The following is a 144,179-nucleotide window of genomic DNA, read 5'->3' on the forward strand; positions in this document are numbered from 1 at the left end:
ATTCTGGTCTTCTTTGATCTGCTACATGACCATCTTCCCATTGGAAAAACTTGCCCTTGATCCAATATGGCGGTGGTCATAAGATGGTGGCCCCCTGAACCATTACTTGCTGGGGTATTCAGATATGTCATTTTCCCTTTTGTTTCTGAAATAAAACTTTGTCCTATGACTTTTGGCTCACCCTGTACATCTTATGAATAGTGACACACACTATTTATAAACACATAAGTATTACTTAAAATGTTTTGTGCATGTGTTATGAAGCCTGTTTATGTAGCCTTTAAATGAAGTGTCACTGAAGATTCAAGATTCTATAGGAAGTAACATAATTTAATGTGAAGTATGAATAAAGTGTACCTTGATGAAAGTTAACACTTCATTGGTTTTCGGGGACCTACAAAATGTGAATCTTTAGGATTTTTTGATGACTCATCATCTTTCATGTTCTATTTTCTAGGAATCATTTTTAGCCTTTTACATTTTTTTTTTTTTTTCTTATTTGCTTATTTTTGTATATGCATATGTGGTTAGTTGATTTATTGGCTTATGTTATAAACAAATGTGTACCTTAATATTTCAGCTTAAAAGCTATTATGCTACCATTCATTAAAAAAGAAAAAAATGATATTTTGTTTAGTTTGGCATCACCCAAATTAGTAGATGTGTCTTCAGTGCAGGAACTACAGAAATAATTCTTTATGAAATATCTGCACAACATAACACATACAAATATAATGAATGAAGGACGTCTGAAATTTGGTTTTTGTACCATTGTCTGTTGCTCTAATCAGAACTGTGTAGGTGCCACTGACTACATATGGAGACTCATGGTCCATCTTCATCACTGTGGTGACCTTGCCTGTTTTGGGTTCCACCTTCACCCACTTGGCTGGATCGTCGACTAATTCATACCTTGAAACCACAAATGAACGAACAATCCTGATGACTCATAACATTAAACTCTGCGAGATCTGTAGTGAGACAGTTAATAATAAATGAAAAAGAAAAGCCACACACTATAAATAGGACCTTATACTCTTTGGTGGCCACTGGTTCCATTAACTGTTAGTCATGTTAGCTATTCCTCTAATCAGAGTAAATGCCTGAGCAGTTTAAAGAGACTCACCTTTGTAGCAGTGAATACAGGTGGATGTGTGTTGGTGTCAGTGATGGCTATATTAACAGTTGGGCTTCAACAAGCAGTTTATAAGTCTTTGCTTTCTAAAGCAAATGAGAAAAGTAGTTGTTAGCAAATCTGTGTATATGTGCATGAAAGTTCAATATGTTTATCTTTGTCATTTTATTTACAAAATCTCAATATGATTTAAAAAGTAATAGAACCCATGAATGCAGGTTAAGACTGTACTATACACATTCAGGGTCACATATCAACAACGTCCATAAATGCTGCAACTTGCTCTGGGCTCAAGCTTTTCTAAAACAGACTGATGCTCAGTGTAAGTGTGCTTTGTAGTTGATGAGTCAGTCTTTCTGATTATTTATGGAAATTATGGCCATTGTGATCTCTGAGCCAAACAAAAAACTGTCCATCCAGATTGCTACTAGCATAAAGTGCAAAATCCAGCATTTGTCATTGTGTGTGTGTGTGTAGACGTATAACTGGGTAACCTACACATCTGTGAAAGCACCATTAACACTAAACACATTTTGGAGCACCATATCGCTGTTGTCAGAACAAAACCTTGTATCTCCAAAGTGATAACTTGGCAGGAGAAAGAAGAAAAAAAACACACTTTACTTTTAACATAAGTCAATGCGACCAGACTTTTTTAATTTTAGGTTTTCTTTTTTTGGTCCATTCATTATGCCATTTATATACAATGTAAAGGACAATGGGTGCTTACAAGTTATGTCAAAAACTGAAAAACAACAAAAATGGAGACAAACTATCTTTTAGACGTCGTCTTTTTCAGGGATCTCCATGATTATTACAACATGGCAACATGAAGAAACACTCTGTATGTGTCACATCAACATGGCTGTGTAATCAGCAAGCACGAGTGCTAGACTGGCCTGCCTTATTAAACTGAAAATATGACGATAACGGCCCTGTATGGTTGCACTTGTGTGAGAGAAGAATGCTAAAAATTCCACTCAAAACTGGATCAGTTTGTATCTTCAGTCCTATAAACTGCTGTTATATCTAGAATGAGCATATATTTTAAAAAAACATGAAGTTTGCACAATAATGCCTTAAATGTAGTATTTATACCGGTCATACAGAATATATTAATCACCACTTTTTTTAATCAACCTTTCATTTGCTTTTGGAACTGGGTTTGTAAAATGTAAAATTGGGTAGTTTGGAACATTTTCCAATAAAATAAGTAACATTCAGCAAATTAACAGTAATTGTGCATTAAAGTGTGTCCTCTGTGGATGACATGTTAATTTAATTTCAAAATGTAATTTGACCGGGAGAGCCTGCAATTCTGCAAACAACAGAATGAAAGCATTATTTTATTTCTCAGCATTTGACTGGCTAGCAAGTGTTTCATTTGGATGTTTTTCAAATAATAAAATGCAGTCTTTATTACTGATATTATAAAAAATGATTTAGCATCCAAGGGTGGCATGGTGGCGCGGTGGGTAGTCGCCTCACAGTGAGGAGGGCTTGGGTTCGATTCCCTGGCTGGGTGACCGGGGAATGTCTGTGTGGAGTTTGCATGTTCTCGCCTTGTCTGCGTGGGTTTCCTCTGGGTTCTCCAGTTTCCTCCCACGGTCCAAAGACATGCAGTCAGGCCAATTGGACATGCTAAATTGCCCCTGGGTGTGAGGGTGTGAGTAACTGTGTCTGTCTGTCTGCCCTGCGATGGACTGGCGACCTGTCCAGGGTGTATCCTGCCTTCCGCCCTGTGTATCCTGCCTTCCTGACTGCTGGGATAGGCTCTAGCACCCCCCGTGACCCTGATGGAGAAGTGGCTTAGAATATGGATGGATGGATGGATTTAGCATCCAGTATTACATCAACCGTAGCTTTACATTTAAATGTAGCTTTTGGTTGCATTGATAATCTGCAGCCTTATTTGCAGAGAACTCATTGCAGGCTCACTCACTACACTCACTAGAAAAAAAATTACTTAGTGGTTTATATCTGTATATTTGCATTTATTTATGAATATATTTTATATTTATTTTTCTTAGCTTTTTGACTCATTAAAATATATTTAAGATGCAATTTAACTGTGCTAGCAGTGCTTTTGATGAAATGTGTGTGCAGTCTTGCTTTACAGTAAGTAAAACAACTTACTCTGTACAACTGTATTCATAATACTTTATAAATGCAATCATAAGACATTATATGACATACATAGCACCTTATATAAGCTTATATGTTGTAAGCTTGTCTAATTGCTTATTATTAGCTACAGTATAGTTAAATACACTATACCAATAAGAGTCCTTGGGCAAGACTCCTAACACCACCTTCGCCTACCTGTGTAAAACAATCAAATTGTAAGTCACTCTGGATAAGAGCGTCAGCCAAATGCCATAAATGTAAATGTAAATGTAAAATGGGTAGCACTTTACAGATCGGTAATAAGTAGGTAATGTTATGGGTAATGTTGTATTATAATACGTGACATTATAAATATCACCAAAAAGGTTTCTGTTATTGGGCTGATGTCAAGCTTATAAAAATATTGGGGAACCTTTTATATATAGAACCTACACAAGATTATAAACAATCTGACACAAAGAGATTCAGAACATATAACAAAATCACAAGCTAAAGGGACGAAATATCTAAAATATCATCTCTGTCATAAGAAAAGCTTTAATTCTTGAAAATTTAAATATCATTTGCACCATTGAATCATTGAAGGAGTAAAGGACTTGTATCATTTGGCTAAACAGAGAGATAGAGCTTGAAAGGATGTACAGCAGGTTAGGCTGATAAAGGACAGAGAGGGAAATGTACTAGTGAGTGAACAGAGAGTGTTGAGTAGATGGAAGGAGTGCTTTGAAGAACTAATGAATGAGGAAAACGAGAGAGAGAGGAGGACAACGGGGGGAGAGATAGTGGATCAGGAAATGCAGAGAATTAGTAAAGTGGAAGTGAGGGCAGCTTTAAAAAGGATGAAGAATGGAAAGGCAGTTGGTCCAGATGACATACCTGTGGAGGTATGGAGATGTTTAGGAGAGAAGGCAGTGGACATTTTAACCAGGTTGTTTAACAAAATGCTGGAGAGTGAGAGGATGCCTGATGAGTGGAGAAGCAGTGTATTGGTCCCCATTTTTAAGAACAAGGGTGATGTGCAGAGCTGCAGTAACTACAGAGGTATAAAGTTGATGAGCCACACCATGAAGGTATGGGAAAGACTTGTTGAAGCAAGGTTAAGGCAAGAGGTTCAGATCAGTGAGCAGCAGTTTGGTTTCATGCCCAGAAAGAGTACCACAGATGCAAGTTTTGCGTTGAGAGTGTTGGTAGAGAAGTACAGAGAAGGTCAGAAGGAGCTACATTGTGTCTTTGTGGATCTAGAGAAGGCATATGATAGGGTGCCAAGAGAGGAACTGTGGTACTGTATGAGTCAGGTGTAGCTGAAAAGTATGTTAGGGTGGTGCAGGACATGTATGAGGATAGTGAGACAGTGGTGAGGTGTGCAGTTGGAGTGACAAATGGTTTCAAGGTGAAGGTAGGGTTACATCAGGGATCAGCTTTGAGCCCCTTCTTGTTTGCAATAGTGATGGACAGGTTGACAGATGAGGTCAGGCAGGAGGCTCCATGGACCATGTGTTTGCAGATGATATTGATATTTGTGGTGAGAGTAGAGAGCAGGTGGAAGAGAATCTGGAGAGGTGGAGGTTTGCACTGGAGAGGAGAGGAATGAAGGTCAGTAGAAATAAGCCGGAATACATGTGTGTGAATGAGAGGGAGGCGGGTGGAAAAGTGAAGATTCAAGGAGTAGAGGTCGTAAAGGTGGATGACTTCAAATATCTTGGGTCAACCATCCAGAGCAATGGACAGTGCAAAAAAGAGGTGAGGAAGACGGTGCAGGCAGGATGGAGTGGGTGGAGACGGATGTCAGGGCTAATGTGTGACAGAAGGATAGCAGCAAGAGTGAAAGGGAAGGTTTACAAGACAGTAGTGCGTCCTGCTATGATGTATGGTTTGGAGACTGTGGCTCTGTCTAAAAGACAGGATGCTGAGCTGGAGCTGGCGGAGATGAGGATGCTGAGATTTTCGTTGGGAGTGACAAGGCTGGACAAGATTAGAAATGAGCAGATCAGAGGGACAGTGAAGGTGGAGCTGTTTGGAGATAAAGCCAGAGAGGCCAGTTTGAGGTGGTTTGGACATGCGTTGTGGAGGAATAGTGGATATATTGGGCAAAGAATGTTGGAGATGGAGCTGCCAGGTAGAAGGAGAAGAGGTAGACCTCAGAGAAGGTTTATGGATGTAGTGAAGGTGGACATGGAGATGGTTGGTGTGAAACTAGAGGAGGCAATGGATAGGGCAAGATGGAGGCAGATGATCCGCTGTGGCGACCCCTAAAGGGAGCAGCCGAAAGAAGAAGATTTGCACCGATCTATTCAGCAGTTGGAGTTTTCAAATGTACATTGTTACAATCAAATTACTGGATAAACACAGTTTGTGAACCCTTTTCCTATGAATTTTCTATATTTTTCCTAAATGTGACCTAAAACATAAGATTTTCTCACAAGCCCTAATAATAGATAATACGAAGCAAATTAAACAACAGAAATGATCACAGATCTGTGTGAGGCAAAAGTATACAGTCTTTGCTTTCAGTGGTCTGATCCCCTTGTACAGCAACTATTAGTTCTACACATCAACGTTTTATTTTAGCCCATTCCTCCATACAGAACAGCTAATTCTAGGCTGCTGGTGGTTTTCCTCCCATGAACTGCTTGCTTCAGGTCCTTTAACAACATTTCTATAGGATTAAGATCAGGGCTTTGTCTTGGCCATTCCAAAACATTAAAATTAATGTTCTTCTTCAACCATTCTTTGGTAGAAAGACTTGTGTACTTGAGTCATTGTCTTACTGCATAACCCATGTTCTCTTGAGATTCAGTTCACAGACAGAGGTCCTGACAATTTCATTTAGAATTTGCTTATATATTTCAGAATTCATGGTTCCATCGATCAATAATATTAAGCCGTCCTAAAATACAGCTAGATAGCCAGCTAGCCAGCTAGCTAGCTAGCTAGATAGATAGATAGATAGATAGATAGATAGATAGATAGATAGATAGATAGATAGATAGATACTTTATTGATCCTGAAGGAAATTTAGCTATGCCTGGCACCTTCCACAATGGAGGTTTTGAACAGGGTCCATTCAGACTCCATGTCTCCTACCTCCCCTAGGACATGAGAAAAGCTTTCCCGGAGGTGGGAGTTAAAATCATTCCCAAACAGGGGCCTCCGACAGACATTTGACCTGTCAGGGCAGTAACCCAAGAACCCCCTGGTGGACACCAGTGTTGAGGGAGGCCGTCAAGCTGAAGAAAGAGGCATTTAGGGAATGGATGGCCCAAAGGACTCCCAACTCAGCAGATAGGTACCGACAGGTGAAAAAAGTAGCAGCCCACCCAGTACCAGCTTGTATATGGATGCATACATGGGACGAACGTGCACATGTGCGGGAGGGCGTACACACGGGAGGAACATGCATGGCTGCACACGAGCCCGAGGGCGCACACAAGGGAAGAATGCGCACGGGTGCACAGACGCCCACACCCACCCAAACATACAATGCCACACGACCGGCACCGCCGTACAGGCCACCCTCCGCGGCGGGGGCGGCGGGGGCCCAGGCAGTAACTGGCAGAGAGCAGGAAACGGGTGAGGGATGACCTTCCCACCCTTCCACCCCCAGTGAAGTGTTGAGTGCAGGAGTTGGTGTATATGAATGTGGGGTAGTGTGTGATACTATGGTGTAGTTAAAATTGGGGGGACAGGTGTGGGGGCAAACATGGGCAGAGCCCCGGGCCACTGGTCTGCGGTGTCCATCTACACCGTCCCCTCAAAAGCCCTAAATGTCTAAAGTGCAGTAAAAACTGAGGGACAGACAGTCGTCAGGAGACGAGTGAGGCCATGACAGCGGGTCGACCTCATCGACCCCCGGCAACCTGCCTGCCCCCAGGATCCTAAATGTATGAGTACTGTGTGTGTTTGTGTGTGTTTGCTTGGGTGGGGGAGTAATGTATGTGTGTGTGTCTGGGGGTGGATGGAGGGGGGGGAGGTTTCACTGCCCCCCCGCTCGAGGCAGGATGAGGTCAGCTCGGGGAGGCCACGGAGACACCCCACGTCGCCACTCCGCCCAAGCCCAGACCCCCACCACCCCCACCGCAGAGAGCAGCCCGCCCAGTAAGACCAACCACACAACACCACATGCCCGTGCGAACGCGGATGTCCACACATCCACACATACCCCCCCCCCCACCCCCCCGCACACACCCCCGGACCCACACACAACCCCCCCCGCACACACACACACCCCCACACATACACACACCATGCCCAAATAAACATTCCCAGTCCACCCCACACACCCTCCAATGGTCACCGCCCCACCCCCACCACCCAGGCACCCCAGAACCCCAAGGCACAGACCTGACGCCCCGACGCAAGGCAGGTCAACCCGCCCACCCGTTGTTGCACCCGCAGTGGTGCAAGCCATCCCTGCAAGGGCAGGGACCCAGCATGGGGTCGGGCGGTTCCAAGGCATCGGGCCCCGGGTCCCGCCACCAGCCCCGGAGGGGAGGCCAGCTACCCCACCCAGGGCCTGCACCCGCCCTCCACGCGCCCCCGGCCCCACACCCCGAGGCAAAACGCCAGCGCCCCCCGAGCCCCCACCTACCCACCACCAACCAGGGCAAGCACACAGACACCCCAGGTCAGCAGCCGAGGCCCCCCAGCTTACTCAGGAAGTTACCGACACAGGCAGTCCTCCCAGAGTCAATTCCCAGCCACCAACTAGGCCACACGGGAGATGAAACCACAGCCAACCACCCCGACTAACTAGTGGAACTGATCAGTGGGAGCCAAAGAGAGTTAAATTCCTCCAACTGGTTTTTAGAGGAAGCAGACATTCTTTCCAGACTAATGTGATCAAATAATAAATTTTTGTAAAGAGTAATATGTATATCTTTTTTTTGCTTCCAGTTAATGAGGATGGTTTTCTTGGCGATGTATAGGGCAGTGAGAATTATGTGTGATGTGTTTGCATCCATAACCAATTCACTGACGTCTCCTAAGATGCACAGTCTGGGTGAAGTTGGGATGCAACATTTAAGCCACGTGGACAAGTCTGCACATATCCTGTGCCAGAACACCTGAACAGGCCTACAATCCCATATAGCATGCATATAGTTATCGGTTACATTGGCTGTACAGTGGGGGCATATGTTTGATTGTGCTAGGCCCATTTGGAACATCCTTTGTCCTGTATAATGTATTCTATGAAGGACTTTGTATTGTATAAGTGGTAAGTTGGGGCTTTTACTTATTTTGAAGATATTTGAACATATTTCTGTCCAAAAGCTTTGATCTGGATTGATAGAAAGATCACGTTCCCATTTGGCTATCGGGAGGGAGATTGAGTCATCAAATTTTAACAATAATTTGTACAGTTTTGATAATAATTTAGGGGTACATAAATTAAAAAATTCAGTTACCCATGTTGATATTTCCAAATTTAGTTGGTTGGGATTAAATCTCTCTTGAATGATGGATTTCAATTGTTGATATTCAAGAAATTTACTGTTGTTTATTCCATATTCTGATATAAGTTCCTGGAATGTGACAAAGTTTCCATCTTTAATAACATGTTCTAAATTTTTTATTCCCTTTCCACGCCATGATGTGAAATTTAGTACTTTCTTATTCTGACAAATGTCTGGATTGTTCCAAATGGGTGTTAGTTTGCATGGAATAAGTGGAGACTGAGTTAGTTTTAGAAATTCCCACCAGGCTGTCAGTGAGCTATTTATACTAAGGCTTTTAAAAGTGTTGTGGCGCTTAATATTAGAGCTAATGTAAGGTAAGTCTGAAAGTTTTGTTTTTCTACAGAATGCTTGTTCTAGGTCCAACCATGGACTGTCTAGTAAGTCAGGTTTGATCCATTTTGAAATGTACTGTAATCTATTGGCTAAGAAATAATTATAAAAATTTGGTAGTTCTAAACCACCATTGTTTTTCGGCTTTTGTAGAGTTTTCAGACTTATTCTTGATGGCTTATTTTTCCATAAAAATTGTGAGATGTTTGAATCTAAGGACTTAAACCAAGCAGCAGGGGGTTTATTTGGGATTAGTGAGAATAAATAGTTAATTTTTGGTAAAACCATCATTTTAATGGTAGCGACTCTCCCCATGAGTGATATAGGTAAGGCGTTCCAACGTTTGAGATCATCTTCTATTGTTTTCAGTAAAGGGATATGACTTAACTGCACTAAGTCTAAAAGCCTAGCAGAGACATGTATGCCTAAATATCTAATATTACCCGATTGTAGTGGAGTGGTGGTTGTGTTCTGGAAACTGGCAAAACTGTTGATTTTCCCCAGTTGATGGAATAGTCTGATATAGAAGAGAAGCTATCTATTAGTCTAATTGTGTTCGGGAGAGAAGCTTGGGAGTTTTCCAGGAAAAGTAATACATCATCTGCATAAAGACTTATCTTGTGGTTTGTAGTTTCTGTGTTAATTCCTTTAATATTTGTATTTTGTCGAATTGCTGCTGCTAATGGCTCAATGAAGATAACGAAAAGTGAGGGTGATAGTGGGCAGCCCTGCCTGATGCCCCTCTGCAGAGTGAAGCTTTGTGAAGTGATATTGTTTGTCCTAACGCGTGCACTAGGAGAGCTATGTAAGGTTTTGATCCAGTTTATGAAGGATGAACCAAATCCGAATTTGTGTAGAACTGCTAATAAATATTTCCAGTTTACCCGATCAAATGCCTTTTCTGTGTCTAAAGATACAATGGTTGTCTCTAATTTGTTAATTGTGCAGTAATCTATTATGTTTACTAGTCTGCGTGTGTTATTTGCTGATTGTCTACCCTTGATAAAACCTGTCTGGTCAGGATGTACTATAAGTGGAGTGATTTTCTCTAATCTTCTGGCAAGGACTTTGCAAATAATTTTAAGATCTATGTTTCTGAGTGAAATTGGGCGATAGCTAGAAGGCAGTGTAGGGTCTTTGCCTGGTTTAAGAAGTAGGCTAATGTTAGCAGAATTCATGTCTGGGGACAGTACATTCTCATTTTGAATTTGAGTTACCATTCTAAAAAAGGTTGGTTCTAGCACAGACCAGAATTCTTTGTAGAACTCTACTGGAAATCCATCTGGGCCTGGGGCTTTGTTATTTGGTAGATGCTGCAGCGCTTCATGTAATTCGGATAGAGCAAGTGGTGAATCCAGGGCAACAACTTGTTCATTTTTCAGCTTGGGGAGATTTATATTATTAAGAAATTCTTCAATAGCTGCGTCAGATGGATTAATCTGTGATGAATATAAGGCTTTGTAAAACTCTTTAAATGCTTTATTTATTTGTTGTGGGTCATGAGTAATGTTTCCAGTTGAGACTTTAATAGAAGAGATAGTTGTTTTTTCTTTATTTAGCTTTAACTGGTTAGCAAGGAATTTTCCGGATTTATTGCTATGTTCAAAGTTCTGCCAACGCAACTTTTGCAGTAAAAATTGTGTCTTTTTGTCTATTATTTCATTTAATTCCAGTTTGAGTTTTCTCAGCTTGCTCATTGTGTGTTCTTGTGGTGAAGCAGCATGGGCAGCTTCTAAGGATTTTATTTTTTCTTCCAATTCTAACACCTGCGTTTTTTCTTTTTTTTTCTTATGTGTGCAGTAGGATATTATCTTCCCCCGCATTACTGCCTTTCCTGCTTCCCAAAGAACACACGGTGATGTTCCTGGCAGATCGTTATTTTCTAAATATGTTGTCCATTCCTTTATGAAATAATGAATGAAATCTTGTTCTTTAAGTAATGATGTATTTAATCTCCAGTTCCTATTTGTTGATGCATTTTCTTTTCTGTGCCAGAGAGAGAGACACTGGTGCATGGTCACTGATAGTGATAGGATGAATCCGAGTGTCTGTGACATCCATCATAATAGAATTGCTAACTAAGAAGTTGTCTAAACGAGAATGTGAGTGGTGTACTGCTGAAAAGAAGGTGTAATCCCGGAGAGTGGGGTGATGTGAACGCCACGCATCAGAAAGCCCAAAGTTGTTCATATATTGTTTTAGAGTGTCTGCAGACTGCCAGTTCCTTTGACTCACTGCTGTACTGAGCCTGTCGATATTTGAATGAAGCACCAGGTTGAAATCTCCTCCTATTATTAGTTTGGTGTCAGAATGATCAGAGAGTGCAGTGAAAATCTTATGAAAAAAGGAGGGGTCGTCAACATTTGGCCCATATATATTAGCAATACATAAATGCATATTTAGAATAGACAAGTTAAGTATTATAAATCTACCTTCAGGAGCTGTTATATTGCTGCTAATGGAAAAGTTTATCCTTCTGTTAATTAGTATGGCCACGCCCCTTTGTTTTGAGTTGTAGCAGGCTGAGTACGAATGAGGGAACTGAGGAGAGGTCAGTGTGTATGTAGGTGTTTTGGACATATTTGTTTCCTGTAGAAAGACAATATCTGCTTGCAAGTCGCTTAGCCAATTAAAAATTTTCAATCTCTTTTCCCTCGAACCAGCTCCACGTACATTCCATGTAACAAACCTCAGTGTACCTCCTCCTTGAATGAAACGCTTACGGATGGGGACCTTGCGTCGCTCCAGGATCTCCTTGGGCTCCTTGCGGCTCTTTAACAGCTCTTTATGTTTGAAGTGTTCAAACTTAGCCACTATCGGTTTGGGTCTTCGTGCATCCGGCCGTTTACCCCCCAGGCGGTAAACGCGGTGGAAGCCAATGTTTTTAACTGTGTCCTCTGGAAGTTTTAGGTGAGTTTGTATGAATGATTTGACTGTACTTACCGGGTCTTCATCTGCCTTCTCTGGGATTCCTGCAAATATTAGCTTGTCCCTCATGCTGCAGGACTGGAGATCAAGGACCGTTTCTTTAATTTTTTTATTTTCTTCCGAGAGCCGGGTCATTCCCTCGGTGAGCGATTTCACAGACTCTCTCAGACTCCGCATTTTCTGCAGCGAGTGATTCAACCTGCTGCTGGCTGAACTCCACTGACTCCCGCAAGGCCTGAAACTCTAGGTGGAGTATTTCCACTAGAGCCAGGCGCGCGTCAAATCTGGAGAGCTTGTTGTCGATGGACTCCAGAACTTCCACCGTGCTGCTGGTATGTGGGGTGGCCGCTCCTGGGGATTCTTCGGGGCGGCTCCTCTTGGTGGATGGTGTCTTATTTGACTTGCTCATGATAACTCTATCAAAGCATTCGTCTATATAGGTAAATATATCGCAGTGCTCCAGAGTGTTGGAGTTGTTGAAAGTAACTAGGTAAGAAATAAAGAAAAGAAAACCTAAAAATGGTTACTTATTTTTTATGCTTGTCTAAGACTAAGCTAGCAGGTTAGAAATAAATTAGCTGAAAAGTTTGTTAGCAGTGGCCTGTCGCCATTTTCAAAAAGCTCCGCCTTCAGCCGGTTTTGCAGTCTGCCGTCTACTCTGTCATTTCCTCCTCTACAGTTCTTCAGATGGATTTGCCCTCAAAACCCCAAAGTTTTGAATGCTGTATATACAGCACTGAGCAAAAGTCTCAGGCACCTAAGCATGTTATTTATAACTATTCGTCTGGGCAGGAAGTTTGTTTTCTCTGTGAAATCATCACATATCATCAGAAAAAATACAAATAAATATAAATGCTGTAAAATGTAACAAGAATTGTGGTTCCAAAATGAAGCACTGACTCAATAATGCAGGCACTAAATGATAACTACGAATAACACTGAAGTTGTAAGAGGCTTGGATGTTTGTAAACAATTAAACAAAAACATTCATGCTGTTTGCATTTGTTATGAAATAATTATTTTTCTGATAAACAGATTTGCATTGGATTTCCTCATATGCGCTCCCTCTCCACATTTTAATGCACATTTCTTTTCTTAATTTTACATATTGGGGAGAAAAATGCAATGCAAAAGTAATGGCACATTTTATATGTGTTTTAATTTTTCCCTGTGTGTTAAACAGCAAATAAATAGAGCCTGTGTAGTAAGACCTGCAGAAGAAATGTCATGTGTTTTCGCTGTAGAGGATATGTTATGTATATGTATGCAAAGAGAATATGAACAATTAACTCTTATTATTTGTTATAATAATAATACTTCACAGATTTCAGCACCTTTCTAATATGCACATATGCCACTTTGTAGCATAAGAAAGAAACAAATGAATAGAGAAGGGGCTATTTTTTAAAATTATTACACAGCATAATTTGTTTTTTTCATTCTTTTGTATCTCTGAGATGGTCAGGCTTTAGTTTTCACACATCCCTATTGTGTGAAATGTGTCGTGTTTCATAGGACACGACAAGACGACACCCCCGCTATGTCAGTCGATGATGAATGTTTCTTGAATACGCTAGAAGAACAAGTCTACAAAGATGGTTTCAACACTTGGGTTGCTCCATTACCTTTTCGGTCACCACGAAACCGTCTTCCCAACAACCGACCTCAAGCTTTAAAGCGTCTTTCATCCCTTCGCCGAATGCTAAACAAAAAAACGCAAATGAGAAAACAGTTCATTGATTTCATGCAAAGGATGCTGGAAGAGAAACAAGCAGAGCCAGCACCACCATTAAAGGAAGGCGAGGAAAGTTGGTATCTACCTATATTTGGAGTATATCACCCACAGAAACATGACCAAATAAGAGTGGTATTCGATTCAAGCGCCAGACACGAAGGAATTTCCCTCAGTGACGTGCTTCTGAGTGGACCTGATCTGAACAATGCTCTTCTTGGAGTTCTCATTCGGTTCCGTAGAGAACCAATAGCAGTCACTGCGGATGTTCAGCAGATGTTTTACTGCTTTAAAGTCTGCGAGAAGCATCGAAACTTTCTGAGGTTCCTGTGATATGAAAACAATGATCTGCAAAAGCCAGTGAAAGAGTTCCGAATGACAGTACACGTGTTTGGCAACAGTCCATCACCAGCAGTTGCTATTTACTGCTTCAGGCGAGCTGCATTGGAAGCAGCCGACTCCACTGCTTGTGCAAAAGAGTTCATCACACGCAATTTTTATGTGGACGACGGACTTTTCCTAGTGAAACAGAAGCCATTAGTGTCCTGCAGACTTCCCAAAAGATGCTAGCTAAATCGAACATCAAGCTACATAAAATCGCATTCAACAGTAGCAGTGTCATGCAGGCATTCTCACCCGAAGACCTGGCCAAAGATTTGAAAAACCTTGATTTAGGAGTGGAATCACTACCTCTTCAGAGGAGTCTCGGTTTAGTTTGGAACCTTGAGACAGACAACTTCATGTTCTGTGTTTCAAAGGAGGAGAAACCTTTGACAAAAAGAGGCATTTTGTCTGCAGTGAACAGTTTGTTTGACCCCTTAGGCTTTGTGGTACCAGTCACAGTGGGAGGAAGAAACTTGGTGAGGAACCTATCTGTGGAACAGTATGACTGGGACACACCACTGCCAGCATCCAAGCAGGAACATTGGACTCTGTGGAAAGACTCTATGAAAGACCTAGAACAGCTCCAGATTCCAAGACCTTATGTTCCAGTTTCTTTATCGATGCAGACACAGTGCAGAGAGTTGTGTGTGTTTTCAGATGCGTCAGTCATAGCCATAGCTGCTGTGGCTTACATGAAGACAGTTTCTACAACAGGACAGTGCCATGTGGGATTCATCATGGCAAAGGCAAAACTTGCTCCACGCCCGGCACATACTGTTCCTCGACTTGAACTTTGCGCAGCGGTCCTGGCGATCGAGTTGGCAGACTTTATTCAGGACGAACTGGACATTGACATTCATTCTGTGATGTACTATACTGACAGTAAAATAGTCCTGGGTTATATTCATAACACTTCACGCAGGTTTTATGTCTATGTGGCAAACAGGATAACCCGAATCAGTCTTCACATCCAGATCAGTGGCATTACATCTGCACTGAAGAAAACCCAGCAGATCATGGAACTCGACCAACAACTGCTACAACCCTCAAAAGCACCAACTGGTTTACTGGACCTTCATTCCTATCAAAACCCCAAGAAAGCCACAGTTCTCAGACAGATGTCTTCGAACTGCTGGATCCAGATATGGATCTAGAAGTTTGCCCCGAAGTGACAACCTGTAACACAGTTGTGAAAGAAGGTGGACTTGGAGTTCAGAGGTTTCATAGGTTCTCCACTTGGAAGTCTTTGACTCGTGCACTCTCCACACTAATCAAGAAGGCAAGAAGTGTTGCAAAAACACATGGTGGTAACATAGGAGATGAGGAGGCACAGGCGGTGACAATAATCATTAGAACCATGCAACAAGATGCTTACAAAATGGAGTTTCTGTGTCTTGCCAAGGGAGATCAAATCTCCAAACAAAGTCCACTTCGGAAGCTGACACCCTTTCTGGACAAAGATGGATTATTGAGAGTCGGTGGCCGTATGTCTGCAACTGATATGTCGTTTGAGGATAGACACCCTCTGATTATTCCCAAGCTGCACATTGCTACATTGCTGGTGAGAAAATATCATGAGCAGTCTGCACACCAAGGACGACATTTCACGGAAGGAGCTATTAGATTAGCAGTACTTTGGCTAATTGGAGGGAAACGACTTGTGTCAAGTGCGATACACAAATGTGTAACTTGCAAAAGACTGAGAGGTAAAATGCAGGTCCAGAAGATGTCAGACTTGCCACCTGACAGAGTCACCATTTACTCATGTTGGTTTGGATGTTTTCGGACCTTGGATGGTGACTGCCCGAAGGACAAGAGGAGGGCATGCTGAAAGTAAACGATGGGCCGTCATATTCACTTGTCTGAGCACTAGAGCGGTGCACATCGAGGTCATAGAGACGATGACCACTTCAAGCTTCATCAATGGACTCAGAGGTTTCAGTGCCATTAGAGGGCCCATTAAAACAATTCGATCAGACCAGGGCACAAATTTCATTGGAGCCTGTAAAGAACTCAAACTCAACACAACTGATCCTGAGTTGAAGACATACCTTAAAGACAACAAGAGCACATGGATATTCAACCCTCCCCACTCTTCCCACATGGGCGGAGAGTGGGAGAGGATGATCGGCATTGCTCGACGGATTTTGGATGCTCTTTTCCTCAAGCTGAATCCATCGTATCTCACACATGAGATACTAGTCACTCTGATGGCGGAAGTCACTGCCATTATGAACTCAAGACCATTGGTCTCAGTGTCCTCTGACCCAGAAGCACCAGCAGTTCTTACCCCATCAATGTTGTTGACACATAAGAAGGATACATTGGCTGCACCTTCTGGGGATTTTGATGTTAACGATCTTTCCAACAAACACTGGAGGAGAGTCCAAGCCCTTGCTGATGCCTTTTGGAAAAGGTGGAGGCAGGAGTATCTGACGACGCTTCAAACAAAGGGAAAATGGAATATGGAGAAGCCCAACCTGCAAGTAGGAGATGTGGTGCTGCTGAAGGACTTACAAATGAAAAGAACTGAGTGGCCTACTGGACTTGTGGTTAAAACCTTTCCTAGTCGAGATAATACAGTGCATAAGGTAGAGGTTAAAGTAGTCAAACATGACATTCCTAGAGTGTATTTGCGTCCTGTTTCAGAGTTGATTTTACTGATCCATGCAAAAAACGTATAGTGGTGTAAAATACCAGGCGGGGAGTGTGCTGCCACTGTTGGAGTGCAGTAGCGCCACCAGCCCACTAGGGGAGCAGGTGGGCGGGTTAAACTAAGTTTCTGCAATTGAATAAGAAAACAAGTTAAGAGAGTCTGAACTGGTAGCGTCCCGCAGGTTGTTGTTCTCAAAGTTATTTTTCACACAGAGCATGGGAAATATATGCCTGTAAGTATGAGTGCATTCTAAGTTCATGTAGAGTGATGTAATGTAGTTTGTAGTCTTGTTTATGTTATTACGCAGTCGCGCTCATCAATGCTAATCGCGTTAGCTTGTCTATGGGAAAACCCATTATATGTTAGCATCGAGCTAGCGGGATGCATACTACCTATTGTTTATCTTTTATGGGGGCTATGCCAGCTGCAGTTTAAGACAGTGGAGCTTTAATTTAGATCGTGAAATATATATATTATGTGACTATATGCGTGTTGTACTATGTTCTTTCTTATGTTTGTAGTTTTACAGTGCCTTCATTAGAGAGTCAAATAAACCCTACTACGATGGTGGAAAACCTTTGCCTCTTATTTTGAAAAACTGTTATCTATCTGCATAACTGGACATCCAAGTACAGCGAGGGCAGAATACCTATGAAGACACAGAACTAGTGCGGAGTAAACAGATGCTCACATTCTCTCATTTCCACTCATGATTTCTCTGATCAGGAGTTAATAGTAATAAGAGTTAATTGTTCATATTCTCTTTGCATACTCTTTGCACATCATCTACAGAGAAAACACTTACATATGTGATATTTTTTCTGCTGATATTACTGCACAGTTTCTCACTGTAACACTTGGGTAAGCTTATTTATGAAGCCTTGCAGGTTTTTTGTCTCTCTCTCTCTCTCTCTCTCTCTCTCTCTCTCTCTCTCTCTGTGTGTGTGTGTCCCATGTTTAAAGTCTGTTACAGACACTGATTTATAAAAAAGATACTGTGACTGTATCTCAGTAGTGGTTTGTTGCATGTTTAATGATGATGATGATTATAATATAAGACTGCATTCATACAGAACTTACAAGCAGTTCAAATATTATTGAGAAAAGTATTCGCTCATCTGCTTCAGCCGTCTGGCTTCACACGCATGTGAGATCCCATTCTTAATCTATAGGGTTTGATATGATGTCGGCCACTCTTTGCGGCTATAACAGCTTCTTCTGGGAAGGCTTTCCACAAGGGTTAGGAGTGTGTTTATGGGAATTTTTGTGAGGTCAGATACTGACGTAGGACGAGAAGGCCTGGCTTACAGTCTCCGCTCTAATTCATCCCTAAGGTGTTCTGTCAGGTTCAGGTCAGGACTCTGTGCAGGCCAGTCAAGTTCTTCCACACCAAACTTGCTCATCCATGTCTTATGCACCTTGCTTTGTGCACTGGTGTGCAGTCATGTTGGAACTTGGAACTGTATTTAAGCCCTGTGTTTGCCCCTTGTGTTGGCTGGTCTTTGTTTGCTTGCTTGATGTTTGCATTGTGTCAATCTCTGTCTGTGTAGTTGATTGGATTCTGGTTTATGTCATGTCTGCCCCACGATCTCTCCGTATTGGCTCATTGACCCTGGACCATCTTGAGCCTGATTTTGGATTTGCCCTCAATAAAAGTTGCTTACCTCCGCACATGCGTCCGCTACCTTGCTCCCTGTTACAGTCTAGCACAGTGTGGCTCCAGTTTATTAATCAAATACAGTGATGATATCTTAATAATTGGTTTCATCACTTCAGAGGATTTAAGATAATTCATCTTATCATTTGTTGTCACTGAATATCAATGCAGAAAGCCCAAAAAATAAATGTCTATGTTTTTAAGGGTTTTAAAACGTGGGCAGAAGATTTTACAGAATTTCTATATGTAAAAATATAGAACCAACTGGGTTCTTTCAATTACAGAACTCAAATCCGTAAATAAATGGTGCTGTTTTTAAGTACCCAGTTTTACTTGTAGTAGACACAGATGGATGAAAAATGTTTATTTTAAAGACAAAATAAATGACACTGAAGTGTTTCAGTTTTGTTCCATCAACAATTGAACTTCATATTGAGTGTAAAATGTAAAAAGTCTGTCTGTATTATCTTAGAATGGAAATGTGCAGCATAATTGAAAGAAATGTATATACCAGTTTTATTTCTTTGTGTGTGGGTGAGTATAGAGAGTATATTAACCTGCTCTATAACAGTCTGGTGTGAGAGACTGACTTGTTTTTAACAGAAATCTTATGATTAATGGAGCTGATAGAGTTCACTGACAAGCAATAAACACTGTGGGGGATTTGAATCAACCTGCAAATGAAGTCTGTCTTCTTTGACGTTCAGGGATATTCTGTACGGTGACTAAGTTGAGAATAAAAAAAGTTTTTTCCCTTCACTCTTAAAAAAGATCTTTATTCAAGGGTTCTATAAAGAAAGATGCACTCTCAAAGAACCATCAGCTTAAACTGTTCTTTGCATATTGAAATAATTTTGCAGATAGATGGAGAATGGGTTGCATATGGTTCTAAAGTTCTGCTATTGTTACAAGTTTGACATCATAACAATGGAAGAACCTTTTTGGTGCCATGTAGAACCATATATAACACATACTCTTTTATCTTGAGAAGACCAATTTAAGCATGCATATGTGTTCATGGTTCTATATACAACCCCAATTCCAATGAAGTTGGGATGTTGTGTAAAACATAAATAAAAACAGAATATGATGATTTGCAAATCCTTTTCAACCTATATTCAGTTGAATATATTTAACTTTTCAAGATATTTAATGTTCAAATGGATAAACTTTATTGTTTTTTGCAAATATTTACTCATTTTGAATTTGATGCCAACATTCCAAAGAAGTTGGGACAGGAGCATGTTTACCACTGTGTTACATCTACTTTCCGTTTAACAACACTCCATGCTGTTGTAACACATGCAGAATGTGGCTTGGCATTGTCTTGCTGAAATAAGCAGGACGTCCCTGAAAAAGACGCTGCTTGGATGACAGCATATGTTGCTCCAAAACCTGTATGTACCTTTCAGCATTAATGGTGCCTTCACAGATGTGCAAGTTACCCATGCCATGGGCACTAACACACCCCCACACCATCACACCACTTTGTGCTAATAACTATCCGGACAGTCCTTTTCCTCTTTGGCCCAGAGGACACGATGTCCATGATTTCCAAAAACAATTTGAAATGTGGACTCGTCAGACCACAGGACACTATTCCACTTTGCGTCAATCCATCTCAGATGTGCCCGGGCCCAGAGAAGCCGGCGGCATTTCTGGGTGTTGTTGATATATCACTTTCGCTTTGCATGGCAGAGTTTTAACTTGCACTTGTAGATGAAGCGACGAACTGTGTGCACTGACAATGGTTTTCTGAAGTGTTCCTGAGCCCATGTGGTAATATCCATTACAGAATGATGTCGGTTTTTAATGCAGTGCCGCCTGAGGGATCGAAGGTCACGGGCATTCAATGTTGGTTTTCTGCCTTGCCGCTTACTTGACAGAGATTTCTCCAGATTCTCTGAATCTTTTGATGATATTATAGACTGTAGATGATGAAATCCCTAAATTCCTTGCAATTGCATGTTGAGAAACATTGTTCTTAAACTGTTGGACTATTTGCTCACGCAGTTGTTCACAAAGTGGTGAACCTCGCCCCATCCTTGCTTGTGAATGACTGAGCCTTTCAGAGATGCTCCCTTTATACCCAATCATAACGCTCCACTGTTTCCAATTAACCTGTTCTCCTGTGGAATGTTCCAAACAGGTGTTTTTTGAGCATTCCTCAACTTTCTCAGTCTTTTGTTGCCCCCTGTCCCAACTTCTTTGGAACATGTTGCAGGCCCTCAAATTCAAAGTGAATATTTGCAAAAAACAATAAAGAATAATTTGAACTTTAAATATCTTGTTTTGCCCTGCGATGGACTGGCGACCTGTCCAGGGTGTGTCCCCCCGCAACCCTGACGGAGAAGCGGCTTAGAAAATGGATGGATGGACATCTTGTTTTTGTAGTGTATTCAATTAAAATAAAGGTTGAAAAGGATTTGCAAATCATTGTATTCTGTTTTTATTTATGTTTTACACAACGTCCCAACTTCATTGGAAATGGGGTTGTACAGCCATTGCCTTTACTAAAGAATTCTTGAAGAAACATCTTTTTTAAGTGTGTACTTCACAAAGACTGGGTCCTTCAATCTGATTTTCTGGGTGTTGAGAGGGAAAATAAAATAAAGTTTATCTTTCAAATGTGCAGCAAAGAATATGTTCTACTTACAGACAGCAGAAGAAGGAGACAGAAGGTCATCCTCATCCCAAAAATGTAAAGTTAAAATGATCATAAATTTTAGCCACACAGTAACTGCTCTCTCTCTCTCGCTCTCTGTCTGTTCTGCAAATATCACTTAGACATGAATGGAAAAAGCTCTTTGTGCAGAAAGCAGGAAACACCCTGACAGGTTGCCAGTCCATTGCAGGGCAGACACACAGACATTCAGACAGACACTTACACCTGTCTCATCTCCAATAGGTCTCACTGCATATCTTTGTACTGCGGTAGGGAACCCACACAGACAACACGCAACAGAGAACATGCAAACTCCACAGAGAAATGACACTGATCACCTATCTGGGGAACTGAACACAGGCCCTTCTTGCTTTGACATGCTTTGACGTACATTTTGCCTTTTACTCTCGTTCGCACACACGACATAGTAGGCTTCACTTTTAACTGTTTAGCTATGACTTCAGTGGGCCTTACAACACTTAAGACTGCTTATCTCCAGCACCCAAACTACTTAGTGGGTTAAATGCTGGGGCCGCATGGCTAATCACTAACATAACAACTGCCAGTCCGATTGAGGGAGCGACCATATACGAGCAAGAGCTGTACTCTGATTGGCTATGCTAAATGTCTCTCCCGTTCCACCGCTACACCCCCCCCCCCCCCCCCCCCCCCCCCACTTAGACATGCTGAGTCCCTTCAGCAGAAGAACATTTAACAAAAATAACTAGCAGCTTCAATAGTGTAACACAAGGCTGCTCCTAGACTATAATGAGAGTTCCTTTGGATTCTGAACTATTACCCTACAATGTCCATAGACTCAACATGAACAGACTATCCCAACAACATTCCTTAACCCAGAGTGTCCAGGTAGTGCTGGGGCTTGCATACAACATGCCCTCGACTTGTAGTCTGGGTGGCGGCAGTGTTCTCTTCAGCGTCTGGGGTAGTGCTTGGTGAGAACTGGGGTTCCAGTGAGGCGTCTCACACTGAGTTTCTGTGGTCTGGTAATGAGTTTCTTTAGGCAGGGTGCCCAATTTACTGTCATAGCCCGGCTCACGGCAGGAGGACTCACTTGAGCTGAAAACCTGGGCCGTTGGTCCAGGTGACAGAAGTGGTTCTGCGTAAGACTGACACTTCTGTCATTTTTCTCCATCAGTTGATGTCTGAGTCATTTGACCCATCCTGGCATTACCTCAGAGGTATAGGGCTGTAGTCGGTCATGATGGAGAATTTTAGTGCTGTTACAATCTCGGACTTGATAGAGAACTGGGCCCAGGCACTTGGTAACAAGTAGGGGGCCTTTCCAAGGGGCTTGTAGTTTTGGACTTAGGCCTTTCTTCTTGGCACTGTCCTTTGCGTAGACCAGATCCCCCACTTGTAGACCTGCTCTTTCACATGGAGGTCATGTTGTCTTTTCTGCTTTATCTGGGTAGCTCGTAGGTGTCCCCTTGCCAATTCATGCGTTTGTTCCAGCTTTTTTTACAGGTCATCCATGAACACTGGAGGTGGGTCTTCATTCCTGCCAAGGTGGGCAGCGTGCAATAAGAGTTGTGAGGCTGATATACCTCTCTGCCCAGCATCATTCATTTTGTAGCTAACCCAGTGCAAGCATGTGGCAAACTCCAGTAAGCTGATATTAATAATGACAGGTACTTATCCCAGTCACGCTGGTTTTTGTCCACATAGCACCTAGTCATTTGGAGCAGGGTTCTATCAAATCTTCCAGCCTGCCCATTTGATGATGGGTGATAGGGCGTGGTCCAGGTCTTTGTCACCCTAAGCAGATGGCACAAATGAGCGAAGAGGTCGCTCTCAAAGTTCCTGCCCTGGTCTGTGTGAATTTCGAGGGGTGAGCCAAATCAGGCAACAAACTCAAACACAAGCCTCTGGGCCGTAGTTTCTGCCGTCTGATCTGGCATGGCATATGCCTCCACCCAACATGTGAACTGATCAATTATTACCAGTATATACCTATTTCCTGATGTGGAAATAGGAAAGGGCCCCACAACATCCAAATGCAGCCTGTCCATGGTTGCACCAGCCTGATAGTTCTGCAATGGAGCTCCCCCAATTGGGCCTACTGCTTTGTTGCTTGACACTGAGAACATTTTTGGATAAAGAGCCAAATATCTTCACCCATCCCATGCCAGAAGAAGTGTCTTGTGACAGAGGTGAACCAGGACAAAGATCCATCAACTCCTTTATGAAGGACTTGGGCACCAGTAGGCAAAATTGGGGGAGGGCTCCAGTGCCACTCTCCTGTCTGTAATAGAGCACACCCTCATGTCATCTGGGGCAACATAGCCAGTACTTTCTGGTGGCTGGGCTCTCCAGCACAACTTGCTCTCAGTTGGGGAGATGTCCATCCATTGGTGAAGAAGGCCTAGGCATGGATCTTCCCTCTGCTTATCCTCCAGCTCTTGCTTACTGCACTGAAACATCCAGTTTACCTGAGGTTCCTGGGGCTTTTTATTATTGAGGTTCCTGGGCCTTGAGGATGAGTCCACTGCCTTCACTTGGGATGCAGAGTTTTTGGCTATGAGGGTCTCTTTGCACTTCATCTGCCTGACAGCTAATGGGACCACATCATCCACATCAGTTTTAAATCTAGCCAATTGCTGTTGCATCCTCTGGCAGTGCGCAGATCCACCGCAAGGCAGTGTGGATATGTCTTTTCCTGCTTGTTAGCAATCACATTGCAGATAAGCTGCTTTTCTTGACAATGCGTCTGCATTACCATGTTGCACACCTGGACAATGCTCAATCTGCAAGTCTTACTGGCCTAACTCTTCCAACCATCTTGCCAGCTGTCCTTCTGGGTGCTTAAAGTGGAACAGCCAGGACAGACTGCTATGGTCGGTTCGAATGAGAAATCTGCAGCCCAGTAAATAGTGCCTGAACTGTCTTGTAAATTTGACCACTGCAAGCAGTTTACGTCTGGTTATGCAGTAGCATCTTTGGGTATACTGAAGATGAGAGCTGGCATAGGTGATAACCTTTTCCTCCCTGTCTTGAAGTTGTGAGAGCATTGCCCGTGTGCTACAATTGGAAGCATCAGTGTCACGGATGAAGGTACCTTGGGATGTAGGGTAAACGAGTATGGGAGCTGTTATCAGACAGTTCTTTAACTTGCTGAAAGCTGCCTCCTGGGCCTCCCCCCAATGAAATTCAGCACCCTTCTTTTGGAGTTCATGCAGAGGACTACAAATCTGGGAAAATGACTTCACAAACTGGCAGTAATAATTACATAACCCAAGGAAGGCTTTGAGTTTAGAAAGTGTTTTTGGGCGATCCAAATCTGTAATGTCCTGGATTAGCTTGGGATTTGGGTGAATCCCTTTGCCACTGATGATTTGACCTAGGAACAAAACCTCCTCCTTCAGCAGATGACATTTAGTCAGCTTCAGCTTTAGTCCACACTGACTGATGTGTTCAAAGAGCACTTCAAGGTTTCTTAGGCTGTCGTCAATATGTTTTCCAAGGACGTTTACATCATTGAGGTAGATAAGGAGGTTCTGCCATTGTAGTCCCCGAAGTTCAACATCCATGGCCCTCTGAAAAGTGCTCCGAAAGGCATCCATGTGTACTCGAATAGGCCATACTTGGTGATGAAGGTAGTCTTGCAGCGGTCCTGTTTGTGTACTTCAACCTGCCAATATCCACTTTGTAGGTCCAGAGTGGAAAAGACAGTAGCACCTTCTAGAGTGTCAAGGCATTCTTCAATGTTAGGGAGTGGATAAGCATCTTTTAGAGTGAGGTCATTAAGCTTTCAATAATCAATACACCATCTGACCCCACCATCCTTTTTCCGGACAAGAACCACTGGCGATGCCCACTCGGAGGTGCAAGGGGCAACAACACCTAAACTCAACATTTCCTGGAGGTGTTCGGCTTCTTCAGCCTGGAACCCCAGTGGTGTGCGACGGGTTGCTTGTCTGACATGCTGTGCATTGCCAGTGTCAATACGGTGGTTCACGGCGCTGAAACGACCTAGGTGTCTGTCGCTGGCTGCAAATACCCACTGGTATTTTAAGAGAAGTAGTAAGAGCTTACCCTCTTGCTCTTTGCTGAGGTCCCCACTAGCAGATGTGAATAGCTCTTGTAGGTGGGTGGGTAGACCTAGAACATTGATGCATTTACTGTACCATAATCATTGTGGGGAGGCTTCCACATTGGAGTGGCTGCCTTGATCCTGTCTCTGGGTGTTTTCTACGTCTTAATCTTGCTTCTGTGGCTTGCATGGGTCTTTAGAGCACTCCTTTGGTAAGGGAAGTGTTTCAGTGAGAATTTCCAGACAAGTGCCTTTGGCAAGGTGTGTGCTAATAGCAGATTTGTTGCATAGCTGAATGGGCGCTTTTGGTTCCATGTTCACAAGGACACTTCCTGAGGAAACACCATCCGCAAGGCCAACCGGTTCCATAACTGCTGTTACTTCGGGGTGTGGGTGCTCAACAAAGCCCCAGGTGTCACACTCACTCTGCGGTGGAAGGGTCAGTGGTTTACCTTTAACATAGCTGGGCACAAGCTTGCGGTCAATAAAAATTTGGGTCCCTTTTGAACAGTTACATTGGCCTTTATCATAAAGTCCAATCCCAGCAGAAGGGGATCCTGAATGGGAGCTATGAACACAGCCCACTCCCACTCTTTACTGCCGATCTTTAATGTCACTTTATAGCTATCAACCACACCCATTGTTTTGCCAGTCTCTGCACTGCACAGACTGGCTCTCTTACTCTCTGGCCGATTCCCTATGTTAAGCTGCTTGTACACATTGCTTGACATTACTGTGGCTTCGGCTCCTGTATCAATAAGACACATAATGGGTAAGTGGTTGACTTGGCCCATCACTAGTGGCTCTCCCTACTACAACAACAGGAGAGGTAAAAGGTCCATTCCCTCCTTGGGGAAGGTTGGGGCTGGGAGACCAGGAACACTGCTTTTAAAAGTGACTGGATTCCCCTGGAAACACGTGCCCTTACTGCTTGCGAAGGGCCTTGGGGATCGTGAAGTGTTTACATGGTTAGACTCCAGCTTATGTTTTCTTCCACGCCATTGTTCCCTCCTTGCCTCCGAACCTGGAAGGTCATCTCTAGTCGACACTTTGTGAGCCAATGCATCCACACTAGCTTGGAGCTTTTCTACTTTTTCCACCAGTAGCTTTAGCTGGTCCACAGTAGCAAATGTGGGTGGCTGTAATGCTTGCATGTTTGCTGAGGTAGACATTTCCGACTCGGGACGTTCATCTGCCCATGAAATACGTCTAACGTGCCTCTACTAGTTTCTGAGCCTCTGTGAGCAAGGGTGGATCTTTGTTCATCACCTCATATGCCACTCGCTGATTACGCAGGCCCCGCATAAAGGCGTCGGCTGCCAGTTGGTCCTGCAGTTGAAGGTCCACCCCTGGGTATGCTAAAGTGACCAAACTGCGAATCTCCTCTGCAAACTCTGCTGTAGGTTCCTTTTGTTGTCGTAGCTCACTTAAATGGCGACATGCAGTATTTGGTGGGTCTGTGTGGCCATATCTCTCTGCAAGCTGCTCTGTTAGGAGAGCATAATCCTCTCTAACATGCTCAGGCAAGGAGCATACAAAACGAATAGCCAATCCCCTCAGCCTCTCATGCAGTCTATCAACTCACTCTATGCTTGTCCAATTCTGTCTTTGAGCCGTTCTTTTGAAAGGGATGAAGAAGGAAGCCCAGTCATCTTTCCCTTCGAATGAAGCTAGAGTCCTTGAACTGGCACATCATGTGGAGTGGCATGGAGGTACGTGATAGACTAGGGTGGCTGTTATTATTGTAAGCATCCATATTTCCATCATGACCAGTGGTCTGAGAGCTAGCACTGTTTGAAGGTATTGTTGACAGGCCCTCACTTCACCTACTAGTTGAACGTCTATGGACTGCTTGTTCCAAGGGCTCATCTAGGTTCCACTGTCTTACTGGGGTTGATATACAAGAGCGCTGCCGGTTGATATACAAGAGCGCTGCTCCAGCTCTGGGGAAAAATCAGGAAGAGCTGGTAACACGGTGGGGGTGGGAATGTGCAGTGAGGATAGGTGATGAGCTTGACACAATATGTGACTGATCACGTCCATCAGACTGTTTAAAAATAGACTTCTGAATATCTTTGACAACAATATCTTTGACAATATTTTTATTGGGCAGTCATGGGCTGGAGGTTAGGGATCTGGCCCTGTGACCGGAAGGTTGCCGGTTCAATCCCCAGGTTCAATCCCCAGTGCCGACAGTCCATGACTGAGGTGTCCTTGAGCAAGACACCTAACCCCCAATTGCTCCCCGGGCGCCATGGATAGGGCTGCCCACCGCTCCGGGCAAGTGTGCTCACTGCCCCCTAGTGTGTGTTTATTCACTAGTGTGTATGTGGTGTTTCACTTGTATGGATGGGTTAAATGCGGAGATGGAATTTCCCCGGTTGTGGGATCAAAACAGTATCACTTAACCGTCTCTATTTGAGTTAGTGCTGGAGTCAACACTTGTTGCAGCTGTTTAGTTTGATGCTCTAATAAGATTTGTAGCCAGGCTGGTGGTTGTTCTAGAGTGCTAGCAGTGCGTGCCAGCCTCTGCCCCTGAGTGGTGAAATACTTTGTTTCGATTTTTTTTTAACTTTGTCTATTAGTCTCTATTTCCTTGGCTTTCGATTTTCAATTTTCTCTTTTTTTTTTTTGACATCAAGAATGGCGGTGGCAACAGGATGTCTTGGTCACGTGACCTAGCGGCTCCAGCGCGTTTGCGCCTCCTCGGCTACATAGTTAGCCTGTTAGCATTCCTATGCTCTGAACTTTTTTCTTCGGTTGCTTTGTGTTTACTGAATTTAAACTCTGGATACACTCCACACCATAGTGATATCCTTCAGAAGATCCCACTTTTGACACCAGTTGTAGCGTTTTGCCTTTTACTCTCATTCGCACCTCACGGTTAGCATTAGCCACTTGCTAACAAGTAGAGCTGGCTCACCTGGCGGCTATTGTGGGCTGCTTGTCCATGGGCAGTGCTACGGTCCTCCCTAGTCGTGCGGCATGGTGGGTGTGGAAAATACAGCACGCGACAAGGTAGGCTTCACTTTTAACTGATTAACTATGACTTCAGTGGGCATTACAACACTTAAGACTGCCTAGCTCCAGCCAGTCTGATTGAGGGAGCGACCATATACGAGCAAGAGCTGCACTCAGATTGGCTACACTAAACGTCCCTCCCATTCCACTGCTACACTACATCTGTGACCTAGGAAATTCTGCACTTGCAAGTAACTGATAAATACAGTCTAGGTTCACAAGCCTGGAAAGCTATATACACAATTCATGGAGAAATATTTAAAAATAGAGACAGACTCCAAAACTAATGAAGGAGTACTAACAATTCTAAAGGTATTTTGACACTCTGTACCTTGGTAAAATATTGCATTTGTGTAACCTGCCTTAATGTGCATGATACAGTATATTGCTTTTAGATAAAACCACTGTGAAATGAGGTAAACCAAAAGAATTAAATCATACACCTCTTAACATCTCATTCTTATTATATGCTTAAGCTTATTATTCAGTAACTACAGGGACTTCACTGTAAACTGGCTGAGATATTCTTAGAAGTGTGTAGTATGGCCCTGTAGATGTGCCCTGGGCATTTAATGGGTTAAATAATAAGAATAATACAACTAGAAGAACTTTAGCACATAGTCCTTGTGTCGCCATTAGGGCGATATGTATCGGGACTTTTATAATGACACCTTGAGAAATAATAGGACCTTTTATTTTGATGCCATTTCCTGGCATAACTTGCTTAACACTTCCTGCCTTGTCATCAGTTACTTCCCACTCAGTTTCTATCTGTTGAGAACAGTTAAGAATTCCTGACTGTGAGCGATGCTAGAAGCAAAGTCGTAAGTAAAATTCATCGTTAAGTTAAATCATTGATAGAATAAGTTAAGTTTAAAGTAGAAAGAGAAGGTAATAAATAGTTTAAAAGATCGTTTTTATTTACATGTATATTTCATGAGACTTCATATTAAGTGATACTGTTTTGATCCCACAAACGGGGAAATTCCATCTCCGCATTTAACCCATCCATGCAAGTGAAACACCACATACACACTAGTGAACAAACACACACTAGGGGGCAGTGAGCACACTTGCCCGGAGCGGTGGGCAGCCCTATCCACGGCGCCCGGGGAGCAATTGGGGGTTAGGTGTCTTGCTCAAGGACACCTCAGTCATGGACTGTCGGTACTGGGGATTGAACCGGCAACCTTCCGGTCACAGGGCCAGATCCCTAACCTCCAGCCCACGACTGCCCCTGTGGGCTGTGAAGCTGAACTTTATGTTAAAAACAGTCAAACCTTGTTTGTTGCAGTTTTCACTCTGCCATGTAATACTGGATTCTTCAGTAAACAACAGTGAAATGTTAACTACAGTACAGACTCCTGGTTTTTGCATCAGAGTTTAACTTGTTGGATAGCTTCAGTAGCTACACTGCAGTGAGGACAACACAGTGAAAAGACTGAGAAGTTAGCATTGAACATCGAGTCAAGATGGAAACTAGATCTAATAAATCAGGAAAAAGTAGAAGCAGCTTTCATTCAACTGCCTCATCAACCAATGCTTTACTTCACGCACGAGCAAAAGCAGCAGCTGCTAAAGAGCGTGCTGAATATGCTGAGCAAGAAGCCAAAGCTAGGATTGAAAAAGTTAAAAAAGAGACTGAGATTGAAACACTAGCTATCTGCCATGAAGCAGCAGAAGCTGAAGCCGTAGCAGCTGTCTGGGAGTCAGCAGTTACAGGGAGCAACAATTATATCGTGCTAGATGAAACAAATTCAACAGAACAAAGCAAACTTGAACGAACAAGCGAATATATCCAAAATCACTTCCATTCCGCTAACTCAGTCCAACGAACAGCCATGAAGGCTAGTCCGCCACTAACTCAACCAGCTACCTATGCCACACTCAGTTATAGCCCGAATAACCCCTTTGTTTCACATCATCAGCCGCTGGGTTTTTCATACAACAGCACAAACAATGTGGATTTTACAGACTATGACTTAGACTATGCACCACCAGCAGCCAAAGAGTCAGTCAGCCAGAATCCATTTACCAGAGAAGGGCCCCGGGTTATTCCCAAGACTCTCACTTCGCAGATCAGTGACTTGAACATTGGGGCTCCATCCTTCAACCCCCAGCCGACAAACGCTCAAAGTATGCTTGTAACTGAACACCTGGCACAATATTTAGCACGGCGTGACCTAGTGAGTACAAGTTTGTACGAGTTTGATGATAAACCTGAAAATTATCGTGCTTGGCTGTCGTCATACAAAAATGCCATTCAAGGACTTGGTCTCACAGCCACTGAAGAATTGGACTTGATGACACGATGGCTTGGAAAAGAATCCAGCAACCAGGTGAAACGTCTCCGCGCAGTGCACATAGCAAGTCCACAAACAGCACTGGTGAAAGCCTGGGAACGTCTTCGGGAGTGTTATGCAGCCCCAGAGGTCATTGAAAAGGCCCTCTTTACCCGACTGGACACATTTCCCAGAGTCTCAGCCAAGGAAAACCTGAAGCTACGAGAGCTGGCTGACCTGCTTATGGAAGTGCAGTGTGCTAAGGAAGATAGCTACTTACCAGGCCTGTCCTACCTGGACATGACGCGCAGAATTGAACCTATAGTGACCAAGCTGCCTTATGCACTCCAGGAAAAATGGATCACGGCCGGTTCTAAGTATAAAGAAGCAAATGGAGGATGGTTCCCACCGTTTGATTACTTCACGAAATTCATATGTTATGAAGCTAAGAAAAGAAATGACCCCAGCTTTGCATTTTTGAATACCAGTACAACATCATCTGTCAGAGCTGAAAGTGCCTTTCCTAAAACCATCAAGAAACCCATTGCAGTTCACAAGATCAATGTCACTCCTGCAGAGTAAAATGTCTCCAGTGATCCGAGTAAGATCTGCCCAATACATGCCAAACCCCACCCACTGAAGAAGTGCAAAGCCTTCAGAGGCGAAACTCTTGATGACAGAAAGACATTCCTGAGAGAAAACGGAATCTGCTTTAAGTGCTGTAGCTCAACCAACCATATGGCAAAAGACTGCACTACAATTGTGAAGTGTTTCGAGTGCGACAGTACCCAACATGACTCAGCTATGCACCCGGGACCAGCACCGCAACCCACGACTCCTCTGACCTCGCCACAGCATGGCGGGGAGGGAGAAAAGGTAAACAACACCAGTGAGATTAGTTCAAGCTGCACAGCAGTATGCGGTACAGGACAAGTCGGACGGTCATGCTCCAAGATATGCCTGGCAAGAGTGTACCAGAAAGACCACCCAGAAGAAGCCATCAAGGCCTACATCGTGTTAGATGACCAGAGCAACCGATCGTTGGCCAAGTCCAGTTTCTTTGACAAGTTTGCCATTCACACTAAGCCATATCCTTACCAACTGAAAACATGTTCTGGTATAGTGGAAACGTTTGGCAGAAGGGCATCAGATTTTATCGTGGAGTCCCTCAATGGAAAAGTTACAATTCCCTTACCACTACTCACTGAGTGTAATGACTTACCTGATAATCGGTCCGAACTTCCCACACCAAATGCCGCTCTTCATCAGCCTCACCTGTCAAAGGTAGCAGAACACATCCCAGAGCTGGACCCCACAGCTGAAATCCTCCTGCTGCTAGGGAGAGACGCGATCAGAGCACACAAAGTACGAGAACAAATAAATGGCCCCGCCAATGCACCCTTCGCGCAACGCCATGACCTAGGCTGGGTGCTGGTCGGAGAAGTCTGTCTAGGGAAGGCACACAAGCCGAACATCAGTTCCTTCCGGACGACCATGGTCGACTGTCATCGGCCCTCACTCTTCCAGCCATGCACAAGCCTTTTGCGCATTACAGAGGAACTTAATGACAGACTTCCTAGAAACAGTGCCTTACCACCCAGAGCTAAGGAAGACAGTCAAGGTCAAAACGTGTTTGACTGCACCAAAAAGGACAATAAGCTAGCACCTTCAATCGAAGATGAAACCTTCCTAAAAATTATGGACAAAGAAGTCTACAGAAATGACTCACAAAGCTGGGTTGCTCCGTTGCCATTCAGACAACCTAGGCAACAGCTTCCCAACAACCACGAGCAAGCACTCAAGCGGTTTGAATCACTTCAGCGCCAATTCAGAAGAAAGCCAGAAATTCAGCAGGAATATGTGGAATTTATGGGCAAACTGCTGAAAAACAACCATGCTGAGATGGCACCAGAGCTAAGAGAAGAAGAGTGTTGGTATTTACCAAGCTTTGCCGTGTATCACCCACAGAAACCTGATCAAATCAGGGTGGTGTTTGATTCAAGTGCCCAACAGTCTGGGATCTCCTTGAATAATGTGATCTTGACAGGACCAGATCAGAACAACACCCTTCTAGGAGTGCTCATGCAGTTCCGAAAAGACAAGGTCGCTGTGATGGCAGACATTCAACAAATGTTCTATTGCTTCCTTGTGGCCGAAAAGCACAGAAACTACCTGCGATTCTTATGGTTTAAGGACAACAACGTAGCCAACGAGGTCATTGACTACAGGATGAAAGTTCATGTTTTTGGGAACAGCCCATCTCCTGCAGTGGCAATTTATGGACTCAGAAGAGCCATCAGAGATGGCGCAGAGAAATATGGAACAGACACAGTTAACTTCATCGAACGGCACTTTTATGTTGATGACGGCCTCTGTTCTGTCCCAACTGATGCAGAGGCTATTGGGCTGCTCTATAGAACTCAAGCCTCACTTGCGGAGTCTAACTTGAGGCTCCACAAATTTGCCTCAAACAGTCAGGCTGTCTTGGAAGCCTTCCCAAGTGAGGACTGTGTACAAGCCAAACAGGACATAGACCTCAGCGGAGATGAGTCACCCACCCAACGCAGCTTGGGGCTCCTGTGAGAAATAGCAAGCGACACATTTACCTTCTCGGTGTCAACCGACACCAAACCATCCACCCGTCGAGGGGTTCTTTCAATGGTCAACAGTGTATTTGACCCTTTAGGGTTTCTGGCTCCAGTTACGATCCAAGGCAGAGACCTTCTCAGGGAGTTGAATTCTGAGACATCGGAGTGGGACATCCCATTGCCTGAAGATAAGTTAGGCAAGTGGAAAGCTTGGAGAAACTCGCTTCAAGACTTGAGGCACTTTCATATACCTAGAATGTACACAGGCATCTGCCCAACCAAGGCTGAGCGACTAGAACTCCACGTCTTTAGTGATGCATCTGTAAAGGCCATTGGCCCCGTAGCCTACCTGAAAGCCATCCAAGAAGACACAGTGGACGTTGGATTTGTCCTGGCAAAGGCCAAACTTGCCCCTCAGTCGGACCAGACCATTCCCAGACTTGAACTGTGTGCAGCAGTCTTAGCAGTGGAAATGGCTGAGCTGATTCAGGATGAACTGGATCTAAAGCTGGATACCACCAAGTTCTACACTGATAGCAAAGTTGTCCTTGGTTACGTTTACAACCAGTCCAGACGGTTCTATGTGTACGTCCATAATCGGGTCCAGCGTATACGCCAGTCTACCATCCCTGAACAATGACACTACGTGAACACCGAAGACAATCCGGCTGACCTGGCATCACGGTCAGTTCCAGCAGCACGCCTCACACAGACAATGTGGTTCAACGGACCAACCTTCCTGCGCAAGCCCTCGATTCAGCCAGACCCTGCTCAGTCATTCAGCTTAGTCTCACCAGAGTCAGATGCAGAGGTCCGTCCAGTTGTGAAGAGCTACATCACTGACCTACGAGGGAAAGTTCTCAGCATAGAATGCTTTGAAAGGTTCTCCACATTCGACACTCTCCAACGAGCCATCGCACTCCTGATTCATATAGCAAGATCCTTCAAGACTCTGGCAGGCAAGTGTAAGGGATGGCATCACTGTGACTTACCTCGCTCAGTGGATGAGCTTTCCCAAGCAAGAGAAGTCGTCATCAGAGCTGTTCAGAAGAATACGCTCGCGAAGGAAATTGAAGCTCTGGAGAAAGGAAAGCAAGTTCCGTTAAACAGCTGCCTACGCTCTCTCAACCCCGTCTTACAGGATGACGTCCTCTGTCTTGGAGGCAGACTGAAGAATGCGGATGTGGCCATTGATCAAAAGAACCCTGTCATTCTCCCAAAAGAACACTACGTGTCCTTGCTTCTCACCAGATACCACCATGCCCAAGTAAAGAATCAGGGCCGTCACTTAACAGAAGGTGCTGTACGAGCTGCTGGGCTCTGGATCCTGGGAGGCAAGAGGCTTGTTAACTCAACTATTCACAAGTGCATCATTTGTCGCAGACTTAGAGGACGGATGCAGGAACAACAAATGGCAGATTTGCCCGCAGAGCGTCTTACAACCTGCCCTCCCTTCACATATGTGGGCCTGGATGTCTTCGGACCCTGGCACATCTCCACCAGACGCACCAGAGGGACACAACCTGAGAGCAAGTGCTGGGCCATACTATTCTGCTGCATGAGCTCCAGGGCAGTTCACATCGAGGTGATTACTTCAATGGACACCTCAAGCTGCATAAACGCGTTGAGGCGTTTCCTTGCCATAAGAGGACCAGCCAAACAACTGAGGTCAGACTGCGGCACAAATTTCATTGGGGCGTGCAAAGAACTTGGGCTCAGTGCAGATCAACCAGACAGAACAGTGCAGCGGTATCTGCAACAACAAGGATGCTCCTGGGTGTTTAACACACCTCATGCCTCACACATGGGGGGTTCATGGGAGCGCCTCATTGGGTTGGCCCGAAGAATCCTGGATTCGATGCTCCATGAACACAGCACTCGCCTAACTCATGACATTTTGTGCACACTAATGGCAGAAGTGACAGCAATTCTGAATGCAAGACCACTAGTTCCAGTATCGAATGATCCAGAGAATCCATTCATCCTCACACCATCGATGCTGTTAACGCAGAAAGTCGGAGTCCCACCACCTCCAGGTGACTTCACAGACAGAGACCTCCTCACTAAGCAGTGGAGGCAAGTACAAGCATTATCCAACTTGTTCTGGAACCGTTGGAGACAAGTGTACCTGTCGACCTTACAAAGCCGCAAGAAATGGACAAGGTCCAAGGACCTGCAAGACGGTGACATCGTCCTCCTCAAAGACACCCAAGCTGCACGCAACAACTGGCCTTTGGCAGTGGTCACAAAGGCTATTCCAGGACCAGACGGAAGAGTCTGTAAGGTGGAATTAAAGACAGCAAACCAAGGACAATCAAGGACATACCTTAGACCAGTGACCGAAACTGTTTTGCTTCTTCGCAAGGACTGATGTTTCAATTGTAGTTCTTAGTTGAGTTTAATGTTCATGCTAGCAGATCTGATGAAAACACTGATGGACAAAGCTGGAAAATCTAATAGCACACCTCTGGGTGAGTGGAAGAATTAGCATTAGCATAATTAGCATCAGGATAAGTTGCTCTAGACTGTACAGTTACGTTCTAAATTGATCTGACAGAGTATATAGTTTGTCCAGTTGGCAAAACATGAAAAAAGAAGACTGACACCTCATGAGAGTAAAAAGGAAGGGATGCCCCAAGTTCAGTTTTATTATTCTTATTGGGAGCATGGGCCCATCCAGGATAAGCCCTCAATTGATTCCCTGGATGATGGCTTTCTGAATGCAAGAACTGCTGCATCTTGTAACCTAGAAACAGTGAGGATGTGCCGATAACACTAGAGTTATAACATGATCGTTGCTGTTTAACTGGTATTGTTCAGGCAGACCACTTTCATTAAGTCTTATCAAGCCACTACTTTGGTAATTAATAATTCTTTAGCCATCATTTGCTTTTAAACATTGAAATGCACATTTAAAAAAAGACTGATTGACAGGCTAATGTTTTTATGAATTTATTATTATAACAATCATGGAGAATACATGTGACTATAAACTACACATCTTTATTTTTCCTCCATCTCTGTCACAGATAAATGAAAGTGCTGTGGTAACTTTTTATTCACTGTAATTACTGCTTAATTACGCAGCTACAAAACATTTTCATAACAACTGCTAGCTTGCTAAGGCTTAAATATGCTCAAAAGCTTAATGCACCATAGTTATTGCTTAAAAAATAGTCATGAATACCAATAGCTTACTAGTGACCCAAATTACCAAGTACTGGCTTGATAAGGCTTAATAAGTACATTGCAAGGGCATTATAATGCCCCCCTAGTGAAGTGTTACTGATGCACTGTAACAGGGCATGTTGGTGCATTTAATTGACAAGTAGGTAAACATGAGTCAGCAACTGACAGAAAATGAAAACATATATTTATAAAATAAACACACATATAAAAGAAAAAAAAGCCATTTATTGTGCTTGAAAACAGCTCAAACGAACTTTTCCTCCATTGGTTGATGACTGAGGGACTACGCTCTTAACACAATATGGTTTTTCTTTAGTAAAGAGAATGGTTCTATTTAGAACCATGAGTTCTATGCAGAAGCATTTTCTGCTTAAATGGTTCTTTGCCTACGGAAATCGTTCTTTAGATTGACTGAGAATGTTAATCCTCTAATGTTAATGTTAATCTAAAAATGGTATTTTTGTGGTTCTTTAGTAAAGGAAACCTAGAGCCATTTTCTTTACTAAAGAACCACTGAAGTACAATTTTAAAGAGTGAATGTCAAGCTTGTAACAATGAAAGAATCTGTTTTGGTGCTAGAAAGAAAGAAAGAAAGAAAAAAAGAAAGAAAGAAAGAAAGAAAGAACAATAGAAATGTTCCTTAATTACCTGGACACTACTATGTTAACTTGCATTAAAAGTGTTCTCTTATATAGTTGCTGCTGTATTTTGGATATACTGTTTTATTTTATTGACCTTTTTTCTGACATATGCCAAATAATATTAGTTATATGACACAGGTTTTAAATACACTTTACTATATTATTACAATGACAATAACAATGAGGTATTAAAGACACAATAATAGCTACATGTATTACATCAGTATTACATACTCTGGTAAAATATTACAAATATAATATAGGGTTTATATTTGCTATGGTAGTGCATAACTTTACATAGATAGTAGACATAAAACAGTAGTATAGACATAGACTATATTTAGACTTAAAATGGTAGTATGTTGCATATATTACACAGGCTATATACTATATTTAATATGTATCACATACTAAAACAAAGATACATCATGTTTTTTTCTGGAATACGTTTACAGTACAGTATTTTTGGTTTGTTGTTGCAGAGAAAATGTTTAGGTTTCTTCCCTCTTGGTTTTCCTTTCAGATTATGTAACAACTCTGGCTTTAGTCAGCTTTACCCCCTAAAACTGATTACTTGGTACAGGCCAGCACTCTTTAACCCACATCCAGTGGACAGGGAGAGACAGAGAGAGATAGAGAGATCAACAGCAAAGGACAGTGGATGTTTTAGACGCGTTCAGATGAAAGAAGATTGAAAAGAGCAAAAGAATGAGGTAAAGAGAAAATCTGCTTTGGTCACTGTTAAACCTCTGAGCATCAACACTGTGGGGATTAACTGGAGGTGAAAGAAGACCAGCGCCTCTGCAGAATGAGCTCTGCAGAAGGAGCTTGACTTGTAAACACATCATCACCAGCTCTTCCCACAAGGCAACATGTCATCTTCAGGAGCAACAAACCACAGCAAATGTCTCTCATGTGAGTATTTTAGCCCTTTTTTCTGGTTATAACCTGTTTTAAGCTCCCTCAGTCCAACTCTGCGTTTTCTGTCTTTATTAATGTTGCTAAAACATATTTTGATGTTTATGATTTATTAAACTGGAATTGATCTGGATGTTCATTTTCATAGGTCATGAACCAGGAACAATCAACGAACCAGGAACAATCAACGAAGCATTTGCATGCTTAAATGGTAAAAATGTTCTTCAGACTGGAGAATGTGTTGTTTATGGTTCTATGTAGGAAAAATATTTTTCCTATTGTGATGATGTTAAGCCTGCAACAATATTAAAACCCTTTTTCAAACCATTTTCAAAACGGTTCTGTATAGAACCATTTAAAACACAATTTCCATCAATTTGAAAAACCATTTCACCATCACTGGAACCACTGAAGCATGAAATGGCTCTGTACTCTTAAAAATACGCTTTTTTCAAGTGTCCTTTGGTACAGACATTGGTTCTATATAGAACCATGAACACTCAAAGAACCATTTACATGCTTAAATGGTTCTTTGCATAGTGAAGTTGTTCTTCAGATTGATAAAGAATGTGTTGTATATGGTTCTATGTAGCACCAAAAGAGGCTCTGCTATGTTACAAGCTTGACATTACCGCAATAAAAGCAGAACCTTTTTTGGATCCATGCACAGTCGTTATCTTTACTAAATAACCCTTGAAGAAACATCTTTTAAAAGTACCTTTGAGATGAGTTGGAGTGATCCAGAACTGACCATCCAACATCAGTACCTGACCTCACTAATGCTCAATCAAATGCTCACAACAATGTTCCAACATCTAGAAGCCTTTCCAGAAGAGTAGAGCTTGAGTTCTGGATGTTGTTCTGTTTGAGTTGGTAGCTGATGGAAAAGAGATGACCCTGTTAGTTTACACAGAGCTGTGAAGAACAACATGAGATAAGACTGGAGAGGAGAGCATTACATCATCAGACTAATCACCTGTGTACATCACCAAAGAGAGACAGAGAGAGAGAGAGAGAGAGAGAGAGAGAGAGAGAGGGAGGGAGAGAGAGAGAGAAAGAGAGAGAGAGGGAGAGAGAGACAGATAGAGAGAGAGAGAAAGAGAGAGAGAGAGAGGGAGAGAGAGAGAGGGAGAGAGAGAGAGGGAGAGAGAGACAGATAGAGAGAGAGAGAGAGAGAGAGAGAGAGAGAGGGACAGAGACAGAGAGAGAGAGAGAGAGAGAGAGAGGGAGAGAGAGAGACAGATAGAGAGAGAAAGGGAGAGAGACAGAGAGAGAGAGAGGGACAGAGACAGATAGAGAGAGAGAGAGAGAGAGAGAGACAGATAGAGAGAGAAAGGGAGAGAGGGAGAGAGAGAGGGAGAGAGGAGAGAGAGAAAGAGACAGAGAGAGAGAGAGAGAGAGAGAGAGAGAGAGAGAGAGAGAGAACATTCACATCACCTTCATCAATTTCGTATTTGTACACAGTTTTTTGTCAAGAAAAACTTCAGGAATGTCCAGCAACCTTCTTCATGCATAATTAAAAGTGAATGTCCTGGAGTGTTCAGAGCTGCACAGACAAGACACAGAGATGCCCATACATGTACTGGACCCTGAAATTTCATGGGAATGGTGCAGGTCAATGATTTCATTGAATTGTCAGTTTTCATGCAGTGACAGGCTGGATTTTGTCTCTTTGTCCATTGATGTGATATGATCTTATAATATGAATTGTTGGATTCGGATATAAAAGCTTCACATTAGCCCCAGAGCTCCAGGGCTTAAACTACAGATGCAAATTATAGACACCAAACCTGTCCTGGCTTAACCTCTGCATTTATGGGAAAGGGAAGGGGAAAGGGGGGGGGGGTTGATTTCCACTGAATTACTACTCAAAATCCAAAGTATCCAGTTTCCTAGTTCGTATCACACAGTGATTCCAGTGTAAGATTGTTGGATTTGCCTCAACTTGCCTGATTTCCTTCTAACCTGTTTCTGCTGTGAGGCTCCAACTGCTGTAAATCTCTATGTTGTTGACACAGTAATGAAACCACTTAACAACTTATACACGCATATTAACACCTGCCACCTCTGTCTGTCACAGTTGGCCCCTCCCAGACCTCCATGTGATATCGTTTAATTCTGGTCTTGTCCATGTACTTTCTTGTTTTGATTCTCCCCTGTTCTGCCCCCTTGATTGTACTCACCTGTGTCTTGTTAACCCCTGTTATTCTTGTATTTAAGCCCTACGTTTTCCCTAGTTAGGTGCTGGTCTTTGTGTAGTATTGTATCTGTTAGCTTCCATTAAATTTTTTTGTCTCTGTTATTGTGTTTAGCTTGTGTTCCTTTTCATTATGTCTGTCCTTTGATCTCTCCATGTTGGCTCTTTGACCCTGGACTGTTTAGACCTTGATCACTGTAATGATCGTCTTACTGGAGAAAAGATTAGGCTCTTTTTACAAGAAATGGATGTGTGTAAACACTGGTTAAAACAAGTTCCGCTAATGCATTGCGGACAGTTACTAACCTTGGAAACACATATAATTTTATGTCACCTCAGAGAGGTGTCTCACTTTATCCTTGTCAGTACAGGTTTTGGAACATCACAACACCATACATAGTGATACAAACCAATCCTGTGATTTCTACAATAACAATTGGTAAACTATACAAATGTTTCTATGTAAAACACCATCTACCCTAAAAAGTTATGAGGAAACAGTGTTGTTTGTTAAATAAACCTTTACCGTCAAACTGTTCAATATTATATATGAGTTAAATTTTCATAAAAAAACAAAACTATATACCATACTAAATAATAATGTCCATACTATATAATAATGTCTCTACAGAGAGATTTATTAAACAACACTAAATCATTGCTAAATCAAAATGACCATTTGTTGAAGTAAGTCCATTTCAGCTTTGTTTAGCTAAAATGGTATATTTCTGTCAATCACAGCACCCAGTATTTTACAGCAAAGTGGCTGCATTTATAGAAGAATACTGTTATATAATGTACAGCAATACTGTTTAAAATACTGCTATATAGTGTACAACAATACTGTTCTTTACACTGTATATCTCTGGAAACCACAGCCTCCAGTTTTTACTGTAAATTTCACAGAATAATTTTTAATGTTTTGGCAGGATCAAATTGATTGTTTTAGTAAATATAAACACATTTGAATTAAAAAAAAGTTGGGATGGGGCAAAATAAAACGTAATAAAAGTTAATAGAATATTAAAATTAATCCTGCAATAGTATTCCAGACTGATCACTTATATTCATAATTTCACTAACCAGTTTCACACAATCACACATTTCCATTCATATAATCAGCACTGAGCCTGTACGGCCTGTTGTGGTCAGCTTAAAGTTTCCAGGAAAGGCAGACGTAATAGGATGATAAGGTTAGACTTGAGGTTAAGAGCCTGAGCTGAAACAGCGGCACTTCACTAGTCTGGCTCAGTATTCAGTTCACGAGGCTAATAAATGCAGTGCAGTCACATATAGAAAAACTTAAATCTGATTAACTGAAAGCAGCTTTCAGCGTCAGTGAGTAAATTCTAATGTTGAGTGATTTACTTAACCAGAACACTGGAAAAAAACAAACACTAGCTTTATTAAGCTTTATTGCTCATCAAATGTAGATCTGTGAAAGTTTAACTTGAGAATGATGGAAAACAGTAGACGCATCATCCCGTCTGCAGATTGCACTTATATTTTCTTCATTCTGCTCCACAGAGCTCATGTAGTTCTACAACAAAGAGCAAAGAGAGAAGATTACATGAGGGATGTGTGTGGATTTGCAAGTTATTAATTGCCTAATATTTTATGTTTTTAGAATCCAAGCGTGTGTCAAAAATTTGCATTTCTCAAACTGAGAACAAGAGAATGACCTCGGGCGTTAGAGAGAATTACAGAAACAGTGGGAATATAAGTATCAGCATGTATCAGTTTGTCTCTTACATTTTTCTCTCTAAAGACACAGAAGGGAGGGGATATGAATAAATGTGAAAACTGACCAAAGCTTTGCAGAACGTGACAATGATTGTTATTAGTCTCATGGCTAAAATCACTGTGAGGACATTTTTTTTTTTTCTTTCAGAATGTCTGAGTGCCTTTTTTTCTTAACATCGAGCCATTTTACCTGAAAACATGAACATGTATCATTTACAAGATATAGAATATTTAAATCCTTCATTCACATCAAGCATGTAGTTGGTTTCAGTATCGCTGCAAAAGTGTTTTGCTGTCATGTTACTGCTATGCTGCTTGCTTAAGCAAACTAACTTAAGCAAACTGTAAACTAAGATGGTATGTTGATGCGTTGATTTCTATTCTTAGTATTATTGTTAAGAGTCTAATATAAGCTACAAGCTGTAAGAAATGAATGCCGTCAGCATTTATGCTAGTGGCCACAGAATTGAGTGTTTTTGTTCATAATATTCATACTTGATGAACAAAACCTGAAGCTTTATTTGATTCTATACAAAAATCGGTATTAATGTAAGCAGATTTTTCCCTGAGGCAGTAAGACTATCACATCTCAACCATCACTGTATATCTAATCATAATGCTACATTTTATATGAAACTGACCAATGGACACTCAAGAAATCACTAAGGACGGACCAGTCATGCTGGAAACACATTCTGTAGGAGCTGTAGTTTACTCACCCCCCCAAATCAGTGTAATAATGTGGGGCGATGATGAGGCGGATGCATATGCGAAGAGAAGCGCGATTTATTAAGATTTATTAAGGCAAATCCATAATCAGGGTCAAAATGGCCCAGGGTCAGAGAGCCAACACAGATTGAATGGGGAACAGACATGACAAAAGAAACACAGACTAGAAACACACAACGGATAAACAAAATAAACAAAACACCACAGGATTTAACAATTCAAACAATACAAAGACCAGCAAACTCACAGGGGAAAATGCAGCGCTTAAATGCAGGGAAACAACGAGGGTTAACAATACACGGGTGGACAACACAGGTGAGAACAATCAAGGGCAGAGTCAAGAAACAAGGGGGCAGGACAGGGAAGAATCAAAACTAAGAAAGCACATGTACAAGACCAAAACAAAACAAAAGCACATGGATTTTGCGCACATATAAAAAAAATAAACAATGTGCGTTCTGGTAAAAATTAAACATGACAACAATTAAAAGAAAATGAGAGAACAAATTAGAAAATCACAAATAAACAAAAACATACCCTCGAAAGTAAAGAAAACATGCACACGTTCAAAAGAAACAGAGGAAACGATTTAAGAAATCGTGACCACGAATAAAAGAAAACATACGTATGAACTGCAAAACGTTCACTCGAATTAATTCTTTTTTTAACCTCAGTCCCTTCCGGGGCTCTGTAAAATAACACTGTGTCATGGGCTTGACATGGTCTGCAGGCCTTGTGTTCAACACTTAGGGTATAGAGCAGGGGTCCAGAGCAATATATGGCTCCGGAGCTGCATGCAGTTCTTTTCCTGCCCTGTTGTGGCTCCACAGCTGAATTAGATTTGTAGTTAAATAATAAAATAATCCTCCTTTACAGTAAAATAAAGCTCTGCCGATCATTCTTACAAAGTTTTAACAAAAACTGTAGTTAATGTGTAATTGCTAATTTACCCTTTAATGCTAAATGCTCACAGACTACCGGTCATTATAGCAACACAGACAACAATCTTGCCTAGCTAGTGGCTAATGAAAAGGCAAAGAGAAAGATTTAAGATTTAAGACATGAATGATTTGGAGATAAATGGATAACTCAGGTTTTGAGCAATTTTTTTAACAAATAGCTAATTGGTGCTATGGTGGAAAACACAATAAAATACAGTTATATATTAGCTACCATGCTAACTTTAGCTTTATTACACAGTGATAAAATAAACTACACTTGATATATACTAATATATAATAGGTTGAATGAATAACTGGCTCTAAATGTAGGTATTTTGATATAAACTGAGTCTGTTCTACAGTTTCTCATTAGGTTGAATGGGATTTTCCGGCTTCCTGTATAGTTCATCCAACCTCACAAGATAAGCTATATAAGAAGTCTGGACAAATCAGATGAATTTAGCTTAGTATGCTGTATCTTCATATATTGATAGCTTATATTGTACAGTATGCTTGCTGTTTGTTTATTTAGTGCAGTAGAGAGAATTTGAAGAGCAGTCAGGCATATTAGTTGGCACGGCACATGCATTCTTACTTTTTTGTGTGTCAGTCATGCTAATCCTGTCCTGTGGGGGTGATGGCTCTGAGTCAGTAACTCCAGCTGCAGAACTATAAGCCTTTCTCACAGTGTGGGACTGCTTTAGCTTTAATGCCATAATGGTTGTAGGGTTTCAATTCACACATTCTATATGTGCGTTTACTTAAACTGTAAACCTGAGAGCTGAGAATTTCACCAACTACAGTTGAGGAATAAAGGCGTAAGTTACATAACAGATTTTTACTGCTGTAACCTCACTCTCATACATACATAAACATACTCACATATACATAAATACACTCACACCCTGCTCCAGTTAGGGTTAATGTTAATGCTAATGTATTAATTAATTATTAATTATGTAGATATACTTACAAATATATTTTCAAGTACAGCTGTCTGTATAGTGTATGTTGTATATGTTTAGGCTCAGAATAGCTGAAGATATAATCAAATACAAATAATAAAATGTTAGAAAATAAGAACTTTAAGTAATTTTAAATTACTTTAAATTTGAAATTGCCAGCTGCACTTTAACTTCTGTAAACATTTTATGATAAATGGACCACTAGAAGTGCTCCAAAAAACTTACATTAACATCAGTCTGAGTCAATTCATGAGTCTCTGCAGTGCAGGCCTGAGTCTGAGTCGAGTCTCTGAGGTGCAAGTCTGAGTCAAGTCATACGTCTCTGAGGGGTGAGTCTGAGTCAAATCATGAGTCTTTGGGGTACGAGTGTGAGTCTGAGTCAATTCATGAGTTTCTGAAGGGTGAGTTAGAATCCAAGTCCCTGAGGTGTGTTTGTCCTAGTCAAGTCTTTGAGGTGTCAGCCTGAGTCGAGTCTTGAGTCTCTGAAATGTTAGTCTCGAGTGTCTGACGTGTGAGTTGAGACTGTGTGTCCTACTCGAGTCTCTGAGTTGGAGGTCTGAGTCGAGTATCTAAGGCATGAATATAGTTGACCTATATATTGATAAATATCAGATCAGTGTCCATGTCAAATTGTCATCAAAATATTGGATCAGCAATCTTGGTTTTAAATGTTCAATTCATGTGAAATCAGGAATGTTATCAACATTCAAATTCAGTGTCTGTATTGAAATGTGGTTTGCTTATTAGAACTGGACCATACATCTCAGTAATACATTCTTACTGTCTCCTTGGACTCCTTTGGCAGAAACTAAATCTTTCTCTTTGGAGTTAAAGGGGTCACTGAAAGGGCAGCTGCTGAATGAGTTTGAACAATTACACAGTCACTAGTCTTTCTTTATGAGCAAGTGTTACAGTGTGAGCTTTAGTTATTCTGTGAGCTTACTGACACGGTACAGATAAAAGCTCTGGGCACTGAGAGTTACATAATCCATGTGAATGCATCATTGTCAAACACCTCCAAGAGAAGAAGTTAAACAAATCTGTCAGAAATCAGCATGTAGCCTAACCTTAGACCAATAAAACCCCTCAGTGTCACTCAGGCAGACTTCAGCTGGTCACTGGTGGAGAGTTTGAGTGCAGTCTTCAGCTGTCTTTTTGCCTATTGTTGCCAACGGTGTGCATTCGGGATCAGAAAATCCCAAAACAGTTTTATTTACTTAGTTTACCTTCTTATCCAAAATTAAATCAATCACTTAAGGCATGTTTGATGTGTGGAAATGGTTGTATCTATGAAGCTAATTTAGCAATGAAAAAAATCCCTCCAAAAATACACACACACAAAAAAACCACATGACAAATATTTTGTGCTCAGAAACAACCCTCTATTCAATTCCAAATGTATCATCAAGAGAAGAGCGATGATATAAAGTCTAGTCCAGAGGTCAGCAAATATTAAGAAGAGCCATTTTTTTCTTCTCAACAAAAAACAATCAAACTAGCGTCCATCTTATTGAAAAAACATTTTACGATCTTGGCTGAAAATATCTCTTAATATGTGCTTATATACTGATATAGATTTTAAAAATCTAAACAAAAATGCCAACTTACTTTTCTCTGCTTTAAGCTTAAGATCAGTTATAGTTGCTTTTCTCACATCTCTGGCAGGAAATTTTCCCACAAAAGTAGAATAGTTTCTTGTAAAATGTCTCTTGTCTAGCTTCTTGTTTGAATTTTACCCTTTCACCTTAAATAGTGTCTGAGACCCCAGAATGTAACTGCTGCACCATTTAAGGTGGAATAGGAAAATTCGAACAAGAAGCTGGTGAATGAGGAACTGATTTCAGAGTTGTGGCTTTTTACTGTTTATCAGTTTCTCACTGACAAACATATCAAACACACTAAACATATCAGGAAACCAGCTATAGTGATTATAAATGCAAAAAAGTCCACTTGTCTAAATGATCAATGTTCATCTTAAATCTTTCTCTTTGTCATTTGCCGCAGTCTGCGCACCAACTTTCAGGGTTAAATGTTGAATTAACAGTTCTACATTAACTCCAGTGTTTATTTTTAAAACTGTGTTAGAACGATCAGCAGATCTTTACTTTACTGCATTATTTTATTTTTAGCAAAAAAAATATTTGCAACTGTTAAAGAGTAATTGCATCAAAATAAAAAGGTATCCATGGCCAGAAAAAAGAAAACATGGAATGTTTATCTACCAAATTGAGCAGTAACATGAACTGAATGCTGGCCAGGCTAATGTATGTACACATGCATGGACCTTATGAGCAACAAGTTTTTACCTTAATTTATCAACCCCCTCTCTCTCTCTCTCTCTCTCTCTCTCTCCCTCTCTCATCTGAGAAAAAGCTAAAGACCTATGTTAGAGTCTTCTGTCCATTCATGCCTTAATCATCATCTAAACGGCTTATCCTCCTGGGTTCCAGAAGGGTGCTGGAGTCTATCCCACCTGTCATTGGGCAGAAGGCAGGATACATCCTGAACAGGTTCATGTCTTAATATGAATGAACATTATTTCTTTTTTAAAAGTGTATTATTCAAGAGATCTGAGCTGATCTGCTTGTGATTATTTTCAGAAATTTCAATACAGTAACACCATCTGGTCATGGCTATAATGCAATAAAACAATATAAACAATTTCCCCCTTTTTTACATGATGACACAACAGTCTAAAGAGACTAGTACTGGAAATGCAATAAAGAAATAATCCACATCATGGAGATAAGGTTTGGGACACCTACAGGAGCTTTTATGAATCCCATTCTAAATCCTTAGGCATTAATATGGAGCTGGTCCCCCTTTGCAGCTATAAGAGGTTCCACTCTTCTGGGAATGTTTCTACAAGATTTTTGGGTTTGTCTGTAGGAAAAGCATTTGTGAGGTTAGTCACTGATGTTGGATGAGAGGGCCTGGCTCAAAATCCCCATTCTAGTTCATCAAGGTGTTTGATGTTCTGCTACATCATGCCTTTATGTACCTTGCTTCATGCACTGGGGCTCAGTCATCCTGGAACAGAAAAGGTTTATCCACAAACTGTTCCCTCAAAGCTGTTAGCATAAAATTGTCTAAAATGTCTTGATCTTCTGAAGCATTAATATGTCCCTTCGCTGGAATTAAGTGGTCTAGGCCAACCTCTGAAAAACAACCCCATAGCATTGTTCCTCCTCTACCAAACTTTAAAATTGGCACGACACAGTCAGGCAGGTAATGCTCTCCTAGCATTCACCAAACCCAGACTCATCCATCAGACTGACAGATAGAGAAGCATGATACATCCTCCACACTCAAAGAACCTTTCACACAGTTAATGAAAGGGTTCCTCAGATTAATGGAAAATGTACTACAAATGATTTCATATAAAATAATTTTGAAAAGCATTCCATATAGCACCAAAAAGGGTTCTTCTATTGTGATGATTAAGCTTGTAATAGAAGATCTTTTTGTGCTACATAGAACCATTTACAAAAAACTCTCCAATTTCATCATATAAAAAAACCTTTAATCACGCAAAGGGTTCATTGAGTGTTCATGCTTCTTTATAGAACCATTTTCTTTACTAAAGAACCCTTGAAGAACCACCTTTGTAATAGTGTATATTGCCAAAAAAAATGTAAGCGATTAATGTGTTGAAAGTATGCGACAAGCTTGTAACAATGGCAAAGCCCTTTTTGGTGCTATATAGAACCCTATGCAACACATTCTCCATCAATCTGCTGGTCCATTTCACCATGTCCAAATAGTTTATATACAGCATTTTTTAAAGAACCCTTGAAGAGCCATCATTTTTAAGTGTGTAGTGTAGATGGTTGCAGCCAACTTAGAACTCAGCTAACTTAAAATTGTGCATCTAGGGGGTGCCATTCCTGTATTTGCTCAGAGCTACAGAATCACTAAATCCACCCCGCTCACTTCATATCATCATACTGCAGCATCGGCCTAACGGCAGAACAAGTACCTGCGACACTAGTTCGGCCTGATGTCACCGATGCTATCAGTGCAGCCATAGTTCTGCAGTGAAGCTGATGGTGAAATGAGGCTGATTAGGATCTCTAATGCTGGATTTACTGCACTGCCCACTTACAGTTTTACTTCAAACACAACTCTGTGGATGTGGCAACCAGCATAGTAGAGTTCTCTGACCCATGACACTGAGAATGACTCACTAAGAAACAACCCTTCACCAACTTTGAAGATGACAGATAAGGGTGTGCATGTGTGCGCGTGTGTGTGTGTCGGAGCAAATCACAAACATGCCAATGACTTTGAAAAAAAATGTTTGTTGTTGTATGTGTGCCAGTATAAGCAGTATTTGCATGTTGGCAGAAGTCTAGTTACTCGTGTATATCTATTCTGACAGGTTACAGCGTCTCTGATGAATCATAATGCTTGAGGGAGCAGTTTCAGTACAGCTACAGCAACATAAACAAAGCTTAGTGTGATTTTACTTCTAAAACTAATCCTTCTATTTTCTGTAGTACACAAACACACAGTTAACAAGATTAGATGCACCTGATTAAGTTCAAGAACAACATATATTTAATGACTTAAGCTTAAATCCTGTATATTTGTTTCAAAGACATTCCTCAAAGCCTATTCCTCTTGGCAAATCATCCTTAATTCCCCCTGAGGTTACGAGGGTCCCAGAGTTACACGAGCAACTTCAGATTTTTGGTTAGTTACAGTACTTTTGTGTTTAGTAACCATCAGAAGAAAGCTAGAGTGACATATCTCAGTTTTCAGTAGCATAGATTTCCCTTGCTCATTTTCCCTTGAGGATTTTTCAAACAGAAGCTATGACCTCATCTGACTGTTCCTCTGCACAAAGTAAAATTTTGTATATTTTGAAGATCCACCTATCTGTACCTTCATATCTTTTATCAGCCACTCTCAGATTACTGTAGCCAAGGGATCACTATCTATACATACTGGACACTTCATCAATATATATGTATGTGTATATATATATATATATATATATATATATATATATATATATATATGTATATATATATATATATAGTCAGTTATTCCTTTATGCACTGATTGTATTAATGATTTGGATCTTTCTTTCTCTTTCTTTCTCGCCTTCTGATTTTGACCTCCAGCTGGGCCAGATCATTCTCAGAGAGGTTTTGATGTGGAGGCAGCCTCAATGAAGCTGAGAGAGAGACAGCGATTTTTTGAGGAAGTTCTCCAGCATGATGTGGACATCTACTTGTCTGCTAATCTTCTTCATATCAACAGCAGGAAACGTCAGTGGCAATTACAGAATCCTTGATTTTGCTTTATTTATTTGTTCATTAGGTCATTCGTGACCTGTTCAACACACAAATACACACAGGTGTCATTTTGCTGTTAAAATCAGCTGAAATTAAGGTTTCATAGATTTGTCAGCATCAATATGGTGAATGTAATTCCTTGCAGTTAAGTGCTGGATTAGAATTACCCCTGAAGACTTGTTAATGTAAAAGATAAAAAGATAGAAAAAAAAGGGACCCTGAGGGAGAAGCGGCTTACAAAATGTGTGTGTGTGTGTGTGTGTGTGTGTGTCTGTGTGTGTGTGTGTGTGTGTGTGTGTGTGTGTGTGTGTGTGTGTGTGTGTGTGTGTGTGTGTGTGTGTGTGTGAAAAACTCCAGGATCAACATAAAAATGATGGTCTTGGAACAACTTTAGTGTAATCTATCCAGGATCAACATGAAAATGATTGTCCGATTCAACTTGAATTAATTTATCTAGGATTAACATGAAGATGATGGTCTTAAGTCAACATTAGTAAATCTATTCAGGATCAACATGAAGATAATGGTCCTGAATTCACTTTAGTAAACCTATCCAGGATCAACATGAAGATAATGGTCTTGAATTAACTTTAGTAAACCTATCCAGGATTAACATTAAGATGATGGTTATGATTCAACTTTAGTAAATCTAGCCAGGATCCACATGAAGATGGTGATCCTGAATCAGAATGAATTAATCTATCCAGGATTTATATGAAAATTATGGTCTTGGAACAACTTTAGTTAACTTATCTAGGATCATCATGAAGATGATAATACATTTATCCAGGATCAATGTAAAGTTATTGCTATATAATTCAATTTATTTTTTAATATTTTTGAATTTTGACCTTCTTGAAATTAGTATCAGTGATTGAAATTTTTATATCAATTAGTTCCAAATGTACACTTTTACCCAGGATTTCCATTATTATGAAATTTCCACATTAAAATAGTCTCTTTTTTTCAGTTTTTTATATGTAATTTTTCTTGTAATAAATGGTAAATGACCAGCTCTCATTGTTTTGGATTAAACCTGCTTTTCTTTTATAGCTCCCATGGACAGCATCTCATCACTGGAGGTTAACGTGGACATCCTGGAGCAGATGGACCTTATGGAGGTCTCTGACCATGAGGCTCTGGATGTCTTCCTAAACTCTGGCAATGATAATAGTGTTCTCAGAACTCCTCTACAGGGTTAGTGTGAAACCACACTCAGTTCACTACATGGTTCACTATACCATCCCAAACTATGCTGTATTCATCACATACACTTTTGAAAAGGATAGTTCTTCAAAGGTTATTTAGTAAAGGCAACAATCTATTTAGAACTATGAGTTCCATCTAGAACATTTTGTATGGTGAAATAGTACTTTGCATTGTGAAATGGTTCTTGAGACTGATGCATATGGTTCTTTATAGCAATACCAAAAAGGGTTCTTGTGTTATTACAAGCTTGATAGCGTACAGTAAAGACAATGGTTCTACAACCCAAATTCCAATGAAGTTGGGACATTTGTGTAAAACATAAATAAACAGAATATGATGATTTGCAAATACTTTTCAACCTATATTCAATTGAACACACTACAAAGACAAGATATTTAATGTTCAAATGGATAAACTTTATTGTTTTTTGCAAATATTCACTCATTTTGAATTTGATGCCTGCAACATGTTACAAATGCTGTAACTATAGCAGAGCTCTTTTTGGTGCAATATAAAACCAGAAGTTTCTATACAGAACTGTATACAACACAGTCTCCATCAGTCTGAAGAACCAATTCACCATGTAAAGAAACGTGCAAGTATACATATTGTTCAATGTAGAACTCCTGGACATAAGTAGAACCATCAATTTTACTAAAGAACCCTTGAAGAACCATCTTTTTAAGAGTATTTTTCATTACTTTATTGAAAAAGTGCTCGAGTCACTATACATTATATACACTATTTATTCCTAAATGCTGTTTACACCATGTGGCTCTATAAAATTATTGCTTTATTTTTGACCGTTTAATTGTAGTGTTAAATATTTTACAGCGTAGAATTATTGTAGTACTTAAAATTATATTTACATTCTTTACGGAGAGGTTGGAGTCTGTGGTTGTGTATGATTCTGTGTGTGATAGTGATTTCTAAAAGAAAAGTCACAGTTAACTTTTAGATCAGAATGTATTTACAGTTATGAAAAACATTCAGCATGTTCAGTCGGGCACATCCAAACTTGTGAAACTGTCTCACACAAAGCACAACTGGCCATGTCAGAGTGACTCATATTTCTTATGCGTAAAGGAGTGCCAAAGGGTTATAAATTATTACTGAAACTCTTGTACTCATATAATGACAGCTCATCATTAAGTGTTTTACAAGCTGGAGAAAGAAAGAAAAAAGCCTTTGAACATGCATTATATGATATGTTAATTATGGCTCATTATAGGTCTAGTACCTTTGGTTTAGCTAGACTATAATTGGAGACCAAGTTTAATTGGCTGTCTAGTATGTATGGGCAGGTTAACCTTAAAGTATCGGTACCTCTGATAATAACACTTACATTTAAGAGTCAGTCATTTCTTAAATATATATTATATATACACTCACCGGCCACTTTATTAGGTACATGTTGCTAGTAAAGGATTGGACCCCCTTTTTGCCTTCAGAACTGGCTTAATTATTCATGGCTTACTTTAAACGAGGTGTTGGAAACATTCCTCAGAGATTTTGTTTATTTATTTGAGTTACTGTTGCCTTTCTATCATCTCGAACCAGTCTGCCCATTCTCCTCTGACCTCTTACATCAACAAAGCATTTTTGTCCACACAACTGACCGCTCACTGGATATTTTCTCTTTTTGGACCATTCTCTGTAAACCCTAGAGATGGTTATGCATGAAAATCCCAGTAGATCAGCAGTTTCTGAAATACTCATCAACAACAGCCCGTCTGGCACCAACAACCATGCAGCGTTCAGAGTCACTTAAATCACCTTTCTTCCCCATTCTGAAGCTCTGCACTTCAGCAAGTTGTATTGACCACTTCTACATGCCTAAATGCATTGCTTTGCGGCCATGCGATTGGCTGATCAGCTATTTTTGTTAACAAGCAACAGAACACCTAATAAAGTGGCTGGTGAGTGTATATTGTCTATGACAAATCATAATGTTTATAAACACAATTACTGGATATGCTTGATAACTTGAATAAGTTATTGTGAAAGCAGCTCAATTTATTGATGCATCTATATTAAATACAAACATAACAGACACAACACTGTTAATAATTAAACAACTGTGTTTGGGGCTATACTTTCAGTGTTATGGATTTTAATGACATTTTTTCCATTTTCCAGCTTTCAAGAGTAGGTACAGCTGCTATAAATAGTAGTAATCCCACTCCAGTGACATTGACGTGGTGGCGTGTTAGTGTGTGTTGTGCTGGTACGAGAGGATCAGACACAGCAGTACTGCTGGAGTTTTTAAACACTGTGTTCACTCACTGTCCTCTCTATCAGACACTCCTACCTTGTTGGCCCAGATTGTAGATATAAAGTCAGAGACAACAGCTCATCTGCTGCTGCACAGTTTGTGTTGGTCGTCCTCTAGTTCTCATCAGCGGTCACAGGACACTGCCCACAGGACACTCGCACCAGCGTAACACACACTAATACACCACCACCACACCAGTATCACTGCAGTGCCACCACCACCCAAGTAATACCTGCTCTGTATAGGGTTCTGACCATTGAAGAACAGGGTAACAAAGTATACATAGAAACAGATGAACTAAACCAAAAGCTGCTCCAACTATGGTCTCATTCCGCCGCAATCTTAGTGACCTCTCGGCCGACCAGTACTCCTCACTGGTCACTGATAATATGCCTCCACCAGGCTCTTTTTCATCACTCAATGTAAATGATGCCACTGATGCACTCTGCTCAACGCTAAGCTCATGTCTGGACGACCTCTGTCCCCTAACTACTAGAGTCATGCGGTCAAATAAACCACAGCCATGGCTTAAAATTGATACAGTCAGGGAACTGCGCTCCAGGCTCAGGGCTGCTGAAAGAAAATGGCGGGAAAAACGTATACATGCAGACCTACAGAACTACCAACTGCTCCTGGCTTCGTTCTCAACCTGCCTCACTACTGCAAAAGCTGAATTCTATCACAGCAAAATCAACTCTCTCACTGACTCCCGGAAACTATTTGCAACGTTTAATACGTTGCTCAATCCTCCACTGCCACCTCCGGCTACCTGCCTTACAGCTGAAGCCCTTGCCTCTTTTTTCACTGGGAAAGTGGCGGCCATAAGCAGCCAGTTCACTGATGCAACGTGTAGCGGTCCTACCACATGCTCTGCTCCTCTGTATCCCTCGACCAAAGGTGCCATCTTCTCCTCGTTTACTCCTCTCACTGAGAGCGAGGCACTGACTCTTGTAACATGTAGCCGTCCTACTACATGTCCACTTGATCCGATTCCTACCAACCTACTACAAACCATTGCATCTGCTATCATCCCAGCTATCACACACACCATCAATGCCTCCATAACTACTGGTGTGTTTCCAACTATCTTTAAACAAGCCCAAGTCACACCATTGCTTAAAAAGCCTTCCTGCAACCCTGCCCAGGTTGATAACTACAGACCAGTCTCACTACTACCCTTTCTTTCCAAAACTATAGAAAGAGCACGGTCAGGTCTCTGGTTTCCTCTCCCAGAATGACCTCCTGGACCCAAATCAATCAGGTTTTACTCCACTGAAACGGCTCTTTTATCTGTGATTGAGGCACTAAAAACTGCCAGAGCTGCAGGACAGTCCTCAGTACTCATTCTGCTGGACCTCTCAGCCGCTTTTGACACAGTCAATCATGAATTTCTCCTGTCTACTCTATCAAACATGGGTATCTCAGACAATGCGCTACTATGGTTCAGATCGTACCTCACTGGGCGCTCATTCAAGGTATCGTGGCATGGAGAGCTCTCCTCAGCCCACTCGCTATCCACTGGGGTTCCCCAGGGATCGGTACTGGGACCCCTTCTCTTTTCTATTTACACCACCTCTCTAGGCCGGGTTATCCGCTCACATGGCTTCTCGTACCATTGCTATGCTGACGACACCCAGCTCTATCTGTCATTCCCGTCTGATGACCCGTCGATCTCTGTGCGGATATCGCATTGCCTCTCGGACATATCCGCATGGATGAAGGAACACCACCTTCAACTAAACCTGTCCAAGTCTGAACTTCTGGTTATACCAGCTAAACAATCCATTCAACACAACTTCACCATAACCATCGACTCACTCTCACTCTCCCCGACAAAGGTTGCTAGGAACCTGGGGGTTATGGTAGATGAGCAACTCTCCTTTACGCACCATGTTGCCTCGGTGGCTCGGTCCTGCTGCTTTGCGCTGTACAACATCAGACAGATACGGCCATTTCTAACACAACAAGCCACCCAACTCTTGGTACAAGCAGTGGTCATCTCACGCCTCGACTACTGCAATGCCATACTGACGGGCCTCCCGGCCTGTGTTGTAAAACCACTGAAGATGGTTCAGAATGCTGCAGCGCGTCTGGTCTTTAACCAACCAAAACGGGCGCATGTCACCCCACTGCTCATTGAGCTCCACTGGTTACCGGTTGCTGCTCGTATCAAATTTAAAACTCTTACAATTGCCTACAAGGTGTTAACAGAGCAGGCTCCTTCCTACCTGCACTGGCTCCTAAAGGCTTACAGCACCGCCCGGCCGCTCGATCCTCTAATGAACGTCGCTTAGCTTTGCCAAACATTCACACAAAGCAATCGAGACTGTTCTCATACTTGATTCCCCAATGGTGGAACAAGCTACCTTCCGCTGTCAGAGCAGGGGCGTCCCTCGCTATTTTTAAGAAACTCCTGAAGACAGAGCTCTTCAGGGAGCACTTGCTCTAATCGCCTCTTGCAAATCTAGCCACTACCAACCTCATCTCCTTCTTGCCCTCCTTCCCTTCTCTACCCCGCTATCACCCCTTGGCCTCCTTTAAGGCCTGACTATGTTTGTTCTATGTACCACATTATTTGTAAGTCGCTTTGGATAAAAGCGTCTGCTAAATGTAATGTAATGTAATGTAACTACAGTCTGTAATTGGAGAATTCCAAAGTGCACCTATATGTTCAGTGGAGCTGATAAAGAGGACAATAAGTATAGAAACAAAGAAGTGGTTTTAACGTTTTTGTTGTGTTTTATATCGATCTGTATAGAACCTTTGAAAAGAGTTCTATATAGCACCAAAAAGGTTCTTCTATATAGAACCATGAACACTAAAAGAACCCTTTGCATGATTAAATGGTTCTTTGCGTGGTGAAATTGTTCTTCAGATTGATGAAGAATGTGCTTTAGATAGCTCTATATAGAATCTTCTTGAAAAGAGTTCTATATAGCACCAAGAATGGTTCTATTGTTAGAGGCTTGACAGAAGAACAGTTTTTGGTGCTATATAGAACCCATTTCATCTACAGCACATCCTCAATCAATCTGAATTTTCACCCTGCAAAGAATCTTTTAATCATGCAGAGGGTTCTGAGAGTGTTTGTGTGCTTATATAGAACCGTTTTCTTTACTAAAGAACTCTTTTTCTTTACTCTGCCCTCCCAATCATTATCACTTGTGCTGAGTTAGTTCCCCAGTAGAAGTAGCCTGTGTTGCCTTGTCTTTTTTCAGGTCTTGTTGTGGTATTTGTTTGTTTTGCATTGTTTGTTAGCTTCAGCTCTTTAGCTCTGTGTTTACGTTTTTTGGTAGTTCTTTGTTTCTTCTTATTCAGACTTGATGGGTTTACTTGGATCGATTTCTCTGTCATTAGCTTAGCAGTGGTTCAGTGCTGTTTTAGCCATGACTGAGAGCCAGAGAGGGTCTAGGTTGAGTCTCCATAGAGGAGGGGAACACCACATGACAATTCTGATGGTTAATGGAAAAACTTCTGCTGGGTCAAACAAGACAAATGCTATTAATTGCAACTACACACAATACAGCTAATTATGATTCACTATTTTAATTGTTTGGCAGCTTTAATAAAATACTAAAAAAATTGTGCTTCGATTACAATCATCTTGCCTTAAAACCATATCAAGTTCACAGTGAACCTCAGTTAAACCTCAGAAACAGATGAATTATTGAGTTGGGTTTAAACTGCAGGTTTATTTTAATCTCCATCAGTATGCAGAAATATTTCACCATGAGAATCATTTAAGCCTGGAAATGTGCTTTTTGTGATTACAGTTCTTTATAGAACCATTGTCTTCACTAACGAACCCTTCAAGAGTTTTTTAGAGTGTAGTGAAGAGTAAACTGTAGCTTAACCTCAAAGAGATTTCATCACCATGTCACAAAAAAAAAGTAGTTCCAGGGAACTCAACACTTCACAGAACTGAAAGTACAAGTCTAAATGTTATATTCCCATGATGTGATTTGGACGTTGGAAAATGATTACGTAACCTGTTTTGACAATATCATGTTGAAATAATAAAACAGAAAAACCATCTAAACAAAGATACGTAGGGAAAGTGTTCTGGCTAAAGTTACTCTTGCAAAGGGACTGAGTGTCTATCTGGATTTTATTGTAGTGGATAGTAAATGATGTGAAAGCTCTATTTTTAAATGCTTTTTTCATCCAAATGCAATTGCCTGAAAACAAAGTCACCCTCTAAGAGAAATTCCACCAGAATTTCCATATTTCTGCAAAATTACATAGTCAAAATGAACAACCCCATTTCCAAAAGTTGGCATGCTGTGCAAAATGTAAATACAAACAAAATTGAATGATGTGCAAATCATGTAAACCATAGATTTCATTGAAAAAGACAACGTATCATGGTGAAATTGGGAAATTTTATTGTTCTTTGGAAAAAATGTGTATATTTTGAATTTGATGCTAACAGCGCGTTCCAAAAAAGCTGAGACATGGGCAACAAAATGCTGGTAAGTTGTGTAATGCTTAAAAAAAACACTTAATTGGCAGCAGGTCAGTAATGTGATTGGGTATAAAAAGAGCATCCCAGAGAGGCTGAGTCTTTCAGAAGTAAAGATAAGGAGGGGTTCACCACTCTGTGAAAGAATGCATGATCAAATAGCGCAGCAATTCAAGGATAATGTTTCATAATGTAAAATGGCAAATAACTTTTGCTTTTCATCATAACGTAATAACATTAAAAGATTAAAGGATCCAAATAAATCACTGTATTCAAGGGACAAAGCCAAAAATCAGTACTTGCTGGACATGATTTTTGGGCTCTCAGGCTGCAATGCAATGAAAAAAACATAATTCTGTAGTGCACATCACAGCACTCTCAGAAACAGTTCTGAAAACCCCTGTCTGTGATAACAGTTTGTCGCTGCGTCCACAAATGCAAGTTAATACTTTAAATACAAAGAAGAAATCATATATAAACAGGATCCAGAAACACCACCACCTTCTCTGGGCCTGAACTCACTGAAAATGGACTGAGGGTGATTTCTTTTTGGAAATCATGGACACTGTGTCCTCCGGGCTAAAGACCACTCTGCTTGTTATCAGTACATAGTTTAAAAGCCAGTATTCATGATGGTATAGGGGGGGCATTAGTGCACATGGCATGGGTGATGTTCACATCTGTGAAGGCACCATTAATGCTGAATGACATATACATGTTTTGACAACATATGCTGCCATCCAGACAAAGTCTTTTTTTGGTGGCTGCATATAAGGTTCATACATTAGCATGCATTAGTTCATACAGACCAAGAGGTTCATACATTAGCATGCATTAGTTCATACAGACCAAGAGGTTCATACATTACTATGCATTAGCAACACTATTTATATTTGTCTTAGAAACAATTTACAGATTTGACTTTTTTATGATAGAATGTCTTCAATATAAAAAAATATCAGTCTGGATTCTTATTCATCATCATTCAAAAGTAAACAGATTATCAGGAGGCTTCTGACTCTTTTTTTCAGAGGAAGACAATGAAGAGTTGGAAGAAGGTGATGATGATGGTGAGATGGTTTTCAGACAGAAGCAAAAGCAAGCCAAGTCCAGAACCTTGTCCACCTCCTCATTGTCCAGCAAAGGCGACAGTGACGGAGGCAGGGACACTCCAATCATCCAATCAGATGAGGAGGAAGTCCAGGTGGACAATTTCCTGTTGAATTCCACAACCTCAGCCATGGAGGAGTATGAAGAGGAAGAGGTGGAGGAAGAATAAGGGGGCTAATATCCTTGACGGTTGTCATACAGCCGACATATGTTTGGTGACAAAGATCCTTGTGAAAAGGATTTTTCAAGAGCTCTTTAGTGAAGACAATGATTCCATAAAGAGCCATTGATACTCAAAGAACCAGCTGTATGATTACATGGTTCTTTGCATTGAGATATTGGTCCATCAGATCGATGGGGAACGTGTCGTATATGCTTCTCTTTAGCACCAATAAATGGTTCTTCTATTATCACAAACTTGACTTCGTCACAAAAGCAGCAGAACCCTTTTTGGTGCTATAGAGAACCATTTTCAAAAAGCTTCTATATATAAAAATATACAACACATTGTCCATCAATCTGAAGAATCATCTTACCATGTTAAGCATGCAAAAGCTTCTTACGGTGTTCTGGGTTCTAATGATATAAAACCATTGTCTTTACTAAGGAACCCTTGAAGAACCACCTTTTGTAATAATTAGGCAGTTATTTTTTGTAGGTGTGCCATTGGCCATTAATACATGGTGTTGGTACTGCAAAGTGGCACCGCAGGCTTTTGCTGCGTTTACATTTTGAAAGAAACGTTAGTCCACTCCTCATATTGGTATGTGACCAAAGACAAGGCGCAAATGTTAGCATGGTGACAGTGTTAATATAAAATGAATGAATGATTGTGTGGATTGTTTATTTCAGGTGTAAAGGAGGATGCTCTACACTCTTTTATTTGTGTTGTATAATACTGGCTTCATCTGACATATAAGAACGAGAGGTTTGGCATCAATAGCTCCCAAAAGAATCTATATCTAGTGTATTACCTGCTGTAATTGACAGCAAAACATGAGAAAACATTGACAAAACGTTCTGCTCACCACTGCAGTCTGTGGATGATGACTTCAGGTGTTAAATATGTTCTGACTGATTAATTACATTTGGGGTTAGATTGTTTAACATTTGGTGACACTTTCTTTTATAGTTTTTTTTAAGTTCTAGATAATTATTTTAATGGCAAGTTCCATGGAAGTCTAACTTAGTAACACTGGAACACTGCCCATAGTTTATCCACCAATCGCAAATAGTGAAATAACACTCCTCTTAAAGGTGTAAACGACAACCTGCATGCCAAATCTTGTACCAGCTAGACTGCTAATTGGAGCTGCTGTAGATGTTGAGTTAGCTATGAATATCAAGAAGGCCCATGAAGGACTTTGGAATATGGTGATGCAGGAAGTATTTAATATGATTTTGTTTTATTCATATGTATTTTGAAAACCTGTAATGGTCATTCACTGTTTAAAGGGCCCATATCATGTCTCCTGATTTTTTTTTTTAGATAGAAGAGTTTGACGTAGTTTGTACATGATTTGATTTCAGTGTTTTTGTGATGTCACAAGAACCAACACAATTACATATATCCACCTATTCAACAGTTTAGCCCGATCATTAAGCATACTGCATACTTTAGCCCCGCCCATTCACAATAAAGTTATAAGCACTGTTTTAGCCCAAACTTCTTTTTGATTGTGGGACAATACAAGGCACCAATAAAACAGAACATATTTACATATATCAATCTTAAAGGCACAATAACAAAAACAGCCTGTTTACATGTAAAAGATACAGATTTTTTTAAGGAAAAATACTGGCAGGCCAGCCACTCCTGGGAAGGTTCCTGGTAGATTTCAATGACTTTGTTTTGCATCTGTGTTAGAATCTCTGTAGGACGTGGCATCTTGTGCTGCTTTTTGAGACCTTTCAGCTGCTTCACATTGCCAGACAGGTTCTATTTAAGTGATGTTTAGACAAAGCAGGTCTAGCAGTGATCAATGCTGGGTGTGGCAGTGAAACTGAGTGAATTTGGTTAACCGATTGATTTAGTAGCTAAGGGTGCAATTACTTAAACACATAGAGCTAGGTAGGGCTGAACAGCATTCAATAAATCTATAATAAACCATATCTATATGTATGTATATTCTTTCTTTTAACATTATTTTTATCAATCATGTAAATTTGACATGACTTTCAGCGTAACACAGTCACTTACCTCACCACATATCAACAATCTGCTCAGCTCATGTTCATAAAGTTTGTCCAAAATGAGGAAGTAGAGAAATCACTCCTTCAGCTGCGTACCTGCTGTAGTGAGCTGACAAGCTGAATCAGGTGTGTTTAACTAAGAAAAACACGCGTTGGCATTGAGTAGTCATTTTCTGGACTTCTCTCTGGACACTACAAACAAGGTTGTACTGATGAGTGAAGCCATTTTTGAGTGTGGATCTCTTGCTGATACAGTTCTTCAACTCTTTACTTGTGAGCATGAGATTGGCATGAGGTGAAGTGAACAGCTGGTTTTCACCCACTGAAATAGAGCGCAGCTCTGAACTTGTTTGTCTTTCCAGAGAAACAATTTGTTTCTTTTATGAACGTTATGATCTGTAAATAATAGTCAGCCATTTTTCATTTTATATTATTTTGCTTGTTCTACACTTGCTGTCACGAGGCAAAAGGATCAAGGTGGGGGTAAAATAAAGCAATGATCAAACAAATAAACAACCAGTGGTGGACGAAGTAGACAAGTGATGTACTTGAGTTAAAGTAGAAATACTCAAGGTAAAATATTACTCCAGTAAAAGTAGTTCCTCCCTTTAGACCTCCACTTGAGTAAAAGTGCAAAAGTATTTGCCTTCAAATTTACTTAAGTATCGAAAATAAAAGTACTGTTGACTTCTGCTGGCAAGCATTTGTTTCTTGAAGAAAACAGGAGTGGAGACTTGAGGAAAAAGAAGTTAAATGAATGTGTGTCTTCCCAACCAAGCAGGTCTGGCTAAACTTATAAAAACCATGAACTTATAGTCACCCAGGTAACCCACACCCTCTAGCTGTCTGTTTGTCTAAACAACCCAGAAACCCCCCTACTTGATGAGTGGCTGCCTTTATCTTTGTAATTAAAATAGAGGTGTTGAAGCCCACCTAGGAATTTACAGTCTCCCCCATCTAAAAGCCAGGATGTCTTCGAAAAATCCCTTCAACAAATGGCAATGCTAGATTGGGGAGCTATAGATAACCAGATGTAAAATAGGTTAACCATTGGAGGTCATTACATACAAAAGGGACTGCTCTCCACAGCCCCCATGAGAGATATACAAATAAAGTAAAATAATATTTAACAGTACTAAAAGATTAATTATGGCTCTAATGTCCTATTATCATTTTTGTAAGAAGACCCTTGCTTCATTAATTCATTTTAGGGGAAAATACTCCAGTGTCACTCTTGGGAAACCTTTGGGAAGTCTTTTAATAGAATGTCATTAATTAGTCTGATGCTGATGTCTATTAAAATTATCATAAGCACAAAACACTGAAGGCAAACAATTAGGTAGAACTGAATGGTTCTGAAATAACTTTTTTCAAACAAGCAACGTTTCAGAATTCCCAAAGTTTTACGCTGCTGTGCTGACGTTGAACCGTGTGCTTGCACTGGGTCTGTATGTACAACAGGTCAAAACAAGCTCAAAACAAAGTGCCGCTGTGCCCTGATTGGTGTTCTTCCTTTGTGCTTCTTTCATTTTGACATATTATGCTTTTATAGGAAGCATAATATGAAGGAAGGAAAGATTTCTCACAACGAAGTGGAGTAAAAAGTCAGATATTTGACTTTGAAATGTAGTGGAGTGAAAGTAAAAAGTCACCCAAAATGGAAAAACTTCAGGACAGTACAGATACACAAAAAACTGCTTAAGTACAGTAACGAATTACATTTACTTAGTTACTGTCCACCACTGAACATAACTAAGAAAAACAGAACAAAAGGGTATCAAATCTGATGCAAAATTATTTTATCTGTCTATTTACCTATTTATTGTTTTGATTCATGTTTGTACTGATAGAGAACCTAACTTACACATGGCTCAGCTTAAATAGGAATTCCACTGCTTTTCATAATGGGGTGTGTGAGCTATAAACAGAGTGATTAAGAATGTTTGGTGTGAAATCGTTCACTGGCACATTTACAGTGGTGTTCATAGGAACCTGGGGTCTCCATGACTACAACACAAATACAGACATTTTATTTACTATCCAAAACCACCAGTGAACCTACACATTCTTCTTTGTCTTCTGTGTCTTCTGGCTAGTATGTGGAATGTTGATGGTGGGAAAATAGTTTCAGTAGTAGTATAGTATAATAGTTCAGTAGTAGTATAGTATAATAGTTCAGTAGTAGTATAGTATGATAGTTTCTTTGGGAACCATTATACAATGCCCTGCATATTATGTATCCCTCTACCATGAATGGATTTAAGATCAAAATATCAAAACTATCATAAAACAATGTCTCAGACATCAGGCAGTGTATTCATAACCATTTCATGTAATAACTTTGAGTTAGAGGGAATGTCTGAATGTCTGGTTCTTATCACCACCTCTGTGAACAATTCTGATTCTGTAATTTTCTCTAGACATTTATTTATGAAGACATTTTGAATTATTTAAAAGCACTATATTTTTTTTGCTGATGATGCATTAGAATGTAGAATTTAGCTGTTTCAATGTTTAAAACCAAATAAATCAGTTTTTTAATACATAGTTTAGTTGTTCTCAATGTTACTCTAAAACAACAAAAAAGCAGTAAAAATAAAGAAAAACCTCATCAGTAGATGTGTTTAACTTGTAGTTATGGGTTCTGTGTTCAAGTTGAACTGTACACGCCCTGATCATGAAGGATGTTGGTTTTTTGTGTTTTTTTTTGTCTGACGCTGTCACTGCATGTCAACTGAGTGCACTTGCCTTTGTTTGGTTTGCACTTCTCTAAGTCAGAGCTCTATAGTTTCAGTGCTAATCCTACTTACATATAGCTTTGCGAAATGTGCATCTGCCTGTGAACAACAACTATGTGCAGTTTACTGAAGGAATTTGTCTAGGAGACTATTCAGCAGTAACTTAATCCCCTAAACACTACAGCACTTATTCATCAATATGTACATGACTGCTGTTAACACTCTTAATGCTGTCAAAGTTGAACAGCTCTGTGAGGAAAAAACTTAAGAAAAAAAAAATCAAGAGTACACTCTAAAAAGTGAAATGTCAAATAGTAATGTCAAATCCATTTGAAGTGGGAATTGATCTGATACGTTCTTAAAAAATCAATTTCAATATAATCCCAAAACTACATAATCTTAATATGTCCACTAACATCTCTTATTATCATATATGCAAAAAAGGTGAGCTTAATTCCAAACATATTTTACAGTCACTGGTGTTATATAACACAAAATATGTCATCTTCAACTGAACACACTAAGGTCTCTGGTTAGATACGGGATGTGCGTGTGAATCTGGATTTGAATCCGATAGCACTGTATACGTTCTGAACGTGATATAGGTTCATCATTAGCAGTGTCTCCCTCTGTCACCGCATGTCGATCATGTGGTTTGTGATTCTGTTAGTGGAAATGCCCTCATTTACATTTGAATCCCTTCATACATACCAAATGTCTATAGCATTACTGACTGAATCAACAGAAGCAAGTTCTTTATCACCTGCTCTAAAGGCTTATACGTAAAATCTGTGCTTGAAATAGTGATGAATTGTATGAATTTATTTCTAATCCATGACAATACCAAATAAACTAGTGTGGATTTGTATAACACTGTATAATTGAATATATTTTAGAGTTTTGATGCATTTGTTGTATAAAATGATACAAATAAAACTCCTTTTTCAACTCTTGGATTGTATGGCTATATGCAAACTTTTGACTTGTACTGTATGTGCATTTTGTAGCCACATGGGAATCAATATTCAGTACTATGCTCAAAAAAATGGGCCAAGCTCAAAATATAATGTTTTTTAATAATGATTTTGGCTGGGCAGAGTTCAGATTAAAATCCTATGTTGAATATTTGATCTCACATCATTAACAAAATAGCCTGACAATGTTTTTCAGCTGCTTCAGGCAGTCAATCTAACCACAAAACTTAAATGTTTAAAGAAATCAAAGGGAAAAGCTATCTCATACTTACATATTTACATACATACTTGCTGTAATTAGTTGCTTTGATTAATGATTTGTTGTCAGACCATTAAACATTAATATTCTGAAATGAGTAAGCCTTGAATCAAAGCAAACTAAAAAAACATTCTGATGTCATTCACTGATGCCTAATTATGGCAAAAGAGAGGATAGCGTGACAGGTTTAAAGAAACAAACTCATTAACTAGGGAGTTTCCTCATATCATAAATAGCTGCCAAACCTTAGCAACTGACTATCCATTTATCCAGCTGATAGCTTAGCCTGGAGGGATTCCTGAGAACCAAACTTCTCAACATTCTTTACATTCTTCAGAAGGTTCACTAATGTATTGGCACTCTTTAGGCTGGTCTTCTTCCCACTTATCACACTATAACCTCACATGCTACCCTCAGTGAATAAAGCAGTAATCTATGAGAAGCTGTGCATTACCAGTGAGTCTGTAAGGGATGTTATTAGGCATTGCACTGTCAAAAATGGCTTGTCAGTTCAACCTAAAAGATTCCTTAATGTAGTTACAAGTAATTGAGTTTTTATTTTATAATATTTTATTTTATTATTTACTCATATTATTAAGAGTAAGGTTAGGACTAGAGGTAAGGTTAAGTTTAAATTAAATAAAAATGAATTTACTAGATAATTAATTGAATATAAATTAAAAGCAAGTAATTTTTAGAAAAAACAACATTACAAATCATCTCCTAAAATGCAAGGTTCTTTAGAGAAACAAAAGCAGTTGTTTTATGCCATCACTATGCCACAGAATCCATTTTACCACTTTTATTTTAAAAGTGTAGTTACAGGAAATATAATATGGTTACTTAGTAACAGGCCTTAAGGTTAGCTGCAAAATACACCTGCAGTTTAAAAGGGTAAATACGTAACATGTTGTTAGAGCTGTTATCTGTTAGCAGCACCAGCTCTACTTTCATGTGAAACTCTATTAATGAAACACGCTAATGGATTTTAATAGGATGTCAGTTTTCAGTCGTCTCTACGCCGCCTCCTTTCAGCAGTGATCAGTCACACCCCAACAAAAAAAGATTCTTTGTAGTCTGTAACATTTTCCACTCAAGTCAACATCACAGACACACAGGCAGACTGACCAAAATTACCCTTATTGTCATTATAATTACACTCATTATTCCTAACTGATGTTGCAGAGACACCGCGATGGGTTTTAGACGTTAGCTCCACAGCAGAGCGCATTCTCTCTCTATATTCAACCTCATAACCTGAGAATAAAATATTTAAATCATAATCAAATTAGTTTATCACTAAATAAGTCAAAATGGTGTAGAAGGATAGACATTTGGAAATCCTCCTTAGCTCTTTGGCTGAAAGGGGGTTTCCTAACTAATAATTTAATTTGATAATTATTGACATTTTAAAAGAATCTGTGCTGTCTATAATGCTCTCTCTGCTCAAGTAATCAATTAAAACAGTCATGATTAATAATATTCTGAGCACTTTTCAGTTTATTTTTGTTTGCTATTGCTACTACATGTTATTTCCTATAAGGACTTAATAGCAGATTAGTTACCATCTTGGTAAGAGTGTGCATTTTTCAATGTTTTTTTTGCCTTAGAAGGATATCTTCAAAGTTGATGTACCACAGGGTTTCATTTTGGGCCCTATGTCGATTATACTTATTTATATGTAGAGGCCAATATTAGCAACACTATTTAAAAGGAGGGGTGGCATGGTGGCGTGGTGGGTAGCGCTGTCACCTCACAGTGAGGAGGACCTGGGTTTGATTCCCCAGCCGGGTGATCAGGGTCTGTGTGGAGTTTGCATGTTCTCCCTGTGTCTGTGTGGGTTTCCTCCAGGTTCTCCGGTTTCCTCCCACAGTCCAAAGACATGCAGTCAGGTCGATTGGACATGCTAAATTGCCCGAGGGTGTGAGTGACTGTCTGTGTCTGTCTGTCTGCCCTGCGATGGACTGGTGACCTGTCCAGGGTGTATCCTGCCTTCTGCTGGATGACTGCTGGGATGGGCTCCAACACCCCCCACGACCCTGACAGAGAAGCGGCTTAGAAAATGGATGGATATTTAAAAGGAAGGTTCATTAAGGGTTCTTTAGCAAAGATAACATTTCTATATAGAACCATTAACACTCATTTGAATGATTAAAAAGTTATTTGCATTGTGAAATGGTTCTTCGGATTGATGTTGAATGTGTTGTATATGGTTAAATCACCAATCACGCAATGATATCAAGCTTGTAACAATAGAAAAAAAACTTTTATGGTGTTATATAGAACCATTTTCAAACAGCCACCTGCAACACATTCTGCATCAATCTGAAGAACCATTTTATCCTGCACAGAACCATTTAATCATACAAATGTTTCTTTGAGTGTTAATATTTCTAAATTAAATCATTCTCTTTACTAAATTACTATGGAAAACCATCTTTTTTTTAAAAGTGTTCTGTTCTGTTCCATCGACAACCGAGGGCCCAGAATGGAGCTCTGTGGCACTCCAAATTTTAAAGATAACCTTCTCACCAAAAAAGCTAATAAATAAATAAAGCACTCAACTTATAAATTAAATACTACAATATCAGACAATATCAAGTACATGCTGTTAATGGAATAATAAACCAGGCTGTTATCCCAACAATACAAGATCATATTTACAAAAGTATTTGTGTCTGAACAGCAGCTAATTTGTATAAAATGGACATGAAAGTACTTTGCCATACATTTAATTTTGTTCCATTAACAACAGAATTTTATACCGAAGTAAGAAAGTGATATACATGCTGAGTATGCTGTTTCATTGAAAGGAAATTTGTTCTACTATTGAATTAATTTTATAAAATTAAATTTGGGCGTAGACAATAAACTACCTTGTATTCTTCACATTGAGCAAATAATAAAGAAGCTAGAAAACTGCTTTGTTGCCAGGGGACACTTCATAGACAGAAGCTCTGAAGGCAGATTTAAAGTAATTGGATCTGATTATCATCATAGCAGATTCCCAACACTTGACTCATCATTATGATGTTTATCAAAAAGCCTCTCCAGTTTCACTTTCAGTGCAATGACTGGAGCCCTTACTGTTGGCCAGCTTCCTTCGTAAATGTCTGCTTATTTCCTAGGAACACTAAGTTCAGTCTGTACTCTAATGGTTTGATTTATGCTGAAGTTCATTTATGCTAAAACCTCATTAACTTGGAGTGGCCTACAGGAACACTGAGTGAAAATTACAATAATAGAGTCACTAATTTCAGAACTTAAGTTAATCTTCGTCTAAGTGGATCATGTTTCTTGACATTCAGTTATTCTTTTTCTAATTTATATTGGTAACCGTTTTTATATATTTGAACATTGTGCATCTTCATTTTCATTTCACAAAGAAAGCAGAAACCAGGTGGCACAGGGGTTTCGATTCCCCAGCCAGGCAACCAGCGTCCTTTCTGTGTGGAGTTTGCTTGTTCTCCCTGCGTCTGCATGGGTATCATCTGGGTCCTCTGGTCCATCCTTCCTCCCACAGTCCAAAGACATGCAGTCAGGGGAGGTTTTAGCAACATGCAAACTTTCTACTGCCCTGTTGAGACTCAACAGCAGAATTAAATAATGAAATGTTAAAGAGAACATTAATAATTTGGAGATGGATGTACTTATTTTCATTTATAGTCACTCCAGCTGGTTTCCTGATATGTTTAATCTGCAACAAGAAACTGTCATACCTACAAAGTCATGAAGCTGAAATCAGCTTCTTGTTTGCCAGCTTCTCATTCAAATGTTCCACATGAATAAGCATGTAGCATTTATATTCTGGTGCCTCAGGCACAAGTTTACGGTGGAACAGAAAAATTGTAAGAAGAAGCTGACAAAAGAGAAGTGACTTCATCCTCGTAAAAAAATGCAATTTTGAGAGACATTTTACAAAAAAGCTACTTCACTTTTCAGGAAAAGTTTCCTGTTGGCTATAGCTGAGCTAAAGCTTAGAGAGCAAAAATAAGTCTGTGTTTTTGTTTTTATTTTTAGCCTGTACTAGCACATCAGCACATACTGAGACATATTTACAGCCAAGATGTTAAAATAGACGTAAAATGTTGTGGCTCCCAAGGTGGTTTGATTTTCACTGAAACAACAAAATGGCTCTTCATAGCATTTGGGTTGTCTCTGAGTCAGGCCAATTGGAGATAATAATTACCCTTAGTTGTGTCTGTGTGAATATGTGATAGACTGTCAGCCTGTCCAAGGAGTTTCCTGCCTTCTGCCAAATGACCGTTGTCAAGAATCGTGCTGCAGTCTGGTGTACTTTTCAGAAGCATAACATGTTTCTTCCTCTTGGTAACTGGACGGTCCTGTTTTTGTCCACGTGGGAAACTTCAGGGAAAACAGTGGTGTACATGAAAAGAACAGAGAGAAGAATAAACGCAGGGACATGTTTGCCTATATACAAGCTGTTCACGCCAATGTGGCCCCTCCCAGACTTACAGCCTGAGGGATCTTTCCAGTGGTATGTGTAAAACACAGAGAGAGAGAGAGACAGAGAGAGAGAGAAAGAGTGAGAGAAGCACCTGTGTGGCAGCTTGCAGGTTTCAGTCAAGCAACTTACTGTCATGTTTGGAGGCTAAAGTTTATGATCATTTTATCTTTAACTCTTCAGGATGAGGGTAACCTTCCATCTCCTTTTTCTGCTGTCTGTAAGTAGAACATATTTCTGTCTGAGTCTCTCTGGGGCTTGTGTTGTTGTTCTCTATACTGTCTAATGTGTTCGGCTCAGTTCTGCTTTACCGCAATTTGTTGGTATTAAAATACATACATTAGAATTTAAGAGTGGAGCTTATTGAATAACATAATAAAAAGAAAGAACATACACACATATAGTCACTTACCATCCATACATCAATTTATATACAAATTCAAAATTCACACAGCACTACACTCCTGTAATCATTTGCTTTTTTTTGCCTTAGAATGTTATCTTTAAAGTTGGGGTTCCACAGAGTTCCATTCTTGGCCCTTTGCTAAAGATGGCACAGAACAGTACACACAGAGATTCTATATAGAACCATGAGCCCTCAAAGAACCATCTGCATGCCTAAATGGCTCTTTACATGATGAAAAGGTTCTTCTGGATGGAGAATGTATTGTGCATGGTTCTATATGGCACTAAAAAGGGGTCTTCTATAGCTATGAGTTCAACTTTTATATTATGATTGTGAACTATTTTCAAAAATAGAACCATATACAACACATTTTCCATCAATCTGAACAATAATTTCACCATGCAAAACATTGTTTAAGCTTGCAGGTGATTCTTGACTATTCATGACTCCATAAAGAAGCACTGTCTTTACTAAAGAACCCTTGAATAAACACCTATTTTAAGACTATAGGTAAAAACTGTTTTGGTTCATGACTTAATAGAGTGTGAAAAAAGACAGCTCTCATTTGCAGGTTGATTCTGATCCTCTATGATGTTTATTGATTGTGAGTGAACTATATCAGCTCCTATAAACCTGCAACCACATCTCACTTCAGAGCTTTCTGTTCAAAACAGACTGTCAAAGAGCAGGTTAAAATACTCTCTATACTCACTCACATGCAAAGAAATAAAACTGCTATATGAATTTATTTCAGTTACACAGTACTTTTCCATTCTAAGTCAATACAGAGAGACTTTTTGCACTCAATATGGAGTTCAAATGTTGAAACAAAACACTTCAGTGTTGTTTGTTTGGCTTTCACTGGAACAGAATTCTCTTTAAAATAAACACTTTTAATTCATCTGAGTCTAATACAAGTAAAACTGGTTACTCTAAAACAACACAGTTGTTTAATTATCATTTAATTATCATCTACATGTTTTAGTTTGTAATTCAAACAACCCAACTGGGTCAATGATTTTTTACTTATAATCTTCATGCTCAAGCCCACCTTCTTCAAAAACCTTAAACGTTCAGACACGTTTGAGCTTTCATCATTGATATTAGTTGACCATTAATGATCACATGAAATCGTCAAAAACTAAAGAAAAAAAAACAACTACTATTTCTATCCATCTTTTTTCATAATTGGTCCATGTTACTTTCATCCTTTTTTGATTGACATTCAGAATGAGATTGTTATAGCCCACCATAGCCAAAACTTCTCTCTGTACCTGTTTTCCTCTGAAGTGATGAAACCAATTACTGAGATATTATCTGTGCATTTGATTATTAAATTAGATTCACATTGAGCCTGACAGTCAATAGCAACAAAGATAGTAAAGCGCAGGATAGAAAAGTCTGATCATGCAGTGCAGGCAAGTTCATTTTCATTTTAAAATCTGTGTAAACATATGGAACAAAATGAACAAATGTACTGTATTAGTCTTTGTAAGAACTAACCCCACAGTGCGGAGGTTGTACTTAAGCCCAACTGCACTTTCTGCGAGTTTGTCAGCTGCTTCAAAACTGTGCTGCGTTGTAGGAAACGAGAAGATGATTAAATTATTTTGTGATTAGGATTGGATATTGTGATGTACACAAACAGCTCAGTAACCAAAATAAGTTGTTGAAAAAAATAAGTCAAACGCCCTGAAAATTCTCTTTATCTCTCTTGATCTCTTTAAAAAGCTGACCCATCACTCAGAATTTTGGTGGGAGGGCGTGACTAACAAATATGGTCAGAAGCTCTAGCTAGATTTAAAAAAGATTTGTTATTAATGAATTTGCAAGACCAGAACTAAAGCAGAACTCATTCATTCTTAATAACCACAGCCTTACCAACAGAACACGCTTAAAAGGGCAGAAAACAGAAAAATGCTGTAGTCTCATAGCACATAGCACACCAATTTCTGATATAGTAGTTTTTGTCAATTTATTAAGAATACATTATAGGCAATACAATATAAGTTGACCAGGGTTGTATTGAAAACATCTACTCATACACATTTGTGAGCAGATTATGTGAAACAACTCACCCTTCTTCAGGTAGAGAAAAAATGTAATTAAGTTGATAAATTAGTCCTGAACTACGAGTTTAACTAGTTAAGCTACTTTCTTAACTAGTTTATTCTTGTGAAAGATAGTTGCAGGTGTCCAACTAGAAGGGGTTCAACAAATCTAATCTAAGATTTGGTAGAAATACATTTGTGGAGTTACTGTTCTTCTCCCTGTGTCTGTGTGGGTTTCCTCACACAGTCCAAAATTAAATTGCCCCTTGGTGTACATGTATATCTGTGTATCTGTCCTGTGATGGACTGTTCACCTGCCCAGGGTGTTTCCTGCTGTCTGCCCAAAAATTGCTGGGTAGGCTCCAGCAAACCCTGCGGCCCAGGAGGACAGCCATGTATTACAGTCGTTTCACCTTGTTAGCTTTTATGAGAAGCATAATAGAAACAAGCTTGTGTTTTTATCCTTGATCATTTTTAACTGCTTATAATTTCTGAATGAACGCAGTCTTATATGTATTTTATGTCATTGCCAAATAAATCATCACCATAATACAAAAACACATGCTGCAAACCACTACTGAGATACATTCAGTGCATCTATTATAAATCAGCAGCTGTGTCTGTAAAAGATACAAAAAATATATATTCTAAAAAATTCCTCCACAGCTAATGAGACGAAAAGTATGAGCGAAGAATGAGGAAATGAGCAGGTATCAGGACGAAACAGGAGAGAGAGAGAGAGAGAGAGAGAAGATCATATCAGGACAAAAACCTAAACCTAAACATAAAAACATAAACAAACTTACCCAACATAAAAGCATGATGTTGAGAATCCTGATCTGAGAGATTGATGAGCGGAAATGAAATTGTTTCTTTGTTATGCCACAAAGTTAATGTGTGCATTTTATAAAGGTGCTGAAATCTGTAAAACATTATTATTATAGAAAATAATAAGAGGTTTTCTGTACATATTAGTGCACAATTTATATGCTGTTTGACATACCGAAAAAAAAAACACATATTAAATGTGGCATAACTTGTGAACAGGCGCATTTTAAGTTTTTTTTCTTTTTTGAAGTTTCAACTGATTAGTAGGACACTTTGTATAAAAATAGAGAAACATTAGATGAGTTTAGAAGCAAGAGCAGAGCTGTAATACTATTATTAATAATAAGAAGAATAAGAAGAGTAGTCTTAATTTGTTGCGTCTTTCATATATTAAAATGTAGCTCAAAGTGCTTTACAGTAAAAACAGAGAAAGAAGAGTAAAAAACATAATTAAAAGTAACAGTAAAGTAAGATGCACAAGATCGAAGGAAAATATTAGACAAGCACTCAATCTAAAAGGCATAAACAGGAATGGACATATACATTAAAAATGAAACCACTTAACAAAATAAAGAAAAGCAAGTAAAAGAATAAACGGTTTAAACAAGGAGTCAGAACTAAAAGTAACAGATATAAAAATGCAGAATGAATTAAAAGAATAAATAAATAAACAGAAATCCAGATTCTCAAAAGTGAACTCGATTTAAAAATAGAGTTTTAGGTTTAGTTTAAAAATGTCTACTGAGTCTCTCTGATACTACTGAAAGTATGTAGTTTAGTACAGTTTGAGTGAGTTGAAGACAAAGGCAGCTTTTGGAATGTAGGCACATGAAAATACAAACTCAGTCATGTAAGAAGTTGCTAAGCTCTTACCAAATATATACAGAAGAAGCTTTATACTTTATATATATATATATATATATATATATATATATATATATATATATTTAAAAGTTTCTAAAATGACTAAAAACCTGTAGATCATCAAGAATGAAATTCTCACATCATTAATATCCAGACTGAAGCTCTAATTTGGTAGAATAAAAAAGATTATGCATAAGCTCCTTAAAAAGATGGTTCTTCCAAGGAGAACAATAAAAAATAAAAAATAAAATAAAATAAAAATAAAAAAGATTGATGGAGAATGTGTTGTATATGGTTCTGATTAGCCCCCAGAAAGGTTCTGCTATCTTCAGAGCATTTCAACATGCAAAGAACCATTTAATAATGCAAACTGTTCTTTGAGTATTCAGGTTTGTATATAAACCATTTTCTTTACTAAAAACCCTTAAAGAACAATATTTTTAAGAGGGTATGTCAAGCTTGTTACAATAGCGGAACCCTTTTTGGTGCTATAGAACCGTTTTCAAAAAAGTTCTATAAAGAACTATCAATTCACAACACACTCCTATGAAAGATCACTATTCAAGGGTTCTTTAGCAAATATAATGGTTCTATATAGAACCCTGAACATTCAGAGAACCATTTGTACATTTAAATTGTTTTTTTTTTGTGTGTGTGTGTGTGTGTGTGTGTGTGGTAAAATAGTTCTTCAGATTGATGGACAATATGTAGTACATGGTTCCATATGGAACCAAAGGGTTCTGCTGTTGTCTATTGTCATCTAAACTGCTTATCCTTCTGGGTCGCTGACAGAGCTGTAGCCTATCCCAGCTGTCATGGGCAGAAGGCAGGATACACCCTGGACAGGTCGCCAGTCCATTACAGGGCACATAAAATACAGTCCCCATTAATCTGTAAAAATATTTGACCATGCAGAAAACCATCCAGACATGCAAATGGTTCTTTGAGCACTCATGGTTCTATATAGAATGGTTTTCTTTACTAAAGAGCCCTGAAAGAGCCATGTTTTGTTCAAAATGCAGAAAAGTCATTACGTGTCAAACTGATTAAACAATGTTAAGTGTGTTCTTAGCTGGGTTTAGGAACCCAGAGGTTCTACTCACAGGGACAAACTGTTGGAGATGTTTCCATGGTGTCAGTGAGCTGTTCTGCTGAATTTGCCTACCAGAAGCTCAGCTTCCTTCAGCTTTGCATGGCAGCTCCAGCTTTACTCCAGTCAGCAAACACTGTAGAAGCACATTTATGCACGGCAGTACAGCAAATACAGTCTCAATAGTTCCTCTACAAGAACCGCCTGTGGCTGACAAATACAGCCATACGCAAAAGTTTGTGCCTCCCCGGTCAAATTCCATGTTGCTATTAATAAGTGAACATGTCCTCCACAGAGACACACTGCTACACATTTTCATACACAATTACTCTTTACTTCCGGAATTAAACATATTAGAGAAAAAATACACATAAAATGTGGTCTGTGCAAAAAGTATGGTGCATTTTATACTGTTTTTTTTAGCAAATAACCAGTAATTAAATAAGTGTATTGCAATGTGCAGAAGTGTGTCTCTGAGGACGTATTAAAGTATTTACAATTTGAACATCAACGACAACTTTTGCACACAACTGTATGCCTTAATTACCTACCAACCTCATCTCCTTCTTGCCCTCCTTCCCTTCTCTACCCCGCTATTACCCTTTGGCCTCCTTTAAGGCCTAACTATGTTTGTTCTATGTACTTCATTATTTGTAAGTTGCTTTGGATAAAAGCGTCTGCTAAATGTAATGTAATGTAATGTAATTGTTGAACAGACTATTTGTTAAGATTTACTGCAGATTTCACAATGATTTAATAGAATTTGATTATTTTGGTGAAATTCAGAATTATTTTTAAAACACTGAATAAACAAGTTTGACTGGTATAGTTATAAGTATTCTTATAAATAAAGTGCATCTTAAAAATGTTTTTCCAGGTGAAAAGTACATATTTGTACTTTTTCATAACCTAATGTTTTAAAACTGAGCATTAATATAAAAAGCCTGGAGATGCCAGGGTGCGTGTATTCAATACAACTACAAATATCATTTCAGTGGATTATGGAACAATTATCTTCCCTGAGAGCCTGAAAATTTTATTCCAACCCATATCCTCCTAAGTTTCTTTTTAAATGTGTTCTTGAGAAAGTTACATAAATAAAGTCTACATCATATTCATGACGTGTTCTTAAAGCGCAGAACTATTCTCACCTTTGCTCCCTTGAGTGTGTAGAGATTCTGTTCTTACCTAAAAACAAATGCCAAATAAGAAAACACGTGAATGCCAGAATACTTCTAAAAACTGAAGAATGGATGGTGAATGAGGCCCGATGTAATTATTCAAAGTTTTAAACAGTAATAATTGAATATGGCCAGTTGTTAATTGGGAACACTGTGAGTTTTACTCACAGGGCATAAACCAAACAGAAAGTGCTAAATTAGCAGCTTTGCTATGTGTCAGAAACAATGTGTTCAAATGGACAGGTGACATTTTTACAGTCAACATTTTTGCCAAATTTGTCGGTTATGTTGAATAAACCTCGCAACGCATTCCACTCACTGGTTTTCTCTCAGACAGCGTTTACGACAGTGTTCAAAGTTTTTGAAGGTGTTTGTCTGAATGTAAGTGTCGCACAGTGCCTGTAACACCTCAGCCTGAGGGCTTGTGCAGGAGCTCATATATCAGCTGAACCGAGACTAGAGTTTAGTTTTCATCAGTGAGAGCAACCACCCAAAGAGTGTACATATCATACATGTCATATATATATATAGGTATACATATCAATAAATAAGTGTATATATCACATATACACATGACATATATAAAGCCAGTGAGTGCATATATCATGAGTATCATAATTAAAATCGTATATATCACACATACAGTCAATGAGGATACATATCATACATATCATATAAAGACAATTAGTGTATATATGTATATATATATATATATATATATATATATATAACAGATGACATAAACTGTGTTAACAGCGTTAAATTTGTGGTGTTAAATGTTTAAAAGTAAAAGAAGGCCATTTTAAAAAAAAGGTGTGTAAAACGATGTGTGTGTGTGTGTGTGTGTGTGTGTGTGTGTGTGTGTGTGTGTGTGTGTGTGTGTGTGTGTGAATTCTCTAACTGAAGGTTTGTTGGTATATAAATAATGACAGGTTTGTTCAAACCGCTTTTGAAATGACTTTGACTTTTCATGATGGTTCTGTCTGACCTAGTTTAATAATAGTAGTGTACTGTATTATACCCTAATATAATATGTTGTAATATAATACACTGTACTGTAATCACATTCATTTTATATATATATATATATCACATTCTAAAGAAAGTGAATACAGAAGTGAATACATTATGGAACATCATATATATATTATGTTATGTCATTATATTATACATTATGTTCCATAATCTATTCACTTCTGTATTCACTTTCTTTAGAATGTGCATAATTATATAAAAAACTAAAATATTGAAAGTTTGTGTGGGAGGGGACTTTTGAGATATGTTACCTTGAGGCAACAATGCATAACAATAGGAAGTTTTTTATTTACAAACTGGATTTTAATCAACGTATAGGAATGAAACTGAGTAACTGCAGAACTCACAGGCCTTTAAATATAAAAAAGTAATGAAAAACCAAACAGACCAGTTTTATTCCATGTTATTTTAAAAGTAACCATGTTACCACCATGTGACATTGTGAAATAATGTTTCAGTGTCTTGCCTATCAAATAATCACTTAAACTAATTAACAGTTAAAACATACTAAAAGAAGAAATATGTCACCTTCAAGTCAATGAAACTGCTCAGCATTTCTTAAAGTTGATATGACATGACAGAATTGAATGTTAAAGTGGAATAAGACTGAATAAGATATATAAAAAATCTAATTTAATAATAAATGACAACCACAGTGTTCTCTACACAAGTGATGAGTCTAATTGCTCAAACCTGTGTGTATGTTCACACTGTAAAAACCAGCTCTTCACAACAACCTAAAAATGATGTAGTAACAAGTACAACTGGTTTAAGTCAACCTAAAAAAAAACTTTAAATTAGTGATTCTTAAATAAAAGGTATAAATAAAACTAGATCATCTGCTTGTTGCTACATGAAGTATATTTCGTTCTGAATGAAGTTATATTAACTCTGGTAAAGATAAAATATGTGAGTGCTCTTAATATTCCAGGATAAAAGTCACTATTTTGATAGAATAAAATCTTACTTTACATTTACTTTACACTTGAGAGAACTGCTCTCTAGAATTCAACCCTTAATTTTTCATTCTCCACAATCACAAAATCAGTTCTTATATTATTTTTCCTCAGCTCTGGACAGAGACCACACAAAGTGACCTGAGGAACCTGGACAGGAACCTCACAGAGGAGCATGTATGTATTCAGAGCTTTAAAACATCAGGTGAACCTCAAAAGAAAGAAAAAAAATCTTTCTGCACAGAAAAAAAATCATTACTTCCTTCAATGAACCAATTTTTTAATACAGTGATTTCCTTCTTACTTCAGTATTATTGAAAATGCTTACTTATCATTTTCTGGTAAAAAAAAAACAAACTTTTTAGTCCTTACTTTTAAAGGATTTTTGTCACAAAAAGTCCAGTAGATGTCTCCCTCGCGACATCTCGCTCATGTGCAGCTGAATTTTTACATTTATGGAATTGTTCTGTTGAAAACATGAATTGCACAATGTTGAACCCTGACTCCAAGCGTGTTAATATTAGTGCCCATGAGCGTGTTTATATTTTCACAAGTACATCATATTTAAGGTTTTGATATAAAGCCTGTTTCCTACTTCAACAATTTCTCTACCTCAGATGAACTTAATCAACATTATCATTATGATTTTCATCTCCTCTGTAAGGAGCGTGTGCTGATTCGCACTAAGAGGAGGTGGGTTCTCTCTACAATTGAGCTGCAGGAGGAGGATCCTGGACCTTATCCCAAAGAGGCCACACAGGTAACTCACACAGTCACAGAGGAGGGATTACGAGCTGAGTCCTCATTCCACACTGACGTCTCACTGCACTTGCACCGGCAGAAGAAGCTAGAATTAGAAGTTTGGGCTGTATCAAAAAAAGTCTGAAAATACATAAGAAAAAAATGGAAATAAACAGATAAAACACTACATACTATTAGAATAAAAACAAATGAACCCAAATAGAGTAAAACATAAGGAGACTCCAGTTTATTCAGTATCTATTTGTAGCGATATTGATAGAAGAACACCAGTTATTTTGCTCTTTTCCTCAGTGAAGCTCCAACCACTGCTTGTATTTGTTCAATTACACCAACAGCAAAATGGACTTACCTTAATGATTGAACTTAATCAAGGATTATTAAGCTGATTTATCTTAATGAATTGAGTAACCTGGTTTAATGAAGGATTAACTTAATGAATTATTAATTAAAATGATATAATTAAGGACGTGAAGGATCGTTCATACTGATTTAACTTGGATGTGTGATTAAATTGATTTAATGTGAGGAAGATTTGATTAATCTGGTTTAATTAAGGATTGATTAAGCTGATTTAACTTAACCTCTTAACGTGGGGAAATGTGTCATAATTAATGTTTGCCAGTGTTTATGAATAATTATAGGGTCAATATAGACACCCAATATGTCATATGAAAGCTTAGAACCTCTGCTTGCCAGCTATCTAGCCAGTTTAGCTGTATTTCCTTTCAGAAAATAACCATTTTGGGCGAAATATACCTTGTTAGCAAAAGTTTTATTAAAAAATAAGCTTAATATTTTTTATATTTGCGGTTTTTATAAATCCATATTTGATCCAATGTGGGCATGTTATACATCGTTCAAACCGTCTGGCTCTCCGGATTACGACGCGATGATCCGTTTTACTATACGACGTAGGGTTTCCGAATTAGAGCCAAACGAGTGTGGCGTTTCAAACAGGAGATTTTTTTTTTGCGAAACCTCAGCAGCCGTGCGTAACGACCCCTGCCGGTCGGAGGAACACATTACAAAACGCCCACGTCATCGCTTACCTCTCCTTCTTGGCTTCAAAATGACACCACACCCGTGTATTTCCGGTAACGCGTTCGGTAGTAATCCGCTTTTTTGTGCAAAGAGTGCTTGAAAAAAACAGAAGGCAAAAATCTTTTATGTCTAATTTAAACCCAAATTAAAATATGATCTCCTTGTCCTATCGATTTCAAACGCGGTCGTAAAGCTGAGATTCTCCCCTTTCCAACGACACGTCACTCAAACCTGTCGACCAACCAGGTGCCACGTTAGGCGGACGCGCAACAGGGGAGGCGGGATATAACCCGGAAGATTAGCGTCAAGTGCGTTTTATTTGGCTTTTATAATACAGTTAAAATTGTTGTTATAACAAAATTTTGTCAAATAATGTAAAGAAATACACCATAGGATGTTGCCATCAAGAGTAGGTAATACATAAACACTTTTTTTCCTGCAAAAATTGTTAGAAAATTCGTTTTTTTTCAATTTGGAGAGGTTGTGGTCCTTTGGAGATTTCCAAAGGGACACTTGGAGAAATGTAACAGACATGTATGTACACTATCTACTCTAGACTGAATAACTTCTGATCAGTGAGGGTAATCAGTTTAAAATTTTACATGGTAAAAATTTGACCCCAAGGGGCAAAATATGGAACTGCAAAAACATTTCATGGACATGACCTCTTCAGTTTATGGTCCCTAAAATCTAAAACAAAAAAAGAAATTTTGAAAAGCGCCTTGTTTTTTTTCCTATTTTTACCATATTTTGGCCATTATAGTTTAATTTCAATAATTTCAAGTGTTTTCAATTAATTTTGTAAAGGCTTTTGAGTAATAATACTTCTTAAAATTGTCTCTGGATTATATAATATTTGAGTAAAAAGCATTAATATTTGGGTATGTCATTTCAGGCGAAAATTGGCAAAAATAGGCTTGGAGTTTAAGAGGTTAATCAAGGCTTATTAACTTGACTTACCTTAAGGAAGGATGGATTAACCTGATTTAGTAATCATAGATTGATAACTCAATGAAGCTTTGATTATACTGATTTAACTTAATGAAATTTTACTTAAATACACTTATTTAATGAAGTATGAGTTACACTGATTTAAAGAGGTATTGATTAACTAAATGAAGGATTGTTTATATTGCTCTAACTTAATAAAGGGTTGATTAAATTGGTTTCATGTGATGAAGGATGGCTCAAACGGATTTTATTTAGTGAAGGATTAATTAAACTTGTTTAATGAAGGACTGATCAACTTAATGAAGGATTGATTACACTGATTACGTTTAACAAAGGGTTAATTAACCTGCATTAAAGTAAGGAAGGATTGATTGTACTGATTTCAATAATAATAATAATACACATCTTTGTTCTCTCTCTGTTGGACCAGTTGTTCAATGATAAGAGCTCTATGCACAAGCTCCGGTTCAGTATCAGCGGTCAAGGCGTGAACGAAGACCCGAAGGGTGTGTTCACCATTGAACCCTTCACTGGTGCGGTCATTGTACACAAACCTATAGACCGAGAACTGTACCCTGTTTTCTTGGTGAGTCACTGCTTGAGGGTATTTCCCTTCAGATTGCTGACAGTACTGAAAAGAAGTGAACCTGAATAGCGAGCAGTTAGCATGATTCCTTTGCAAGCTAGTGGTTATTCACCTTCATTCATGATTAGCTTTGTTAGCATTTTCAAGGGAACTGCAAGTTTCATGGTAATGATTACATTGTTGAAGTGCAAGTCATTCATTTGAGAAGGTTCACATTCTTATCTCCTGGCATTAGAAATAGGTAACCCAATTTTTTTAGTTTTAAAATGTTAGATATTACCTTAAAGATATTTTAGACATGTCGTGCCTTCAGCTTTTGACTTTTTTAATATATTCTGGATCTCCTTGTGTCTCATTGTTAATGATCAGGTGGAGTTTGATGTTGCGGATCGAGAGAGCGGCTCAATTCTTGACAGAACTTTATCATTCAGTGTGGCCATAAAGGACATAAATGACAATGCACCTGAGTTTTTACCTGAGGTTCTACATACATCAATTCCAGAAAACACCCAAGAAGGTCAGAACCATGCACACTACAGACTCACAAACACCATTCACAAGGGAACATTCACACAAAGTAAGTAAATGATAGTATGATTCTATGATAAGTGGATAAACAAAAAATCAAACACTCAATAAAAAATTGAATAAATACACATTGCTGGAACTGGAAATGAGACATGAAGGTAAACATCAGTATATGATTACAGTAAATTGATTATTGATAACCTGTAAATATAAAATATTTACAAATTTAATCATTTAAATATTACACTGAAAAAGTGGCTCACCAGATCAACCTTTAAAAAACTTAATTCATGTGGTAACAAGCAATTGAACTAGTTTTATTCAACTTAAGAAACTACTTTGATTGAAAGAATCGTTCATAAAATGTATTTATTTAGGTTGAATAAAACAAAAAAAATTTACATACAATGTGTAAAGGGCATCAGGCGCTTTCAGATTCAGTGAAAAACTGAAAAAGAAATGAACAAAAATGAATATATGAGGTTTTCTTCCGACAGCATCGATATAATGCCTTACAAATGTATTGAGAAAGTATTATGAGTACAGAATTCAGAGGAACACAGACAACAATAACTTTTGTTAACGGCCAAGTACATAGCCTTGCAGTCTCCACGAGCAAACACTGGTAGCAAAATTGGCCCTTTTCAGTTCCAGCATGACTGAGCACCAGTGCACAATGCAAGCTTCATAAAGGCATGGCTGGATGAGTTTGGTGTAGAACAACTTGACCGGTCCCCACAGAGTCCTGACCTCAGCCCCATCAAACACCTTTGGGAAGAACTAGAACTGAGATTGTGAGCCAGGCCCTCTCATTTAACATCAGTGTCTGACTACACAAATGTTCTCCTGGATAAATAAACAAAAATTCCCACACACACACCAAAATCTTGTAGAAAGCTCCCCAGAAGAGTGGAAGCTGTTATAGGGGGGGCCAAAGTGGACCAACTCCATAATGATGCAATGGAATGTCATTACAAATGTGGGTGTAATGTGTAGGTGTCCCAATACTTTTGTCCATATAGTGTAACTCTTCTTTTACTCAACATGCTAACTTGGTACAGAATGAAAGTTTACAGTGTACACTTTATACACATTTTCTCCATCCATGTCACTGAGCTATAATTCATATAAAACCACAGCCTGCTTGTTGCTGCTGTAGCCACGTGTGTTGTGGCTGGTGAGTTGACATAATATATGCTAATACTGCATGTCTGGATTTGAGCCTAAACTCTGTAGCTTTACATTAAAAATCATGTATAGCTATTTGTAAAGCCTGCAACTCATGCAAATATTTTGCACTTATATCTTCATCACTTAAACTAATTTTTGGGAGTGTTTACTCAGCAGTTTTAGTACAGGTTAATACATTTTAAAATCCCAAAAAAAGAATGAAATATAAATATACAAATATATTTACAAAGATGGAAAAGATGAAAAGATGACACTGAAAAATGAAATTAAAGGCTCTTAGGACTGGAAATTAAATAAATGATGTCCCTAACTTTCCATATCAATAAAATAATTTGCTTTTTAATTAAATGCTTTTTATGTGCTTTTAGTCACATTAGCCTTGTTCTGTTCCTGCTGTAATAGGAGTGCTCCCAGTTTCACTGCAGGCTAAAGACAAAGACGAGAAGGGCAACGAGAACTCTCGCATCACCATGAGGGTGGTGTCTCAGGACCCGCCGTCACCAGTTATCACCCTCAAGCCTCTCAGTGCACGCGGTTCAGATGACAATGTCATCACACAGCTCATCTTCACTGGGTGCTTTGATTATGATGTAAGTGTCATAATTAACCCACAATAATACACAAAATCAGAACATCACTGTTGAGTTCTCCACAAATAAGGCTTCAGACTTTTCTAACTATTTATAACTTGAGAAACATATTCATATTCAAAGCTGAGAAATATGTTCATGCTTTTATTCTGTTGTATAAGCTTTAATACCCCCACATCATGACAGATGCTGGATTTTCAACAGACACTGGTAACAATCTGCATGGACCTTTTCTTCTTTGGCACAGAGATCATGACATCTTTAGTTTCCATAAACAACCTAAAGTTTGGTTCATCAGACCATAACACACATTTCTGCTCTGCATTAGTTAATTTCAGATGATCTTTAGACCAGAGAAGTCAGCAGTGTTTCTGGATGTTGTTGATATATGACTACCACTGTGCACAGTATAATCTTAAACTGCATTTGTGGATGCAGTGACAGTTTACTGACAATAGTTTGACAAAATATTCCCTCAATCTCAAAAACATGCCTGTTTTTATGCAGTGCATACTGAGGGGTCGAAAGTAACAGTTATAGTTTTTAGTCTTTTCCTTCATGTACCAACATTTCTCCAGATTCCCCAAATCCTTTGATGATATACTATAGTGGGTGAAATGCCTAAAACCCATGCCATTCTCTGCTGAGGAACATTATTTGTAAACTTTTTTGCTGTTCACTTTTGGCAAAGTGGTGAACCTCGATGGAAACTCACTTACAAAGCCCTCAGCCTTTCCTGGATGCTCCTTTACTCAAGTGCAATTGCATCACCTGTTTAAGATGTTTTTTGAACATTTCACAGTTTTTCTGTCCCAACTTTTTAGGAACATGTTGTGGGCATTCGTTTCAGAACGAACATATAATTACAAAGAAAAGGTACAATATTATGTATCTTTTCTTGTATCTATGTACTGCTTTCATTCAAAAGTATGTAGATGTATAAATCACTGCTTTCTGTTTTTATTTGCATTTTATCTACTATACTAACTTTTTTGGGACTGGGTTTGAATGTTATGTGTTACATTTTATCCAAAATGTTCAAATTTATCAAGGAAATGTTATATTGATGAGTTTTCTCTGTACAGCATGTGTTAACTTATTTTCAATTAGAAAATCAATAAAACATAATATAGAGTACAAACTTTTTCATTCTATTGCAAATACTAGCTAAAGCAACTGTAGCATGATAATGGCTGGTTGTCTTGAACTACACATCCAAGAAAAAACACTGATTAATTCATAGACTTAATAAAAACCTGCTTGAATTGGCTCCAGCTGGTTCAGAATGCAGCAGCCATTGTGATTAAAAAGAAAAATACTTTGAACTTACTCCAGTCTCCTTTAGTTTACACTGGCTTTCTGTTTAGTTTTGCATTTACTGCAAAGTCTTGCTGACATTTGAAGCTCTTTTCTTCATCTCATTAAGATGTTTCTTTGTAAATGATACAGATTTTGTAACTAAAGTGATAGAAATTTTATAGATGTTTTACACTTCCATATGCATAAACACCAACTTGCTAACACATTCCTGTTTTGTGTGCTTTAGAAAGCAAAGGCTTATAAACTGCTTGTGGAAGCCCAAGATCATGGAAACCCAGTGCTAACCTCTACTGCCACTGTTAATATAGACATCATTGACTCCAACACACATCAACCTGTATTCACTGCTACAAAGGTGAGTCTGTTTAAACTGCTCCGGTATTCACTCTGATTAGAGGAATAGCTAATGTGACTAACAGTTAATGTAACCAGTGGCCACCAAAGACTATTAAGTCCTGTGTGCAGTGCATCTTGGTAGCTTTTTTCATTTACTGTTAAGATATCTTTTTTAAATGAAGGGTAGCATAAGAGTTTTTACACTGCTTTATTAAAGTGCACATTTCTATGTAACATAAGGCAATTAATTAACTAACCAAATACTCAAAAAATAACTAACCACCAAAAAAACAACAAAAAAAACAAATTAAAGGTCTAAAATGGCCATTTTAATGGTATCAGTATGTTATAATAATTACAAACTATGTATCGTTTGCCAAAATTATCTATCTGTGTTACAACCACCTTTTATGGCACTGCCAAAAATCATAAATATTTACAGGATCTAACAGTGACCCTAACATTGAGCCTTGGGGCACTCCCTTTTTTCCTTTCTATCATCGTTTTACAATTGCTAATTTATTGCTGTATTAAATTGTATTATAGATCTAAAATGTCACAAATGCCAAAGTTTCCACACTGATTTTAAGTTTTATGACATAACAACTATCTTGACATGTTGGTGTAGTACAATGCTCAGGTTATGGAGATGGAAACCAACAAAGAGATTTTAAGGTTGTCTGTAGAAGACAAGGATACCCCCAACACCCAAGCATCTAAAGCTGTCTACAAGATCCTCAAAGGAAATGAGGACGGCAACTACAAGATTGAAACAGACCCGAAAACCAATGAAGGAGTGTTAACTGTCATCAAGGTACACTTTATTCATACTTCACATTAAATTATGTTACTTCTTATAGAAATCTTGAATCTTCAGTGACACTTCATTTAAAGGCTACCTAAACAGGCTTCATAACACATGCACAAAACAAAACATTTTAAAAAGTAAAAACTTTAGTATTTATCAACAGTGTATGTCAGTATTGATTAAATGCTTTATGAAGTAAATGGCATTGTATTGACATAAAGTATATTAATCTTTTGTTGATGTATAACATTGCTAAAAAGCAGCATTCCCAAGTAATGGAAATTATAAGGCAATTAAGTACCTCATACATTTGTTCTAAATGTTATTGTTGTCTAAGTAATGTTAATTTTCATGCATATTTTTCCAGTTTACATTAGAATAAAGCATGGGATTAGGAATGATGCCTTTTATAAATAAATATAAATATCAGCCATTTTAGTTTAAACTATAAAATGTAATTTACTTTACAAAGCTTATATAATCTAAGAATAGCTCAGCCGTTTTGCACTGAAGTTCCTGTAGTTACTAAATAATAAGCCATAATATGAGTATAGTATCCCCCTCCCATCGACCCACCACCAATGGGAGGGGCAGTAGTAGGGGTTCGGTGCGTTGTGGATCGGGCAGTGCCCAAAGGCGTGGGCCTTGGCGTTCTGATCCTCGGTTGCTGAAACTGGCTTTTGGAACTTGGAACGTTACCTCACTGGCGGGGAAGGAGCCTGAGTTGGTGCGCGAGGTTGAGAGATACCGGCTAGATATAGTCGGGCTCACCTCAACACACAGCTTGGGTTCTGGGTCCAATCTCCTTGAGAGGGGCTGGACTTTATTCTTTTCTGGAGTTGCCCATGGTGAGAGGCGGCGGGCAGGTGTGGGCTTTCTCATAGCCCCTCGACTCGGTGCCTGTATGTTGGGGTTTTCTCCGGTGGACGAGAGGGTAGCTTCCCTACGCCTTCGGGTTGGAGAACGGGTCCTGACTGTTGTCTGTGCTTATGCACCGAACAGCAGTTCAGAGTACCCAGCCTTCTTAGAGTCCATGGGAAGGGTGCTTGAAAGTGCTCCTCCGGGAGACTCTATTGTCCTACTGGGGGACTTCAACGCTCACGTGGGCAATGACAGTGAGACCTGGAGGGGTGTGATTGGGAGGAATGGCCTCTCTGATCTGAACCCGAGTGGTGTTCAGTTTTTGGACTTCTGCGCAAACCACAGTTTGTCCATCACGAACACCATGTTTGAACACAAGGATGTCCATAAGTGCACATGGCACCAGGACACCCTAGGCCGCAGTTCAATGATTGACTTTGTAGTCGTGTCGTCGGACTTGCGGCCATGTGTTTTGGACACTCGTGTAAAGAGAGGAGCTGAGCTGTCAACTGATCACCACCTGGTGGTGAGTTGGATCAGGTGGTGGGGGAAGATGCCGGTCAGACCAGGCAAGCCCAAACGCATAGTGAGGGTTTGCTGGGAACGTCTAGCAGAAGAACCTGTCAGATTGATCTTCAACTCACACCTCCGTCAGAACTTTGACCAGTTATCGGGGGAGGTGGGGGACATTGACTCAGAATGGGCCATGTTCCGTTCCTCCATTGCTGAAGCGGCTGACTGTAGCTGTGGCCGTAAGGTAGTTGGTGCCTGTCGGGGCGGTAATCCTCGAACCCGGTGTGGACACCCCAGGTGAGAGATGCCGTCAAGCTGAAGAAGGAGTCCTACCGGGCATGGTTGGCCTGTGGGACACCAGAGGCAGCTGGCAGGTATCGACAGGCCAAGCGATCTGCGGCTTCAGTTGTCGCCAAGGCAAAAACCCGTGTATGGGAGGAGTTTGGTGAGGCCTTGGAAACTGACTTTAAGTCGGCTCCGAAAAGATTCTGGCAAACTGTCAGGCGACTCAGAAGGGGAAAGCAGTGTGCCACTAGCACTGTATATAGTGGAGATGGTGTGCTGCTGACTTCGACTGAAGACGTCATTGGGCGGTGGAAGGAATACTTTGAGGACCTTCTCAATCCCACCGACACGTTCTCCAGTGAGGAGGCTGAGTCAGGGGACATGGGAATAGGCTTGTCCATTACTGAGGCCGAAGTCGCTAAGGTAGTTAAGAAGCTCCTTGGTGGCAAGGCTCCAGGGGTGGATGAGATCCGCCCTGAGTTCCTCAAGGCTCTGGATGTTGTGGGGCTGTCTTGGCTGACACGCCTTTTCAACATTGTGTGGACATCGGGGGCGGTGCCACTGGATTGGCAGACTGGGGTGGTGGTGCCTCTTTTTAAAAAAGGGGACCGGAGGGTGTGTTCCAAATACAGGGGAATCACACTCCTCAGCCTCCCTGGCAAGGTCTATGCAGGGGTACTGGAGAAGAGAGTCCGGCTTATAGTCGAACCTCGGATCAGGAGGAACAGTGCGGGTTCCGCCCTGGTCGTGGAACACTGGACCAACTCTTCACCCTCTCCAGGATTCTGGAGGGTTCATGGGGAGTTTGCCCAACCAGTCCACATGTGCTTTGTGGATCTGGAGAAGGCATTCGACTGTGTTCCCCGGGGTATTCTGTGGGAGGTGCTTCGGGCGTACGGGGTACATGGCTCTTTGCTACGAGCCATTCAGGCCCTGTACAAAGCTGGAGTTTGGTTCGCATAGCCGGCAGTAAGTCAGACTCGTTCCCAGTGAGAGTTGGACTCCGTCAGGGCTGCCCTTTGTCACCGATTCTATTCATAATTTTTATGGATAGAATTTCTAGGCGCAGTCAAGGGATGGAGGGTGTCCGGTTTGGTGACCTCAGGGTCACATCGCTGCTGTTTGCAGATGATGTGGTCCTATTGGGGACATCAGGCCGCGAACTTCAGCTTTCGCTGGATCGGTTTTGCAGCCGAGTGTGAAGCGGCTGGGATGAGAATCAGTACCTCTAAATCCGAGACCATGGTTCTCAGGCGGAAAAGGGTGGAGAGCCCTCTCTGGGTCGGGGATAGGCTCTTGCCTCAAGTGGAGGAGTTCAAGTATCTCGGGGTCTTGTTCACGAGTGATGGTACAAGGGAGCGGGAGATTGACAGGCGGATTGGTGCTGGGTCAGCAGTGATGCGGGCTCTTTACCGGTCTGTTGTGGTAAAGAAAGAGCTGAGCCATAAGGCAAGGCTCTCGATTTACCGGTCGATCTACGTTCCCACCCTCACCTATGGTCATGAGCTTTGGGTAATGACCGAAAGAATAAGATCGCGAATACAAGCGGCCGAAATGAGTTTCCTCCGCAGGGTGTCTGGACTCTCCCTTAGAGATAGGGTGAGAAGTTCAGTCATCCGGGAGGGACTCGGAGTAGAGCCGCTGCTTCTTCACGTCGAGAGGAGCCAGCTGAGGTGGTTCGGGCATCTGGTTAGGATGCCTCCTGGACGCCTCCCTCGGGAGGTGTCACAGGCGAGTCCACCTGGGAGGAGACCCCGGGGAAGACCCAGGACATGCTGGCGCGACTAGATCGCCCAGCTGGCCTGGGAGCGCCTCGGAATCCCCCTTGGAGAGCTGGCGGAAGTGGCTGGGGAAAGGTAGGTCTGGGCTTCATTGCTTAGGATGCTGCCCCCGCGACCCGAACCCCGGACAAGCGGAAGATAATGGATGGATGGATGGATGAGTATAGTATAGTATAAGCCTGAGATTTTAAAGGGTTAAATACATTATTCAATGCTTATGTATATCATATAGCTGTCTTGGTATTATGAGAATTGACACTTCAAAGGTAAGATAGATTTTAATATAAAATTTCAACTGCATCAGCTGTTTTGGTTGATGAAGGTGCTCAGAGTGCATAGCATTTTACTGTTTTTTTTGCGGAAATTGGTTTTCATTTTTTACAGGGGAAAGATTATGAGAGGACAACTCTTACTCAGTTGGAAATATCAGTGGAGAACGAGGAGCCATTGTTTCTATGCATTGATGGAAAGCCAGCATCTCCTGCCATGCGCGCTGCGAGAAAACTCAACACTACCAAGGTTGATGTCAAAGTCATTGATGTGAACGACCCACCAGTGTTTCAGCAGAAGATTCAGACAGTGTACAAGAAAGAGGAAGGGAACCCCGGAGAGGTGCTGTACGAACCTATCGTCAAAGATGTGGATTCAGACGCTGATAAAATCAGGCATGTATGAAACGTAGCTGGACTCCAACCAGCTGTACAGCAGTGCATGCAGTTGAATTCACCTCTGGGTGTGGCTCTGCAGTTGTATTGTTTTTATCCTCAGGCTGTCTCACTACAAGAATCTTAAAGTGCTTTAGATCTCACAGAGTTTAACGTTATGAGTCATCAGGATTGTTTGTTCGTTTGTGATTTCAAGGTATGAATTAGTCGACGACCCAGCCAAGTGGGTGAAGGTGGACCCCAAAACAGGCAAGGTCACCACAGTGATGAAAATGGACCGCGAGTCTCCATATGTAGTCAACGGCACCTATACAGTTGTGATCCGAGCAATAGACAATGGTACAACAACCACTTTCAAACAACCTTCATTCCTGTATGTATGTGTTATGTTGTGCAGATATTTCATAAAGAATTATTTCTGTAGTTCCTGCACTGAAGACACATCTACTAATTGAGGTGATTCCACACTAAACAAAATATTAAACACAGATAAGACTCTGAATGAGTTTTGCTAGGCCATTAAAATTATTTTTAAAGGTAGTTTTACAAAATTGAGAATGTGCGAGTCGTTAATTAGAATGATATTTCTTGTATGCTAGTGCAATTATCAAATCAAGGCCCCTATTCTTGGATGCAACATTTGCTACAAATCCATATGCATTGTAAACATGCAATAATTGTAAATTCACATTTGTCTGCGGACTAATCAAGTAAAATAATGGATATATTAGTGACAAAAAGAATCTGTAAATATTGTGTCTGTCAAATACACTATATGGAAAAAAGTATTGGGATACACCTCTTAATCACTGAATTCAGGTATGTCATTCAGTCTCATTGCCACAAGTGTATAAAATACACCAAGAACCTAGCCATGCAGTCTGACTTTACAAACAATTGTGAAAGAAAGGGTCATTCTAAAGAGCTCACTGAATTCTACTGTGGTTCTGTAATAGGATGCCACTGTTGCAACAAGTCAGTTCATGAAATTTCTTCCCTCTTATATATTCCACAATCAACCGTGAGTGGTATTATTGTAAAATGGATCCACAGCATCTCAGATATGAAGTGTTAGACCACATAAAATTACACAGCAGGTCGCCAAAAGTCACCAACGCTCTGCTGACTCAATAACTGTTCAAACCTTCTCTAGCATTAACACCAGCACAGAAACTGTGTGCTGGGAGCTTCATGGTGTAGATTTTTCAAGCACAATGCCAAGTGTCAGACAGAGTGGAATAAAGCAAGCCGTCACCAGACTCTGGAGCAGTGTAAACATATTCTGTGGAGTGACGAATCCGTATTCTGTAGAGTGACGAATCTATCTGACAGTGTGATGGATGAGTCTGGGTTTGGCAAATGCCAGGAGAACATTAACTGCCTGACTGCACTGTGCCAGCTGCAAAGTTTGGTGGAGGAGGGATAATGCTATGGGGTTGTTTTTCAGGGGTTGGCCCAGACCCCTTAATGTTTTAGCACATCAAGACATTTTGGACAACTGTATGCTTCCAGCTTGGTGGGAACAGTTTGGGGAAGACCCTTCTCTGTTTCAGCATGACTGAGCCCCACTGCAAACAGCAGGGTCCATAAAGGCATGACTGGGTGAGTTTGGTGTAGAAGAACTTGACTACCCCTCAGAGAGCCCTGACCTCAAACCGCATCGGGCACCAACTCCATATTAAATTTTATGGATTTAGAACGGGATGACATAAAAGCTCCTGTATGTATAATGTGTGGGTGTTCCAATATTTTTGTCCATACAGTGTATATCATACATACAGTCAAGGAATGTGTATATCATATGTTTCATATAAATAATCAGTGAGTGTAAACAAGGGATATGAAAATACATTTTAAAAATATTACTTTAAGTACATACTTGGGTGCTCAGTCCTCATATATTAAAATTCAGTCAGTTACTTTCTTCATCTTCATTCTGTAGGGGAGCCTCCTGCCACAGGCACAGGAACCTTGGTGATTCAACTGGGAGATCTAAATGATAACGCACCCTACCTGACCTCCAACAACTCGATCATGTGTGGAAATAAGACTCAAAGGGTGACAGTAAAGCCTGATGATGCTGACGCACCTCCATTTGCGGGACCCTTTTCCTTCTCTATTGCGAGTGAAGATAAGAAGCTGTTGAGCATGTGGAAGTTCAACCCAAGCACAGGTGATGTCAACATTATTTCAAAGACTCCGCCCCAACATTTTTGGTCTTTAAAAGATTCATGAATGTCCTCCAGAATTCTCTTCTCTGTCCTAATTTGAAAATTTGCATAAGTGCCTTCATTAGAGACCATAATTCATCACAAGATGAGAGCATTGCTGATGACAGCTTCTCTTATCTGATCATAGTCAAAGTAAAATAGTCAGGATGCCTAAGAGGATTTTAAAACCCCTGCCTGTTCATCTCACTATCATGTATCTACACTTTTTGTGGTGTTTTTACACTGTTTGACTTTTCTGTTGAGAATTTATACATTAACTTAGTTCTATGTTAGTTGCCTAACATTAACGCTCACATTTTTTTCCCCATAAAATTACTTTAGAGGTCCGTTGCACAATAAAGCACAAGAGAATTTTCTCCACCATGTCTACAAAGGTGACCATTCTGACTCATGAGAGAAGCTCAGAGCAACCTCAACCTGTGCTTTCAGAAGCACAGTCCAGCAGTTACAGTGCTGTGAATTTTTTTGCCCCCTTCTCTATTTCTTCTATTTTTGCATATTTGTCACAGTTGTTTTACATAATCAAACTACTTCTAATATTAGACAGAGATAACCCAACTAAACACAATATGCTGAATTTAAATGATAATATCATGTATTGACAGAAAAATGCTGTTCAGCCCTACCTAGCTATATTTGAAAAATTAATTTCCCCATAACTACTAAATTCAGCAGTTAATGAATATGGGGATTAGTTTCACTGCCACACCCAGATATAATTACTGCCAGACATGGTTAATCTAAACATCACTTAAATAGAACCTGTCTGCCAATGGGAAGCAGCTAAAAGGTCTCCAAAAGCAGCACATGTAACCTTCTTCTAAAGAGATTCACATACAGATGCAAAACAAAGTCGTTGAAATCTTCCACTCTGGAAAAGGTTGTAAAGTCATTGCTCTGGGACACCAGCAAACCACAGTGAGAACCATTATCCACAAATTGAGAAAACTTGGAAGAGCAATGAATCTTCTCTGTGAGTGGCCGGCCTATCAAAATTTCACCCATCGACAGTACATCAACAACTCATCCAGGAGGTCACAAAAGAAGACAGATGAACATCTAAAGAACTGCAGGCCTCACTTGCCTCAGTTAAAGTCAGTGTACATGATTCCACAATAAAAAAGACACTGGGCTAAAATGGCATCCATTGGAGAGCTGCAAGGCTCAAATCACTCCTGACCTAAAAGAACACAAAGGCTCATCTTGCTATTGCCAAGAAACATGTGCATGACTCCCAAGATGTTTGGGATTATATTCTGTGGACTGATGAGTCAAAGGTAAAACCTTTTGGAAGACATGGATTATATTACATCTGGCGTAAAGCTAACACTGCATTCCACCATAAGAACATCACACTAACAGTAAAACATGATGGTGGTAGTGTGATGGTCTGGGGCTGCTTTACATCTGCAGGACCTGGTTGACTTGGCATAACTGATCGATCCATGAATTTTGCTCTCTGTCAAAAATTCCTGAAGGAGATTGTCCATCTGTCAGTTTGTGACCTAAAGGTCATGCTAAGTTGGGTTATGCAGCAGGATAATGATCTGAAGCACACAAGTCCAATACTGAAATAATTCCAATACTGGACCCTATATGTCCTTGATCTACCCATCATAAGATAAAAGCCTGAGTTCTCCAATATTGTGAAATGTAATAAGTCTAAAACATGGCCATCAGGCAGTTTGTTCTCGATTTTGCACTTTCTATTCATCATTCAAAGAGCAGTTCAGAAGAACAAACAGGTCTATTTTTCTGCAGGGGTCTTCAAATGTGTATGGCTGCCTGGGAGACGCTACTGTTGATCAATTTGCATTCTGACATGCCAACACAATTATAAGCAGGAAGCAGCTTGGAATTTTTAAAGCAATTTTCTACTATGAAATTTTATTAAGTTGTGTAAATTTATTGCATATTACAGTGTTAAATGCTTGATAGGGGCATTAATGTCTGTGCTTAAAGTTGCAGAAAGGGAATGATCCTGCATTCTTTGATCAAATGAAGTGTCATTATGGTCAAATGAAGCCATTAAATTGATTTTACTGAATGAAGTGCAGAGAGACTCCTAATAACCTAAGAAACTGAAAAGCTTTTCAGAAATTCTGATGAAATGAAGGCCTTGTGTTGTTTGCACAAACCTGAGCTCCCATATACATTCACTATGAAGCAGAAGCAGTTATTGCAGAGTTACAACCCCAATTCCAGTGAAGTTGGGACATTGTGTAAAATATAAATAAAAACAGAAAATGATGATTTGCAAATCCTTTTCAACCTATATTCAATTGAATACACTACAAAGACAAGATATTTAATGTTCAAACGGATAAACTTTATTGTTTTTTGCAAATATTCACTCATTTTGAATTTGATGCCTGCAACACGTTCCAAAGAAGTTGGGACAGGGGCATGTTTACCTCTGTGTTACATCACCTTTCCTTTTAACAACACTCAATAAGCATTTGGGAACTGAGGACATTAACTGTTGAAGCTTTGTAGCTGGAATTCTGTCCCATTCTTGCTTGATGTACAACTTCAGTTGCTCAACAGTCCGGGGTCTCCGTTGTCGTATTTTGCACTTCATAATGCGCCACACATTTCCAATGGGAGACAGGTCTGGACTGCAGGCAGGCCAGTCTAGTACCCGCACTCTTTTAATACAAAGCCACGCTGTTGTAACACGTGCAGAATGTGGCTTGGCATTGTCTTGCTGAAATAAGCAGGGATGTCCCTGAAAAAGACGTTGCTTAGATGGCAGCATATGTTGCTCCAAAACCTGTATGTACCTTTCAGCATTAATGGGGCCTTCACAGATGTGCAAGTTACCCATGCCATGGGCAGAAACACACCCCACACCATCAGAGATGCTGGCTTTTGAACTTTGTGCTGATAACAGTCTGGACAGTCCTTTTTCGTCTTTGGCACTTGTAGATGGAGAGACGAACTGTGTTCACTGACGATGGTTTTCTGAAGTGTTCCTGAGCCCATGTGGTAATATCCGTTACAGAATGATGTCAGTTTTTAATTCAGTGCCGCCTGAGGGATCGAAGGTCACGGATATTCAATGTTGGTTTTCTGCCTTGCCGCTTACTTGCAGAGATTTCTCCAAATTCTCTGAATCTTTTGATGATATTATGGACTGTAGATGATGAAATCCCTAAATTCTTTGCAATTACACGTTGAGAAACGTTGTTCTTAAACTGTTGGACTATTTTCTCACGCAGTTGTTCACAAAGTGGTGAACCTCACCCCATCATTGCTTGTGAATGACTGAGCCTTTCAGGGATGCTCCCTTTATACCCAATCATGACACTCACCTGTTTCCAATTAACCTGTTCTCCTGTGGAATGTTCCAAACAGGTGTTTTTTGAGCATTCCTCAACTTTCCCTTTTGTTGCCCCTGTCCCAACTTCTTTGGAACATGTTGCAGGCATCAAATTCAAAATGAGTGAATATTTGCAAAAACAATAATGTTTATCCATTTGAACATTAAATATCTTGTCTTTGTAGTGTATTCAATTGAATATAGGTTGAAAAGGATTTGCAAATCATCGTATTCTGTTTTTATTTATGTTTTACACAACGTCTCAACTTCATTGGAATTGGGGTTGTACATCAGTACCCTGTTAGAAATAAAGGTTCTGTGCAAGTACATTTTTCATCCATCAAGGTACAAACAATATAAACGTTCCCTCAATGGTAAAACAGTGGTTTTAAGGTCATGTTGCACACCTTATATACGTTTTTCCCAGAGAAAATACATGTATTTGTACCTTTTCATGACCTACTGTTGACCTAAACATAACAGAAGGTCCTTGAATGCCTGAATCAGATTCTTTAGGGTTAGGTAGGGTGGGTGGGGGCAGGAGCTGTTAGATGCACATAGGACTTAAGCTTTGTAGGACAGGCTTTGCATCTCCAATGGCATGGTTGATGACCACTGTTATGGTGCTTAGTAGATCTAAAAGGTTTAATATGGTTTGTGTGCTATGTTTCCACTACAGGGTCTGAATCTTCATTGATAAGTCTGAAGAGTTTGCCATATGGGAATTACTTGATTCCACTGCGCATCGAGGACCAGCAGGGGAAAGTAGGACTGGACACTCTGAATGTGGTGGTGTGTGACTGTGGGGATAAAGATGTGTGTCGATCGCCCCTGCCTCGTTCTTCTAACCTGAATGGAGCAGCTATAGGAATCCTACTGGGATCGTTGCTGTTATTGGCTTGTAAGAGTCTTCTGGAAAACTTTACTTATATTGGCAAGCAGAGGTGTTTTCTCAGCCTGATCACAATAACAACAAAAACAAAGTGCAATATAGCCACATTCCTCACCAGTGAGAGTGTAACAGATCCAATACATCATTTTCTGAAATGTAACACACTTGTCAATCTTTTACAGTACTGCTCTGCTGTTGTTTTCTTTGCGAGTACAAAGCAAAGGAATTTATACTAAACATTCAAGAGGAAGGGAATCAAACCCTTATCAACTACAATGAGGAAGGAGGGGGCTCACTCGCCAAGGTTTGTTTATCAAGTCATATCACCTCTATTTCTTTAAAAAGTGTTTTTTTAAATCTTTGTAAGTGTCTGCCAAAGTGTTGCATGATGATATCAATTAAAATAACCAAGACAGAGCAGATACTGAGTGCATAATCATTATAAAGACTCAAAAGCCTGAGAAAATAGATGGGTTTTTAGATTTGACTTAAATCAGGGGACTTCTACTGTTTTAGAAAAGGCCTGGTTGCCTTTTAATCTCATCCGAAAGGATGGAACAGCTAAGAGCAACTTGTTAGATCATGAGACTGGTGAAGTGGAATGGAAGCAGAGGAGGTCAGAGATACAGTATAGCTCAGAGCGAAATCATGCAGTGCTTTAAAAATGAATAATAAAACTTATTGGTAACCAGTGCATGACGCAAGTACAGGGGTGATGCTGTCCCTTTTCTTGGTACCAGTCAGGAGTCTCACAGATGCATTTTGGAACGTGCAAACATGACTTCACTTGTTTATGATTGATTGTCATATTAAATGTTATATATGTGAACTGACCTATGCACTTCGCACAAAGCCTAAACTTGATTGTTAGTTTGTCCAGAAAATAAATGTATTTATTATAAATAAATGTATTCATATAATATAATATAATATAATATAATCTATTTATTATTAAAAAAAATCAGTATAAACACATAACCTTTTTTTATACTTAATTGTGTTTATGCATTCAACCAAGATGATTACCTTTTTTGTTTAAAAAAAAGATGGTTCTACAAAGGTACTTTAGTAAAGACAATGGCTCTAAATAGACTCAAAGAAACTTCAGATTGATGGAGAATGTATTTTGAAAAGGGTTCTATACAGCCCCCAAAGGGTTCTTCTATTGTTACAGGCTTGACAGCCTTCAACAAGGTTCAATATAGAACTGTCTACAGTATAGTCTCCATTAATCTGAAGAACTCCTTCATGATGCAAAGAACCCTTGAACCATGCAAAGTGCTGTTTGAATGTTCGTGTTTCTATGTGGAACATTTTTTGTTTACTAAAGAACTCTTAAAGAACTATCTTTTTCAATAGTGTACTATGCCCTACCCTTCCCTACCATGTTATGCTCACTCTTACTTTTTATGTACCCTATTTCTTACCCCACCTTATGCTACTCTACCCTACCGTACCCTATCATTTCTTATCTTACACCCTTAAAAAATGGTTCTTCCAGGGTTCTTTAGTAAAGAAAAAGGGTTTATACAGAACTATGAACACTCAAAGAACCATTTCATGCTTAAATGGTTTGTTGTATTGAAAATGTTCTTCTGACTGATGGAGATGTGTTATATTCAGTTCTGTTGTTACAATTTCGAACTTGTTGCAACAAAAGAACCCTTTTTAGTGCTGTATAGAACTTTTGGTGCTGGATACAACAGTAAAAGGACCATTTGTGGCTTAAATCTTAAATGATTTTTTTCATGGTCTAATTGTCCTTCAGATTGTAAGTAATTCTATATAACACCAAAAAGTGTTCTTCTGTTGTAAGCCTGACATCAATAGCAGAACCCTTTTTTTTTTTTTTTTCCCCAAATGATTTTTTATTGATGACTTCGAGGGAAAAGCAAACCAGCATACAATCAAAATACTTGTACATAAGTCATCCATTTTCACACTTAAAAAAAAATTTGCACATACCATACAAAAATGAATAACTAAACAAATTAGAATAAATAGAATAATAATAATAATAATAATAGTTAAAAAAAAAAATAATAATAATTTAAAAAAAATTAATAAATAAATAAAAATAATTAAATAAAAATAAAAAAATATATATATTAACTCTCAACTCCTTCAACCCCCTCAATTGTTAACTCAGTAAGAGCATTAAAAAAGGTAATGAAAGGTTGCCATCTCTCAAAAAAATTTATTAGTAGCACCCCTCAAGCTAAACTTAATCTTTTCCATACAGAGGAAAAAGGAAACGTCCTTTAACCACAAGGAGAATGAAGGCAGGAAAACTGACTTCCAGCTCAAAAGAATTTACGTCTAGCTAATAATAATGCAAAAGCTATAGCCTTACAAACCTCAACCGCATATACAGGGATGACCTCGGGCTCGCTGAAAATTGCCCACAGGGGATCTGGATCCAACTTGCACTTAAACACCCTAGAAAGAGTGCAAAAAATATTTGACCAGAATTTATCAAGTTTTATGCATGACCAAAACATGTGCAATAGGTCAGCCTGATCAGAACCACACCTCAGGCAAGCAGCATCAGTGTTCGCAAAGATTTTAGCTAGTCTGGCCTTAGTATAGTAAGCCCTGTGAACCAGCTTTAACTGCATCAAGCCCAGTCTGGCACATGACGAAGAGGAGTTGATCTTGGACAGGGCCTTTGCCCACCATTCATCGCCCAACTCCCTGCCAAACTCCGTCTCCCACTTGTCCCTGAATGTAAGACCCACCTCCGGTTGGAGAGACATAATACAATTATAAACTTGTGATTTAAAACCTTTTGTGTCAGGTTTCAAACTGCACATCTCCTCCCAGGGTTCGTTCGTCGGTTCATGAGGAAAAGAAGTGAAAAGTGTTTGGGCACAATGACGGACTTGTAAGTAGCGAAAGAAATTTGTTGGGGGAAGTTTAAATTTATCACTCAGTTTTTCAAAACTAGAAAAGATTTTATTCTCATATAAATCACAGAAGTTATTAATCCCTAGATTCGCCCATTGTAAAAAGGTGGAATCAGTCAAGGAGGGGGGGAACAAATGATTATAACAAATAGGAATCAATGACGATGCTTTCTGAGATTTAGCCAACCCTCTGAGCTGTGACCAAATTTTCAAAGTTGACAAAACCACAGGATTAACTGAGTATTGTTCCTGGGACAGTGGAAGAGTAGAAAAGACCATAGCAAGCAGGGAGGTAGAACTACATGACAAGGATTCCAGTCTACACCAGTCTATCTCCGGTGAATGTAGCCAAAAGCAAATCTTTTGCACATTGGCGGCCAAATAGTAATAAAAGAAACTGGGGAGTGCTAATCCACCGTCAATTTTAGATTTCTGCAAAATAGGTTTCCTAATCCGAGGGACCTTCCCAGACCAAATGAAATTAGTAACAGCCTTATCAATGTCTTTGAAAAAGGATGTGGGTAGGAATACAGGGAGGCATTGGAATAAGTATAAAAATGTAGGTAAAATGCTCATCTTCACACATTGGACTCTACCGGCCAAGGAGAGAGGGAGACTATTCCATCTCTGAAAATCAGCATTCATCTCTGCAATCAAAGGGGGAAAATTAGCATGTACAATCGATGATATATTGTGCGTAATATTAATACCCAAGTATCTAAAGCCCGCTGGTGAAAGGCGGAACGGGATAGCGGTCTGAGTTAAATTATGAGCATCCCGACTCACAGGGAAGCACTCGCTCTTCTGGAAATTTAATTTATAACCTGAAAAAGAACCAAATTCTTTTAATATCGATTCTGCTACTGGGATCGTTTCCAGAGGGTCTTGAAGATATAAAAGTAAGTCATCTGCATATAGGGAAACTTTGCTCTCTATACCTTGTCGCAGAATACCTTTGATACGCAAAGATGACCGAAGAGTAATGGACAAGGGCTCCAAAGCTAAGGAGAATAACAACGGGGACAAGGGGCAACCTTGACGAGTCCCACGAAATAAAGGAAAATACGGAGAGCTAGCCAAGTTAGTGCTCACGCTTGCCTGAGGGGAGGTATAAAGCAATTTGATCCAAGAGATCAGTTTCTCACCAACCCCAAATTTACTTAGAACAAAAAACATGTAATCCCACTCAATGCGATCAAAGGCTTTTTCCGCATCTAAGGAAATGCTAACTTCCGACACGAGGGGCATACTTGGAGTAAAAATTATATTTAATAACTTTCGGATATTAAAAAATAGGTGTCGTCCCTAATAAAACCTGTTTGTTCCTCTGAAATAATCAAGGGTAAGGTGTTTTCCATACGTTTGGCCAAGATTTTAGCTAAAATTTTATGCTCACAACACAGAAGGCTTATTGGCCTATATGAGCTACAAAGACTATGGTCCTTATCCTTTTTTAACAAAAGTGAAATAGTGGCTTGGGTTATTGTTGGTGGCAGCTTACCATTCTGGAGGGATTCATTGTACATATCTAATAAAAGCGGGGCCAATTCATCACAAAACTTCTTATAAAATTCAATAGTAAACCCGTCCAGACCAGGCGACTTACCATTTTTCATAGATTTATTGGCATCTGTTATTTCTTGTAGAGAAATTGGGTTGTCGAGTTCCATACATGTTGCCGGATCTAGGGAAGGAATTTCAACATTATTTATGAACGAGTGCTTTTGGTCTGTATTGCCAGGGCCCTCCGATATGTATAGTGTAGAATAAAATTTCTCAAAGACTTTATTAATGTCCCTTGGATTAGTGACCAAATTGCCCATATCATCTAATATCTGGGGGATGAACCTGGATGCTGCCTGTCTTCTAAGTTGGTGAGCTAACAAGCAGCTGTTTTTGTCTCCATATTCATAAAGATGTCCCTCAGACCGCAGGATAAGAGCTTCTGCTTCTTTGGTGGAAAGCAAGTTATACTCCGACTGGAGATCGAGGCGTTGTTTGTATAGAGCTGTGGAGGGATTTAGAGCAATTTTCCTATCTAGGGCCACTATGGATATAGACAGGTCCCCCAGCTGTTTTAGTCTGGTCTTTCTCTCGAATGCCAAATATGAAATAATTTCCCCCCTTAAAACCGCCTTGAGTGATTCCCACAAGATAGCATTAGATATTGAATCAGATTTGTTGGTAGCCAAGAAAAAATCAATAGAGTTAGAGATTTTAGTGCAAAATTCTTCAGTTGACAAAAGTAGAGCGCTAAACCGCCATGGGGCCCTCCCTTTCTCATATAAAGAAAACCTAATGACCATTTGTACTGGCCCATGATCTGAGATTACAATAGGTAAATATTCAATATTTTCAATGGAGTCTAGAAATTGCTGATCAGTAAAAAAGTAATCAATGCGAGAGAAAGATTGGTGAGGGTGTGAAAAGAAAGAGAATGATTTGGCTGAAGGGTTCCTAATTCTCTATACAACCATTGTCCTCCATAAACTGAGATAAAGAATGGGCCATCTTAGAACAGGGGGTACATTTGGCCCCTGATCGATCCAGCATTGGGTCTATAATACAATTGAGGTCGCCACCAAAGATCAGTTTGTGTGTACTTAGGTCAGGAAGATTAGAGAAAAGCCCAGTCATAAACTCAGCATCATCCCAGTTCGGAGCGTAAACGTTCACCAATAAGACAGGAGTTTGAAAGAGGAGGCCCGAAATAACAATGTATCTACCATTTTGGTCTGATATCATTTTTGAAGGCTTAAACAGAACCCTCTTATGAAATAAAATGGCAACCCCCCTTGATCGAGAATTATAATTGGAATGAAAAACATGGCTGATCCACCCCTTACGTAACTTGGTGTGCTCTGCTTTGGACAGATGAGTTTCTTGTAAATAGATAATGTCCGCATTTAATTGTTTAAGGTGAGAGAAAACCTTTACATTTTTAAGAGGGGACTGCAGTCCCTTTACATTCCATGAAAGAAACCTAACCCCTTGTCCTAGATTCTGGTTCATCAGAAGATAGTATTATTTCGGCAGAGAGGGAAGAGAGGGAAAAGAAAGAGAAGAAGGAAAAAAAAAAAAACAACAACAACAAAAAAAAAACAACCCATCCCACACATGAGAAACCCCACAACAAGAAACCAAATCCCAAACACCCACGTACCACCCACTTCCCAAACAACCATCCTGAACGACTTTCCGGTACGGGCCAAATCCCTCTATCTATACCCCTAACTTACACGCACTGCTCCCCACAGCGCTGTGCACAAACCTGAGTAAACATTCCAAAACCTTTAAGCAAACCTTTATGATAAGCAGAAAGTCACGTTTATATACACCTGAGCAATTCAAATACTGCAGTCGCCTGGTATCTTTACTGCCACTCTACACCTAGCTGGCCCTCCATAATAAGGTAATCATATATTTGTAAACAGTGCAGAGTGCACACATTTATAATCAAATTTTGTTACACAGGATGAGCAAAAATGAGCCATCGACAGTTTGTACACTAACATCCAACAAGTCCTCCACAACAAGGAGATAAAATTACAAACATTGCTGCATAGAGTATTTGTATTGTAATCTTATACAAGACCTTGAACCAGGTAGATCAACAGGTATTCTTACCATACCTCAGCACTCAGCAAACCCAAACGTAGTCATCATCAATGTTTGTTAAAGAAAGCCTGAGCCGCTTCTGGAGCATCAAAGGTTACTGTCCGCCCTTCAAAGTCAACGTGCAAACGTGCTGGGAAAACCAGCCTGAAGCGGATTCCTTTGCTGTACAACGTCGCTTTTATGTCACAAAATGCGGCGCGTCTGCGGGAGAGATCAGCACTATAGTCCGGAAAGATCCTGATTTTGTGACCACGAAAAGACAGCTCACCCCGACCATTTCTGAGAACGAATTCCTTATCTTGGAAGTTGTGAAACAGAATGATGAACGCTCTGGGCTTGTTATGCATACCTCCGTTAGCTGTTGGGCGACCTAGCCTGTGAGCTCTGTCTAGAACGGGTCGATACTGAAATTTCTCAGCTCCGAACACCTCAAAGAGGAGATCAGCCATGAAATTCACGGCATTGTCCCCCTCTAGTTTTTCAGGAATCCCTATCACGCGAAGATTAGCTCTCCTCGAGCGATTTTCCAGATCGTCCAGCTTGTCCTGGAGTTCAGCATTGCGGGCTCGAAGAGATTCGCATTTGTTTTCCAGTGTGACAATTCTATCACTGTGGTCAGATGCGGCGTCCTCTAAGGCTTTAATGCTACCTGCGTGCGAGACCAGAGTCTGTTTAATGGAGTCCAGTGATTCCTGAATAGGTTGTAAGGCCTTGCTCAGTGTGTTTGCGTGGTCAGATACAAGCGATTGTTCCAACTTTTTTAACGCTGGCAAAAACCACGTTGGGGGCGAAGTGTCAGTGTCAGCAGCTCGTTCTACCTCTGAAGCAGTGGCCAACCGGGAACTCTCCGGACTCTCCACAGGTGAGAGACGTTTCTCCATAGCCAACTTAGCGTTAGCCTCCTCCAGTGTAGCAGCTTTAGCCGAGAACATGCGTTCAATGGCGGGGGGTCGGGTTGCCGAAGTAGTCTTTGTTGTTTTCTCCCTGAGATTACGTGACATTGTGTAGTTACTACCGTAACTAAACTCCTGTACGGTGTCGAATAAAAAAAGAAAGGATGCTTAATTTTAGTAAAACTGAACACAACCTGCGGGAGCAGTGTTGACGCACGTCTACTCTAGCACCATCATCACCCGGAAGTCAGCAGAACCCTTTTTGATGCTATATAGAACCATATGCAACACAATCTCAAACAATCTGACCAACCATTTTACCATCAAAGAACCAATTAAACCTATATAAACTCATCATCTTTACAAAGAACCCTCGATGAAGAGTTTGTTAGCCTTGTTGGTGCTATATAGAACCGTTTCATGTATAGGAATGTTTTATGAATGCAAAGTGGTTGTTCTCTTCACTAACAAATCTTTGAAGAACCTTCTTGAGTGTACCTCACCCTATCTTACTGTATTCTGAATTACTCTATCCTCTACTATAGGCCACACATCTATTTCTAACCTCTTCTCTAAGCTCTAATCCTCTTATCTTCTCTCCCTTCTCAGGCTGAAATACAGGTAGTCCAGTCCTCCACTAATGGCCTGAAGTCAGGACCTATACAGGTGTGTAATGTATATGTATGTTCTTTTCCTTGATATACTTGTCAGATATATGACTGATATGGTCTAGATCATAGAAAATCATATTCAGTCTCATACACTTGAGGAACTTGGCAGGGGATTTGTGCTTATTAGAATACTTCTCCCCTTTGGCAAGAAACACACACTGCTTCTGTGGTTTGGATTCCTTAAGTAGGTTCTCATGAAACTTTGATGTTCAGAAATATTTGCTGGAACTACATTACCTAGATATTACTCAATCAAGCTCAAAATGGTAGTTGACATTACATTTCTGGTGACACTTTATTTTGAGTGGCGTTTTCAGATGAAATAAACATTCAACAGACTCTCAGTAACATCAACAACATAACAGTGATGTAGCAGCAGTGAGTACATCAGTAGATTATCAAGAGACTTTTAATTAATGGCATAAATGAAAATTGTTTATGATCAGTGAAATTCAGTTGTTTTTCACTTTATTTGGAGTCCAAGTTCAGATTTGTAGATGTTTAACCTGAGAGGAACTAAACATATAACGGGTTCAATACAGTCCATCAACATCCTCAACAAGCTGTTATAGACACACTGACACCATTCTGTACCAGGAGCTTCACTGGATTAGGCTTTGGTTAAGGTTATGGTTATGATTAGAGCCAGGGTGAGGATTAGGATTAGGTTTTGGGTTGAGGTTAAGGTTAGCTAATAAGGTTCTAGCTAATTCTAAGATACCTTTCAGAGATATGAGGTTTTGTTCTGACAGCAGTGATATGTTTCTCTGCAACCATTTTTTTTACATATCATTAGAGATCATAGTTCCAAACTTTTTACCAGTGGAGTATACATTTATGACTGTTATGACATCAGAATAGTGGAGTTACATGGAAGTTTTCTTACATGCACAACACTCATTAACTGTCAGTTGTTCTGTTTGCATAGCTCACAGAATTCTCTAATGGATATGGAGGGAATGGATATAATGAATCAACGAAAAGGAGAACAGTAAGTTTCACTCACAACAAAGTAAACCCTAATGCCACATTCACATGGATGCAATAGATGGACAATAGCAAACCGGATTTTTCAATTCTGTTCACCGCTACGATCTGCAATAGTTCAATTTTTCCAACTTTTGCGAATGGCAACAGTGGTGGATCAAAGTGAATGTTGATTGTTTTGGAAATCATGAATGTCAAACATCTTATTATTGAATTCCAGTTGGACTCATTATTGTACAACAAATATTAATGAGTGCAGTGAGTCCTACTGCCTTTCTCCAAATTTAATTACAATTCTACACTGCTAAAGCTCTCCTCTGATAATCATCCATTTGTAGACATGTGATTACGGCATAAATGTTTGCATAAGTTAATAATATGGTCCTTAATGAGATTATATATGATATTAGATTTGACTTATTCATCTTATTGCATTTATTTGCACTTCACTTGTGATGTTTCTTTTCAATCAACTGTGTTTTATTACTTTATTTAAAACTGCACTTAATTCATTCTCCAGTGTTTGCCTTTGTGTATATGTATTTAATTTGGTCAGGCTGTTGTATGGCTTATAGTTTTTTGTAGTACCTCAGTACTTTGCATCACATTGGCTGCTACTGTTTACATGTTTTGCAAGTCATTCTGGATGATGGCATCTGCTGAATGTAAATATAAATTTGGTTGTAACCTTTTGATTTGCACAAATATGAGGTGTTCTGGACATTTTCACCTTCTAGATGTCTTCAGGGGGCTTTCAGGAGACAACTGAGGCTGGCAGAACCTTGATGAGTCGGGTGAGTCTCTAGTAGCTGAATAACGTACACATTTCTGTGCATTGGATTTGATCAGGCTGATGGGAGATGTATATGACTGTATATTTTTCTCTCTGCACTACATAGCTGACCCATTAAATGGCCAGAGCCCACCAAAGGTTATTACACACTTGTATAATCTAAGAAAGCTTAGCCAGTTTGCATTAAAGTCCCTGAAGTTAGTTAGATATGGGTTTAGCACACAGGCAGTGACAGTGATGCAGCACAAACAAACCCACAGGAAAAAAAGGCATCAGCAAAAGATTAAATTCGTTTTAACGATATGTCTGAACTTCATAACCTTTTCGTTAACCCCTTAAAACCTCAGGCTTATTACTTACTAAAACTTATTTATTCAGTAACTACAGGGACTTCAATGCAAACTGGTTGAGCTATTCTTAGGTTATAGAACCTAATCCATTGAAAATGTGTTTTCTAAATTGTATTGACTCCACACACCCTGTCTCGTCTCCAGCATTTTTTATTTTATTGTTCTGTTTTAAAACATTAGGTTATGAGAAGGTACAAATACAATATGTACCTTTCATCTTTACATTTCACATTTACATTATTTGTACCTTAATGAGTGAACAATGGACCTGTGCAGAAATATAACCGTAGAGTTATTTTGACATATCTTACCACTAGGATCGTGGTAATAGGTCAAGCTGTGCTCGTGAAATTTTAGCATGTACAGAATTTGTGTGGCCCTTAATAAATATATCTGTCAGATGAGACCTAAAGCAGATGGGAGGACCTAAAGTAGAAGAATGTAATGTATACCTAAAGCACTCTTTACATACTGTGTGTGCATGTTCATACAAGCTCAGCTGTATATGACAGTGCTAAACTTTGTTCCCCTCTAAATGAGACAAAAAGTTTTTTGAGCCTTAATAAATGTATGTTCTGATTTCCATTGTTTGAAACACTATTAATAAATGTAGTTAATAAACATGTCATTTTGTTTACTTCTCTATAAAATAAGAATTAAAGGCAAAAATGCAGATTTTTTAAAGGCAAAAAAGTGATTATGGGCTTTGCTACACTCTCAGAAATAAAGGTAGCAAACTGTCATGTCACTGGGGTGGAACCCTCAAGGGTACATCTTAGTACCTTTAGTCAGGGAACATAATTGTACCATAATGCATTGAATTATATTTTCTATATTTTCTACCTTGTCTCATCTCCAGGCTTTTTTATTTTATTGTTTTGTTTTAAAACATTAGGTCATGAAAAGGTACAAATGCATACTTGTCACCTAGAAAAATGTATTTAAGGTTCACCACTGTTGTACTTTTGAGGGCCCATTTATATTGTTTGTACCATGATGAATCAAAAATGTACCTGCACAGAACCTTTACTTCTAACAGCGCAAAGAAATTGTGAAATTATTTCAGCTGGTGTTTGTGTTCAGTTTTGCTGCCTGTGGTCTATGTGCTGCATCTTTGAGTGCGTAGCGCTAGATGGCTGGCTATGGTTTTTGTGGTGTGGTGCATCTTCCTGCATCTTCTTCATCTAATAGGGCTTTCCTTAGCTGATCCTCCATTGAATTCAGGGGAACAAAAGGAACAGAAGCTGTTTTGATAGAGAAAGAAAAAATGAAGCCGCCATGAAGCCGTGACTGTGCTCGGTCCTGACCTGACCTGTTCATGTGTCAGAGCCAAAACTTATAAACTGTAATTTGGGAAGTCTAATTTTTCAACCAAATCTCACAGAGAGTTAGTAGGAAGTTCTCATGAAAAGTTGTGCTTTGCCCCTTCATGTAAACACATGACTGGATCTGCTGTGGGGCCAACATAGAGAACACAGAGTCATAGAGAAAAGAGGAAAAATAAAGTTGAGAGAAAAATAACAGCTGTTTTTTGTGTCCTAACAGGGCTGGGTTACGAGCAGGAGCTTCACCTTCAGGGTATGCTGTCTTCTGTCATAAGCTCAATTTTATTGGTCTCTATCATTTTCCTTTACATCAGGGGTGACCACACATTCTTCAAAGAGGGCCAGACAAAGCCCTGCAATGTCAGAATACCTGAGGACTGAAATATTATTCACAAACAATTCCAAATATTAAGTTTTTAAAATATCAGCACAGAGAATTAAAGCTTTCTGTGAGCAATTGTGTTTCCTATCACTGAATAAAAGCTGCACAAGCCTTCTTATATTGTTTGATTGTTTAAGGATAAAATTAAAATGTATTTAATGTATTCATAATATTCCTGTGTTTATTTGTTAAAAAATATATGCATTTTCTGGCCTTAAACACAAATCCAAACTGCTGAATTTGCTCTGATGAAAGGGTAGTGGTTTCTATTTAGAACTATTAACAGTCAAATAATTATTTCCCTGTTTAATTTATTATTATTATTATTATTATTATTTTCTTTTTTTCTGCATAGTGGAAACATTCTTCAAATTAATTGAGCATGTGTTGATGATTTTATATAGAGCCTTTTTGATAATGGTTCTAAATAACACAAAAGTTTTTAACAATAGGAGAACACTTTTTGGCATCATACAGAACCATTTTCCGAAAGATTCTATAGAGAACCATATATAACACATTCTTTATCAATCTGAAGAAACATTTCACTGTGCAAAGAACCACTTAAGTATAAAATGGTCCTATACTCTTAAAAATTATGTATAAAATACAGCGGATGTTTATATGGTTCTTTGTATGGTGAAATGGTTCTTAATGTGAGAAAATTCTGAAAAATGTGTAGATGGATCTATATCGAACCTTTTTTGAGAAATGGGTCTGTATAGTACCATAAAGGGTTCTGCCATTGTGACATTGTCAAAGCTATAACAACAGAGGAACCCTTTTTGGTGCTTTACAGAACACTCTTTAAAAAGGTTCTAAAAAAAACACTGTACAACACATTCTCACATAATCTGAAGAAAACGTGTTCTTTGGTTGTTCATGGTTCTATACAGAATTATTGTTGTTACAAAAAACACTTGCAGAACCATTATGTTTAAGTGTGTACTCATGCGTTCTAACATCATGTTGTTCCCAAAATATTATAAAGTGTTGGTTTAAGTTTTGGTGTTGAGTTTAAAGCATTTCAAACTTCTAAAAAAATCTAAACTGTATGAATTATTACCAAATAACAGTTATTATTATGACAAGTGACCCCAAACGTTTAAGCAGTAGTGTATATTCATATTCTGGTTCATCCAGTTCCATGTTCTGAAGATGATGTTTGTGTTTCTAGAATGGGGCTAACAGATTCTCCAGGTCCTTCAGCCTGATGTCAGACTGGAACATAGAAGACCATCTTCTAAGGGTGAGACAGCTTTGTTCCTTTTTTTCTTTTCTCTTCTTTCTTTTTCTTCTCTCTCTACTTTGATGTTTCATGCTTCTGCAATGCAAAACCAGAATCAGGGGCCAGATTCCCAAAAGTGTCTAAAGTAATAAAATCTTAAATATGTGTTTCATCTTAACTTCATTCATAAGAAAAAAAGTTTGTTGTTCTTCAAAAAACATCTTAAGAATGATCTTATTTTCTTTTTTTAACTTTTTTCAAGAATACGTGCTATTCTTGAAAACATTATGTTCTTAATGTTCTTAGTGTGTTCTTAACCTCATGATAGCCTCACACATGTCTCAGGCTGTAAGAGTTGACATGGTCAGCATGTAAATGTATAAACTTTTCTGCCCTTGCTCATCCTCGTCTCTTGCTTTCTGCCGTTACCCCACACTCATTGTATTTTCCAATACTGTCTCCTCCAGTTCTTGTTTGCTCAAATCTTTCAACACTTTGTTAGATGTTTTTCCCTAATTTTGCTCTTCTGACCGGATGAACCTAGTGGAAATAACAGTTAATACAAATTCAAAATGTATCTTGTGCCATTTATGATACATGGTAAAACATAATGTATCCCACATAAGATAATAATGAAGATTTTCATAACAAAAATCTTAAGAAAATAATTAAAATTATCTTAAGGTAATATTTGAGAATTTGGGGGGTGTTCCTTATTTTATTATAGTTAGACTCTGGCAGCTGCATTCTGAATCAGCTGTTTGATTGTCCAGTTAGAAGACCATTACAGTGATCAATCCTGCTAGAAGTAAATGTGTGGATGAGTTTCTCCAGGTCTCCTTTAGTCAGAACATATCTGATCTTGTTGATCTTGTTGATGTTTTTGTGATAAAAAGCTAATTTGGTAAAAGCTTTGGTGTGATTGCTAAAACTGAAATCAGACTCCATTAGTACACCAAGGTTACACACTAGTTCTTTATATTTTAGGGCTTCCAAATCCAGATAGTCTTAGATGTGAGAAAATGTGCTATTATCCAAAAATGGGAAATTGAATGTCCTATAATGAAATATCATAATATACATAAAGCATGATGTATTTGCTTTGACTATTTCCTATTTATTAGAAGGTACATTTTAATATGTACATTTTTGTAGTTTGTCTTTAAACATTATTAAGCAAATATTAATGAAATTAGAAATGCAAAACCATATCAAATGTATTGAAGACCACATAGATAAAAAAACAGCTTTAAATTGTAGTTTAATTTACTTCTATCAAGATTAAAAAAATAATATGTGGATGCAAATTTTCAGCAGAGGACCAGTAAATGTCAAAACATGCATGTGAAAGTTGACAGAAAGATCAGTTTAGACATGCTACGTGCTCACAAGCACTCATATTTTAAAACATGATGACAGATTTCATGCTCACATGTTTTGATTTGAAATCAGGCAGTCCAATCAGAGACCTGTGAATGTGCAACTAGGGGAGAAGAATAACTGTCTATCACCACCTACTGGACAGACAGTGAAACAACAACAGAGACAACAGGTTCCAGCACAACAATACTGCGAACATGCTGTTCATACAAATCTATCTATGTAGATAGATTTGCATAAAACTATGTAGGCAATATGTTGAAATGTAGGAAACTAAAGGGATAGTCTCATCACATTGTTCACTTAAGTATAATATGTCACAAATGTTCTGAATAAACCAACAAACACAGTTTTCTGTGCTGTGCAATTGTATATATTCATACATAACAGTTATACGTCATTTCTTCTGAGCTTTCTTCTCAATCTAAGCATCAGTGTATGAAGGCCTTTATGCTAATTCTCTCTTTACTTGCTACTTCATTCCTACAGAAACTGTATGAACTTCCTGAAGACCAGCTGGACTTCCCTGAGTGCCACCCTCATGAGTACAGCTACGAGGGAATGGGAAGCACGTGTCCATCTCTAGACGAGCTCTCCTTTAGCGCTGATGGAGACGATCTGGACTTTCTCAACGACCTAGGCCCAAAATTTCACATTTTGGATGGGATTTGTCGGAAGACGATGGAAGAGAAGAACATAAAGTTGTAAGAGAGGACACAGACAATGCATTATTTCGTTTTTACTTGTTTTGATTTTTTAAATGGATCTTGGACATTTTATGGGTTTATGGAAACAGTGGGTAATCTTTTTAATATAACATTGGTGGAAATTATCTCTCAGGGGCATCAACCAATGAGAAAACCTGTTTACATTGGGCCACATCTTTTTATATTACTTCTGGAAGGAAATGCCTGCAAAAACATCAGATATCCAGCATCTGGACATGAAATCCAGTCTTTTCTGTGGGCTGGTTATAAAGCAGTGGACCTGCCAGTTATATTTGGTGGTGGAGATAAAACAGTTGTGGTATAACTGGACTAAAGCTCTGGAATGGTGACATACCTCCTGGAACGTTGTTGGTTTTAGGCGTTAAGCCATATACAGTAAACTTGGGTGAGTACTGTGACATACTGTACATACTGTAACTGCTCTATGAATGAGTACAGAGCATTTTTAGTGAAAGAGTGAAGATCACTCATCAGTCTACATTAGGTAAAGTGACATGTTGACATTGTGTTCTAGCTAATGTTGAGCGACACTGACAGAAATAAACATCACAATATATTCCAAACATATCAGTTTTGTGGTTTTTGGTATGTAACGTAGCATAAATAAAGTTAATGAGTCCATGCCTTAATTACCTTAACAAATCAGCATCAGTAAAATTAGTGAACCCTTGTATTAATGACATTAATAAATTCGCTTTAATTATAGCATTACTATAAAATTAAATTGTCTTTGTGAATTTGCCTTTTTTATGACAGCACCGTCAGCTTGTATGTAGCAAAATTCATATTTTGGCTCCCTGACAACCTCATAATTCAGAGGATCAGTGACATTCAGAGGAAGAATGAAATGTATACACAGCAAAATGTATCAGGTTTGGAACCATTTTGCTATCCACACAGTGATTTTAAATCCAGCATTAATTTTTACTAGAAAACCCACTTGATGCCAACTACAGAATGACCATCATCTTCAGTGGTCTACACATGATACATCCCTCAGCATTAGTTCTAGACTACACTCTTAAAAATGATGTTTCTTTACAGGTTCTTTTGTATCAGAATGTTTTAATTTAGAACTATGAGTTATGTGTAAAAGCCATTCTTTGCGTGGTGAAATAGATCTTCAGACTGATGATTTTTTTCAAATGGTTTTATATTGCACCAAAAAGGGTTCTTCTATTGCAGAGGTCAACGTAAATGTTACGAAGAGCCATTTTGCCCTTTCAACAAAAATCAAACCACCTTGAGAGCCACAACATTTTATGTCCATTTTATTGAGGTAACATTTTCCCATCTTGGCTGAAAATGTGTCTTAATGTGTCCTAACGTATTAGTATAGACTAAAAAATATAAAAGAAAACACAGACTTACTTTGCTCTGCTTGAATCTTTAGCTCAGATATAGTCGCTTTTTTCTGGCAGGAAACTTTTCCACAAAAGTAGAACAGTTTCTCGTAAAATGTCTCTCAAGATTAGATTTTTTATGAGGCTCTTTTATGAAGTCTCTTCTCTTCTCATTTAACTATCCTGAGGCACCAGAATGTAACTGCTGCACCATTTAAGGTGGAACAGGAAAATTTGAACAAGAAGCTGATTAATGAAAAGCTGACTTTAGCCTTATCACTTTTTAGTGTTTGTCAGTTTCTCATTACAGATTAAATGTATCAGGAAACCAGCTGGAATGATTATGTATGCAAGCAAAGCAAGCCAGCAAAGTTAATATATATATATAGCACTTTTTACAACAGGTGTTTGTAAAGAACAATCAGGATTACAGAAGGAAAGAAAAGAAAAATCTGGGTCCAAGCCCCCATGAGCAAGCCAGTGGCAACAGTGGCAATTAAAAACTCCCTAAAAGAGGAAGAAACCTTGAGAGGAACCAAGACTCAGAAGGGAAACCCATCCTCCTACGGTCGACACCGGATAGCAAACATCATTACTACGAAGTATTATAGAACAAAGTGGGGAAAAAAGAAAGCAGTGGCTAATTTGATTAGTTTATGATTATGAAGCAGCAGCAACAGCGGTGGTCAAGCCGACGGCTGGTGAGCAGTAGCACCCGATCAGGGCACAAGGGCCAACAGCATCAGATGCACAGGATGGGCAGCTGTTCAACTCGGCAAAGAAAAGAAGAAAACACAGAATCAGTTCTGTAAAGCGTGACTGATCACAGATTACAGTATAACAGAGCAGCAGAGACTCCGGCAGGTCTAGATCTGACAGGGAAGACCAAAGGCAATTTTTTTTTTTTTTGGGGGGATTTATCCAAGACTAAGAGAGGACTTTATTATTGACAGAATAGGCTTGGTTATTTCTCGTAAAAATTTCCTTGAGTAAATCTGTAGGAATCGGATCTAAAATACAAATAGATGATTTTGTGGAAGAGACCATTTTAGCTAGTTAGTTTTCTTGAAGTAATGTAAACGATTCCAGCCTCTCTGCAGTGACTCTAATATTCTCAGGGTCTAGACTGGCATTAGAAGGCAGCGGGTTTGTAGAGTTTAACTGTGCGTTCTGAATTTTCTGCCTAATTGTTTCGATTTTTTCACTAAAGAAATTCATAAAACCATTGCTGCTATAGGCTAATGGCATCTGGGGTTCAGTGACTGTTTTGTTCTCTGTCATTTTAAAAATTGTGCTAAACAGTAATCTAGGATTGTTCTTATTGTTTTCTATGAGAGAGGAGAGATAAGCTGAGCGTGCTGCAGTAAGAGCTCTTCTATAGTCTATAAGGCTCTCCTTCCAGGCGGACTGGAACACTTCTAATTTAGTCAGACACCATTTTCACTCTAGTTGTCTGGCAGTCTGTTTTAAAGCTTGGGTGTGATCATTATACTAAGGGGCAAGTTTTTTCTGCCGTACTATTTTACTTATTTTTTATTTTTTTGCAAATAAGTCCATTTGTCTCCAAATTATCTATGTCTGTCTTAAATCTTTCTCTTTGCTTTTTCATTAGCTACTAGCTAGGCAAGACTGTTGTCTGTGTTGCTATGGTCCAGCAGTTTGTTTGCCAATCTTCAGGGTTAATGAGTGAACTAGCAGTTTTACTTTAACTCCACTATTTAAGACCATTTATTGTTGAAACTGTGTTAGAACGATCAGCAGAGCTTTACTTTACAGCAAAGGAAGATTAATTTATTTTTTACTTATAAATCTAATTCTGCTGTCCTGTGGCAGTAAAAGAGCAGCATGTTGCCAACTCCTGGCCTACTGAGACAACAGAACTGTAACAAAAGAAGCAAGACACAACACAATCTGAAGAACCACTTCACTGCAAATTGTTCTATACAGTGGTCGTGATTCTAAATAGAACCATTCCCTTTACTAGAACCCTGAAGGGACCATCTTTTTTGAGAGTGTATGATGGCAGCTTTACAGAAGTGTCAGATATGGAGCTTGATTTGGGATTTACAGCTCACTTCCATCACATTTAAAATCCACTGAAAATGTCTGTTACACTGAAAGGGTCTGTTTGTGGGTGCACACTTCTACTCTTCACTTTAACAAGTATAGAACTTATTTTCATAGTAGATACAGAATAATTGAGGTTAGTTGCTGAATAATAAGCCACAACGTTACTAACGAGCCTGCAGGAAAAAATGAGTTTTACACATAAATACAAATACAAAATTTCTGAGATTTTTCAAGGGATTTATGTCGGGATCAGGTGATAAAATCTCTGTTTCGTTGTGCTGCAGTTGTTTTTATCAGATGCACTGATTTTCTCTGTATCATTGCATACTGGCTGAAAGTCACTGAAGCCCCTGTTGGGATTTGCTGCACCTTGGAAACTATTTTTTGTAATAGGTTTCTTAATAAACAGAGGCTTTTAAACATCAGTGCTAGAGGTTGACATCCACTGTAATATATAAAGAGTCTGTTAGTTTGAATGCATAAAAGCTGTGCTTGCGATTAAATGAAGCAAAGTATTAAAAGTAAATGCATTTTTGTTACGTCTCCATGCGCTGCTGTAGAAATTAAATTCATTCTTAAACGTTTACATGTATTTTCATGACACTTCTGATTTACTTGCAATCAATTTAGGTTTCAACTTTGTAAGACATGTTCTAATGCTAACTCCTCATTACATACAATAACAATGAAATGCAATTTTATTAATGGATAGAGGGTTTATTAAGAAGTTAATACAGAACCTTTTGCTTTCTACTCAAGAAGAATGTTTAATGATTTATGTGGATTAGTCTGTGCTGATAGTTAGTTGGATTGTTATTGTCTTGATTGATTGAACACATTATTATAGAGTTATTTTGTGGTGAAAAAATCAATACATTGTCATTTAAGTTGTCTTGATGTACAGTATTTCATACTAAATGTAGGGCTTACAGAAATGTTGGTTCTAAAAATGTGTATATGCATCATTTCTGGTCTGAAGTTTCAGAGACATAAGAATATAAACAGATTCAATCAATTGTTTAGCAATTAGCTAAAATGCTGAGCAGCTGTTAATGCTGTGTTTTAATGGCTCTGCTCTCTGTGTTCACATAAAATAAGACTATCGAATGATGTTTGTTCTCTTTCTGGGTGAGGAGGTGGGCAGACCAAATCAAATGTCCTGAGGGTCACATTTTGGAAAGCCCTGTCCAGTGTAATTTTGGTAGAATCTCTTGGAAGTCGCCACCAATTTACCCTAAAGGAGTTTGTACCTGACATGTACCTGTTTAAGATCTAGTAAAAGACAGAAGTAAAAGAAAACATTACAGGAAACTGTAATATTTTTAAGATGTTCTCATCAAATAAAAAATATTAATAAATAAATAACAGCGTATCAAATTTTGTTCAGCTGTGTCTTGGGTGTGGGCAGGGGTGAGAGGGAGAGGTAGTGTGATGTCTGTGGTGGGCTGAGGTCTAAAAAGACAAAAATGAACAATAAACAAATAAAGAAATTTGGCTTCAAATAGAGTTTTTAAAATTGTACTGTCTAACATTATGCTATGCTTAGAATGTGAAATTCATTAAAAACACAAATTTAATAGAAAACAATAAATAATGAAGGTTTGGGAACCAGCCGTGCGACCAGAAGGATGCCGGCTTGATCCCCTTGAGCAAGGCACCTAAGCCCCCACTACTCCCTGGGTGCTGCGGATAGGGCTGCCCACCACTCTGGGCAAGTGTGCTCACTGCCCCCTAGTGTGTGTGTTCACTAGTGTGTATGTGGTGTTTCACTGTGTGGATGGGTTAGATTGCAGGGGTGAAATTTCCCTGTTGTGGGACTAATAAGGGTGACTTAATTTAAAAGGAGGTGGGGAGACCCAGTAAAATGTCCTGTTGGCCGCACTTTGGGAAGCCCTGTCCAGTGCAGTTTGGTAGACCATTTTGGAAGTCACCACCATTTTAAATATTTGTCTATTCCTTTGGGGTTTTTACCTCAAACTTACCTGGTTAATATCTAGAACCTAGAGGGCAGTAAAGAAAGCATTACAGAAAACTATAACATTTAAAATGTTCTCACTTTAATTGGTTGACAAAAAATGACTGAATACTCCTGTTAGACAATATAGCGCTTGACCAGTGAGGGAGTGTTTTGAAGACATTAAGAAGATGACCTGTATAGCACCATTTAACCCCACTGAGAATGTGTTTGTTATGAATGTCATCTTTTCAATCCAGAAAGCCAACACAAAGCAGATCTGCCTTTTGGCGAACAAGCCAGTTTGGGTTCACAGTAGAGGGGTTCTGCTATTGTTATACTGTCAAGCTTGTAACAAAGAACCCTTTTTGGTGCTATGTAGAACCATTTCCAAAACATCCCTACGTACAAACACTTAAAAATGATTCTTCAAGGGTTCTTTTGTAAAGACAATTGTTCTATGTAGCACCAAAATAGGTTCTTCTATTGTTACAATGTTAAGTTTGTAATAGTACTAAAAGAACCTAAAATAATTTTTATTGCTATATAGAACTGTTTCATAAAACTTTGATGTACACACACTTAAAAATTAAGGTTCTTCAAGGGTTCTTTAATAAAGAAAAATGTTCTTATATTGTTAAGATGTTACACTTTTAATAATAAGAGCCCATTGTGGTGCTAAATAGAACCATTTTCAGAAAGCTTCTATGTACACACACTTAAAAATGATGGTTCTTCAAGGGTTCTTTAGTAAAGAAAATGGTTCTATATAGCACAGAAAAAGGTTTTTCTGTTGTTTTGATGTCAAGCTTGTAATAATAAAAGAACACTTTTTGGTTCTATATAGCTTCTATGTATGGTTCTATATAGCACTCAGTATAGTCTTCTATATAGTCTTATTCAGTATATAGTATATATTCAGTTATATAGTATATATATAACTTTCTATACAGACCCATCAACAGCACATTCTTCATCAATCTGAAGAACCATTTTACCATGCGAAGTTTGTGTGCCACGATAAATGTGATCAGCAGGGGGCAGCACATCCCTGTCTTGCTGAAAAAAGCTTTGGCCAATAGTATTTCATTATTTATCTGCTAATGCACTGCTAGAAACCAGAGAACACTGTTATAGTGCCTAAAGTGCTAGATAATAATCAGGGAAGCTTGTAATAGAAAGTTCCTTGACTTACACTATTAAAAAGATGGTTCTTCAAAAGCTCTTCACCAAAGAAAATGGTTGTATATAGGATCATTAACTGCGATGGACTGGCGACCTGTCCAGGGTGTATCCTGCCTTCCGCCCGAAGACTGCTGGGATAGGCTCCAGCACCCCCCCGTGACCCTGATGGAGAAGCGGCTTAGAAAATGAATGGATGGATGGATGGATGGATGGATGGATGGATGGATAGGATCATTAACACTCAAAGAAGCATTTGTATGATTAGAGCACTCTTTGCATTGTAAAAGGGTTCTATATAACACGTTTTTGAAAAGGGTTCTATATAGCACCAAAAAAGGTTCTTCTATTGTTAAAATGTAAACATTTGGAAATGTTTGACAAGGCAAAGAACCCTTAAATCATGCAAAGGGTTTACTGAGTGTTCATATGGTTCTATATAGAACCGTTGTCTTTACTGAAGTACTTGAAGAACCGTCTTTTTGGAGTGTGTAGAAATAAATTACACGGATGTAACAAACATGTTCCTTTGTATTAACTGGACAAGTACTCACTTCAAAGTACTAGGTAATTATTAAAAGGGTGTGCAATCTACATAATCACACTAAATGGTCTAAAATGTTCTGGATATTAGGTTAGGACACAGCAAAATGTCTCATTTTAGAATACTGACAATAGGAAGGTGCCAGCTATAAACGTTGAATAGCAGGTTAAAGGCTTTACTAAGCCAAGGGAACACACACACACACACACACACACACACACACACACACACACACACACACACACACACACACACCTTCTAAGCCACTTCTCCTTCTGGAGCCTATCCCAGCTGTCATTGAGCAAAAGGCAGGATACGCCCTGGACAGGTCATCAGGCCATTGCAGGGAAGCCAGACACATTCACTCACACCTAGGTAGCGTTTCCAAACAGCCAGACTGCATGTCTTTGGACTGTGGGGGGAAACTCAAAGCAGACATCACACAGAAAGGACCCTGGTCACCTGTGTGGCGACAGCGCTACCCACCACACCACCGTGCCACCCCACCTGAAGACATAATAGTCTAAATGCTGTAAAACTACAGAAGAAATCATTGATTTCTTTTAGCGCACAGTTTTGTTTCCAGGTAATAAACAGGGACTACGTTAAACTCTTACGCTGTATAACTACCGTCTACTGTAAGCTGAAGTCATTCATTTTGCTCTCCAACATTATTACAATGAAATGTAGTGTTTGTTTGCACTGACCACATCGGAACTCCAATCAGTGGTCCAATTACGAAATATTCAATTCTTTATCAGACTATTTAAAAGCTGTTAGTAATTTCAGTGTAATTTAGTTAGAATTTAGTTAATTTAATTATTTTACACAAAACAGTAATGCAGTACTTTAGAATTTGTACCACACACTTACCCTGTTTATATCTAGAACCAGTTTGCCATTTCAGGGTAATTTGGGTAGACCATCTTGGAAATCACCACTATTTCACATAAAATATTTATCTAGTACTTTGATCTTTGCATGTCACGCTTATCTGGTTAATACCTAGAACCTCTTTAGCATTTCAAAGTAATTTTCATAGATCTTCTTGAAACTCATAACAATTTCACCTAAAAATAGCTATAGAGTACTTTGGAGTTTGTGTGTCACATTCACCTGGTTAACATCTAGAACTTGTTTGACATTTCAGTGTAACTTGGTTATTCATTTTGAAGCTTAATTTCCAAAGTACTAGATAGGTAATAAGTCAAAAGTCTGGGTCATCATGGCTAATACTAAGAATTTGTTTGCTATTTGATGGTCATTTAGTTACACTATTTTGAATCTTAATATCAATTAGGTACCAATCGTTGGACTTACCAAGCCCTTTGGAGTACCAAACGCCTACCTATTTAATACCTAGAACTTGTTTGGTGTTTCATTAAATTTTGGTAGACTGTCTTGGAACTCAACCCATTTTACCTAAAATATCTAATACATATGAATTTGTATCTCACTTGCTTGGTGAACACCTAGAAGCTGTTCTGCATTGCAATGAGTTCTGAACCTCACTATCATGTAACCGATGCTTTGGACCTTGTTAATGCCTATAACTTAAAGAGCTGTAACAGAGAGCATTACAGAAAATTTCAAGATTATACAAGTTTTCCCATCAGATTACTTCCACTTTTTCCTGTTGATTTTCACATTTCACACAAATTATGAACTAATTGGCTCTAGCTAACTCTGAAAATTGACAAGGATGTTGGTTATTGGCATTTGTCAGTGCAAAGCTACATAGGGTTCTCATATGATACATGTCAGCACCTGAAACACTCAGAGCTGGATTACAGTCACTGAAAGACATCAGAATGATCAAAATTCCTTTGTAGACATTTTGTGCAATGTTTTGAACTGTCGTAACATTTTCCCCCACGGCGCTGGGAGAGTTGCTTAACTTGCTTGCTAGAGTGTTACTTGATCACGCATTCAAAAACAACACCCACGCTCTCCACATTATTACTGTAAAGACCAAATGCCATAAAAGTCCTAGACAGGTGCATCCAATCATACAAAAACACACCTGTACTAAAACTGATGCTTATTAGTTTAGTTCTCTGGCAATTCTTCAGCACAGCATTAGGCCTATTACTCTGGTTGTTTCTATTCAACTGGTTGTTCATTACTACTTTATTAAGCAATAACTACAATTCATTATTTTACCTTGAATACTTTTATTACTGTATTATACACCATAATCTTCACATACTTTTGTGTTCAACATGTTATCATTTATGGATAATATGCTGTAGATGGTTTTATATATTGAATTTCTTTATGGAAATGGTTCTGTCTTGCACCCAAAATGGTCCTTTTGTCATTACGGTGTCAAGCCTGTAGCAACAGAAGAACCATTTTCAAACAGGTTCTCAATAGAACCATCTATAGCACATTTACATGCACATTTCCAATCAGTCTGAAGAACACTTTCATGATACAAAGAACCATTTAATCATGCAAAGGGTTCTCTGAGAATTCATGGTTCTATAAAGAATCATTTTCTTTACTAAAAAACCCTTGAAGAGCCGTCTTTGTAAGCGTATATATAACAATATCTAACTTATAATGCCAATAACGATCACCAGACTGATAATTACTATGTATAAAGCAGTAACTACGGTGAATTAAGGCGTAATTGGAGTTAATAATCAGCCAATCAGTGATTTGTTAAGGCATAATGAGTACATTATAAGCTTGTTGTGTACATATTATCAGCCACTGGAAGCATCTTTGTGTATTGCTTTTTTTGCCTCTCTGTCACTCTTCTTCTGTTCTTTTGGCCATCTCTTTCCTTCATGGGATGCTTGGTGTCGTTGGTGTGATTGACCAATCAGCTTGCAGAATTGAGCCCAAGGAGTTGGAGCTTGGACTTTAAAAGCAGCATGCAAGAGTTTGTCTTCAGCCCTGGGCATCATGTGGCACAAGTTTCAACTCTTGGCTCGTTTTTTTGGTCTCTGGCATTCTGTGCTCTTAGCTCTCTTTGCCATGCTAGCTTTAGCCCTTGCAAGCTTCCAGTCTCTTGAAGGCCTGTTAGTCTGTGTGAAAGGGTTAACTCTGCTCTAACTCTGCTCTAAGCAGACTTTGCAGCAAGCATAGCTACTGTCCTTGGCAGTTTTGCACAAACAACTTGCTCCTCTTATCGGGACAACATTCTGTCCAGAACAATTTGTTCTCTTTCATAGGTAAGATTATCGTACACAGAGCAGAAGCCCCCCTCCTTTGGGCAGTTCCGGTGGTCCGTGAGTGTCAGCTTAGCATTTCATGACTGTTAGACAACTTATTTGGGTCCACCCTGTTTGCTTGTACGCAACAGGGCAGGACGTGTTTGTATAAAAGAAGGAATGCCCTTCTTTCTGTGTGCAGAAGACTTAATAAACTCTTTGATTGATTAAGAGAGTCGTTCTGTCTTCCTGCACTGAGCGCTCCCGCTGCAACTGAGGCTTTCCACAGGACAGGTGATCCACTCTCTGGTTCCTCTTCATGAACGGACCAAAAACGGCCGGTCCTTTCAAATGGTGACCTCCGACATGTTCTCTTCACCCAGGTAAGTCCAATTAATCGTTTTTGGACCTCTACCTGGTTGTCGAGATCACCTGGGTGTTCAGAGCGAACCGACCCAGCCCTGTCGGGTGGGCGGGAGTACGAGAGTGAGAGTAGAGAGGGTACATTTAAACCTAAGCGCTTAGTGGGAGACAGGGAACGTCCTATAGTGGAAACTCTCAGTACAGCTCTCACTGTATTTTTCCATACTGGGCACGTCGTTCCAACCAGAGCCGGAAGAGACACCGGCTGCATGGATGCGTAGATGTAATTTGGGCTATTATGTTGATCCATTTTTGTCCAACCTAGCTGGTTGGACCGAAAGTAATCCGCAAATACCCGCATACCCCAGGGATTAATGAGGGCATAGGGGATCCCGGATGAGACCTATCTTACATGAATGAAAGCTATAAATCGTGGTATGACATGAAAAAGGTGTGGGATGAACTGAAGAAACTCTCTTTATGTGTGTGAAGTTTGGTTTTACGCCATCTGTGCTCAGCCTTTCTGCATTCTCTCTTTTGGGTCTGTGCTACTACAGTGATGATATCAGCGGTACTTGTTTCCAAAACAAGCATGGACCCTGTGTCCAAATTATCTTTCCCATTCCAGTTCGTATCAGAAGCAGAAAGAACAAGGAGTTTAGGTCAGATACTGTGAATACATCCAACCTGCAGTATGTTGGAGGTAACTCACAGTCTTTGAAACAAAGTGCACAGGTTATTAAGTTAGCTCTACTGAATATCAGATCTCTTACAAATAAGTCTTATATAATTAATGATTTAATTACAACTCACAGGCTTGATTTCATGCTTTTAACAGAGACATTAAACTCATATAGTGCTGATATTGTGTTAACTGAGACAGCTCCACCAAAATTTTAACTTTTTAAACGTTTCACGCACCGGCAAGAAAGGCGGAAGTGTAGCAATGCTGTTTAATGATACTTTCCAATGCAAGCAGTTACCACTTGGTGATTTCACATCTTTTGAATATTTAGATGCGATTTTAAAGGGGGCACAAAGAATATTATTAGTAACTGTCTACAGACCTCCAAGGTACAATGCTAATTTTATTGATGACTTCACAGATATGTTATCTTTTATTTCTACTGAATTTGATCATTTTGTTATTGCTGGTGATTTTAACATTCATATTGATAATCACAAGGATAATTACGCCAAAGAACTCTATGATGTACTTGAATCTTTTGAACTTTCTCAGCATGTGACTGGAAGCACACATTGCCATGGTCACACTTTGGATGTGGTTATCTCAAAGGGTCTTAACATTTCAGCCTCTATTAAGGATGTTGCATTGTCTGATCACTGCTGTGTATTTTTTTTAAATGTGGACTTCAATCCACAGCAGTGCCAGGCAAGTTAGGTTTAAGAAGAGACAGATAAATGACAGGACAGCTGCACTTTTTGTTACCAAAATGTGCTCTTCCCCTTGCCAACCATCTGAATCATGACCTTCCTGTTGTGTCTCTCAATGTATCTGGTGTTGATTATAATTTTCTCATTGATACCAGCGCCACGCTCTCTTCGCTATGAGGGGCCTTTATCATCTAGAATCACTAGCTCTGTGGGTATTACAGGACAGCCCTTCTCATCTCCGTATACGCCCCCACTTCAGGTTGCATGCGACGCAGTGCGATTTACTCATTCTTTCGTGTTCATGCCAGATTGTCCCTTTAACCTTATGGGGCGGGATTTAAGGAGTAAACTTGGTCTATCCCTATCCTTTTCTGGTTCGCGCATGACCGTGTCCACGGGAGATTTCAATCGCAATCTCAACATCGCCAATAAATCCTTTAAATCACCTGTGTCTGCTCTGCTGTCTGTCTCACACGCCACAGAGGTTCCTGAGCCTCTGCGTTCTATACCACACACTGTTTGGGCTGCACATAGGGATGATGTTGGCAGGGTTGACTGTAAACCATATGAGGCTACTCTAAAAAGCCCCACTCCTGTTTTTGTTAAACAATACCCTTTGCCCGAGCACAAACTGTGTGGTATAGACTCTATTCTACAGAAACTTCTCTCTTTAGGTGTGGTCGTCCCATGTCAAAGTGCATATAACACACCGATTAACCCAGTCCCCAAGCCGGACGGTTCTTGGCGATTCACTCAAGATTTTCGACGCCTTAATGACGCCATCGTGCCTATCGCCCCAATTGTGCCTGATGTCTCTTCGATATTGACCTCCATTTCGTGTTAACATGCATTTTTTACTGTTTTAGACGTTAGTTCTGCTTTTTTCAGCATTCCTGTTGAACCTGACACCCAGCCGATTTTCGCTTTCACTCATCGCCAACGCCAATACACGTGGTCTCGTTTGCCGCAAGGTTTCTGCGACTCGATTGCGGCGGTCGCCGCGTCGCTCCGAGACCTCATTTCTGACCTTTCCCTCCCCGGGGGTGCTGTGCTCCTGCAGTATGCAGATGACCTTCTGATTTCGGCCCCTGACAGCTCCACGTGCACTGAGGCATCTAAACTGGTCCTCATGTGCTTGGCTACACTGGGCTTCAAGGTTTCACTAAAGAAACTGCAGTTCTGCCTACCCCGGGTCCAATATCTGGGTCATGAACTATCTCAAGGTCAACGCCTCCTCTCCACTTCCCAAGCCCGCCACCAAGCAGGCTATGATGTCTTTCCTCGGCCTCATCAATTACTGCAGACAGTGGATTCCTGACTGCTCCGCGCATGACAAAACACTGCGTGCCTCCTTCACTCACGAACAGGCCATGAATCATCGCCTCACATGGACTACAGCCATGAACTGTGCATATTCTGCTCTACTGTCCACACTGCAGTCTGCACCAGCCTTGGGCCTGCACAACTACGCTCTGCCATTTCACCTGTGGGTGTCGGAGTCGGGGGGCACTGCTGCTGCGGTTCTGGCTCAGCCCCACGGGGGAGGTTTGCGCCCTTGCGCATATTATTCTAAAACATTGGACGTTACGGCCCGAGGCCTTCCGTCCTGTCTCCGAGCGGTCGCGGCATGGGCACTAATGGTACAGGATGCTGAAAAAATCGTTCTAGGTCATGACTTGACCTTACACACCTCTCATCAGGTCTGTCAGCTCCTAAATAATTGTTCTACACAGCACTTGTCTGCTCAGCGGCGTGCAGGCTATGAAAACATTTTGTTGAACACCGAAAACCTCATTGTGCGTCCGCACTCCTCACTAGATACTGTCTCTTCCGCTTTAATGCGTTTACTTCTGTTACCACACGACGCCTCCAGTCCCACTCTAGACGTGCATGACTGCGAGACCCGTCTGGCCGGTGAAACTTCTATTCGCCCTGACGTCTCTTCCACCCTGTTGCCTTCTGGCCTAGCATTTTATGTTGATGGATCATGTTCCGAGCCATCATCGGATGGCTCAAGACCAAGATGTCACTATATACACGGACAGCCGTTACGCTTTCGCCGTAGTTCATGATTTTGGGGGAATCTGGCATCAACGCGGTTTCGTTACTACTGATAACAAACCCATTTCCCATGCGTCGCTTATCGAGGACCTGATCAGGGCTAGCTTCCTGCCCTCCCGACTGGCCGTTGTTAAAGTTCGCGCTCACCAGCGTAGTAGCAACCCTGACTCTGTTGGTAACAATACCGCCGACTCTACCGCAAAACGCGGAGCTCTTCATGGCCCCACTTGCCCTTTTATGAATTCGGCTTCCTTCTCCTGTGCTGCACTCACGGTTGACTTACTTCCTGGTCTTGATCTTGACTGTATTCAGGCCACCGCCTCGGACTCTGATATCAAGCATTGGCTGTCATCGGGCTACAATCCAGCCGTCAAACCGCTGCGCGACGCCCGCACATTGTGTTCTGTTCCTCGTTCCCGATTTTCATGGTATTTCGCATCGGGAACGAAGAGGGGTAAAGCGTGACATGTCCGAATTGTTTTGCATTCACAATTTGAACTCTGCCGTTGATCGCATATTAGACCGTTGTCTTACATGTGCACAGAATAACCCAAAACCGGCCGGACCGCACCAAGTTCTTCCTAAACCGGAAACACCTTTCCAAGAATGGCAAATCGATTTCACACACATGACGACTGTAGGGCCATCCAAATATTTACTGGTCTTAGTAGATAAATTTTTGGTTGGACAGAGGCGTTCCCATGCAATAAAGAAAATGCAAATACAGTCATGACAAAACTATGCCAAGAAATCATACCGCGTTACGGTGTCCCCTTAGGAATAGACTCCGACAAAGGCACACCGTTCACCTCCAAAGTCACACAGATGCTCGCGAAGCACCTGAGCATAGACTGGGCTTTCCACATCCCCTATCACCCTCAATCCTCGGGTATGGTCGAAAGGGTTAATCGGACTATAAAAGGGCGGTTATGAAAGGCCATGCAGACGCAGAACACTACTAATTGGGTGAAGGTTTTACCTGTAGTTTTGGCCAAACTGCGGATGGCGCGCACAGACACTCTGGGTGGTCTGTCGCCATATGAAATTGTCATCGGACGTCCGTTCCCCCTCCCATGGTGTCAGAAAACGGCTCTGGGGGAAACGGCGGACTTGGATGTGCGTCGCAGCAAGTACACCGCAGGGTTGTTAACTGTTCTGAATGAATACTGGGAGAGGGTCAACCAAACTATCACAGACCCTCCCAAGGTCCCAACTCATGCTTTTAAGCCGGGCGATCAGGTATTGGTCAAGAAATTTGAGAGAAAGGGTTTTTCAGACTCCCCTTTCTCTGAACCCACTACTGTACTCGCTGTCACACGCACGGGGGTCTTTTTCCGATCTTTTTCCACAGTGGATTCATGCCTCCAGATGTCAGTCAGCCCCGCAGTGATGTATATACATGATAGACGTCTAAATATTTTTGTTTCCTATCTCTAACCTGTCCTGTGTTATAGAAGTATGTTGCAACTAATATTAATCCTGTGCCTGGTGGAACGTGCTGGCGGATCCCCCATGGATAACGTTTTCTGGCAGTATGCTAACTGGACTGCCAAGCAGTACAACAATGACTCCTGCTACGTGTGTCACCTGATGCCCTCCAGTGTGAACAAGCACTCCATGGTCACGGCCCTTCAGGATCTCTCTGCTACTCTGCAGGCGGTAGCACACACCTGTCTGTCTCCTGACTGTTTGAATGTTACTCATTATGATTACCCTCACATTAATTATTCTCTTTCTTTATCGCAGGATTTTTGTTCTAAAACTCGCAAGACTACAGATCTTGCTACATGTTTGCAGTACATTCTTAAATATGTCCTTACTAACTCCTTACTAACTCCTTATTAACTGCTTACTCCTTATTTTGCCATGGCTGTCCCCATTATCTGTATGGTTTTGCTGTTGTTGTGTTTGGGTCCTTGTTTTTCCAGATGCCTCATGGAAAGGGTCTACGCGCTGGCCTCTGCAATGCGACCCCCGCGGGCCGTATACCAGCCTCTCATCTCCAGCACCAACCATATGTATGTGTGTTCTCACGCACCACTGTAACTCGCCTGTTATGCCTCACCAGTTGGTGAGGCATAAAAGAGGGGAATGAAAGGGTTAACTCTGCTCTAACTCTGCTCTAACTCTGCTCTTGCTGTTGTTTGTAGAGTGGCTTTGGATTCTGCACCACCCCCCTGTATGCCTTTGATAGCTTAGCCCAGACTAGCAGCTAAAGCTTTTTTGGTCCAACTTTATATTGTCTCTATTAACTGGGTAGTTACATGTGAACAACATATGCAACAACACTGTTACGATTGATTTAGTCAATGTTGCATGTGGATTACACCATATGTAATTACACAAGTTTATCTTTATAGGTGTAAGAGCCTTTTCCCTCTCATGTAATTACACATGTGTATTAACATACATGTAATTCCATTTGTAATCAGACTGGAACAGCAGTTGTTTTCAGGTCTTTTCCAGCAGTAAAAGGAAGTATGTAATAACTTACATTAAGACCATACTTACATGGAATCTGTCAGCTTTCCTAACATTTAGCTAGCATTTATGTTGGTATTGCTGTGACACTGTGACCAGTTTCAACTTTAAACTATTCTGTATATATGTGTGACAGTGCAGCAGATGTGCCCTTACTTTAAAATGTAACTTTTATGAGATTAATTGTGTTGCATTTCCCCAAAGCAATTTGTGTTTCACCACTCCAGTTCTTTGGGAGTTAAAGGTATAACTGCCAAATGGCAGAGGTCTGGTAGTTCTAGTGTTATTACACACTACCTACATAATAATTACACATGAACTCTTATTTTACTTATTTTAAAGTGTAACTGTCACTTATTTTAAAGTGTAACTTTAACACTACACTACAGGAACGTTCCTGTGTAGAAGATAATTGTGTAATTAAATGAGGCAAAACTGAAGTTGATACATGTGTGTAATTACATAGGCTGTACCGCTGTCATCCATCTGTAACATTGACTAAACATCAGCAGTTACAGTGTGGTTGCATATTGAATTGAATTGAATTTAGAAACATCAGCCAACTGTGTTTGCACACTGTGGAATTAGACCTCCGCATTAATTAACCCATCCGTGCAGTTAAACACCCACATATGCACACTAGTGAACACACATACTAGGGGGCAATGAGCACACTTGCCCGGAGTGGTGGGCAGCCCAATGCACAGCGCCTGGGGAGAAATTGATGGGTTTGGTGCCTTTCTCAAGGGCACTTCAGTCATGGACTGTCAGCCAAGGGGATGGAACCGGCAACCTTCCGGTCACAGGTCTGCTTCCCTAACCTCCAGCTCACGACTGCCCCTATATGTTATTCATGTGTAACTACACAGTTCTTAGAAACACAATATAAAATGGGGCCGCTTTCTTTAATATTTTGGGCTAAGTCAAATAAATGTTTAGCTCTCAACTTAGAATAGCTGGTTTATTTCTTTTCTTTGTTACTGTCTGTCGTCACCCTTTATCACCCTTTAGGTAGACCGCCCAGTTATTACTACACTAAATTATTACAATAAATTGTTGTTTTTCTTTGTTTATGCCTTTACCCTTAACATTCCTACAAGACCTTCAGCACAAACTAATTCAGATATTTTTACTGCACAAGTGTCTAATACAACTTTGGGCCCACCAGCAGGCACATGGCTTGTTAAGGGGTTAACTTCATGTTTCACTCGTTTGTCTGTAAAACAAAAGCTTTAGCAGTTTTGCCTGTGTCACAGTGGTCTCTGCACCTCTTTATTATGCTCATCTGTCTATCTGAACTGAGTATTAATAGGGAATTCGTCCTTTTTTTGCTGCATTCTCTGGAGTGATAGTGCCCCTACCAGTCATGAAGCAAACTACCAGCCTTACAGGACATCTACTGCCTCAGGAAGATCAAAAAGATCCGGTCAGACAGAAGCCACCCAGCACACTGCCTGTTCACCATTCCGGAGCATCCAGGCTAGAACAACCTGGTTAATGAACAGTTTCTACTCACAGGCTGTCAGGCTTCTGAACAAGCTGTGAAGCTGTGGGTCCGTCCCCAACTACCATTTCACTCAGTCACTCTGTCAGTATTATTATCATATCATCTCTGCTATGGACAATAACACCTTAACACTAAGCCACTTTAAAGAACAATAACACAGTGACTCAAATCACTTTAAAATGTATACTGTCTCTATATTTTGTGTATATTTAATATATTTCAATTTTTAAAAAAGTATATATATATATATATATATATATATATATATATATAGGTTTTTTTTGTTTTTTTAATTTATTTATTTATTTATTTTTTTTTTACTTAATTACTTTCTGTAGAGAGATACCTGAGCCTCACCACAAGCATTTCAATGCATAAATGTCCTGACATGTTGTGCAAATGACAAATAAACTTGAAACTTGAATGCATTTCCACTGCTCCACAGCCCAATGTGGGTGGGCCTCACACCCTTCTACCTTACACTTGCTATAAGGCGTAGTGACATTAAGCTACTCCAAAGTCTTCCATTCTATTGGTCAGTGTTTTACTATGAAGATTACACAAGCAGGTATGCACAACTGAATGTCTGGTTCAGTAATGGGTGTACCTTAATTCCACAAATTGTTTCAACGTTCCTGCATAATGAGATGAAAATAGAGTGGTTTGGTGTGAAACGTTTCATTCTAGTAAAACTTGCATAGTCAGTACTAATCACAGTACTGGTGATAGGAACCAGGGGTCCACCTCTAAAAGCTCCCTCACAGAATGCTATTACATGAAAAGGTTATTGATGTACTGCCTGATGTTTGAGACATTTATTTTACTTGGTGGAGAAGTACATGCTGGATGTTATTAGGCAAAATAGTCATGACCACTGGTTCCTATCACCACCACTGTAAATAAATTTGAGTGTCTACAGTAAACTATTTCACACCAAACCACTCTGAATCAAGATTAACATCTAAAAAACTAGCACTGTAGAAATATCCATTTATCCCCTCCACAGTAGCAAAACTCACTAATTACAAAGGCTGACTGGAGATATTTGGAAATTTAGTATGTCATTATTAGTCCATTGTTTATTTGCAGAACAGCAACATTTAGCATATTCTCAGAATGCAAAATGTAGAAGTTTGTCTGTTGACAATGTCTGCTGAGAATGTTTCCCATGAAAATCAACTGCAGAAAGGCAGAGTTTTGAGCACAGCTGCTATTAAAGCGTTTCTCATTCAGGAGGGGTGGGTTTGTGCCTGAGGTGGTTTTACACTGAGCTGTAGACATTTCTGTACCGGCTGCCTGAGATTCCTGTAAGTAATCCTTCTGTTATTTTCTGAGAAAATAGCAAAAAAAGAGCAAAAGACTCACTCAAGAGACCATACACTGCAATAAATATACATTGTCCAAAAGCTCACCCGATGTTTATTCTGAAATCAAGGGTAATAATATTGAGTTCCCCCATCACTACAGTACAAGCCTGTACTGTACTGAGAGGTTGTACACTAGATGTTGGGATATTGCTATGAGGATTTGACTGTACTCAGCCACGAGAGCATTTGTGAGGCCAGGTACTGACGTTGGATGGTCAATTCTGGATCAATCCAACTCATTCCAAAGGTATTGGAAGGAGTTCAATTTCTCCTGAGAATACAGTTGCATCCCAGTTTATACCCCTTTAGCTAGCATGTAGCATTGGGCATGGTGGCCTTAGACTCATTTGTGGCTGCGCCAGAGCATCTCATTCTGTTTCCAGTGCTTTTCTATGGAGATTATACAGGCTGCGTATATGCAATAGGCCACCAGCATCAGCAAGGAGGACACCTTAAAGAGGAATCCCACCATTTTTTTAAATGTTTAATTTGTTTTTAATTCAGTGATCTTTGCCTTTATGGTGAGATCCATTTGAGATATTTTGACTTGATTCACTTTTTAGAATAAAAATTTGCCGAATCCTGGTCCTGGAGATCTACCATCCTGCAGAAGTCCTTTCATCTTGTCCATTTTGGCAGCTAAACAGAGCTTCACTTCTTATGAGTCTTTAATATTTATGATCTCATTTGCAACCAGTAGTGTACCAACCAGTACAACTAAACAAAATACGTTTTAAAAACTTTAACTTGAATATGAACATTAAAACTTATTATCACTTGTTTGGTCAATGAAAATAATTGGTTTCCAATCAACTTTTTGTATGCAAGGCATGCGCCCAGGCTCTGATGTCAGCACTGGTTCATCTCTTAAAATAAAGACAAAGGACAGCATTCTGGAAAACTTGGATGCTCAGCAGGTCATCCACTACACTCTTAAAAAAGATGTTTCTTTAAGGGTTCTATCATAAAGAAAATGGAACCTTGAACAGCCAAAGAACTACTTACATGATTAAATCATAAAAGTGTTCTTCAGATTGATGGAGAGTACCATATGTAGTTCTATATGGAACCTCTTCTGAAAGGGTTCTATACAGCACAAAAAAATGGTTCCTTTACTGTTACAAGCTTGACGTCATCACAATGAAAGAACCCTTTTGAGTGATATATAGAACCCTCCCTTTACACAAAGATTCCATATAGAACCATCTACAGCACATTATCCATCAATGTGAATAACCCTTTAATGATACAAACTATAAAAATTACACTGACATGCTAAAGAGGTTCTGTGGCACAGCGTCCTCCTCTCCAACACTGCCATCAGTGAGTCCAGCCCACACCCACAACATCACTGGCCTTGCGGATCCGTTTGTTGAGTCTGTTGGCATTTACCACCATCAGCCTGCTTCCCCAGCATGCAACAGCATAGAGGATAGCACTCACCACCACAGACTCATAGAAGATCCTAAGGATAGTCCAACAAATCTTCATGGACCTCAGAAAATAGAGACGACTTTGGCCCTTCCTGTAGAGGGCATCAGTGTTCTTAGCGCAGTCCAGTTTATTGTCAATATTCACTCCCAGGTATTTGTAATCCTCCACAGTGTCCATACTTACCCCCCTAATGGACACAGGGGTCCCCGGTGCCTTGTCCCTCCTCAGGTCCACCACCAGTTCCTTTGTCTTTGTCACATTGAGCTGCAGATGGTTCTGCTCGCACCATGCAACAAAGTCCTTCACCATCACCATGTGCTCTTCCTCATCACCCTTGTTGATACATCCAACTATTGCAGAGTCATCAGAAAACTTCTGAAGGTGGCAAGTCTCTGTGCAGTAGCTGAAGTCTGTGGTGTAGAGGGTGAAGAGGAAGGGAGTGAGGACATTTCCTTGTGGAACTCCAATGTTGCTGACCACTCTGTCCAACACACAGTGCTATAAGTGTACATACTGTGGTCTGCCAGTCAGGCCGTCAACAATCCAGTACAGAAGGGGGCATCTACTTGCATCACTGTGAGCTTATCACCCAGAAGAGCAGGACGGTGTTAAATGCACTGGAGAAGTCGAAAAATATGACCCTCACAGAGCTGGCTGGCTTATCCAGGTGAGCGTATACTCGGTTGAGCAGGTAGATGATGGTGTCTTCAACTCCCAGGCGGATAGGCAAACCGAGAGGGTCCAGAAAAGGCTGGACTATTTGATGGAGCTGATCCAAAACGAGCCTCTCCATGGTCTTCATGACATGGGACGTCAGTGTCACTTTCCTGTAGTCCTTGACGTCATTGGGTCTCGGCGTCTTCGGAACAGGAACAATGCAGGACATCTTTCACATCATAGGGACCCTCTGGAGACTCAGGCTCATGTTGAAGACATGTTGCAGTACTCCACAAAGCTTGGAGGCACAGGCTTTAAATACCCTGCGGGTACCCCATCAGGGCCTGTGGCCTTGTTTGTGTGGAGTTGTCTTTTGTATCATGAAAGCATTCTTTAGATTGATGGAGGATGTGTTGAGTATGGTTCTATTTAGAACATTTTTTGCACCAAAAATGTTTCTACTATTATTACAAGCTTGACATTGTTCACCCTTTTAGGTCAACACATTCACGGTCAATTTAAAGAAGACTTTCATGACGCAAAGAACCCTTTAAAACATGCAAAGGGTTCTTTGAGTGCTCATGGTTCTATATAGTTCCATTTTCTTCACTAAAGAACCCTTGAATTACTGTCTTTTTGAATGTATACACTATGCCAAAGATTATCTATAGAGCTGAAGTAAGTAGCTTAAATATTGGTTTTATCTGGCGCCACGTTTTTTGTGTTAGCTAGCTAGCTGGCTAATGCTAGCAATTAGCTGAAAGCTATGGAAATGAAATGTTAACTATGTGGTCATGTGTGCCAGAGGACCATTGTGAATTGATATCTGTTAGCTAGCAAGCTAATGATATTTTGTTATATTTTATTCATATTTTTTGTCATCTACTTGTTTTCAGAGCTAAAGGGAGTAACTGAGTATTAGGTTAAGAATGCTATGGTGACTGGCACATTGAACAAAGTTTTAACTAGCCAAAGTGTGTTAGCTTGTGGATTGTGCCTCAAATTTGTGGCATTTGCTGCTGCTGTGTATATACAAAGTATAGAAGGTCATAGAAAGTAAATAACATAATAACAATATACCACAATAACATAAGACAATATACCACTTAACACTTAATATACAATGAAAAAATACATGCAACAGTTTCTACTTGAAAGATTTTACTGAAGCCTGTAAAAGGGTGGGGTTGTAACTGAACTCCTGAACTCCCACCTGGCATGAGAGTTGGGCAGAGCAACAGGTTTCTAGGAAAAAATATTTTCTTCTGTTTTTCTAAGAGCTGCAAAATGAGGCCCAACCAAAAGTCTATGTTCAGTGTACACTTCTAAAAAGGAGAGTTCTTCAAGGGTTCTTTAGTAAATGGTTTTATAAAGAACCATGAATGCTCAAAGAACCCTTTGCATGACTGAATGGTTTTTTGCATCACGAAAGTGAATGTATACACTATGCCAAAGATTATCTATAGAGCTGAAGTAAGTAGCTTAAATATTGGTTTTATCTGGCTCCACGTTTTTTGTGTTAGCTAGCTGGCTAATAGTATACATTCAGACTGATGGAGAATATGCTGGAAATGGTTATATATATAGAACCTTTTTGAAAAGGGTTATATATAGCACCCAGAAGGGTTCTTTTATTGTTACAAGCTTGACATTGTGATGACAGAAGAACCCTTTGGCGTGCACTCTTAAAAAAGAGAGTTCTTCAGGGGCTCTTTGGTAGCGAAAATGGTTTTATATAAAACCTTGAACATCCAAAGTACCCTTTGCATGCTTAAATAGTTCTTTTGCAAAAATTGACTGAGAATGTGATGTAGATGCTTTGATAAAGAACCTTTTTGAAAAGGGTTCTGCTATTGTTACATACTTTTTTTGTTTACTACGTAGAACTCTTTTTGCTAAGGGTGCTTTGAGAGTTTATAGTTCTAACTACAACCATTTTTTTTCCTAAAGAACCCTTGAAGAAACATCTTTTTAAGCATAGTTCTACAGTATATGAGCCCTACATTTATGTGTCACCATGAGAGTGAACATTATAGAACATTTCTTGCTGTGACATGCTTCAGTCTAATTCTAGTTCTCATGCATCTTTTTACATTTTTCTGAGGAATGAAAGCTTCCCCTTGAGGCCTCCAGTGCTGAGAGTACTGAGATTAACCCTATAGATGACCCCCCTTCATGCTCAGAAAAGCTTATGTGAAGTTGCTGTATATGAATGAGATTAATCTCAGCTGTGGAGAATTCATAATCAGCATATTTTCATGCTCATATGTTCAAAAGATATTAAGCCCAACCCAGAGCTGAGGAAATAGAAGACTGAGTAGTCCCTTAGATCTTAAGGCCCAAATTATAGAGAATAAATTATTAACTAACATATTATGGTTGAAGACATAATCACATAATTACAATACCTACATTTAGAGTCAGTTATACATTCAGCCTAATGACAAACTGTACATCAGACTGAGTTTACATATAACACTTATAGACCATTATTGCTCTTCAAAAGAAGATATTCACATTTGCACAATAGTTTTAGAACCTGTCAACAACTAAAGCGACTAGATGTCTGTGTGTTTCAATACGTTGGCATAATGACAGATGCAACCTGAAGTTAGCGTCAGTAATCTTCACTAAGCCTTTTGTTTAAGAATGAGCACCTGTTCACTGACGATCCTTGTTCTACAGAATGTCTGACTCAGCTTTAGTGTAACACTCAGTGTTTAGTGTAAAGACTGAGGAAGTGTGTCATGGTGCTGAATGATGAACACTTCTCACACACAAAATAAACACACACTTCACACTTCTAAGAATTGACTCTGTTCTTATGAGGTATAAAGCCCTTAATTATTTTGAAACTTCTGCATTCTTCTCGCTAAAGTGTGCCCAGTCAAGCAACAAATTGGATGAACTAAAACTGCTGGGAACAACAACAAAATCAACATGAGCTTCCAGCTTCAGTGAAACTTGGTTGAATTAAACTACTCTTGATGCTGCAATGAAGCTGCCCTGCTTTTCGCCGCACAGAGCAGGTCATCACCCCGCTCTCAGTCAGAAAACCAAAAGCACAGGTGCTTTTATGCTTTTATATTGACCTACACTCTCAGAAAAAAAGGTAGTATACTGTCAATGGGACAGTACCTCAGTACCTTTAGTCAGGAAACATAACTGTACCATAATCTATTGAAATGATATTTTCTAAGTTGGACTGACTCCACAACCCCTTCTAGTCCCCAGGAGGCCCATAACAATGCCCTGTTGAAAAACATGAGCCACACCCTGCTGGTACACACTGCAGGTAGACACTGCTAACACAGTATCGGGGCGGTGCTGCTATGAAATTTCATAACTACTTACTCTGAAAAACAACAATACATTCCAAAAGTGCTGAGGTCTGTACAGTGAGTGTATTTACATGAGGTCTGATCTTTACATGAGGTTATCTTATTATTCAAAAGGTTGCTTAAACAGCACACCCTGATTTCTTAGGTTGGAGTAAGGTATAGACATTTAATTAAGAAATCTGATAACGAGAGCTGGATTTTAGCTCATTAATCAGATTTCTCAGTGCATGTAAACTCTTACTCTGATTTCTTTTGGAGTTCTCAGTCAGTGCATATGTGAAAACAGATGGCGGTACCGGAAATAAGCAAGCAGTGTAGATGCGAGGTACAGCAAAACTCTTGATACTCAAACTATAGCTGATGAAATGAAGGATTTAAACATTCTTCATCTTCTAGATGATGTATGTTCATACTTTTGCGTAAAGTGGTGCAATGTTTTAAAAAAAAAGAACCATGAAGTTTGAGATTTATGTTACGTTTACATCATGTCTTCTTCTGTGGGTTTATTTACAGCCCCAATTCCAATGAAGTTGAGACATTGTGTAAAACATAAATAAAAACAGAATACCATGATTTGCAAATTCTTTCCAACCTATATTAAACTGAATACACTACAAAGACAAGCTATTTAATGTTCAAACGGATAAAGTTTATTGTTTTTTGCAAATATTCACTCATTTTGAATTTGATGCCTGCAACACGTTCCAAAGAAGTTGGGACAGGGGCAACAAAAGACTGGGAAAGTTGAGGAATGCTCGAAAAACACCTGTTTGGAACATTCCACAGGTGAACAGGTTAATTGGAAACAGGTGAGTTTTCAGCTTCCCTGAAAGGCTCAGTCATTCACAAGTAAGGATGGGGCGAGGTTCACCACTTTGTGAACAACTGTATGAGCAAATAGTCCAACAGTTTAAGAACGTTTCTCAATGTGCAATTGCAAGAAATTTAGGGATTTCATCATCTACAGTCCATAATATCATCAAAAGATTCAGAGAATCTGGAGAAATCTCTGCAAGTAAGCAGCAAGACAGAAAACCAACATTGAATGCCCGTGACCTTCAATCCATCAGGCGGCACTGCATTAAAAACCCACATCGTTTTGTAACGGATATTACCACATGGGCTCAGGAACACTTCAGAAAACCACTGTCAGTGAACACAGTTCGTCGCTCCATCTACAAGTGCAAGTTAGAACTCTGCCATGCAAAGCGAGAGCCATATATCAACACCACCCAGAAACACAGCCAGCTTCTCTGGGCCCGAGCTCATCTGAGATGGACTGACAAAAAGTAGAAAAGTGTCCTGTGGTCTGACGCATCCACATTTCAAATTGTTTTTGGAATTCGTGGACGTCGTGTCCTTCGGGCCAAAGAGGAAAAGGACTGTCCGGATTGTTATCAGCGCAAAGTTCAAAAGCCAGCATCTCTGATGGTGTGGGGGTGTGTTAGTGCCCATGGCATGGGTAACTTGCACATCTGTGAAGGCACCATTAATGCTGAAAGGTACATACAGGTTTTGGAGCAACATATGCTGCCATCCAAGCAACGTCTTTTTCAGGGACGTTCCTGCTTATTTCATCAAGTCAATGCCAAGCCACATTCTGCATGTGTTATAACAGCGTGGCTTCGTAGTAAAAGAGTGCAGGTACTAGACTGGCCTGCCTGCAGTCCAGACCTGTCTCCCATTGAAAAAATGTGTGGCACTTTATGAAGCTCAAAATACGACAACGGAGACCCCGGACTGGTGAGCAACTGAAGTTGTACATCAAGAAAGAATGGGAAAGAATTCCACCTACAAAGCTCCAACAATTAGTGTCCTCAGTTCCCAAACGCTTATTGAGTGTTGTTAAAAGGAAAGGTGATGTAACACAGTGGTAAACATACACCTGTCCCAACTTCTTTGGAAAGTGTTGCAGGCATCAAATTCAAAATGAGTGAATATTTGCAAAAAACAATAAAGTTTATCCGTTTGAACATTAAATATCTTGTCTTTGTAGTGTATTCAATTGAACATAGGTTGAAAAGGATTTGCAAATCATCATATTCTGTTTTTATTTATGTTTTACACAACATCCCAACTTCATTGGAATTGGGATTGTACTTGTTGTAAAGCAGAAATCTGATTATTACCTGATTCATGTAGACCCTAGGTTTCCGCTTTTGATTACCTGAGTGATTTGATTTGAGCATTTGATTCCTCATCTCATTACCCAAGTTCATGTAAATGTGTTGATTAGATTCCTGATAAAATCTGATTATTCTGCAGATATCGGATTATTAAGTGCATGTCCACACACTCATTGTTCTTATATACAGCAAGCAGTGGTGGGTACTAAATAGCTACATTTACTCAAGTACACATACAAAAGGAAATTAATGGTGGATTTGTGCTCTGATGAGCATTATAATACTACTGAGTACATTAGTGAGTAAAGAAGACTATTACTCAGTTACATTTTAGATGTTCATATTTAGTGATCAATTCCTTTTTGTCTTTAATTACATTCCTCTTTCTTGTTAACAATGTTTGTACTGCTTTGTGATTGGTCACATCTTTGACTTAAGTTTCGGCATTTTATCCAAAAAAGACAAAAATAGGTCCTGTAAGCATGTACTTCTGTTTGTGTATGTCTCTCTCTCCCCTGGTCTCTTCCTTCACAAGTGTACCTGCTTTGCAATCAGTCATTGGAGGAGTGCCTCTAACCAATCAGGTTAGAGGCCTGGCTGGTGTAGTTGGGGGAGGACCCTATGCTTCAAAGGAGGCCTTCAAGCTGGCTGGAGAGAGGACTGGTCATGTGTGCTGTTTTTCAGTTTGTGGTTGTAACACGTCACGCACTACCCCAGGCCCATTCATTTGAATTTTACAAACAACCAAACAAAACCAAAGCATATGCTGGCCACTTTTCAGTGGCTTCAAACAAGACTTACAAGTCCTCTTCTCACTCGAGCTTTCCAGCTCTTCACTCTGTCGCTGACACTGATGCTCATACCTCTCATCCTCTCTGTTTCCACTCTGCTCTTTTAAAAGGCGTGAGCACCTGAGCCGAGAGAATAAGTTCACCCACCTGGACCGAACATGAGGTATAGTGAAGCTACCTTGCTGCAGGACACGATGTACGGTTCCAGGGAGCAGAATTCGGGACTCACCTTCTGACTCTGTTGCTCTTGTTGCCGTCATCAGGAGCCGGGGGACAGGCACAGTGTTTTTAATCACTTGTGTTTCGAATGTGCTTTTGTTTTAGCTATTTTACCAAAACTTCTTTTAACTTACTTACTTACTGTAATACGAAACAGCTAACACTAAACTTCACATTTTTCACTTTACTCTTGACCTCCTCAACAAAACTGGACATGGCAGTGGTTGTGTTTACATGCCAAGCGATTGAATACATTCTGATTACAGATATTTGCACTTTCTATTCAACATCTTTGTTTACATGCATGCTACAAGTAATCCGATGCAAAATGACGCGTATACGTGGAGAATCACTTAGAGTAAGCGATACCATGACAGTGAACATCGTGTGAGGTCCAGTCAGCGTGAGATGAGTTTCTAGTTGGCGGGCTTGTGTTTTTAATTGCTTTAAACTGGTGTCAGACTCAGAAAAATATCCTTCACCTGTACTTATAAAGGAAGTGGCGAGAGCTGGACGTCCGTCCCACCGCAGTCTTTTAAAGCTCAGAGCATAAACTTCGTCTCCTCTGCAGACCAGTTTCTGCTCTGCCATGTTGAACGGTATAAACCTTTCACTGTAATGCGACGCGCATGAACATACTACATGTTCCGATTGGAAGTGTGATCGGATAGAGGCGTTTATATCAACAAACCTGAAGCACAAATCCGTTAGCGTGTTTATCCACTTCTGCTTCTTTTTTGCAGGGGACGTCCCTCATCATCTTTCTCCACCCACCATATGTGAAATCTGATACCTTCAGATGTTCGTTTGGCTTTCTCTTGCTTTGCCTTGCACACAGTGAACACTGTACACAGGCTTCAACACTATAACACTTAAACTACATAGCATTTTCTACTCTTTTTAATTTGTGTTTACTCCATTTGTGAAGTAAAAAATAAACTGCTCATTTAAAACACTGACTTTCTCTTGAGCCAAAAATAAGTCTGCAAGGAGCATAGCATCCTCTGCTTCTCCACTGTCCTGGTGAGCAGCCATTTTAAAAGTCTGGTGGAGAAAAAGAATTTGAATTTAAACATCAGTGAAGTAGGAAAAAAACTAACAACAAATCAACAAACAAAAACAGGAAGTACATATTGAATAGCAATGTAAGTGGGAGAATGAAGGAGAGAGGTGGGCAGACTGAGAAATGGTGTATGCATGTGTAAGTGAGAGGAGAGAGAGAGAGAGAGAGAGAGGGAGAGAGAGAGAGAGAGAGAGAGAGAGAGAGAGAGAGAGAGAGAGAGAGAGAGAGAGACTCTGGTGTACATTAGATGACATTAGAGCTTCTAGAAACAACCAGCAGTGGTGTGTGTGTGCTTTTATTGTTTTGTAAAATTGTGATTAGGAACTTCTATTGACTTTCCAAATGTCTGCATAATTAAATGATTAAAATGTAAATAAAGTAATACAAAGTGGTTTGTTGTGAAATGTTCTGTTCTAGAGAAACTTACAGCTTTACCATCACCACTATGAAACAACCAATTGTTCACTGGTGGTGATCGCAACCAGGCGTCCAAAGAGTTTAATGCCTCTAAAAAGCTCCCCCGTCCCCATCACTGATATCATAAATACATCAGATTTCTGAAACATTAATCTTTACCACTGGTTATATGACCATTCCAAGCAATCAGAGTTATGTCGATTGTGAATAATTGTTTTAACACATCAAGTCCTAAATCTTCATTGGTTAGCAGCAAGGCAGAAAAATTATCTTTTGGTTTGCAATACTGTACAGCTTACAATGCTGTAGCTGGTTAGCTCACGCTAGTGTAAGATTGTGAAAATGGAAAAATTGTCCTTTGAGGTGTAAAAAAAACCCAGTCCAAAAGGAGTTTATTGGGTGAAACCGCTGGACAAAACAATTTTTATGATAATGAAGGAAATATAAAAAATAGAAATCAAAACAGAAAAATCATGCTAAATATGAAAAATGAAATAAAATGGAAAAAAATAGGCTTGAGAGCCTTTAGGGCACCCATCACCCCAGTAAACCTGAGTGTGGACTCGGGTTTGCTCTTTCTCCCATCTCCCATGGCAAAGAGTTCCCGCTTATCTCTCCAAGTTCCAAACACTTTTAAATGACACTCCTGTTAATGACTGTTAATGATTATATTTCTAATTCTTTAATACCACTGAAAAAAATATAGTTTGATGGTCAAGATCCCCAGATTTGACCTAGCAAAGTACTTAGTTAGCCTGGCTTACCACCAAACTACCCATAATTACACATTGCTGTAGTAACTGTAAATGTTTTTTTAATAACTTTTTATGAACTAAAACAAACGAGGTTTATGTTAAGTTCACATGACTTTTTAAAAGTAAAGTCAGCTAATTTAAGTACATATGTAAGGACTTATGTACAGATTTGCATACGACCAGTCCTGGACTTCAGAAAACAATGTAAATAGCTCCAGGGACTAACCATAATTCATTTGTGGGCAGCCCATGAAGGCCTTAGTCCTATGAGTTTTAGAGCTGAGCCACCGAGTGGCATAGATAGGTTCTGATGCTGAGTCTAAGAGCCAATTATTGCTCAAATGTCAAATCGTTGTTCAGATTGATGTAAAATTGGTTATATGGTTGTATGTATAGCCTCTTCTAAAACTATTCCAGAAAGGGCTGTTCTATTGTTACCAACATTATCACAATAGCAAAACCCCTTTTGGTGCTGCAACTATTTACAACAAATTTTCTATAAATTTGAAGAGTAGTTTCCCCATGCAAAGAAATATTTGAGCATGAAAAGGGTTCTTTGAATGTTCATGCATCCTAAACAGAACCATTTTCATACTAAATAACCCTTGAAGAACCATGTTTTTTATGAGTGTAGAAATAAGCTCAGATTATATTCATCCAGTGCTCTAAAACCAGCCATAAAATCATAAAAGGTTATCTTAATCCTGTGTTATAAAATGAACCATGGTTATATTAATTGTTATTAATTATTATATGTAGAAATAAGGTCAACAGAAATAAAATGACAGGAGAAAATTTTATATTGTTTGGTGATGTTGGCTGCTGGCTGTAAATTCCTTTATTCAGCCAGCCAGGTAGATGATTAGAGGAAATGTTCAATCAAAATGCAATAGAATATTTGCTCATACATGCAGCTGATTGTTCTGAAAAAGAAACTTGTTTTTTTCTATACATTAAATCCAGCAGCCACTCTCTTCTCTGTAATTTATACTGAGATGTCTTATGAATCGCTCATATACATCACAGCAATCCTGCGATAAAACTACCACCCCTCCTTCTCACAAAAGATCAGGTGTGATTAAAAGGTCTGAACTGATCTAGACGACTTGTAATGGGAACTTATGCAGGTGGGGACTAGGTGTAAAAATAATGTTTAGATTTCACGGGCTTCAAATGTGCCATTTGGTTGCACATGAATAAAATGTTAAATCAACAAAATTCTTGCCAAAAGAAACAAAACACAGCAGTTGCGCATTCTATTCATGTGTGTTCATTGTGCTGCATGTTCAGCAAAATGCAAATCCAGGCATTTGCACTAACTTGCCCGGCCTGTTCTGAGCAGCCCCGGTATCAGCCGACTGAGATATCATAACTGGGCACGCCTGGAGATTCAGACTAATAAGAAAACTTATTCATTACTGCTTTTGATTTTACACAATACAACATAAAATGTATTATATCAACACAGTTCATGTCAAAAGAAAAGTAAGTGATGTAATACATTTATATTTTCTTTGTATGCAAACATTGGGCACAGTTTCAGAGCAATTCCATCCATTTGTTATATATCCAACTCTGGTATGAGAGTTTCATTCCAGAATACTGTGTATCTGTAAAAAAAAAACATTTGGAGTAACTTTTTAAAAGTTTAGGCTTATTACATGCTAAGGCTTATCATCCAGTAATTACAAGGATTTAAATGCAAACTGGTCAAGCTATTCTTAGGCTATAGTAGTGTGTAATAAAACTTTGGGTCTGCCAGTGGAGTTTTAGAGGGTTAAACTTCATAAGCAAACAATCTGTGTTAACACAAATTTTAAAGACAACCAGATCATTTACTACATTCTAAACACTGTTTTAAGACAGTTTTAAAAAGATTTTGGCCTTAAAATCATTGAACTACTGGCTACTAGCTGCATCATAGTAGTCACAGTAATTTAATTAACAGTAAGTAACACTGACCTGCACAGCATTACCGTGATGTAGCTGTTATTCTATACACTTACAGTAATTTAGTGGTCATTTAAAAACACTAATCTCCTCTATTTCAACTGCAAATGTGATGCAAGTGAAAAATAAGCTGAAGGAAAACCCAAAACAATCGATTTATTCGGTACTGCACTAGATATAAGCATTTTTAAATGAGATATGATACTGCTTTTATAACTGTTATTTCTGTCTGTAAATGTTCTAATCCACTTCATTTCATAGCACTCTGAATGACTTCTACAGTCTCTAAATTACAGATCTACAGTCTCTAAATTATTTTAAAAAAAAAATTTTAATTACT

At 39.6% G+C, this 144,179-nt stretch overlaps 2 protein-coding genes across 2 annotated transcripts; both read left to right on the plus strand.

Moving 5' to 3' along the window:
* Positions 1 to 37,447: 37,447 nt before the first annotated feature.
* Positions 37,448 to 60,806, plus strand: LOC108438061 (dysbindin-like). The gene is made up of 5 exons (XM_017715582.2): positions 37,448 to 37,757; positions 37,909 to 37,971; positions 49,465 to 49,611; positions 50,692 to 50,835; positions 58,616 to 60,806. The coding sequence occupies exons 1-5, from the start codon at positions 37,715 to 37,717 to the stop codon at positions 58,861 to 58,863; spliced, it is 645 nt and encodes a 214-aa protein (XP_017571071.1). The 5' UTR covers positions 37,448 to 37,714; the 3' UTR covers positions 58,864 to 60,806.
* An 8,562-nt stretch (positions 60,807 to 69,368) lies between these two features.
* Positions 69,369 to 112,225, plus strand: cdh26.1 (cadherin 26, tandem duplicate 1). Its single transcript, XM_017715581.2, has 19 exons — positions 69,369 to 69,543; positions 77,849 to 77,911; positions 78,399 to 78,494; positions 80,919 to 81,074; positions 81,444 to 81,591; positions 83,196 to 83,383; positions 84,930 to 85,058; positions 85,668 to 85,853; positions 89,672 to 89,952; positions 90,149 to 90,291; positions 91,895 to 92,125; positions 96,185 to 96,406; positions 96,580 to 96,701; positions 104,424 to 104,480; positions 105,414 to 105,476; positions 106,210 to 106,266; positions 108,161 to 108,193; positions 109,500 to 109,571; positions 111,420 to 112,225. Exons 1-19 carry the CDS (start codon positions 69,508 to 69,510, stop codon positions 111,636 to 111,638), a joined length of 2,502 nt encoding a protein of 833 aa, XP_017571070.1. The 5' UTR covers positions 69,369 to 69,507; the 3' UTR covers positions 111,639 to 112,225.
* Positions 112,226 to 144,179: the final 31,954 nt, after the last annotated feature.

Source organism: Pygocentrus nattereri, chromosome 9 (assembly GCF_015220715.1).
Source record: "Pygocentrus nattereri isolate fPygNat1 chromosome 9, fPygNat1.pri, whole genome shotgun sequence".
Taxonomy (NCBI): Eukaryota; Metazoa; Chordata; class Actinopteri; order Characiformes; family Serrasalmidae; genus Pygocentrus; species Pygocentrus nattereri.

What these genes read in the sequence shown, in the direction of transcription:
- LOC108438061 (XM_017715582.2), top strand. Translation starts at nt 37,715, where the DNA reads ATGTCATCTTCAGGAGCAACAAACCACAGCAAATGTCTCTCAT. An exon ending in CCACAGCAAATGTCTCTCAT is followed by an intron (nt 37,758 to 37,908) that starts GTGAGTATTTTA and finishes TCATTTTCATAG; the next exon opens with GTCATGAACCAGGAACAATC. An exon ending in TCATATCAACAGCAGGAAAC is followed by an intron (nt 49,612 to 50,691) that starts GTCAGTGGCAAT and finishes TTTCTTTTATAG; the next exon opens with CTCCCATGGACAGCATCTCA.
- cdh26.1 (XM_017715581.2), top strand. Translation starts at nt 69,508, where the DNA reads ATGAGGGTAACCTTCCATCTCCTTTTTCTGCTGTCT. An exon ending in AACTGTACCCTGTTTTCTTG is followed by an intron (nt 81,075 to 81,443) that starts GTGAGTCACTGC and finishes GTTAATGATCAG; the next exon opens with GTGGAGTTTGATGTTGCGGA. An exon ending in GAGTGTTAACTGTCATCAAG is followed by an intron (nt 85,854 to 89,671) that starts GTACACTTTATT and finishes CATTTTTTACAG; the next exon opens with GGGAAAGATTATGAGAGGAC.